Source organism: Leiobunum rupestre, chromosome 10 (assembly GCF_980474605.1).
Source record: "Leiobunum rupestre chromosome 10, qqLeiRupe1.1.hap1, whole genome shotgun sequence".
In the NCBI taxonomy this organism is placed as follows: Eukaryota; Metazoa; Arthropoda; class Arachnida; order Opiliones; family Sclerosomatidae; genus Leiobunum; species Leiobunum rupestre.
The window spans coordinates 44308704-44452882 of NC_143393.1; the positions used below are offsets into that span (position 1 = coordinate 44308704).

At 36.3% G+C, this 144179-nt stretch overlaps 4 protein-coding genes across 6 annotated transcripts; 1 reads left to right on the top strand and 3 right to left on the bottom strand.

Moving 5' to 3' along the window:
- Positions 1-313: 313 nt before the first annotated feature.
- On the bottom strand, positions 314-74636 carry LOC149926018 (protein scarlet-like). The gene is made up of 21 exons (XM_090160567.1): positions 74494-74636; positions 19640-19823; positions 19524-19572; positions 19251-19352; positions 19095-19179; positions 18962-19033; positions 17407-17505; positions 17183-17349; positions 16442-16513; positions 16278-16380; positions 15432-15521; positions 15274-15302; positions 13665-13770; positions 7309-7440; positions 5394-5486; positions 5275-5332; positions 4152-4229; positions 3666-3771; positions 2362-2462; positions 2212-2285; positions 314-537 (listed from the first exon to the last, which is right to left on the bottom strand). The coding sequence occupies exons 1-21, from the start codon at positions 74590-74592 to the stop codon at positions 439-441; spliced, it is 1998 nt and encodes a 665-aa protein (XP_090016693.1). The 5' UTR covers positions 74593-74636; the 3' UTR covers positions 314-438.
- Positions 74637-82443: 7807 nt separating this feature from the next.
- LOC149926019 (protein white-like) lies at positions 82444-102753 on the bottom strand. Its single transcript, XM_090160566.1, has 16 exons — positions 102451-102753; positions 92942-93203; positions 92639-92874; positions 92503-92574; positions 92163-92261; positions 91626-91864; positions 88499-88601; positions 87539-87642; positions 87218-87464; positions 87058-87150; positions 86916-86973; positions 86763-86840; positions 84962-85067; positions 84164-84264; positions 82726-82796; positions 82444-82657 (listed from the first exon to the last, which is right to left on the bottom strand). The coding sequence occupies exons 1-16, from the start codon at positions 102490-102492 to the stop codon at positions 82556-82558; spliced, it is 2013 nt and encodes a 670-aa protein (XP_090016692.1). The 5' UTR covers positions 102493-102753; the 3' UTR covers positions 82444-82555.
- A 29210-nt stretch (positions 102754-131963) lies between these two features.
- eEF1beta (elongation factor 1-beta) lies at positions 131964-135245 on the top strand. Its single transcript, XM_090160364.1, has 6 exons — positions 131964-132124; positions 132393-132512; positions 132600-132714; positions 132776-132839; positions 134835-135028; positions 135085-135245. The coding sequence occupies exons 1-6, from the start codon at positions 132045-132047 to the stop codon at positions 135169-135171; spliced, it is 660 nt and encodes a 219-aa protein (XP_090016490.1). The 5' UTR covers positions 131964-132044; the 3' UTR covers positions 135172-135245.
- Positions 135189-138338, bottom strand: LOC149926021 (dnaJ homolog subfamily C member 1). 3 transcript variants are annotated; one of them, XM_090160362.1, is made up of 11 exons: positions 138217-138335; positions 137817-138154; positions 137637-137738; positions 137517-137563; positions 137279-137450; positions 137099-137211; positions 136892-137028; positions 136703-136824; positions 135981-136185; positions 135647-135909; positions 135189-135344 (listed from the first exon to the last, which is right to left on the bottom strand). In XM_090160362.1, the coding sequence occupies exons 2-11, from the start codon at positions 137979-137981 to the stop codon at positions 135276-135278; spliced, it is 1395 nt and encodes a 464-aa protein (XP_090016488.1). In that variant the 5' UTR covers positions 137982-138154; positions 138217-138335; the 3' UTR covers positions 135189-135275. The 3 variants fall into 3 exon arrangements, with proteins under 3 accessions (XP_090016488.1, XP_090016489.1, XP_090016487.1); XM_090160363.1 differs by having other exon boundaries at positions 136703-136821; positions 137817-138338; XM_090160361.1 differs by having other exon boundaries at positions 137817-138335.
- Positions 138339-144179: the final 5841 nt, after the last annotated feature.

Genomic DNA, 144179 nt, shown 5'->3' on the forward strand with positions numbered 1-144179 from the left:
ATATATTATTTTTTATAAAATAAGTTTTATTGTATATAGCATATACATTACAATAATTCATATTATTTTGTTGTTTTTACATATAAAGTAATTTTACTTACGAATAATATTATATTATTATAAAAGTACTCATTTAAGATTTAATGTTCTCGTTATAGTAATTTCCAAAGTATTTTTACAAGTAATTAGGAATTTGGAAAACTTAGTAATTGTTACTTTCGATTTAGCTCGATAGATGGCGGCATGTGATTCTTACAAAAGCTAAGAAAATATTTGTTAGAAAATCTACATTTCACTTATGCGTATATCATCATGGCAGTGGTTTTATTTCTTCAGTCGTTACAGAACGTAATTGAGGTATTGTGGAAAATATGTACGATAGATTTGTTACAGATAAATTTGGTACAGACTTAATTTATTGACCAGTTTAACCAGTGGTTATCTAGAGCGACTTCGAAGTACCAAGGCCGTCAGACCCAAAAGGTGGAAAACGCCGAACATAATACCGAGAAATGATATATTCCACATCAAATGATCCTGAAAGTTTCACGTTGAAAAGTTCATTTTGTAAAATAAATTATGCAAATTAATCGAGGGGTTGGACACTCGTAAATTTTTGCGTTTTGGTTTTTGAATCTGAAATTGATTTCTCAAATCCGCAACAGGCGTCTCAATAAAAGCAGATCAGCGAGTCCCCAAGGAGTAATAGCACTGAGAGCGTAGAATGGAAAGCTAGGTTTTATTTAGTCCTTGTCACTTGGTTTTGAAGCGGTGCCGAAAATAAGACCACATTTTAGGCGGTAAAAGTTATATAAAGTTTAAAAAAGATAAAATTTTACCTTTATATAATATAATATTTATTATTTACTTTGACGAACATGTGTGCAAAGGCTTGTATCTTTTGTGAAAGCATGGTGAAAGTGAAACTCAAAATCTATTTAACAAGTCGAATTGAAGTTGGCTTAGTTGTTTGGTTACCGGTTGAATTGGCAACCCTGTTACCGCCCAACCGAAAATATTTCAGATCAGTGACTACGTCATGGGAGAAGCGAAAGGATAGCGGCGTTTATTGAGACGACTACTGGGAGGCTATCAAAAATGACACCAAACCATGATTCGTCAAAATTGACAATGCGCGTTGGCTGAAGAGGCTGCTATCGAAATATCAAATTATCGATAGTATTGGTCAAATTCAAAATCGTGGCGGTCTGTAATGCCTACACAAGTGATTTTAATGAAATGCTTCGACATATATGGTCGATGGTGGGCACCAAAAGTAAACAGATATTTTACGTCCGCTTAAGCGTTTAGTTTATTTGACTAAAATACCGGATATAGAGTAACGTGCTGCCACTACTTAAGATGGAACTTATACTATGCACTGCCATTTTTGACGAATCGAGATTTTTTTGGTCATTTTGTATTTGTACAGAATAGCCTTCTTAATTTCGATTTTAGTGCTGATTTTCAATTTTTACGCTAATTCGAGATTTTTGAATAAAATATCGCCCCAATTTCAGAATTTTCAAGTATACCATAATTTGACGGTGTTGGTCCATTTGATCGAAAAATATGTGATCGACAGTCGATCATTATACGTTGCAATTGATCGAAATTCCATTTGATCGAATCCCATTTGTCATTTGTTTCATAAGATCGAACCTTCAAATGATCGAAAACTATTTGATCGAATTCAAAAGTATTTATAGTACCAGTTGGTATGTTTTTATTTTACCGAATGTCAATATGAAGTGCAGAAGGAATAATGATGGAATAATTCATTGCTTAAGTGCAGAAGGAATAATGATGGAATAATTCATTGCTTAAGTGCAGAAGGAATAATGATGGAATAATTCATTGCTTAAGTGCAGAAGGAATAATGATGGAATAATTCATTGCTTAAACTGTATTAAGCCACAAAGATGAAGAGATTTTTACTTTATACACTATATGATGGAATTTTTTATGACATCGACGATAACGGCCCGTTGTTTTTGATATATATAAATACGGTTAGGTTAGGTTAGGTTGATGTACGCGCGCCGTAGGCGCGTATGCACCGTTGCCTTTTCAATTTACTCCCAAAAACTAGTAGTTTTACCATACAGTAGCTTTCGATCAAATGGGACCCGTTCGATCATTTGGGAATCGATCAAATAGACTCGAACCAATTTGACGAATGCGCGACCTCCCGAAATAAATGCCCCTTACCTCCTTGAAGCCAAAGTCTTCCAAAACTTGGGAACCGGAAGATATACAAGGCACTTCGGGTTTATTATCACAGGCTGAAAAACGGCAAATTTTCCACGTTTCAAGCAATATCAAAAGTACATAAAACACTAGTTTAAGTGTTCCACTTACTAATATTGTGAACCCCGTCCCATTGAGTGATCATGATAGCTTCGTAGGAGTATCTGAACCACGAGAGGTACTGCGTCCATCCTATGAAACTGGGCATTGTGCTGCAAATATTCACACTCCATTTTAATACAACGTTTACAAGTGAATCACTGAAATAAAGAACTAATCGACGTTAACTGAGGATATTGGGGTGCAGCTATTCGTAGGTTGCTCGTGGCCGTGGCCTTTTACCGTTGCTATGGTAACAAGTTTGTGTCGGCTATGACATTAAGACGCCCATGGTGGTCGTGGTTGTTTTCCATACAAGATCGTGCGTTATTTGGCCCCGAGATCTGGGTCATAGAATAATGTCAAAACATTTGGCTGTTTTAAGAAAGAGAGCCTGCCTCCCATTACGAAGCCAGCAGTGTTGCCAGATCTTGAAAATCAAATTATCGTACATTGCGCGAAACAATATCGATTTCAGTAAAAATTATCGTACGGCTGACAATAGGCCTTTCTATAAAGTAACATTGGCCTTCTTGTTTAGATGTATCGTGACGTAGAAGTTACGTTCAACTATCATAGCCAATAGACGCTACCATAAACTCTGTTTATGTCGTATTCAACTTGTTAAAAAGTTCCACGCGCGGATTGATATTTTAGCGTAAACGGGCTCGAGCGATTTCGCGCGTGCTCCCTGAAATAAAAAAAAATGCGCGAGCCTTTTATGCTAAAATATTAAAGAGCGCGTGGAACATTTTAACAAGTTGAACAAGTCATGATTTTTACCCTTTTTATTAAGATCTAACCTTCAAAACTGAACTCGTACGTATCTCGTGACGAAATCGTTACATTAAAACAAGTTCGGCAAGCGTAATGACTTTATAGAAAGACTTATTAGTGGTAAGTCAGAATTTGGTGGAAATATTGATATTAAAGTTATGTTTACGATAAATTTATTTTTAATAACCCTTAAATCAAGTTTAGCCTATTGGAAAAATATTGACTAAAACCCAAAACTAATATTTAAAAGTTACAGTTCAAATTAAAATGTTATCGTACATTATCATAAGCGTAAGCTGAATTATCGAAAATAGTACGCCGTTGTAATTATCGTACGGCCCAAAAATTAGCTTGACATTATCGACGTGTACGATAATTATCGTACCGTTCGTACGTTTGACAACGCTGGAGGCGAGCAATGTGTTTACCCCCTACAGCTGCGGAAAGATACTAGGTTTGGTTTTTCTCCCGTAAAACACCAGGTGAACAGGGCGCTGCGTATTCTCAGTTAACGTTAATTAATTCTTGGCGAAACTAACTTAATGTTAATGAAAATGCCGCCAGTGGTCATGAGTATGACGTCAAACGGAATGAGAACTGTTAAGGCCATTGAGTAACTTTCAAACGCAGCCGAAAAAAAGCAGCCTGCGAAAACATTAACATCAAGAACAATTATCATCAAAAAATATATTTAACAATGTTACAATATTTTATATTGTTCCATAAGCATGTATCTTCGGAAAATACATTTGTAACCCAGCCACCTGATTTAAAATCATTAGAAGTCACTCGATGACTTGGGCCTAAGGTGGTGCCTTGGCTATTAGCCTAGCTGATTATTATGATTATTATTTATTAAATATTAAACTGAGATCTACTCGAAAAGTGATGTCAACTACTGTACGAAAATCGACTCCTAGCGGGAAGTCATCAAAGGCTCCCTCACAGTAAAACGTTTGCACGGAAAGAGTATAAGAAGTGTCATACTTATGGAATAAATACGATAAACTTATGTAATGACTCACCACACGCGGCTGCCGCATTGGCCGTTAATACTAATATGGCACTCGTGATCAGAAAACGGATGATATCACCGTGCAGTCCTGCCAAAATACAAGAAGTTTTCAAGATTTTTTGGGTTTACAATCGAAAGAAAACTATATTAGTTTTCTTGTTAGTTTACTTCTGGTATTCGTGATTCGCGAAATTTTTCGATTAGGTACTATTTGTGTGAGATATAGAAATATTTGAAATTCACCAATGAAATTAAAGCAAGTGTCGCCTCCTATTTTAAGGTTAGTATCATTGGCGAGCGAGAGATGTCACTAACGTCGAGCTTAGTCGAAATTGAAACAAGTTGAGCGAGCAAATTATTCCCTCAAAAGTAGGTGCCTCGAGGTACCCCTTCCTTTGATTGGCTTTGCGTAATCACGTGCGCAGTCAACTTAGCTTGGATTGGCTTTTCCGCAATCGCGTGTTTCAATCACGTAATCGTCGACTTTCAAATAAATGACAATACGTTTTTGAAAGTCGATAATAGATGGAAGCACCTTCCCGACGATCTTAGCAATCATAGCCATCTTCGTTACATAGACCCAATCAAAAATACAGAGGGCAACGATAGAGCCGACACTTGCTTTAAGCTATTTCGTAACGTCACTACTTAATTGTCTTCACCAGTTCACACGCGAAATCTCAGAAACTTTTCGTGAACCAAAAACTTAGTGTTTCGCAAATCAAAGTCTAAAACTACACAAAATATTGGCTCGTATCAAAGATAATTTTAACTCGTACCCTAGATTCGAAATCACTCTCTCGCGCGTTGCCGATAGCGTTTATCCACTTCCCGCCGGAACTCAGAAAAAATTCGCTCCATGGTTTGCGCCTTACCGCAATCACGGCCAACTTCGATCACGCGCTGCCGCGCTATATAGCGTGGCAACGCGTGATCGAAGTTGGCCGTGCCACAAACGATGGAGCCCGATTTTTCTGTGGTCACGTGCCGGAAAAGGGTAAACGCTTCGTAACAAAACCGTCAATGGGAAAGCTCTCAGTATTCGAATCTAGGGTACGAGTTTAAATTATCTTTGCTCGTATGAATATGCCTTTAGAATTTTCTCTTTTAACTCCAACTTCTGCTGGTCTTACCTATCATCCAATAACATATGCTAGTGAATAGAATTGGCTCTATAATGAATCCGGGTATCTAATTAAGACAAACAACGTTATTATAGTTAAATCAAACCTTTTATGAAATTGAAACGTACTAAAGCTAAAATTTTAGACAAGTAGTAGGCGTCAATGCGATAGTTTCCATTCTGATTTTCCCTCAGAACCACTGGTAACTCTCTCGGGAACGCCTGCGAAAAGGAATAGAATGTACGGCGATTGGCCTTTTCATTTACCATGAAGCCACCTAGCGGGCAATGTGATGAAATTTCAGCCACTTATATCGTTCTCCATTGGACTGCTCGAGAATTGCTCCGAATTGGTATCTGATGTCATTGAAATAGAAATAAAAAATTGCTCCTGGAGTGTTCTCGAACCGTCGAGAGTAATATTTACTCGGAGCTGATCCGTGCACGCAAATGAAACACGTAAAATTTGCTCGGAGCTGATACGTGCACGCAAAGGGAGCGAACAAAATTTATCCGGAGCTGATCCGTGCACGCAAATGGAACACGCAAAATTTGCTCGGAACTGATCCGTGCACGCAAATGAAACACGGAAATGCTAATCGGAGCGATTTCAGGTGCACTAGAGCAGCAAATGAAACTCTGTGTTTTAATATGAAAACCATAAAGAGCAATCCAGCAGTCAAGTTAAGTGAAATTGCCGCGTCAACCGCTAGGTGGCATTATGGTAATTGTAACAGGCTAAGGTGAAACTCTGCGAATATTTAATACTGGCGTCTGACACTAGATGGTGTAAGAGCTCCCTCAGCTGCACTTCAACTTTTAAATAATTCTAATCCTAATGTTAAAAAATAAAATAAAAATAAAATGAATGAATGTTTAGAAATGTTTAAAATTTTATGATTAGTATAAAATATATATAAATAAATAAATTTTCCGACGATATACGCATCGAAAAAAATAGCTAAGGTGTATCATTTACAAGAGACTCAAAGAGCCAAAATGAAATATTTTATAAGGAATTATTAAGAGCCCTAGTGGTAAGTTTAATCCTCTGGATTCTAGTCTAATAGCTATTTTACAAAATAAACAAAACCCCGACCCAAGTCTTAAGCTTCATCCACGTTATACAACTTTTATGGCCCCATTTGTTTAACCAATTTTATTCGACCAACTAATTGCACATGGTAGAAACGGAAGGTTATCCAACTTTAGTTGATCTATGCAACACAAATATTCGTTTTCATGCTTAGTTGGAAGGCCAATTAAAAGTCCAGAAAGGTTGAACAACAAAAGTTGTAAAGTGTGAACACCCCTTAAGACCAGTCTCTTTCAAAGCTATCCATTTCATCCAAGTTTGGAAATTTTTAAACTAAATAATGAAAGAGTTAACCAAAATTCGACTACTTCTAAAACCTGAATCGCACCATGTATTTCTATCTTAAAGGGGAACGGCCAAGCTTTAACCAGCTAGATAGCCCTATAGCCTATTAAAAACTAAAATTTATGGCGAATACCACATCAAAAAATATTGAGTGGTTAATTTTTAATAAAATAAAGAAATTTCGGGAAATCGAAAAGCGCGCGTCCGCCGCGACACCTGGTGAGAAACCGGTGAGACAGAAAAACCACGTAAAAGCACGCGCTGCTGAAGACGCGAAACATTTGTTTCGCACGCGCGGCGCGTTCCAGTTATAAGAGACCTAAGCCTAAATTGCGCGATTTTAAAAATAAGGATAGTTCGCAAATCGCTCATACGGGGTTAGGGGTGCTGGCGGTAGCCCCTAAGATGGCGGCGAAAATTTAAACCCAAACACCTGGCGTTATTTTTCGTTTCAACTTTTTGGGCCAAAAGCTATTTTTTCAAGACAAAAAAAGGTACGTGTTAGTATATTGAACGTCTTGTTAATCTTTTGATACGCGATATTTGGAAAAGCTTGGCCGTTCCCCTTTAAAGCAATTATATCTCTATTTAAGCACCTATAAAATATCAGAAAACGCCATTTTCGTAGTGTTTCACCAATTCGATTAAATATGGCATACTGACATGGAGCACTCCGTATAAACTGGGAAACGTATTCTCTGTAATGAAGACAAAGATGGCTCCTACAGTTGCAGTGATGCCTTCTTGATTCAAGGTGATTCGAAAGTAGCAGAAGCCAATTACCAAAGCCAGAAACTACGCGGGAAAATACTTATGTTACATTCGATATTCTATAAATCGTTATTTTTAAGAATTGAAATATTTTTGGCTAATAGCAAAAGTGGATATGATATACAAAAAGTCTCGCTGTCGCTTGATTTCGTACCTTTGGCTATGCTTGACATGATATTTCTTAAGTATAAATAATAGCAGACAACCCATAACTTTTCTTATCCAATAAGAAAAAATATGTGGGGAGGCGGAGAGGTTAGCACTTTCGCCTCGCTTGTGGCACTGGGTGAAAACTCGGAACAACTCCTTCCGCGTTGAGTTTGCAAGTTCTCTCCCCACTGGTTTAAGGGGTTTTCCCCCGAGCTCTTCGGTTTCCCCTTAAATAAAAACTTGTAGAGGTTAACGGTAATAGTTAGTGTAGGGAGCTGTTGGCTAGCGTGGCATGAAGGGCTTGTCACCACCCTCCTACGCATTGTAACCCGGCCACCTAAATTAAAGACTTTAAAAGTCGCTTGATGACTTAAGCCCCATTTTCATGCTCGTTGGTATCGGGTAAAAATCGACAAAATCCGCTTCAGCTATACACTTTTTCACTTTCCGCGTCGATCTGTTTCAAACAGATATTTTAGCTTAATTTTCACGCTTGCGAGTGGCGGAAGCGAATTTTGACGATTTTTATCCGCTACCAGCGAGCATGAAAATGGGGCTTTAGGCCTATGGTGGTGCCTAGCTGATTATTATTAACTCGAATCGCTAAACTTTAAGAAAAGTAGTACAGTCAGTTATTAATTATCATAGCGAAAATTGGGAGGTTGTAACTGTTTGGCGTCGAGTTAAATTACGTTTTAGTTAATTTAGATACGAATTTGAAAATTTAAAATGCCGCGAAAGAAAACTGCAGCCCAGTTAACAGTTGTATTAAAACCACAATCGACACAGTGTAGAAAACACAGCTGAAAACTCACAAGGAGACGACCCGAGGTGATAATCACCGATTTTGTTCAAACTCGGGTATAGTGTACACCTCCATGTACCATAAATAACCGGCAAGGGAAAAGTTGCGATGGGCTTTCGTTTTGCCATGGCAACCGAAAACGTTTTTGACAACATGATTTGGGATTTTTCCATTGAAAATAACATGGGAATCTGAAGGATTTTAAGGGTCCCCCCTGTGAAACCTTTTATAAAATGAAAAATTTCGAAAATTTCAAAACCGTTAAATATACATTTAAATTGATTTTAAATATTTAATTTAATCAAGTTTAAATGCAATTTGGTCAATTGGGGGACCCTTAAAATACTTCCGATTCCCATGTTATTTTCAATGGAAATAATTCCAAATCATGTTGTCAAAAACGTTTTCGGTTGCCATGGCAAAACGAAAGCCCGTCGCAACTTTCCCTTCGCAGGTTTTTCAAGTGTCATGGAGGTGTACATTATACCCGACTTTGAACAAAATCGGTGATTATCACCTTGCCCCAATATTGCGTTACAAGATCAAATTGTTATTCTTTAATACAAGTTCAACCTATAATTATTTACGTAATAAATAAAACTGAATTATTGAAATAACAAATAATTTTAGAAAGCAAATTTTTTAAGATATCCCAAATTTTACGACTGAAATTCATTGACCTCTTTTTAATCACGGCAGGAACCCTATAAGGTCGTATGTACCTGCGATAGTCGGCTTGAACTCTAGCGGGAAAATAGTATTCATCCGCCTACGAGGGGGAGCCATAGAAATAACACGTTTCTTGGCAGACGGCGAGAGCGAGACTTTTTATATGAAGTCCAATCCACTTTTGCTAATAGCGCATACTTTTTCCGTGACGAAATAAAAATTACGTCAAGCGGCAAAATACCCTTAGAGCAAACACACCACGACGCAAAAATTCCCCAATGGCCTTAAAGGGAATATAACCAGCAAATCAATCTTTATGGAAGACCCCTTCAATTTTTCAAACTTCTCTGTACAGTGGTACCATGGAAGAATAAGTAAAGGAAGATAATTCACGCGGCAAGCTAGAAACAAGTATCCAGGCCAACTCCCACAAACGGGGGAATGGGGTGGGTAGAAAACTATGGGGGCCGCATTGGGGTAAATAATATCACGTCACAAGCCTACTGCCATCGCGCCCTCTATACGTTTTAAAAATAAGTTTTCGAAAGCATCTGGAATTTGAAAATCGAAACGCCAACGGTTCCTTAAGAATTAAGTATATAAAAATGTTATGTTTCTAATTTTGTGATAGTTATGATCATTATAATCCATAATAGCTCACTCAAATATAAAAAAAGCAAAAATTGAAGTTAAACACAATTGTTATGATTTCCCGAACGGATTAATATTTCAATTCGAAATCCAGTAATAATTTTTCTCGCTATGTAAAGAGGGCGCCAAATGATGTAGCTCAAAGCATGGATTAAATCCATGCTCAAAGCAACGTCCCAAATATTTTACCCCGAGAACCCCGTTTTCTTTCGCCCCTAACGCTCCCGTCTGTGGGTGTGAACCTTTAGGATGGGGTGAGAAGCTCCCTCCCATTTCTCTTCCTTTACTTATTCTTCCATGGTGGTACCAAACATTTTTAAAGCCAAAGGCAAGAGCTGCAAACGTTGATGTTTCCCACCAAATACCTGAGGTTATATTCCCTTTAAGACTGGTTTTCCCACGATAAAAACGCCACAGCACTAGTGAAAGCCAGCGTTTATAGATTTTTTTTCCTAGCATCGAATCTACGCCAAAATATGCCATGAAGCTTAGTTAGTTAAAGTTGTTTTGAGGCGGACAAAAGTGTTTGTAATAGTAATAATAATAATAATCAGCTAGCGACGTTTAATACATTTATCCGAGGTGGCCGGATAAAATTGCGTAGGAGAGTGGTGGAAAGCCCGTCATGCCACGCGAGCCAACAGCTCCTTACTCAACAAGATTTTATGGAAATGGGAAACCGAAGAATTCGGGCTATAACCCCTTTAAACAGTGAGGATAGAACTTGCAAACTCTACGCGGAAGGAGTAGTTCCGAGTTCTCACAAGCTGGGATCGAACCCAGTTGTGGAATGTGGACTAGTAGAATTTAAGCTTTAGCCTTAATCCAATTTTGTTTTTGCGTCGACCCTCCAGTGAAAACCAACTCTAAGGCTGCGTTCAGTAACGCTCAACGAAAAATTATTTTTGTTGAGACCGTTTCTAAACGTGACGTACGATCTTGTTGAACGCTTTCTAAGCTGGTTGTAAATTTTGTAAAACATCGTCACTCTCGGATGACCTGTACACCGAGTTCAAGTACTTACAAGGAGACTACCCGAGGTGTAACACACCTATTTTGTTTGAATTCGGGTGTTTCGTAGACCTTCATGTAACTTGAAAAACCCCAAAGGGAAATATCTCCAAGTTGATAATTGATCAAAATAAATCAAATTTTAATAAAATTTGATCGAATATTTTTTCTAGACATTACACCGATTTCACACAGTAAATCAAGTTTAATAAATTTTGATAAAAATTTTCATTTTTAATAAAAAATTAATAATTTTGATCAAAATTGGTCAAATGTATTCAAATTTATTACTTTTGAAACAAATTAACACATTTAGAGATAGAGGTCGGGGATGGTTAACTTTTATTCAATAGATAAAGCTCTCAAAATTATTCGTAAAACGTTTTGATCAAGTAATTTATATTTCTGTATTATCCGATTAATTTTTTGATAAATTTGTAAAATTAATCGGAAAAACGACGTTTTTTTGGATAAAAAGCTCAAATTTTCCGAATAATACATGTTTTTTAATCATTTTCCGAAATATTAACCGGTAAATTTCTTTGTTTACATTTTTTTCCCGAAAAAAATCAATTTAAACATGGATAATGATTAACCGTTACCGACCTCTATTTAGAGATATTGTGTCATTTTTTGCAATTTTATTCATTTTCTCTCGCATATTTGAAACCTTAGCCATTTTCGTTCATTTTCACCCATATTGATCACATCGATCAAAATTAATCAAATTTTGATCAATTTCGAACTTTTTAATTATTATAATTTTTTTTAGCATTTTCAAATTTTTTTAACATTTTTATCATGGGAATCTGATATATTTTAAGGGTACCTACCCTTAAAATCTATCAGATTCCCATGTTATTTTCCATAAGAAAAATTCCATTTTGTGTTGTCAAACACATTTTTGGTTGCCATGGCAAAACGGTTGCCTATGGAGACATTTCAATTTGGGGTTTTTCAAGTTACATGAAGGTCTACCAAACACCCGAGTTTAAACAAAATAGGTGTGTACGGATTTTTAAGAGTTCACGAACTGTTATTAGAGTAGTCAGAGGTACGACAGTGTACACCGAGTTCGCGGAGTGACCAACCCTTTGTTTCAAAAGGCTATGCAAATATTTGAAGGAGTTGTAGGGGTGAGTTGAGAAGTATGCCTGTTTTTTCCCCATTTTCCTACGATGAGTTAAAAGAGCGCCAGAGAGCTTCAAAGTGTGGCCCACTATCCCCTGGAAGTAGGCTGCAACAAGCGGAAAACCAAGCAGCAGGGACTTTAAATACTGTTTAAGTTTACTTTTTTACGCTGGTTACCTCGATTTGATTACGAAGTCCTTTTTAACCTATCACACGAACCCAAACCTTAATGTTCGCGTTTCCCCGCTGCTTGGTTTTGCGCTCGTTGCAGCCTACTTCTAGGGGCTAGTAGGCCACACTTTAAAGCTCTCTGGCGCTCTTTTAACTCATCGTAGGAAAATGGGGGAAAAAACAGGCATTAATCTCAACTGACCGCCTACAACTCCTCAAATTTTTGCATAACCTTTTGAAACAGCCTATAGAAAGAACTAAATTTTTGTTAAAGCTGCAAAGAGACTGATATCAACGGAAAATTTGGTAGACCTGTTAAAAATATTATAAACCATCGGCGGCGGCGGCGGCGCGCCGTTCAAAATCGTTCTGCGGCGGCGCGTCGGCGCCTATATCGGAGTTTGGGCACTCAACGTTTACTCAACTGTGAGTCCGTCGAGTGTTAGTGAACGCAGCCCATATTTGTGGCGACAAATTGAAGAGGTGACGAAATGCGAAGACGGCGAATAGAGATTAGAGACCACGCCTAATTTTGACTAAAGACTTCCTTTCGTGATGGTTTTTTTTTGCCACGTTACTCAATAACTAGAAGTTTGGTCTCGTAATATAAAATGATGCACCTCTTACGTCTGAAGGCCAATATGTCACGCTTTAGCGCCATCGCTTATCATTTAATATAATATAAATATAATTTTAATATTTGTACCGCGTTTTTCAAATTTGATATTTTAATATTATTGAAATTAATATTAGTCACTTAAAGGGAATATAACCTCAAGTCGTTTTTTATGTTTTTTATGCTTTTTTATGTAAGCAATTTTGGCGGGAAGTCACTAAACAGCGCCAAAAATATCTAAAGTCATAGGAGGGAGCGGGAAATGGTCGAAGTTTGGTGTTCCACACCTAAAACCTGAGGTTATATTCCCTTTAATGTTGACTCACGACATCACCAATGTAATGTGCCTATTGATAAAAAACGGTAACTGTCATGGCGGCCACTATTAACACTACAACTGTGACGTTAAAAGTTTTCAAAAACGTATCCGACGAAAGCACTCTATTGCAAAATTTCTTTAAATACCGCAAGTGAGGTGTACACAAAAATAATTTTTGAAGCGAAGTGTATGGAAACGTACAAAGGTTTTTGTTATAACGTTTATATAATTTTTAAATGTTTTCTATAATGGGTAATAGGTGGCGCCAACATCGCTAAGTTGTCGTTATTTTAAATTTATCTCGTACGAGTAGGAAACTAGAGGTCGGGGACGGTTAATCATTATTCATGTTTAAATTGATTTTTTTCGGGAAAAAATGTAAGCAAAGAAATTTACCGGTTATTATTTCGGAAAATGATTTAAAAATACGTATTATTCGTAAAATTTGAGCTTTTTATCGAAAAAAACGTCGTTTTTCCGATTAATTTTACAAATTTATCAAAAATTAATCGGCTAATACAGAAATATAAATTACTTGATCAAAAAGTTTTACGAATAATTTTGAGAGCTTTATCTATTGAATAAAAGTTAGCCATCCCCGACCTCTATAGGAAACACACTAATCTTTCTAGATATTGATAATTGATTGATTAAAATTAATCTGTTATTTCATAGAAGATATAATTCAGAGGAAATGTGATCAATTTGTAAATTTGGCACTTAACTATTTTTTGTATCGTTCTGATTTTCATGATAGCCGGGTTTCGAATCGAGTCTTTGTAGGCCCTCCATAGCAGCAAGAAAAATTGAGCGCACCAACTTATACGCCTCCTAAAAAATGTGTAGACGAAAAATAATTTCAACAAATGTTTCCTGATACCAAAATGTGAATAAAAAATCCATTAATACGCAAACTTGTTAGACTAAAAACAAATAATTTTCGATAGTACGAGAAACCTTGATAAAAGCAATAAATTATATGGGTATACACTTGGAATGTCTGAGACTGCATTGTCGACGTTCTGTATCCGAATAAACGAGCGCAGTTTAAACTACGTCAAATAAAAGACGTAACACCAGAAGTATATAATATATATCACTTATAATTTTATTCGTTTGAAATATATGCCTTAGCAAACTCTATCCTGATAAAAACTTGTTGAGGTTAACGGCAATAGTTAGTGTAGGGAGCTGTTGGCTCGCGTGACTTGCAGGGCTTGCCACCACCCTCCTACGCATTGTAACCCGGCCACCTGAATTAAAGGCTTTAAAAGTCGCTCGATGACTTAGGCCGAAGGTGGTGCCTTGGGTATTAGCCTAGCTGATTATTTATTATTATTTATTTATTTATTAATATGTTTTGGAAGAACCAAATAGTGCAGCGCCTAGCTAAACACAGCATATAGTAATTTTATAAAACTATTATACAGGAATATTTTAATACATAAATAAGTAAATATCCTTAGACATGAGTTTTGCATTTTTCATAGCTAGGCGGAGAAGCGCAAGCCGTAAACTTTCGGCTGTCATGTGATGTATTCTTCCGCTGTGACGGGAAATTCGCGAAGGTATATGTTTCATTATAAACGTGGTGACACGTATTTTTCAAAGAAACTTACCAGAAGTTGATTTGAGCAACCCGGACTGTAAACCTTTCTCTGGGACTCATCGCCGTTACCCCATTTTTCTTTGGACATTCCGAGTGTATATATAATTTCTTGATATTAACAAGAACCAGGAATCCATACCTCTACTTGGAATGCTTATCCTGCCATATCGCGTGTGGTAAGATCACTCTGACGGCTTTGGCCCCGCCTACGAGAGAAAAACTCCACTCTGCACGCGCTCCCCTCTCACGTTGTTGTTTGTTAAGTGAACATAGTGACGTAAAACAAACCGTCAGCCAATCGAGACGAAAATCTGTCGCGATAAGCATTCCAAGTAGAGCTATGGATTCCTGCAAGAACCCGTAGAAGTAATTAAGATCTATGAAAAGATGAAATTCTGGCACCATGAAGTTACACTTCAAACTCGAAGAATTAACTGGCGCTATCTAGTGCCTAATAAATTATAATTATTGTTATTACTTTTATAAATATAAATTAATATAATTAAAAATGATCTTCCCATTTTTGAATTTTCAATCAGAGCGGGGGAAAGATATCCCACTTTTACATTAACCAGATGGCGCTGCAAACAGATGTTTACGGCGTTCCCATAACATCTTGGCAGTGTGGGACAAAGTTGAACGTTATCGTACATAGTTCTTAGTTACTTCTTCCGTGTTCTTGATAACTCACGTTACTTTTGAAATCGAAGGTACAAATATCTTACTGTTTAATTTGGAAATATAAATCTTCGTCCTAAGATAAAGAAAAGAAGAAGAATAATTTTTGCGTAAGAAACGAGTTTTATCATCGGTTAAATTCGAAATATTTGAATGTAAAGGTTCGATTTTTATTTTTTTCGGGAAGACCTTGATCGAAACTGACTTGGTATAGGGTGTAAGCTCTGGTGAGGTTATCTTGAAGGGATTCCAATTCCCGGGCGTAAACCGAAGACGTGAATTTGTCGCATATCGACTGTAATTAAATTGCGAGTTCAATTTAAACGACCTATTTCGATTATTTTTATTTCAAAACTGCGGAATGTTTTCTCAAACGTGACTTTGGCAAGGACATGTTTAGTATAACCGCGAATTAAAAACTTTAATTTCTTTTAATTAGTTGATTTAAAGTCGTTATAAAAATCTATGTTGCTTGTTTTTACTACTTATGTTATTGTTCTTTTTACTGGTTTATATTTCATTTTTATCTTTTATTATGTGATTGGTGTCTAAGGTCTTTGGCCGACACCATAAGTTTGCTCAAAAAAAGGTCGTTATAAAATTAATCTTAGACCTGGATCCAAATAAATTAGTACGCGTCTTTCGGTTTGGACCATTGAGTTGGGAATATTAATCAAGAGATACAATCAAATCTGCTCCCCGCGAAACAAGTTTTTGAAAAATACGAATGTGGCGTCTGCTCTAAAATGACGAGCAAACGTTATCATATGACCCGTGGCGCCATCCATTATTTTGAAGAAAAAAAATCTTTTTGCTTGAAAAAGCGTCTTATTTGAACGAACCATTGAGAGATAGACGGCGCCACGGGTAGAATGATAACGTTTTCTCGTCATTTGGGACGCCGATTAAAAACTTGTTTCGCGAAATACTGAAATCCAACGTTTTGATTGGACCTCTAGATTAATATTCCCAACTCAATGGTTTGGACAAAAACTCGATATTTGAAAAAGTTTTTTTTGGAAGTTGAGAAAACGTTCCTCTGGGTACTCACGTGGACGATGGACCTGTCTCTTCCTTCGAACCCCGGATGAACTGCCAGTAGATGGACGTAGTAATCGGCTGGGTTGAAGGTCGATGGACACATGTGACCTACACTGCATTACGATGGAAGGTTATTATTCCATTTGTTTCTCAAATAAAGAGCCGAGTTCGCACCTGTTGAAGAAATCGAGCGCTTCGTAGGCGGGTCCTAAGTACACCGTTCTGCCCTCCGCTAGCAGCAACAGTCTACGAGAGATATAGAGTTCAAATAATTCATTTTCTGTCGATGGAAATGTTCTCGTTCCAGGGTCTAAAATAGTGGGCAGTTCTAAAACTCGGATTTGGGCAGTGCTATTTATCTTGAATTTATCGCAATTAATAGCTGAAAACTATTCGTGAGTTCTGAACCGTTAAGAGAACGGCTTAGGACTAAGCTGTGACGTCACGCAAAATTTCTGGATAGTTCAGAACTTTTGTACGAATAGTTGTGATTCGTACGATTTGACGTACGCAGCCCGATGTGCAGACGAATTTTAGAGATTTCAACCTTGAGTTCCGACCAGTACTTGCTCTTGAGCAGGTACCATTTAGAACGGTTCCGAACGGTTCAACAAGAGGTTCTTGTCTGCGAATAGTTTGCATTTGGGTAGTTCTAGAATTTTTTTTGCCGAATAGTGCGCATGGGGACTGGTTGAACGGTTCAGAACTCACGAATAGTTTTCAGCTACTATGTTGCTATTGTTATTTTTTAAAAAGATGTTAAAAAATAAAATAATTCCATAGTTCCAACTGCTTTTATAGCTCATTGAAATTATGCTTTGGGGGTTTAGTTGGTATATAGCGATTCACTCGTTCGCCTTTATTTTTTTGAGCAGTTCTAAAAAATCCTTATTTTAGCCCCTGTCTCGTTCGCACCTGTCGAACATGGCGAACACTTTGGATGAGGGTTGGTGAATGGTGCAGATGACGTTCTTCCCCTTGGCCGCCATTTTGTACAGCATGCTGACTACGTTTTGCGCCATGAATGAATCCAAGCCCGAGGTCGGTTCGTCGCAGAATATTACCGGCGGGTCTGTCAGGATCTGTAAAGTCGGAAAGGTTAAAGGCCGTCCTTGGATGAAATTAAAATCAACAGCGACCTCTGTGGCGAAGGCCAATCTTTTCCTCTCTCCGCCTGACAAGCTCTTCTCCATCCCAGGTTGGCCGATCATCGAGTCCTCGCATTTCTTCAGACTTAGCTGTCAATTGGGAACGAAAGTAAAGACCTAGGCCTATTCACGAACCCACATTTTTGCGTAACATTGTTGACCCACGCTGGTCGCAAACCGAGTGGCTCGGTGTGAATGAAGAACATATTTACAAAATTTGTGGGAAACAGAAATGCTTTTGTTGACTAACAAGGAGACTGCCCGAGGTGGTTATCACCGATTTTGTTCAAACTCGGGTGGTAAGTAGACCTTCATGTAACTTGAAAATCCCTAAAAGGGTGGACAAGAATGGGCTTTCGTTTTGCCATGGCAACCAAAAATGTTTTTGACAACTTAAAAATTGATTTTCTCTATGGAAATTAACATGGTAAAATTTTCAAAATATTAAAAATTTCATCAACTAGAAACATAATTCACATTATGACTCAATCTGGTACAATTGGGTAAATATGAGTAAATATACTTAAATTGGGTAATTACGAGTAAATGGGTAATTAGGAATAAATACACATAAATTGGGTAATTACGAGTAAATATACCAAAATTGGTAAAGTTTCGAAATTTCGGTGATTTTGGGTTATAACGAGTAACGATAAGTAAATTGGGTACATTTGGGTTAATATTCTTAAATTGGGAAAATATAGGTAAATTGGGTAAATTTAGGAATATTTACTTGTAATTACCCAATATATGTATATTTACTCGTAATTACCCAAATTGACGTATATTGGTCCAAATGTACCAGATTGAGTCATGATGTGAATTATGTTTCTAGTTGATAAAATTTTTAATATTTTGAAAAAAATATTGTAAGGGGGGGACCCTCAAAATCTTCAATTTTAAGTTGTGAAAAACATTTTTGGTTGCCATGGCAAAACGAAAGACCGTTCTTGTCCACCCTTTTAGGGATTTTCAAGTTACATGAAGGTCTACTTACCACCCGAGTTTGAACAAAATCGGAGATAACCACCTCGGGTAGTCTCCTTTGTAAAGGCCCAAACACACATACGGTTCGCAAGCGATTTCGCCTGAGAATTATCGCGCACGCGCCCATGCGCCATGACTTCCATTCTATTTAAGTCACGCGACGCGACGCGATTTGCTAGCGAAATTTCGCGCGCGAAGGCTATGTGTGCATCCGCCTTAAGTGTTACCAAGGTGTTACGGAACAACCGGGATTTTGTGAGCGAGGCTTAGCTCCAAATATTTAAATTTCCTAATTTTTGTAAACAACCGTTTCATTACGCAAAATTAAATACCTTTATTATTGTAAATTGACGTATTTTGCAGTAGAAGAGGTATTTATTTAAGAATTACGCGTAAATCGGTTAACGCGAGAAATCTCTTTGTAGCGTGTGAATGAAAATTCAATTTGCTTAGCTAACTCTAGTCGAAAACTGTGCTCGGCCACAAAGTTGCTCGAAAACGTAGGCTCGTGTGAATATGCGTTTACACTTTCATTTTCAAGATTTGGATAAAATCTTACTTCGAGCAGCAAACTTTCGACCCGTTCTATACGATCTTCTTTAATGGTGTTCTTGTCCATTCGCATCTTCGCCTGAAACAATTGGGTTGCTAATTATAGACACTCGATTACCGTTCTTTATTCGGGTATCTACTTGAAACATCAAGTGCTCTCGAACTTTTAAACTCCCGAAGAATAAATCGTCTTGTTGGACATAAGCCATTATGTTTTTCGTCTCTCTTTACGTAGGTTTTAAAATACGTCATCCCAGTGTCATTTTGGCGCCAAAATGCAAAGGGTGTATCCTTACCTGTTTGGTCTCCTCCCGTTGAATTTTATATCACCGGATATTCGCAGACCTTTCATATTCCTGTTAGCCAAACAATTGAGGAACGTGGACTTACCAGCCCCGCTGAATGCGATAATTCAATATGAAGTATTTAAAATATAATAATAATAACAATCAGCTAGGCTAATACCCAAGGCACCACCTTAGGCCTAAGTCACCGAGCGACTTTTAAAGCTATTAATTCAGGTGGTCGGGTTAAATTAATATACTCTATTTTCGTATGGATATTCGTACCTGGATCCCATGATGGCCAATAAGGTCCCCGGTACCGCGCATCCAGTTACTGTCAAAGGAAATCGATACCTTTTTATTTGGAACTTAATAGACTTCAAGTTAGCCAAACTACGTACTTCCGGAAAGTATGGTTCTCTCTTCGGGGGGGAGGTTACCCGTGATTTTGTCTAACAGGGACGGGTCCTTTCTGCTGGTGACAATTAGGTCGTTCCAAGTGATGCCGACTCCCGGTGCTTGAATGCCCCAAGTGCGATAGCCCCCGAAGTGAGGTTCGAATTGGAATGTTTGAAGCAGAGACGTCTAAATAGTGGACATTCAATAATGGTTATTGGTTCAGGATTTTCAAATCCTTTATACTACATTGCACGTTGCTTTAACTATTCAAATCGATGTAAAGGATTTAAGCTGGTTAAGCGAAAACCAGGTATTATGTTTGCGCTATCTTTCTCACTTTTCACGCTTAATAAGGGAGTTTCAATAACTATTAAGAGGGTAATAGGTTATAACAAAAGGAAACCTAAACTGACGTCAGAGCTAGGTCACCGAGGTCACGGAGATGTATGACCATCCTTTTCCGCTTTTTGCTCAAACTGCGCATGTGTCCGATATTATTGAAACTCGCTTATTAGTTTTCACGTTAGGTTTTTATAACCACTAACATAAGAACCTATTAAAATTATCTAATTTTCGAATACTTTCAAAAAAATCATCCTCTATTGTCTGGCCGAAAATTGTTGCCAGAATAAGTAGCCTGAAGACTTGGCCTTCAAACATCTATTTACTTCGAAAATAAATAAATATTTCAATTTTAATTACAACTTTGATGACAGCTTTGGCAGTATATCGAAAAACGGGTTGATTGGAATTTTATGGAAGCACTTTTTTTCAAAAATGTGGCCCATTACAGAACGCTACTGGCCCCTTAAGCTGTCTACGAGCCTGTAATTGGCTATATTAAAATTTAAAATTTTTTATATTTAAAGCGTTTTAAATGAAGAAGAAAATATCATTTAGAAACGTTTAGAAACAATTTGAGGTAAATTGCTTAACTGGGGCGAAATGCAATTTAACGCCGAAAATACATTACGGCAGTGTTTTTAAGTATAATGACGTTTTAACAGGCGTTCAGTGTGGAGTTCTAAATTTGAAGGAATATAATCCTAGCATTTTTACGGCTGTTGAATCATTTCATCGCCCCAGCAAATGGATAAATCATAAATAGCTACCAATTTCGTGTTAGATTCTTAATTGAAATTTATTTCCCAATTACTTCATAATCGTTTATGTCAGTAGCCCCGCCAGCCTACGTTGAAAAATTTCGGGCTTACTTTATAGTCCTCCAAATTTTGAAATATGCCTATACAGGGTGTTAACTAAAAAACGATACAGAGCCAATTACTCAAAATGTGTTTTATGTAAGAATTTAAAATTTTCAGGTTACATCGAGGGTGCAGGGGGCCAAATGACAATGGAAATTTCAATGACCTTGAACCAGGTCTTCAAGGTTATTCAAATTGTATCTCAAGAACCGTTAAGATTAGAAGAATAGTTCCAATTAGAAATGTGTTCTACGTTTAATTTTAAGTCTAATCAGCTTGGACCTGATCTAATTTGACCAATGGGAAGCCGAGAAATGTTAGACCAAAAACCATAAGGTCGTGTGTGGTATTCTAATCAAGACACGACATTTAAGGGTTTATAAATTGAAAACTACCAGATCTAATGGATCAAAATTGTCGTGACACTCTAAACTGAGTGGGGGAGTTTGAAATTTGTAACTTATGATGACCTTGAAACATTAGTTAAAGGTCATTTAAAATTTATCTCGAGAACCATTTGGAATAGGAGAATGGTTCCAATTAGAAAAATGCCCCGCAAGGTTTTTTAAGTCAAATTACCTTTTACCCGAGGTAAATAAACCAATAAAACTCCAAAATAAACGTTAATTAATTGATTTAAGACGTACCAAGTATTTTTATTAACTTTTTTTAGTTTAAATGTTTTAAACACAAAAGAAACTAAAGAAGTAATTGAAATAAATTGAATGACCTTGAACTAATGTTGCAAGTCATCATAAGTTACAAATTACGAACTCGTTGAGAGTGTCACGACAATTTTGATCCATTAGATCTGGTAGTTTTCGATTTATAAGCCCTTAAATGTCGTGTCTTGATTAGAATACCACATACGACCTTATGGGATTTGGTCTAACATTTCTCGGCTTCCCAATGGTCAAATTAGATCGGGTCAAAGTTATTTAGACTTAAAATTAAACGTAGAACACATTTCTAATTGGAACCATTCTTCTAATCCTAATGGTTCTCGAGATAAAATTGAATGACCTTGAAGTCCTGGTTCAAGGTCATTGAAAATTTCATTGACATTTGTCCCCCTGCACCCTCTATGTAACCTGAAAATTTAAAATTCTTACATAAAACACATTTTGAGTAATTGGCTCTGTATCGTTTTTTAGTTAACACCCTGTATGGACTTCTAATAACATGCAAATTAATGTATTAAACAGTTTTACAATTACCGTGTCTGTCTGTCTGGGCTGCGAACGCGTACGCATTTTCGGGGCAAAGTGTAACACTTGGAATTAGGGAAAAGCTTTTTACAAATGTGTGTCCTCTTTTTGCCATTGTGTGTAGTATAATATTTTTTCAATTTGCGGTAGTATCGGGCGGGATTCGAACCCGAACCCTCCTGCACGACAGGTGAGCGTCCTACCACAGAACTCTTCCGAGGATAGGTATATTTTGGCTTGCCAACTTGTTGTATTTACAAAGACGAGAAATCTTAAAATTTTTACCGCTCCGAGGGGACAAAGTCCCCTAGGAGGGGTTACACAACCAGCGTGTCTGTCTGTGGGTCTGTGGGTCTGTCAGGCCTGCGAACGCGTTCGCATTTTCGGTGCAAAGTGTAATAACTGCGTACGCAGTTTCTCAAAGGGTTGGCAAAACCACCGTGTGACGGTGAGCGTTAACGGATGCATTTGCGGTTTGGTTTGGATGGTGTTTTTTCGCTCACCGTCGTGACGGTTTGGTGTATTACGTTTTTGTAATGTTTATGCGTAGGTTGTGAGTGTTGAATTTGTTGTGCTTGTGTTCTGATGGTTGTGCATATTAAGTCTGTTGTGTTTTCTCTCCAACTTTTTCTTAATGACTTTGGGACGGACCGAGTGCTGAGTGTAATGCTTCCTCTCAACGTCCAATGGCAGGGTTTCCACCAGTTGTACACGGTATTCGTCTTAGTATCAATTTGCGATCGCATCGGGCGGGATTTGAACCCGAGACCTCCTGATTGACAGGCGGACGTTCTACCACAGAACCACCGACACCTGTTACGCCTTATTGAAAATTAGACCTTCAGCTTTATCAGAAGCGTATTTAATAGAGTACGAAATTTTGGTTTAATTGAAATAGAATTGAAATTGAAATTATTGCATCGAAGAAATTCTAATTTAGCGTTTCTCTATTGATTAAAAACAAATGCGCCACCCAGGTTTCGAACCCAGACCATTCGGCTTGGCAGTCGAGCGCTCTACCACAGAACCACCGATAGCTGCTTAGATTCACTGAAATTAAGACAGGCATCGTAAGCATAATAGGTAATAAAGTCTTTTTTTATTAATGAATTTACGAAGGCCTAATCTGGTTTTTTTTAAAGGTTAAATCTTGTTTTAGCGCAGTCAGCCGAGATTAGAGGGTTAAAGGGTAGACCCTGTGGGTGGTCCACTTTCTTAACGACCTATATATAGTTCTGTTAATTCAAAGGAGATAATTTAACGTTTATTGCTTTAAGAGCTGGCGGTTAGTCAAGTGGCTCTCTGTGCTTTGTTGATGGTAAGGTTTTTGCTTGTAAATATATTTGGTGTGGATATTTGGATATCTACGATTTCTAACGCAGTCAATGATTTCTTGGGTGTGCGAGTCATTATATGATATTGGAAATTGGACGGCATTGGTCTTTTTCATGCGGTATGTGTCACAACGTCAACTGGAAGTTGAAATAAAGTGAGCGTTAAAGATGCGGCAAGTATTTCGTAAGCGAGAAAAATACAAATACCATCTGTAGATGTTTCTTTCATTAAAATTTGCTTAGTATTATATTCAACTGATAAACATGTACTGTAAAAAGGGTTAAATTCAATTGTGCATTGTTTTAGTGAATCTAACTCGCTGTTGTAACTACTTAATTTATAATATTCTGAATAAATTAAACTCGATTGTTTCGTCTCAATTATTTAAATTAAAATTAAAATTTTATACCGGGCAGGGTTTGAACCGAGAATACGTTTTTCGTAAATAACTCTGAATTGCGGAGATATCTTTGGGGGTCGTATCGAGAAATTAATACCACTAGGGACCATACTTCCGAGGAGAGGTATATTTTGGCTTGCCAACTTGTTATTATTATAATTCTTTGGTTTTGGCTAGAATAATTCTTGGTTTTGGCTAGAATAATTCTTTGTTTAGAGGAAAAACTATGATACATATTCTCGAAATTGTCCAGAGCAAGATAAAGTTTTAAATGTTTATTTTGTTAAATAGAAAATAACGTAATACCTGTTCAGACCACATTTTCAATTTAAACCATTATTTGCTTTATAAAAAATACTTAAAATAGGCGTTTTAAGTCACGTTTTAGCCATCGTTCTTGATAATTAAAACGACCAATAAATTATGTTTATTACAGATTGAACACTTCTAATTTGCTTATTTCGCGGCCGAAATATAAATTGAAAAACTAGAATCCTCGTGCTTATCTCTGGTTAGGACTATTTATATGAGCCATACTCTAGTCAATTCATAGCGATGCTGAGGAGTCGTAAAGCCATCTGTGGGCAGAAAACGTAACTAAACATACGTATGGTTTCACGTGTGGCATACGTATGGTTTCACGTGTGGCATACGTATGGTTTCACGTGTGGCATACGTATGGTTTCACGTGTGGCATACGTATGGTTTCACGTGTGGCATACGTATGGTTTCACGTGTGGCATACGTATGGTGTCACGTGTGGCATACGTATGGTTTCACGTGTGGCATACGTATGGTTTCACGTGCGCCATACGCATGGTGTCACGTGTGGCATACGTATGGTGTCACGTGTGGCATACGTATGGTTTCACGTGTGGCATACGTATGGTTTCACGTGCGCCATACGCATATAAGTGCATTAAGTGTGTTATACGTGTGCCGTAAGTACGTGATACATGTTTCTTACGTATACGCGTGTCAGAAGTAAGTTACAGGAGTGTCATACACGCAAGCGTAATCTGGCTGCTCTATTGCTTCTAAGCGCGATTTTGTCAACGTTTTCAAAAGCATATTAACTCGTTTTTAAACCATCTGCAGGTAGCTTGGCTGATCACTTAGAGTCCCTAAATGGGTAAGAGTGTGCAATAACTGGTGGCTTTAGTGGGGAGTCGCGGTCCGGCTCTTGTAACCCATAAGGGCGGTGGCGCACTGGGAGATATTAGCTCTGATCAAATGGTCCTATCTCCACCTCCGACTTCGGTCAGGTTGGCGCTGGATACTGAGCTTCGGTTCAGGCTAACGGAGAGGGTCCGTGCAAACTGTCCGCCTCGGTGGATTGTGTAGCCTGATGTGGGGCGGCGGGCCTCCGTATGAGGGCACAGCGGTCCTGTTTCCCGGCCTTTTGGAATCACCGGGATCTCCAGTGCCAGCTGTGCCGGGTTTCTTGGGCTGCTGTGTGCTCGTCGTTCCCCTTTAGGAGCTCTCTCCAAAGGGTTTGACTCTTTACCTACGTAGGTAGGGTGTCGGCTGGAGTTGCTATAGCATCCACTCTTAAATCCACTGCTGTGTGTGAAGTGGGGATTGGCCTACCCATTGCTGCACCTTCTGCTGGGTTGAGTGGCTTGCGTCAAAGGTGCGACCATCAGTAGTAGGGTACTACTACCCATGCTGGATTTGTCACCTGTCCGGGCTAGGTGGACGCTGGCGTAGGGCACTATGATGAAAGGCCTCCGGTCTCTGTTACTAGGTACACCGGGCTATAAATTCTGACACACTGATCACTTAGAGAAGTTAGAGTTGGCCTGTACACTGATTCGATTAAACGCGAAGTATCTTATTCAAAATATCACGTAAGAAAGTATATACAAGTTTAAAAAAAGCTTAACCGCTTTATAAAAAGTCGATTTATCCTCAAATTAAAACCTTTTCTCTAAATTATATTTTATTTACTAATAAAACAACATAACTTGCTCTAAAATCGGTAGCAAATACCTGTTTGATTATCTGATTTTTTTACTTAAAAGGAAATCAGATAAGAAATAGGAGATGTGAAAAGGGTTTGTTGTCTGTATAAAACGAGAGTATAAAGATCTTCCTTAACATGATGAAATGGGAAACAGCACCCTGTATATAACCATTAAATGGCGCTTTGGAAAAGTCACAAAAAAGTTCTGTTTTAAACTTTAAACCGACTAAAACCAATAAATAACCAATTAAAATGTATGGCTCTATAAATCGGCTTCGTTTTAAACAATAAAAATACAAAAATTATTTCGACCAAAAAAAAAGAACAGGCCGTTAAACATATTATCCTACGAGGAGACTTCCCATCAGTACTTCCCCCGCGTAAACCTGTGAAAAAGAGGATTTCTCTGATTGGTCGGAATTTACGGCCAACTTCGACGATTTTAACGAATTCGCAATTCGCGAATCGGCAAGTGTGAAGCGATGGATTCTCCAAAGAAAAGGTTTGTTAATGTTTTTGATAAATGTAAATTAAATAACATTTAAATAAAACAGCAAACAGATCCTCCAATTCCTATTAGACGATTCATTTTATATTTTTAACTAATAATTTACGTGCTAATCATAAGAAACGTTCCCGTAAGGCCAAGATTTTTGCTAAGGCTTATGTTTCCCACAAAAATACTGCAGCAGACGAAATTTGTTTTTAACGTTTTTTATAGTTTTGATATCTGTACATAGATGGCGCTGCTGTTAATCATACGTCACAGACTTACTTCCCCCTCCTACCCCCTTTCCGAAATCATCTAGTAGTTAGGGAAAGTGAACAACTTCGGCGAAATATTTTTATCGGCCTATTTGACATATTTATATTGTAGACGGCAAAGAAATAAATTTAAATCGCTATAATTAAATCTTCGAAGAAAATACGTTTTTCTTGATGGCTTATCAGAAATATTTTCGACGAGCCAATTAAAAAGGGGTGTAACCTGGTTGTAATAATATTAATTTTCTTAGTTAAAAAATCCCCCTACGGCCCTACTAAAAAAAATCACGGCTGTCTGGCTCCCTTACAAATTCCTGTTTTAACCCATTGATTTTTACTCTGGTGTTTGCAAATTTATTAAAAAAATTACGTGAGGGTTCACACGTAATTAGGAATGCGACCTTAAATGTTTCCAGGAAGATTTCAATATGTCGAAAATATTACTATTGCTGAATTACAAAGCTTCAGTGGGACTATTATTCTATTTAGTTCATTCTCCCTTTAAGAATATAAATCGACGTTACCCAAAATGACTTAACTTGTCACATTGACAGGGTTTCAACTTAAGAATATAAATCGACGTTACCCAAAATGACTTAACTTGTCACATTGACCGGGTTTCTCATTAAGAATATAAATAGACGTTACCCAAAATGACTTAACTTGTCACATTGACAGGGTTTCAACTTAAGAATATAAATCGACGTTGCCCAAAATGACTTAACTTGTCACATTGACAGGGTTTCTCATTAAGAGTATAAATTGACGTTACCCAAAATGACTTAAATTGTCATATTGACAGGGTTTCTCATTAAGAATATAAATCGACGTTACCCAAAATGACTTAACTTGTCACATTGACAGGGTTTCTACTTAAGAATATAAATCGACGTTACCCAAAATGACTTAACTTGTCACATTGACAGGGTATCTACTTCAGAATATAAATCGACGTTACCCAAAATGACTTAACTTGTCACATTGAGAGGGTTTCTACTTAAGAAAATAAATCAACCTTACCCAAAATGACTTAACTTGTCACATTGACAGGTTTTCTCATTAAGAATATAAATCGACGTTACCCAAAATGACTTAACTTGTCACATTGACAGGGTTTCTCATTAAGAATATAAATCGACGTTGCCCAAAATGACTTAACTTGTCACATTGACAGGGTTTCTCATTAAGAGTATAAATTGACGTTACCCAAAATGACTTAACTTGTCATATTGACAGGGTTTCTCATTAAGAATATAAATCGACGTTACCCAAAATGACTTAACTTGTCACATTGACAGGGTTTCTCATTAAGAATATCAATCGATGTTACCCAAAATGACTTAACTTGTCACATTGACAGGGTTTCTCATTAAGAATATAAATCGACGTTACCCAAAATGACTTAACTTGTCACATTGACAGGTTTTCTCATTAAGAATATAAATCGACGTTACCCAAAATGACTTAACTTGTCACATTGAGAGGGTTTCTCATTAAGAATATAAATCGACGTTACCCAAAATGACTTAACTTGTCACATTGACAGGTTTTCTCATTAAGAATATAAATCGACGTTACCCAAAATGACTTAACTTGTCACATTGACAGGGTTTCTACTTAAGAATATAAATCGACGTTACCCAAAATGACTTAACTGGTCACATCGAAAGGGTTTCTCATTAAGAGTATAAATCGACGTTACCCAAAATGACTTAACTTGTCACATTGACAGGGTTTCTCATTAAGAATATAAATCGACGTTACCCAAAATGACTTAACTTGTCACATTGACAGGTTTTCTCATTGATAATATAAATAGACGTTACCCAAAATGACTTAACTTGTCACATTGACAGGGTTTCTCATTAAGAATATAAATCGACGTTACCCAAAATGACTTAACTTGTCACATTGACAGGGTTTCTCATTAAGAATATAAATCGATGTTACCCAAAATGACTTAACTTGTCACATTGACAGGGTTTCTACTTAAGAATATAAATCGACGTTACCCAAAATGACTTAACTTGTCACATTGACAGGGTTTCTCATTAAGAATATACATCGACGTTACCCAAAATGACTTAACTGGTCACATCGAAAGGGTTTCTCATTAAGAGTATAAATCGACGTTACCCAAAATGACTTAACTTGTCACATTGACAGGGTTTCTCATTAAGAATATAAATCGACGTTACCCAAAATGACTTAACTTGTCACATTGACAGGTTTTCTCATTGAGAATATAAATAGACGTTACCCAAAATGACTTAACTTGTCACATTGAGAGGGTTTCTCATTAAGAATATAAATCGACGTTACCCAAAATGACTTAACTTGTCACATTGACAGGGTTTCTCATTAAGAATATAAATCAACGTTACCCAAAATGTTTTAACTTGTCACATTGACAGGGTTTCTACTTAAGAATATAAATCGACGTTACCCAAAATGACTTAACTGGTCACATTGAAAGGGTTTCTCATTAAGAGTATAAATCGACGTTACCCAAAATGACTTAACTTGTCACATTGACAGGGTTTCTCATTAAGAATATAAATCGACGTTACCCAAAATGACTTAACTTGTCACATTGACAGGGTTTCTACTTAAGAATATAAATCGACGTTACCCAAAATGACTTAACTTGTCACATTGACCGGGTTTCTCATTAAGAATATAAATCGACGTTACCCAAAATGACTTAACTTGTCACATTGACAGGGTTTCTCATTAAGAGTATAAATCGACGTTACCCAAAATGACTTAACTTTTCACATTGACAGGGTTCCTCATTAAGAATATAAATCGACGTTACCCAAAATGACTTAACTTGTCACATTGACAGGGTTTCTTCTTAAGAATATAAATCGACGTTGCCCAAAATGACTTAACTTGTCACATTGACAGGGTTTCTCATTAAGAGTATAAATTGACGTTACCCAAAATGACTTAACTTGTCATATTGACAGGGTTTCTCATTAAGAATATAAATCGACGTTACCCAAAATGACTTAACTTGTCACATTGACAGGGTTTCAACTTAAGAATATAAATCGACGTTACCCAAAATGACTTAACTTGTCACATTGACAGGGTATCTACTTCAGAATATAAATCGACGTTACCCAAAATGACTTAACTTGTCACATTGAGAGGGTTTCTACTTAAGAAAATAAATCAACCTTACCCAAAATGACTTAACTTGTCACATTGACAGGTTTTCTCATTAAGAATATAAATCGACGTTACCCAAAATGACTTAACTTGTCACATTGACAGGGTTTCTCATTAAGAATATAAATCGACGTTGCCCAAAATGACTTAACTTGTCACATTGACAGGGTTTCTCATTAAGAGTATAAATTGACGTTACCCAAAATGACTTAACTTGTCATATTGACAGGGTTTCTCATTAAGAATATAAATCGACGTTACCCAAAATGACTTAACTTGTCACATTGACAGGGTTTCTACTTAAGAATATAAATCGACGTTACCCAAAATGACTTAACTTGTCACATTGACAGGGTATCTACTTCAGAATATAAATCGACGTTACCCAAAATGACTTAACTTGTCACATTGAGAGGGTTTCTACTTAAGAAAATAAATCAACCTTACCCCAAATGACTTAACTTGTCACATTGACAGGTTTTCTCATTAAGAATATAAATCGACGTTACCCAAAAAGACTTAACTTGTCACATTGACAGGGTTTCTCATAAAGAATATAAATCGACGTTACCAAAATGACTTAACTTGTCACATTGACAGGGTTTCTCATTAAGAATATAAATCGATGTTACCCAAAATGACTTAACTTGTCACATTGACAGGGTTTCTCATTAAGAATATAAATCGACGTTACCCAAAATGACTTAACTGGTCACATCAAAAGGGTTTCTCATTAAGAGTATAAATCGACGTTACCCAAAATGACTTAACTTGTCACATTGACAGGGTTTCTCATTAAGAATATAAATCGACGTTACCCAAAATGACTTAACTTGTCACATTGACAGGTTTTCTCATTAAGAATATAAATCGACGTTACCCAAAATGACTTAACTTGTCACATTGAGAGGGTTTCTCATTAAGAATATAAATCGACGTTACCCAAAATGACTTAACTTGTCACATTGACAGGGTTTCTCATTAAGAATATAAATCGACGTTACCCAAAATGACTTAACTTGTCACATTGACAGGGTTTCTACTTAAGAATATAAATCGACGTTACCCAAAATGACTTAACTTGTCACATTGACCGGGTTTCTCATTAAGAATATAAATCGACGTTACCCAAAATGACTTAACTGGTCACATCGAAAGGGTTTCTCATTAAGAGTATAAATCGACGTTACCCAAAATGACTTAACTTGTCACATTGACAGGGTTTCTCATTAAGAATATAAATCGACGTTACCCAAAATGACTTAACTTGTCACATTGACAGGTTTTCTCATTGAGAATATAAATAGACGTTACCCAAAATGACTTAACTTGTCACATTGACAGGGTTTCTCATTAAGAATATAAATCGACGTTACCCAAAATGACTTAACTTGTCACATTGACAGGGTTTCTCATTAAGAATATAAATCGATGTTACCCAAAATGACTTAACTTGTCACATTGACAGGGTTTCTCATTAAGAATATAAATCGACGTTACCCAAAATGACTTAACTTGTCACATTGACAGGGTTTCTCATTAAGAATATAAATCGACGTTACCCAAAATGACTTAACTTGTCACATTGACAGGGTTTCTACTTAAGAATATAAATCGACGTTACCCAAAATGACTTAACTTGTCACATTGACAGGGTTTCTCATTAAGAATATAAATCGACGTTACCCAAAATGACTTAACTGGTCACATCGAAAGGGTTTCTCATTAAGAGTATAAATCGACGTTACCCAAAATGACTTAACTTGTCACATTGACAGGGTTTCTCATTAAGAATATAAATCGACGTTACCCAAAATGACTTAACTTGTCACATTGACAGGTTTTCTCATTGAGAATATAAATAGACGTTACCCAAAATGACTTAACTTGTCACATTGAGAGGGTTTCTCATTAAGAATATAACTCGACGTTACCCAAAATGACTTAACTTGTCACATTGACAGGGTTTCTACTTAAGAATATAAATCGACTTTACCCAAAATGACTTAACTTGTCACATTGACCGGGTTTCTCATTAAGAATATAAATCGACGTTACCCAAAATGACTTAACTTGTCACATTGACAGGGTTTCTCATTAAGAGTATAAATCGACGTTACCCAAAATGACTTAACTTGTCACATTGACAGGGTTTCTCATTAAGAATATAAATCGACGTTACCCAAAATGACTTAACTTGTCACATTGACAGGGTTTCTTCTTAAGAATATAAATCGACGTTGCCCAAAATGACTTAACTTGTCACATTGACAGGGTTTCTCATTAAGAGTATAAATTGACGTTACCTAAAATGACTTAACTTGTCATATTGACAGGGTTTCTCATTAAGAATATAAATCGACGTTACCCAAAATGACTTAACTTGTCACATTGACAGGGTTTCTCATTAAGAGTATAAATTGACGTTACCCAAAATGACTTAACTTGTCATATTGACAGGGTTTCTCATTAAGAATATAAATCAACGTTACCCAAAATGACTTAACTTGTCACATTGACAGGGTTTCTACTTAAGAATATAAATCGACGTTACCCAAAATGACTTAACTTGTCACATTGACAGGGTATCTACTTCAGAATATAAATCGACGTTACCCAAAATGACTTAACTTGTCACATTGAGAGGGTTTCTACTTAAGAAAATAAATCAACCTTACCCAAAATGACTTAACTTGTCACATTGACAGATTTTCTCATTAAGAATATAAATCGACGTTACCCAAAATGACTTAACTTGTCACATTGACAGGGTTTCTCATTAAGAATATAAATCGACGTTACCCAAAATGACTTAACTTGTCACATTGACAGGGTTTCTCATTAAGAATATAAATCGATGTTACCCAAAATGACTTAACTTGTCACATTGACAGGGTTTCTCATTAAGAATATAAATCGACGTTACCCAAAATGACTTAACTTGTCACATTGACAGGGTTTCTCATTAAGAATATAAATCGACGTTACCCAAAATGACTTAACTTGTCACATTGACAGGGTTTCTACTTAAGAATATAAATCGACGTTACCCAAAATGACTTAACTTGTCACATTGACAGGGTTTCTCATTAAGAATATAAATCGACGTTACCCAAAATGACTTAACTGGTCACATCGAAAGGGTTTCTCATTAAGAGTATAAATCGGCGTTACCCAAAATGACTTAACTTGTCACATTGACAGGTTTTCTCATTGAGAATATAAATAGACGTTACCCAAAATGACTTAACTTGTCACATTGAGAGGGTTTCTCATTAAGAATATAACTCGACGTTACCCAAAATGACTTAACTTGTCACATTGACAGGGTTTCTCATTAAGAGTATAAATCGACGTTACCCAAAATGACTTAACTTGTCACATTGACAGGGTTTCTCATTAAGAATATAAATCGACGTTACCCAAAATGACTTAACTTGTCACATTGACAGGGTTTCTTCTTAAGAATATAAATCGACGTTGCCCAAAATGACTTAACTTGTCACATTGACAGGGTTTCTCATTAAGAGTATAAATTGACGTTACCCAAAATGACTTAACTTGTCATATTGACAGGGTTTCTCATTAAGAATATAAATCGACGTTACCCAAAATGACTTAACTTGTCACATTGACAGGGTTTCTACTTAAGAATATAAATCGACGTTACCCAAAATGACTTAACTTGTCACATTGACAGGGTATCTACTTCAGAATATAAATCGACGTTACCCAAAATGACTTAACTTGTCACATTGAGAGGGTTTCTACTTAAGAAAATAAATCAACCTTACCCAAAATGACTTAACTTGTCACATTGACAGGTTTTCTCATTAAGAATATAAATCGACGTTAGCCAAAATGACTTAACTTGTCACATTGACAGGGTTTCTCATTAAGAATATAAATCGACGTTGCCCAAAATGACTTAACTTGTCACATTGACAGGGTTTCTCATTAAGAGTATAAATTGACGTTACCCAAAATGACTTAACTTGTCATATTGACAGGGTTTCTCATTAAGAATATAAATCGACGTTACCCAAAATGACTTAACTTGTCACATTGACAGGGTTTCTACTTAAGAATATAAATCGACGTTACCCAAAATGACTTAACTTGTCACATTGACAGGGTATCTACTTCAGAATATAAATCGACGTTACCCAAAATGACTTAACTTGTCACATTGAGAGGGTTTCTACTTAAGAAAATAAATCAACCTTACCCAAAATGACTTAACTTGTCACATTGACAGATTTTCTCATTAAGAATATAAATCGACGTTACCCAAAATGACTTAACTTGTCACATTGACAGGGTTTCTCATTAAGAATATAAATCGACGTTACCCAAAATGACTTAACTTGTCACATTGACAGGGTTTCTCATTAAGAATATAAATCGATGTTACCCAAAATGACTTAACTTGTCACATTGACAGGGTTTCTCATTAAAAATATAAATCGACGTTACCCAAAATGACTTAACTGGTCACATCGAAAGGGTTTCTCATTAAGAGTATAAATCGACGTTACCCAAAATGACTTAACTTGTCACATTGACAGGGTTTCTCATTAAGAATATAAATCGACGTTACCCAAAATGACTTAACTTGTCACATTGACAGGGTTTCTCATTAAGAATATAAATCGACGTTACCCAAAATGACTTAACTTGTCACATTGACAGGGTTTCTACTTAAGAATATAAATCGACGTTACCCAAAATGACTTAACTTGTCACATTGACAGGGTTTCTCATTAAGAATATAAATCGACGTTACCCAAAATGACTTAACTGGTCACATCGAAAGGGTTTCTCATTAACAGTATAAATCGACGTTACCCAAAATGACTTAACTTGTCACATTGACAGGGTTTCTCATTAAGAATATAAATCGACGTTACCCAAAATGACTTAACTTGTCACATTGACAGGTTTTCTCATTGAGAATATAAATAGACGTTACCCAAAATGACTTAACTTGTCACATTGACAGGGTTTCTCATTAAGAATATAAATCGACGTTACCCAAAATGACTTAACTTGTCACATTGAGAGGGTTTCTCATTAAGAATATAAATCGACGTTACCCAAAATGACTTAACTTGTCACATTGACAGGGTTTCTCATTAAGAATATAAATCGACGTTACCCAAAATGACTTAACTTGTCACATTGACAGGGTTTCTACTTAAGAATATAAATCGACGTTACCCAAAATGACTTAACTGGTCACATTGAAAGGGTTTCTCATTAAGAGTATAAATCGACGTTACCCAAAATGACTTAACTTGTCACATTGACAGGGTTTCTCATTAAGAATATAAATCGACGTTACCCAAAATGACTTAACTTGTCACATTGACAGGGTTTCTACTTAAGAATATAAATCGACGTTACCCAAAATGACTAAACTTGTCACATTGACAGGGTTTCTCATTAAGAATATAAATCGACGTTACCCAAAATGACTTAACTTGTCACATTGACAGGGTTTCTCATTAAGAATATAAATCGACGTTACCCAAAATGACTTAACTTGTCACATTGACAGGGTTTCTTCTTAAGAATATAAATCGACGTTGCCCAAAATGACTTAACTTGTCACATTGACAGGGTTTCTCATTAAGAGTATAAATTGACGTTACCCAAAATGACTTAACTTGTCACATTGACAGGGTTTCTACTTAAGAATATAAATCGACGTTACCCAAAATGACTTAACTTGTCACATTGACAGGGTTTCTCATTAAGAATATAAATCGACGTTACCCAAAATGACTTAACTTGTCACATTGAGAGGGTTTCTCATTAAGAATATAAATCGACGTTACCCAAAATGACTTAACTTGTCACATTGACAGGGTTTCTACTTAAGAATATAAATCGACGTTACCCAAAATGACTTAACTTGTCACATTGACAGGGTTTCTACTTCAGAAAATAAATCGACCTTACCCAAAATGACTTAACTTGTCACATTGAGAGGGTTTCTCATTAAGAATATAAATCGACATTACCCAAAATGACTTAACTTGTCACATTGACAGGGTTTCTCATTAAGAATATAAATCGACGTTACCCAAAATGACTTAACTTGTCACATTGACAGGGTTTCTCATTAAGAATATAAATCGACGTTACCCAAAATGACTTAACTTGTCACATTGACAGGGTTTCTACTTAAGAATATAAATCGACGTTACCCAAAATGACTTAACTTGTCACATTGACAGGGTTTCTACTTAAGAATATAAATCGACGTTACCCAAAATGACTTAACTTGTCACATTGACAGGGTTTCTCATTAAGAATATAAATCGACGTTACCCAAAATGACTTAACTTGTCACATTGACAGGGTTTCTACTTAAGAATATAAATCGACGTTACCCAAAATGACTAAACTTGTCACATTGACAGGGTTTCTCATTAAGAATATAAATCGACGTTACCCAAAATGACTTAACTTGTCACATTGACAGGGTTTCTCATTAAGAATATAAATCGACGTTACCCAAAATGACTTAACTTGTCACATTGACAGGGTTTCTTCTTAAGAATATAAATCGACGTTGCCCAAAATGACTTAACTTGTCACATTGACAGGGTTTCTCATTAAGAGTATAAATTGACGTTACCCAAAATGACTTAACTTGTCACATTGACAGGGTTTCTACTTAAGAATATAAATCGACGTTACCCAAAATGACTTAACTTGTCACATTGACAGGGTTTCTCATTAAGAATATAAATCGACGTTACCCAAAATGACTTAACTTGTCACATTGAGAGGGTTTCTCATTAAGAATATAAATCGACGTTACCCAAAATGACTTAACTTGTCACATTGACAGGGTTTCTACTTAAGAATATAAATCGACGTTACCCAAAATGACTTAACTTGTCACATTGACAGGGTTTCTACTTCAGAAAATAAATCGACCTTACCCAAAATGACTTAACTTGTCACATTGAGAGGGTTTCTCATTAAGAATATAAATCGACGTTACCCAAAATGACTTAACTTGTCACATTGACAGGGTTTCTCATTAAGAATATAAATCGACGTTACCCAAAATGACTTAACTTGTCACATTGACAGGGTTTCTCATTAAGAATATAAATCGACGTTACCCAAAATGACTTAACTTGTCACATTGACAGGGTTTCTACTTAAGAATATAAATCGACGTTACCCAAAATGACTTAACTTGTCACATTGACAGGGTTTCTACTTAAGAATATAAATCGACGTTACCCAAAATGACTTAACTTGTCACATTGACAGGGTTTCTACTTAAGAATATAAATCGACGTTACCCAAAATGACTTAACTTGTCACATTGACAGCGTATCTACTTCAGAAAATAAATCGACCTTACCCAAAATGACTTAACTTGTCACATTGAGAGGGTTTCTCATTAAGAATATAAATCGACGTTACCCAAAATGACTTAACTTGTCACATTGACAGGGTTTCTCATTAAGAATATAAATCGACGTTACCCAAAATGACTTAACTTGTCACATTGAGAGGGTTTCTACTTAAGAAAATAAATCGACCTTACCCAAAATGACTTAACTTGTCACATTGACAGGTTTTCTCATTAAGAATATAAATCGACGTTACCCAAAATGACTTAACTTGTCACATTGACAGGGTTTCTCATTAAGAATATAAATCGACGTTACCCAAAATGACTTAACTTGTCACATTGACAGGGTTTCTCATTAAGAATATAAATCGACGTTACCCAAAATGACTTAACTTGTCACATTGACAGGGTTTCTACTTAAGAATATAAATCGACGTTACCCAAAATGACTTAACTTGTCACATTGACAGGGTATCTACTTCAGAATATAAATCGACGTTACCCAAAATGACTTAACTTGTCACATTGAGAGGGTTTCTACTTAAGAAAATAAATCGACCTTACCCAAAATGACTTAACTTGTCACATTGACAGGGTTTTTCATTAAGAATATAAATCGACGTTACCCAAAATGACTTAACTTGTCACATTGACAGGGTTTCTCATTAAGAATATAAATCGACGTTACCCAAAATGACTTAACTTGTCACATTGACAGGGTTTCTACTTAAGAATATAAATCGACGTTACCCAAAATGACTTAACTTGTCACATTGACAGGGTTTCTACTTAAGAATATAAATCGACGTTACCCAAAATGACTTAACTTGTCACATTGACAGGGTTTCTCATTAAGAATATAAATCGACGTTACCCAAAATGACTTAACTTGTCACATTGACAGGGTTTCTACTTAAGAATATAAATCGACGTTACCCAAAATGACTAAACTTGTCACATTGACAGGGTTTCTCATTAAGAATATAAATCGACGTTACCCAAAATGACTTAACTTGTCACATTGACAGGGTTTCTCATTAAGAATATAAATCGACGTTACCCAAAATGACTTAACTTGTCACATTGACAGGGTTTCTTCTTAAGAATATAAATCGACGTTGCCCAAAATGACTTAACTTGTCACATTGACAGGGTTTCTCATTAAGAGTATAAATTGACGTTACCCAAAATGACTTAACTTGTCACATTGACAGGGTTTCTACTTAAGAATATAAATCGACGTTACCCAAAATGACTTAACTTGTCACATTGACAGGGTTTCTCATTAAGAATATAAATCGACGTTACCCAAAATGACTTAACTTGTCACATTGAGAGGGTTTCTCATTAAGAATATAAATCGACGTTACCCAAAATGACTTAACTTGTCACATTGACAGGGTTTCTACTTAAGAATATAAATCGACGTTACCCAAAATGACTTAACTTGTCACATTGACAGGGTTTCTACTTCAGAAAATAAATCGACCTTACCCAAAATGACTTAACTTGTCACATTGAGAGGGTTTCTCATTAAGAATATAAATCGACGTTACCCAAAATGACTTAACTTGTCACATTGACAGGGTTTCTCATTAAGAATATAAATCGACGTTACCCAAAATGACTTAACTTGTCACATTGACAGGGTTTCTCATTAAGAATATAAATCGACGTTACCCAAAATGACTTAACTTGTCACATTGACAGGGTTTCTACTTAAGAATATAAATCGACGTTACCCAAAATGACTTAACTTGTCACATTGACAGGGTTTCTACTTAAGAATATAAATCGACGTTACCCAAAATGACTTAACTTGTCACATTGACAGGGTTTCTACTTAAGAATATAAATCGACGTTACCCAAAATGACTTAACTTGTCACATTGACAGGGTATCTACTTCAGAAAATAAATCGACCTTACCCAAAATGACTTAACTTGTCACATTGAGAGGGTTTCTCATTAAGAATATAAATCGACGTTACCCAAAATGACTTAACTTGTCACATTGACAGGGTTTCTCATTAAGAATATAAATCGACGTTACCCAAAATGACTTAACTTGTCACATTGAGAGGGTTTCTACTTAAGAAAATAAATCGACCTTACCCAAAATGACTTAACTTGTCACATTGACAGGTTTTCTCATTAAGAATATAAATCGACGTTACCCAAAATGACTTAACTTGTCACATTGACAGGGTTTCTCATTAAGAATATAAATCGACGTTACCCAAAATGACTTAACTTGTCACATTGACAGGGTTTCTCATTAAGAATATAAATCGACGTTACCCAAAATGACTTAACTTGTCACATTGACAGGGTTTCTACTTAAGAATATAAATCGACGTTACCCAAAATGACTTAACTTGTCACATTGACAGGGTATCTACTTCAGAATATAAATCGACGTTACCCAAAATGACTTAACTTGTCACATTGAGAGGGTTTCTACTTAAGAAAATAAATCGACCTTACCCAAAATGACTTAACTTGTCACATTGACAGGTTTTCTCATTAAGAATATAAATCGACGTTACCCAAAATGACTTAATTTGTCACATTGACAGGGTTTCTCATTAAGAATATAAATCGACGTTACCCAAAATGACTTAACTTGTCACATTGACAGGGTTTCTCATTAAGAATATAAATCGACGTTACCCAAAATGACTTAACTTGTCACATTGACAGGGTTTCTCATTAAGAATATAAATCGACGTTACCCAAAATGACTTAACTTGTCACATTGACAGGGTTTCTACTTAAGAATATAAATCGACGTTACCCAAAATGACTTAACTTGTCACATTGACAGGGTATCTACTTCAGAATATAAATCGACGTTACCCAAAATGACTTAACTTGTCACATTGAGAGGGTTTCTACTTAAGAAAATAAATCGACCTTACCCAAAATGACTTAACTTGTCACATTGACAGGGTTTCTCATTAAGAATATAAATCGACGTTACCCAAAATGACTTAACTTGTCACATTGAGAGGGTTTCTCATTAAGAATATAAATCGACGTTACCCAAAATGACTTAACTTGTCACATTGACAGGGTTTCTCATTAAGAATATAAATCGACGTTACCCAAAATGACTTAACTTGTCACATTGACAGGGTTTCTACTTAAGAATATAAATCGACGTTACCCAAAATGACTTAACTTGTCACATTGACAGGGTTTCTACTTAAGAATATAAATCGACGTTACCCAAAATGACTTAACTTGTCACATTGACAGGGTTTCTCATTAAGAATATAAATCGACGTTACCCAAAATGACTTAACTTGTCACATTGACAGGGTTTCTACTTAAGAATATAAATCGACGTTACCCAAAATGACTAAACTTGTCACATTGACAGGGTTTCTCATTAAGAATATAAATCGACGTTACCCAAAATGACTTAACTTGTCACATTGACAGGGTTTCTCATTAAGAATATAAATCGACGTTACCCAAAATGACTTAACTTGTCACATTGACAGGGTTTCTTCTTAAGAATATAAATCGACGTTGCCCAAAATGACTTAACTTGTCACATTGACAGGGTTTCTCATTAAGAGTATAAATTGACGTTACCCAAAATGACTTAACTTGTCACATTGACAGGGTTTCTACTTAAGAATATAAATCGACGTTACCCAAAATGACTTAACTTGTCACATTGACAGGGTTTCTCATTAAGAATATAAATCGACGTTATCCAAAATGACTTAACTTGTCACATTGAGAGGGTTTCTCATTAAGAATATAAATCGACGTTACCCAAAATGACTTAACTTGTCACATTGACAGGGTTTCTACTTAAGAATATAAATCGACGTTACCCAAAATGACTTAACTTGTCACATTGACAGGGTTTCTACTTCAGAAAATAAATCGACCTTACCCAAAATGACTTAACTTGTCACATTGAGAGGGTTTCTCATTAAGAATATAAATCGACGTTACCCAAAATGACTTAACTTGTCACATTGACAGGGTTTCTCATTAAGAATATAAATCGACGTTACCCAAAATGACTTAACTTGTCACATTGACAGGGTTTCTCATTAAGAATATAAATCGACGTTACCCAAAATGACTTAACTTGTCACATTGACAGGGTTTCTACTTAAGAATATAAATCGACGTTACCCAAAATGACTTAACTTGTCACATTGACAGGGTTTCTACTTAAGAATATAAATCGACGTTACCCAAAATGACTTAACTTGTCACATTGACAGGGTTTCTACTTAAGAATATAAATCGACGTTACCCAAAATGACTTAACTTGTCACATTGACAGGGTATCTACTTCAGAAAATAAATCGACCTTACCCAAAATGACTTAACTTGTCACATTGAGAGGGTTTCTCATTAAGAATATAAATCGACGTTACCCAAAATGACTTAACTTGTCACATTGACAGGGTTTCTCATTAAGAATATAAATCGACGTTACCCAAAATGACTTAACTTGTCACATTGAGAGGGTTTCTACTTAAGAAAATAAATCGACCTTACCCAAAATGACTTAACTTGTCACATTGACAGGTTTTCTCATTAAGAATATAAATCGACGTTACCCAAAATGACTTAACTTGTCACATTGACAGGGTTTCTCATTAAGAATATAAATCGACGTTACCCAAAATGACTTAACTTGTCACATTGACAGGTTTTCTCATTAAGAATATAAATCGACGTTACCCAAAATGACTTAACTGGTCACATCGAAAGGGTTTCTCATTAAGAGTATAAATCGACGTTACCCAAAATGACTTAACTTGTCACATTGACAGGGTTTCTCATTAAGAATATAAATCGACGTTACCCAAAATGACTTAACTTGTCACATTGACAGGGTTTCTCATTAAGAATATAAATCGACGTTACCCAAAATGACTTAACTTGTCACATTGACAGGGTTTCTACTTAAGAATATAAATCGACGTTACCCAAAATGACTTAACTTGTCACATTGACAGGGTTTCTACTTAAGAATATAAATCGACGTTACCCAAAATGACTTAACTTGTCACATTGACAGGGTTTCTACTTAAGAATATAAATCGACGTTACCCAAAATGACTTAACTTGTCACATTGACAGGGTATCTGATTCAGAAAATAAATCGACCTTACCCAAAATGACTTAACTTGTCACATTGAGAGGGTTTCTCATTAAGAATATAAATCGACGTTACCCAAAATGACTTAACTTGTCACATTGACAGGGTTTCTCATTAAGAATATAAATCGACGTTACCCAAAATGACTTAACTTGTCACATTGAGAGGGTTTCTACTTAAGAAAATAAATCGACCTTACCCAAAATGACTTAACTTGTCACATTGACAGGTTTTCTCATTAAGAATATAAATCGACGTTACCCAAAATGACTTAACTTGTCACATTGACAGGGTTTCTCATTAAGAATATAAATCGACGTTACCCAAAATGACTTAACTTGTCACATTGACAGGGTTTCTCATTAAGAATATAAATCGACGTTACCCAAAATGACTTAACTTGTCACATTGACAGGGTTTCTACTTAAGAATATAAATCGACGTTACCCAAAATGACTTAACTTGTCACATTGACAGGGTATCTACTTCAGAATATAAATCGACGTTACCCAAAATGACTTAACTTGTCACATTGAGAGGGTTTCTACTTAAGAAAATAAATCGACCTTACCCAAAATGACTTAACTTGTCACATTGACAGGGTTTCTCATTAAGAATATAAATCGACGTTACCCAAAATGACTTAACTTGTCACATTGAGAGGGTTTCTCATTAAGAATATAAATCGACGTTACCCAAAATGACTTAACTTGTCACATTGACAGGGTTTCTCATTAAGAATATAAATCGACGTTACCCAAAATGACTTAACTTGTCACATTGACAGGGTTTCTACTTAAGAATATAAATCGACGTTACCCAAAATGACTTAACTTGTCACATTGACAGGGTTTCTACTTAAGAATATAAATCGACGTTACCCAAAATGACTTAACTTGTCACATTGACAGGGTTTCTCATTAAGAATATAAATCGACGTTACCCAAAATGACTTAACTTGTCACATTGACAGGGTTTCTACTTAAGAATATAAATCGACGTTACCCAAAATGACTAAACTTGTCACATTGACAGGGTTTCTCATTAAGAATATAAATCGACGTTACCCAAAATGACTTAACTTGTCACATTGACAGGGTTTCTCATTAAGAATATAAATCGACGTTACCCAAAATGACTTAACTTGTCACATTGACAGGGTTTCTTCTTAAGAATATAAATCGACGTTGCCCAAAATGACTTAACTTGTCACATTGACAGGGTTTCTCATTAAGAGTATAAATTGACGTTACCCAAAATGACTTAACTTGTCACATTGACAGGGTTTCTACTTAAGAATATAAATCGACGTTACCCAAAATGACTTAACTTGTCACATTGACAGGGTTTCTCATTAAGAATATAAATCGACGTTACCCAAAATGACTTAACTTGTCACATTGAGAGGGTTTCTCATTAAGAATATAAATCGACGTTACCCAAAATGACTTAACTTGTCACATTAACAGGGTTTCTACTTAAGAATATAAATCGACGTTACCCAAAATGACTTAACTTGTCACATTGACAGGGTTTCTACTTCAGAAAATAAATCGACCTTACCCAAAATGACTTAACTTGTCACATTGAGAGGGTTTCTCATTAAGAATATAAATCGACGTTACCCAAAATGACTTAACTTGTCACATTGACAGGGTTTCTCATTAAGAATATAAATCGACGTTACCCAAAATGACTTAACTTGTCACATTGACAGGGTTTCTCATTAAGAATATAAATCGACGTTACCCAAAATGACTTAACTTGTCACATTGACAGGGTTTCTACTTAAGAATATAAATCGACGTTACCCAAAATGACTTAACTTGTCACATTGACAGGGTTTCTACTTAAGAATATAAATCGACGTTACCCAAAATGACTTAACTTGTCACATTGACAGGGTTTCTACTTAAGAATATAAATCGACGTTACCCAAAATGACTTAACTTGTCACATTGACAGGGTATCTACTTCAGAAAATAAATCGACCTTACCCAAAATGACTTAACTTGTCACATTGAGAGGGTTTCTCATTAAGAATATAAATCGACGTTACCCAAAATGACTTAACTTGTCACATTGACAGGGTTTCTCATTAAGAATATAAATCGACGTTACCCAAAATGACTTAACTTGTCACATTGAGAGGGTTTCTACTTAAGAAAATAAATCGACCTTACCCAAAATGACTTAACTTGTCACATTGACAGGTTTTCTCATTAAGAATATAAATCGACGTTACCCAAAATGACTTAACTTGTCACATTGACAGGGTTTCTCATTAAGAATATAAATCGACGTTACCCAAAATGACTTAACTTGTCACATTGACAGGGTTTCTCATTAAGAATATAAATCGACGTTACCCAAAATGACTTAACTTGTCACATTGACAGGGTTTCTACTTAAGAATATAAATCGACGTTACCCAAAATGACTTAACTTGTCACATTGACAGGGTATCTACTTCAGAATATAAATCGACGTTACCCAAAATGACTTAACTTGTCACATTGAGAGGGTTTCTACTTAAGAAAATAAATCGACCTTACCCAAAATGACTTAACTTGTCACATTGACAGGTTTTCTCATTAAGAATATAAATCGACGTTACCCAAAATGACTTAATTTGTCACATTGACAGGGTTTCTCATTAAGAATATAAATCGACGTTACCCAAAATGACTTAACTTGTCACATTGACAGGGTTTCTCATTAAGAATATAAATCGACGTTACCCAAAATGACTTAACTTGTCACATTGACAGGGTTTCTCATTAAGAATATAAATCGACGTTACCCAAAATGACTTAACTTGTCACATTGACAGGGTTTCTACTTAAGAATATAAATCGACGTTACCCAAAATGACTTAACTTGTCACATTGACAGGGTATCTACTTCAGAATATAAATCGACGTTACCCAAAATGACTTAACTTGTCACATTGAGAGGGTTTCTACTTAAGAATATAAATCGACGTTACCCAAAATGACTTAACTTGTCACATTGAGAGGGTTTCTCATTAAGAATATAAATCGACGTTACCCAAAATGACTTAACTTGTCACATTGACAGGGTTTCTCATTAAGAATATAAATCGACGTTACCCAAAATGACTTAACTTGTCACATTGACAGGGTTTCTACTTAAGAATATAAATCGACGTTACCCAAAATGACTTAACTTGTCACATTGACAGGGTTTCTACTTAAGAATATAAATCGACGTTACCCAAAATGACTTAACTTGTCACATTGACAGGGTTTCTCATTAAGAATATAAATCGACGTTACCCAAAATGACTTAACTTGTCACATTGACAGGGTTTCTACTTAAGAATATAAATCGACGTTACCCAAAATGACTAAACTTGTCACATTGACAGGGTTTCTCATTAAGAATATAAATCGACGATACCCAAAATGACTTAACTTGTCACATTGACAGGGTTTCTCATTAAGAATATAAATCGACGTTACCCAAAATGACTTAACTTGTCACATTGACAGGGTTTCTTCTTAAGAATATAAATCGACGTTGCCCAAAATGACTTAACTTGTCACATTGACAGGGTTTCTCATTAAGAGTATAAATTGACGTTACCCAAAATGACTTAACTTGTCACATTGACAGGGTTTCTACTTAAGAATATAAATCGACGTTACCCAAAATGACTTAACTTGTCACATTGACAGGGTTTCTCATTAAGAATATAAATCGACGTTACCCAAAATGACTTAACTTGTCACATTGAGAGGGTTTCTCATTAAGAATATAAATCGACGTTACCCAAAATGACTTAACTTGTCACATTGACAGGGTTTCTACTTAAGAATATAAATCGACGTTACCCAAAATGACTTAACTTGTCACATTGACAGGGTTTCTACTTCAGAAAATAAATCGACCTTACCCAAAATGACTTAACTTGTCACATTGAGAGGGTTTCTCATTAAGAATATAAATCGACGTTACCCAAAATGACTTAACTTGTCACATTGACAGGGTTTCTCATTAAGAATATAAATCGACGTTACCCAAAATGACTTAACTTGTCACATTGACAGGGTTTCTCATTAAGAATATAAATCGACGTTACCCAAAATGACTTAACTTGTCACATTGACAGGGTTTCTACTTAAGAATATAAATCGACGTTACCCAAAATGACTTAACTTGTCACATTGACAGGGTTTCTACTTAAGAATATAAATCGACGTTACCCAAAATGACTTAACTTGTCACATTGACAGGGTTTCTACTTAAGAATATAAATCGACGTTACCCAAAATGACTTAACTTGTCACATTGACAGGGTATCTACTTCAGAAAATAAATCGACCTTACCCAAAATGACTTAACTTGTCACATTGAGAGGGTTTCTCATTAAGAATATAAATCGACGTTACCCAAAATGACTTAACTTGTCACATTGACAGGGTTTCTCATTAAGAATATAAATCGACGTTACCCAAAATGACTTAACTTGTCACATTGAGAGGGTTTCTACTTAAGAAAATAAATCGACCTTACCCAAAATGACTTAACTTGTCACATTGACAGGTTTTCTCATTAAGAATATAAATCGACGTTACCCAAAATGACTTAACTTGTCACATTGACAGGGTTTCTCATTAAGAATATAAATCGACGTTACCCAAAATGACTTAACTTGTCACATTGACAGGTTTTCTCATTAAGAATATAAATCGACGTTACCCAAAATGACTTAACTGGTCACATCGAAAGGGTTTCTCATTAAGAGTATAAATCGACGTTACCCAAAATGACTTAACTTGTCACATTGACAGGGTTTCTCATTAAGAATATAAATCGACGTTACCCAAAATGACTTAACTTGTCACATTGAGAGGGTTTCTCATTAAGAATATAAATCGACGTTACCCAAAATGACTTAACTTGTCACATTGACAGGGTTTCTCATTAAGAATATAAATCGACGTTACCCAAAATGACTTAACTTGTCACATTGACAGGGTTTCTACTTAAGAATATAAATTGACGTTACCCAAAATGACTTAACTTGTCACATTGACAGGGTTTCTACTTAAGAATATAAATCGACGTTACCCAAAATGACTTAACTTGTCACATTGACAGGGTTTCTCATTAAGAATATAAATCGACGTTACCCAAAATGACTTAACTTGTCACATTGACAGGGTTTCTACTTAAGAATATAAATCGACGTTACCCAAAATGACTAAACTTGTCACATTGACAGGGTTTCTCATTAAGAATATAAATCGACGTTACCCAAAATGACTTAACTTGTCACATTGACAGGGTTTCTCATTAAGAATATAAATCGACGTTACCCAAAATGACTTAACTTGTCACATTGACAGGGTTTCTTCTTAAGAATATAAATCGACGTTGCCCAAAATGACTTAACTTGTCACATTGACAGGGTTTCTCATTAAGAGTATAAATTGACGTTACCCAAAATGACTTAACTTGTCACATTGACAGGGTTTCTACTTAAGAATATAAATCGACGTTACCCAAAATGACTTAACTTGTCACATTGACAGGGTTTCTCATTAAGAATATAAATCGACGTTACCCAAAATGACTTAACTTGTCACATTGAGAGGGTTTCTCATTAAGAATATAAATCGACGTTACCCAAAATGACTTAACTTGTCACATTGACAGGGTTTCTACTTAAGAATATAAATCGACGTTACCCAAAATGACTTAACTTGTCACATTGACAGGGTTTCTACTTCAGAAAATAAATCGACCTTACCCAAAATGACTTAACTTGTCACATTGAGAGGGTTTCTCATTAAGAATATAAATCGACGTTACCCAAAATGACTTAACTTGTCACATTGACAGGGTTTCTCATTAAGAATATAAATCGACGTTACCCAAAATGACTTAACTTGTCACATTGACAGGGTTTCTCATTAAGAATATAAATCGACGTTACCCAAAATGACTTAACTTGTCACATTGACAGGGTTTCTACTTAAGAATATAAATCGACGTTACCCAAAATGACTTAACTTGTCACATTGACAGGGTTTCTACTTAAGAATATAAATCGACGTTACCCAAAATGACTTAACTTGTCACATTGACAGGGTTTCTACTTAAGAATATAAATCGACGTTACCCAAAATGACTTAACTTGTCACATTGACAGGGTATCTACTTCAGAAAATAAATCGACCTTACCCAAAATGACTTAACTTGTCACATTGAGAGGGTTTCTCATTAAGAATATAAATCGACGTTACCCAAAATGACTTAACTTGTCACATTGACAGGGTTTCTCATTAAGAATATAAATCGACGTTACCCAAAATGACTTAACTTGTCACATTGAGAGGGTTTCTACTTAAGAAAATAAATCGACCTTACCCAAAATGACTTAACTTGTCACATTGACAGGTTTTCTCATTAAGAATATAAATCGACGTTACCCAAAATGACTTAACTTGTCACATTGACAGGGTTTCTCATTAAGAATATAAATCGACGTTACCCAAAATGACTTAACTTGTCACATTGACAGGGTTTCTCATTAAGAATATAAATCGACGTTACCCAAAATGACTTAACTTGTCACATTGACAGGGTTTCTACTTAAGAATATAAATCGACGTTACCCAAAATGACTTAACTTGTCACATTGACAGGGTATCTACTTCAGAATATAAATCGACGTTACCCAAAATGACTTAACTTGTCACATTGAGAGGGTTTCTACTTAAGAAAATAAATCGACCTTACCCAAAATGACTTAACTTGTCACATTGACAGGTTTTCTCATTAAGAATATAAATCGACGTTACCCAAAATGACTTAATTTGTCACATTGACAGGGTTTCTCATTAAGAATATAAATCGACGTTACCCAAAATGACTTAACTTGTCACATTGACAGGGTTTCTACTTAAGAATATAAATCGACGTTACCCAAAATGACTTAACTTGTCACATTGACAGGGTATCTACTTCAGAATATAAATCGACGTTACCCAAAATGACTTAACTTGTCACATTGAGAGGGTTTCTACTTAAGAAAATAAATCGACCTTACCCAAAATGACTTAACTTGTCACATTGACAGGGTTTCTCATTAAGAATATAAATCGACGTTACCCAAAATGACTTAACTTGTCACATTGAGAGGGTTTCTCATTAAGAATATAAATCGACGTTACCCAAAATGACTTAACTTGTCACATTGACAGGGTTTCTCATTAAGAATATAAATCGACGTTACCCAAAATGACTTAACTTGTCACATTGACAGGGTTTCTACTTAAGAATATAAATCGACGTTACCCAAAATGACTTAACTTGTCACATTGACAGGGTTTCTACTTAAGAATATAAATCGACGTTACCCAAAATGACTTAACTTGTCACATTGACAGGGTTTCTCATTAAGAATATAAATCGACGTTACCCAAAATGACTTAACTTGTCACATTGACAGGGTTTCTACTTAAGAATATAAATCGACGTTACCCAAAATGACTAAACTTGTCACATTGACAGGGTTTCTCATTAAGAATATAAATCGACGTTACCCAAAATGACTTAACTTGTCACATTGACAGGGTTTCTCATTAAGAATATAAATCGACGTTACCCAAAATGACTTAACTTGTCACATTGACAGGGTTTCTTCTTAAGAATATAAATCGACGTTGCCCAAAATGACTTAACTTGTCACATTGACAGGGTTTCTCATTAAGAGTATAAATTGACGTTACCCAAAATGACTTAACTTGTCACATTGACAGGGTATCTACTTCAGAAAATAAATCGACCTTACCCAAAATGACTTAACTTGTCACATTGAGAGGGTTTCTCATTAAGAATATAAATCGACGTTACCCAAAATGACTTAACTTGTCACATTGACAGGGTTTCTCATTAAGAATATAAATCGACGTTACCCAAAATGACTTAACTTGTCACATTGAGAGGGTTTCTACTTAAGAAAATAAATCGACCTTACCCAAAATGACTTAACTTGTCACATTGACAGGTTTTCTCATTAAGAATATAAATCGACGTTACCCAAAATGACTTAACTTGTCACATTGACAGGGTTTCTCATTAAGAATATAAATCGACGTTACCCAAAATGACTTAACTTGTCACATTGACAGGTTTTCTCATTAAGAATATAAATCGACGTTACCCAAAATGACTTAACTGGTCACATCGAAAGGGTTTCTCATTAAGAGTATAAATCGACGTTACCCAAAATGACTTAACTTGTCACATTGACAGGGTTTCTCATTAAGAATATAAATCGACGTTACCCAAAATGACTTAACTTGTCACATTGAGAGGGTTTCTCATTAAGAATATAAATCGACGTTACCCAAAATGACTTAACTTGTCACATTGACAGGGTTTCTCATTAAGAATATAAATCGACGTTACCCAAAATGACTTAACTTGTCACATTGACAGGGTTTCTACTTAAGAATATAAATTGACGTTACCCAAAATGACTTAACTTGTCACATTGACAGGGTTTCTACTTAAGAATATAAATCGACGTTACCCAAAATGACTTAACTTGTCACATTGACAGGGTTTCTCATTAAGAATATAAATCGACGTTACCCAAAATGACTTAACTTGTCACATTGACAGGGTTTCTACTTAAGAATATAAATCGACGTTACCCAAAATGACTAAACTTGTCACATTGATAGGGTTTCTCATTAAGAATATAAATCGACGTTACCCAAAATGACTTAACTTGTCACATTGACAGGGTTTCTCATTAAGAATATAAATCGACGTTACCCAAAATGACTTAACTTGTCACATTGACAGGGTTTCTTCTTAAGAATATAAATCGACGTTGCCCAAAATGACTTAACTTGTCACATTGACAGGGTTTCTACTTAAGAATATAAATCGACGTTACCCAAAATGACTTAACTTGTCACATTGACAGGGTTTCTACTTAAGAATATAAATCGACGTTACCCAAAATGACTTAACTTGTCACATTGACAGGGTTTCTCATTAAGAATATAAATCGACGTTACCCAAAATGACTTAACTTGTCACATTGACAGGGTTTCTCATTAAGAATATAAATCGACGTTACCCAAAATGACTTAACTTGTCACATTGACAGGGTTTCTACTTAAGAATATAAATCGACGTTACCCAAAATGACTTATCTTGTCACATTGACAGGGTTTCTACTTAAGAATATAAATCGACGTTACCCAAAATGACTTAACTTGTCACATTGACAGGGTTTCTACTTAAGAATATAAATCGACGTTACCCAAAATGACTTAACTTGTCACATTGACAGGGTATCTACTTCAGAAAATAAATCGACCTTACCCAAAATGACTTAACTTGTCACATTGAGAGGGTTTCTCATTAAGAATATAAATCGACGTTACCCAAAATGACTTAACTTGTCACATTGACAGGGTTTCTCATTAAGAATATAAATCGACGTTACCCAAAATGACTTAACTTGTCACATTGAGAGGGTTTCTACTTAAGAAAATAAATCGACCTTACCCAAAATGACTTAACTTGTCACATTGACAGGTTTTCTCATTAAGAATATAAATCGACGTTACCCAAAATGACTTAACTTGTCACATTGACAGGGTTTCTCATTAAGAATATAAATCGACGTTACCCAAAATGACTTAACTTGTCACATTGACAGGGTTTCTACTTAAGAATATAAATCGACGTTACCCAAAATGACTTAACTTGTCACATTGACAGGGTTTCTACTTCAGAAAATAAATCGACCTTACCCAAAATGACTTAACTTGTCACATTGAGAGGGTTTCTCATTAAGAATATAAATCGACGTTACCCAAAATGACTTAACTTGTCACATTGACAGGGTTTCTCATTAAGAATATAAATCGACGTTACCCAAAATGACTTAACTTGTCACATTGACAGGGTTTCTCATTAAGAATATAAATCGACGTTACCCAAAATGACTTAACTTGTCACATTGACAGGGTTTCTACTTAAGAATATAAATCGACGTTACCCAAAATGACTTAACTTGTCACATTGACAGGGTTTCTACTTAAGAATATAAATCGACGTTACCCAAAATGACTTAACTTGTCACATTGACAGGGTTTCTACTTAAGAATATAAATCGACGTTACCCAAAATGACTTAACTTGTCACATTGACAGGGTATCTACTTCAGAAAATAAATCGACCTTACCCAAAATGACTTAACTTGTCACATTGAGAGGGTTTCTCATTAAGAATATAAATCGACGTTACCCAAAATGACTTAACTTGTCACATTGACAGGGTTTCTCATTAAGAATATAAATCGACGTTACCCAAAATGACTTAACTTGTCACATTGAGAGGGTTTCTACTTAAGAAAATAAATCGACCTTACCCAAAATGACTTAACTTGTCACATTGACAGGTTTTCTCATTAAGAATATAAATCGACGTTACCCAAAATGACTTAACTTGTCACATTGACAGGGTTTCTCATTAAGAATATAAATCGACGTTACCCAAAATGACTTAACTTGTCACATTGACAGGGTTTCTCATTAAGAATATAAATCGACGTTACCCAAAATGACTTAACTTGTCACATTGACAGGGTTTCTACTTAAGAATATAAATCGACGTTACCCAAAATGACTTAACTTGTCACATTGACAGGGTATCTACTTCAGAATATAAATCGACGTTACCCAAAATGACTTAACTTGTCACATTGAGAGGGTTTCTACTTAAGAAAATAAATCGACCTTACCCAAAATGACTTAACTTGTCACATTGACAGGTTTTCTCATTAAGAATATAAATCGACGTTACCCAAAATGACTTAATTTGTCACATTGACAGGGTTTCTCATTAAGAATATAAATCGACGTTACCCAAAATGACTTAACTTGTCACATTGACAGGGTTTCTACTTAAGAATATAAATCGACGTTACCCAAAATGACTTAACTTGTCACATTGACAGGGTATCTACTTCAGAATATAAATCGACGTTACCCAAAATGACTTAACTTGTCACATTGAGAGGGTTTCTACTTAAGAAAATAAATCGACCTTACCCAAAATGACTTAACTTGTCACATTGACAGGGTTTCTCATTAAGAATATAAATCGACGTTACCCAAAATGACTTAACTTGTCACATTGAGAGGGTTTCTCATTAAGAATATAAATCGACGTTACCCAAAATGACTTAACTTGTCACATTGACAGGGTTTCTCATTAAGAATATAAATCGACGTTACCCAAAATGACTTAACTTGTCACATTGACAGGGTTTCTACTTAAGAATATAAATCGACGTTACCCAAAATGACTTAACTTGTCACATTGACAGGGTTTCTACTTAAGAATATAAATCGACGTTACCCAAAATGACTTAACTTGTCACATTGACAGGGTTTCTCATTAAGAATATAAATCGACGTTACCCAAAATGACTTAACTTGTCACATTGACAGGGTTTCTACTTAAGAATATAAATCGACGTTACCCAAAATGACTAAACTTGTCACATTGACAAGGTTTCTCATTAAGAATATAAATCGACGTTACCCAAAATGACTTAACTTGTCACATTGACAGGGTTTCTCATTAAGAATATAAATCGACGTTACCCAAAATGACTTAACTTGTCACATTGACAGGGTTTCTTCTTAAGAATATAAATCGACGTTGCCCAAAATGACTTAACTTGTCACATTGACAGGGTTTCTCATTAAGAGTATAAATTGACGTTACCCAAAATGACTTAACTTGTCACATTGACAGGGTATCTACTTCAGAAAATAAATCGACCTTACCCAAAATGACTTAACTTGTCACATTGAGAGGGTTTCTCATTAAGAATATAAATCGACGTTACCCAAAATGACTTAACTTGTCACATTGACAGGGTTTCTCATTAAGAATATAAATCGACGTTACCCAAAATGACTTAACTTGTCACATTGAGAGGGTTTCTACTTAAGAAAATAAATCGACCTTACCCAAAATGACTTAACTTGTCACATTGACAGGTTTTCTCATTAAGAATATAAATCGACGTTACCCAAAATGACTTAACTTGTCACATTGACAGGGTTTCTCATTAAGAATATAAATCGACGTTACCCAAAATGACTTAACTTGTCACATTGACAGGTTTTCTCATTAAGAATATAAATCGACGTTACCCAAAATGACTTAACTGGTCACATCGAAAGGGTTTCTCATTAAGAGTATAAATCGACGTTACCCAAAATGACTTAACTTGTCACATTGACAGGGTTTCTCATTAAGAATATAAATCGACGTTACCCAAAATGACTTAACTTGTCACATTGAGAGGGTTTCTCATTAAGAATATAAATCGACGTTACCCAAAATGACTTAACTTGTCACATTGACAGGGTTTCTCATTAAGAATATAAATCGACGTTACCCAAAATGACTTAACTTGTCACATTGACAGGGTTTCTACTTAAGAATATAAATTGACGTTACCCAAAATGACTTAACTTGTCACATTGACAGGGTTTCTACTTAAGAATATAAATCGACGTTACCCAAAATGACTTAACTTGTCACATTGACAGGGTTTCTCATTAAGAATATAAATCGACGTTACCCAAAATGACTTAACTTGTCACATTGACAGGGTTTCTACTTAAGAATATAAATCGACGTTACCCAAAATGACTAAACTTGTCACATTGATAGGGTTTCTCATTAAGAATATAAATCGACGTTACCCAAAATGACTTAACTTGTCACATTGACAGGGTTTCTCATTAAGAATATAAATCGACGTTACCCAAAATGACTTAACTTGTCACATTGACAGGGTTTCTTCTTAAGAATATAAATCGACGTTGCCCAAAATGACTTAACTTGTCACATTGACAGGGTTTCTACTTAAGAATATAAATCGACGTTACCCAAAATGACTTAACTTGTCACATTGACAGGGTTTCTACTTAAGAATATAAATCGACGTTACCCAAAATGACTTAACTTGTCACATTGACAGGGTTTCTCATTAAGAATATAAATCGACGTTACCCAAAATGACTTAACTTGTCACATTGACAGGGTTTCTCATTAAGAATATAAATCGACGTTACCCAAAATGACTTAACTTGTCACATTGACAGGGTTTCTACTTAAGAATATAAATCGACGTTACCCAAAATGACTTAACTTGTCACATTGACAGGGTTTCTACTTAAGAATATAAATCGACGTTACCCAAAATGACTTAACTTGTCACATTGACAGGGTTTCTACTTAAGAATATAAATCGACGTTACCCAAAATGACTTAACTTGTCACATTGACAGGGTATCTACTTCAGAAAATAAATCGACCTTACCCAAAATGACTTAACTTGTCACATTGAGAGGGTTTCTCATTAAGAATATAAATCGACGTTACCCAAAATGACTTAACTTGTCACATTGACAGGGTTTCTCATTAAGAATATAAATCGACGTTACCCAAAATGACTTAACTTGTCACATTGAGAGGGTTTCTACTTAAGAAAATAAATCGACCTTACCCAAAATGACTTAACTTGTCACATTGACAGGTTTTCTCATTAAGAATATAAATCGACGTTACCCAAAATGACTTAACTTGTCACATTGACAGGGTTTCTCATTAAGAATATAAATCGACGTTACCCAAAATGACTTAACTTGTCACATTGACAGGGTTTCTCATTAAGAATATAAATCGACGTTACCCAAAATGACTTAACTTGTCACATTGACAGGGTTTCTACTTAAGAATATAAATCGACGTTACCCAAAATGACTTAACTTGTCACATTGACAGGGTATCTACTTCAGAATATAAATCGACGTTACCCAAAATGACTTAACTTGTCACATTGAGAGGGTTTCTACTTAAGAAAATAAATCGACCTTACCCAAAATGACTTAACTTGTCACATTGACAGGTTTTCTCATTAAGAATATAAATCGACGTTACCCAAAATGACTTAATTTGTCACATTGACAGGGTTTCTCATTAAGAATATAAATCGACGTTACCCAAAATGACTTAACTTGTCACATTGACAGGGTTTCTCATTAAGAATATAAATCGACGTTACCCAAAATGACTTAACTTGTCACATTGACAGGGTTTCTCATTAAGAATATAAATCGACGTTACCCAAAATGACTTAACTTGTCACATTGACAGGGTTTCTACTTAAGAATATAAATCGACGTTACCCAAAATGACTTAACTTGTCACATTGACAGGGTATCTACTTCAGAATATAAATCGACGTTACCCAAAATGACTTAACTTGTCACATTGAGAGGGTTTCTACTTAAGAAAATAAATCGACCTTACCCAAAATGACTTAACTTGTCACATTGACAGGGTTTCTCATTAAGAATATAAATCGACGTTACCCAAAATGACTTAACTTGTCACATTGAGAGGGTTTCTCATTAAGAATATAAATCGACGTTACCCAAAATGACTTAACTTGTCACATTGACAGGGTTTCTCATTAAGAATATAAATCGACGTTACCCAAAATGACTTAACTTGTCACATTGACAGGGTTTCTACTTAAGAATATAAATCGACGTTACCCAAAATGACTTAACTTGTCACATTGACAGGGTTTCTACTTAAGAATATAAATCGACGTTACCCAAAATGACTTAACTTGTCACATTGACAGGGTTTCTCATTAAGAATATAAATCGACGTTACCCAAAATGACTTAACTTGTCACATTGACAGGGTTTCTACTTAAGAATATAAATCGACGTTACCCAAAATGACTAAACTTGTCACATTGACAGGGTTTCTCATTAAGAATATAAATCGACGTTACCCAAAATGACTTAACTTGTCACATTGACAGGGTTTCTCATTAAGAATATAAATCGACGTTACCCAAAATGACTTAACTTGTCACATTGACAGGGTTTCTTCTTAAGAATATAAATCGACGTTGCCCAAAATGACTTAACTTGTCACATTGACAGGGTTTCTCATTAAGAATATAAATCGACGTTACCCAAAATGACTTAACTTGTCACATTGAGAGGGTTTCTACTTAAGAAAATAAATCGACCTTACCCAAAATGACTTAACTTGTCACATTGACAGGTTTTCTCATTAAGAATATAAATCGACGTTACCCAAAATGACTTAACTTGTCACATTGACAGGGTTTCTCATTAAGAATATAAATCGACGTTACCCAAAATGACTTAACTTGTCACATTGACAGGTTTTCTCATTAAGAATATAAATCGACGTTACCCAAAATGACTTAACTTGTCACATTGACAGGGTTTCTACTTCAGAAAATAAATCGACCTTACCCAAAATGACTTAACTTGTCACATTGAGAGGGTTTCTCATTAAGAATATAAATCGACGTTACCCAAAATGACTTAACTTGTCACATTGACAGGGTTTCTCATTAAGAATATAAATCGACGTTACCCAAAATGACTTAACTTGTCACATTGACAGGGTTTCTCATTAAGAATATAAATCGACGTTACCCAAAATGACTTAACTTGTCACATTGACAGGGTTTCTACTTAAGAATATAAATCGACGTTACCCAAAATGACTTAACTTGTCACATTGACAGGGTTTCTACTTAAGAATATAAATCGACGTTACCCAAAATGACTTAACTTGTCACATTGACAGGGTTTCTACTTAAGAATATAAATCGACGTTACCCAAAATGACTTAACTTGTCACATTGACAGGGTATCTACTTCAGAAAATAAATCGACCTTACCCAAAATGACTTAACTTGTCACATTGAGAGGGTTTCTCATTAAGAATATAAATCGACGTTACCCAAAATGACTTAACTTGTCACATTGACAGGGTTTCTCATTAAGAATATAAATCGACGTTACCCAAAATGACTTAACTTGTCACATTGAGAGGGTTTCTACTTAAGAAAATAAATCGACCTTACCCAAAATGACTTAACTTGTCACATTGACAGGTTTTCTCATTAAGAATATAAATCGACGTTACCCAAAATGACTTAACTTGTCACATTGACAGGGTTTCTCATTAAGAATATAAATCGACGTTACCCAAAATGACTTAACTTGTCACATTGACAGGTTTTCTCATTAAGAATATAAATCGACGTTACCCAAAATGACTTAACTGGTCACATCGAAAGGGTTTCTCATTAAGAGTATAAATCGACGTTACCCAAAATGACTTAACTTGTCACATTGACAGGGTTTCTCATTAAGAATATAAATCGACGTTACCCAAAATGACTTAACTTGTCACATTGACAGGGTTTCTCATTAAGAATATAAATCGACGTTACCCAAAATGACTTAACTTGTCACATTGACAGGGTTTCTCATTAAGAATATAAATCGACGTTACCCAAAATGACTTAACTGGTCATATCGAAAGGGTTTCTCATTAAGAATATAAATCGACGTTACCCAAAATGACTTAACTTGTCACATTGACAGGGTTTCTACTTAAGAATATAAATCGACGTTACCCAAAATGACTTAACTTGTCACATTGACAGGGTTTCTCATTAAGAATATAAATCGACGTTACCCAAAATGACTTAACTGGTCACATTGAGAGGGTTTCTCATTAAGAATATAAATCGACGTTACCCAAAATGACTTAACTTGTCACATTGACAGGGTTTCTACTTAAGAATATAAATCGACGTTACCCAAAATGACTTAACTTGTCACATTGACAGGGTTTCTCATTAAGAATATAAATCGACGTTACCCAAAATGACTTAACTTGTCACATTGACAGGGTTTCTACTTAAGAATATAAATCGACGTTACCCAAAATGACTTAACTTGTCACATTGACAGGGTTTCTCATTAAGAATATAAATCGACGTTACCCAAAATGACTTAACTTGTCACATTGACAGGGTTTCTACTTAAGAATATAAATCGACGTTACCCAAAATGACTTAACTGGTCACATTGAAAGGGTTTCTCATTAAGAGTATAAATCGACGTTACCCAAAATGACTTAACTTGTCACATTGACAGGGTTTCTACTTAAGAATATAGATAGATGATTCCTTAAATGAAACGGTGATGGTACGTGCTTTCTTGTGGGTTCAAGTAAAAAATTTTAACTCGATTATCTGGGTGCACTAATTAGCCTCCCCTGCATAAACGTTTCACCGATTTTCTAGTATTAAAAAAAACCGAATGACATTGACCCGCTTTCGCCCCAAAATTTGGTGTGGGTTTTTGCTTTAATGGTTCGACTGTTTCGTGATGAAATCGGTGGTCACGTTTCTATGCTCGCCCCTATTAAATATTTTACTTTTTTCGAAAATTTTCATCTTTTTTACGCAATTTTCTCCCTTTCTTTAAGCATTCTCCGAAGGCCAAGGAGATAAATTTCGAAGGTTTAATTTTTTTTAAATATATAATATCACAAGTCAATAAAATAATCATTAGTTCTACTAGGCAGCTAGGACAGCTTCCTGCATATAAGTCGATTTCAATGCAATTTTACCCTATCTGTTACGTTGAGCTTTGACTTGAGATATTTGAGTTAATAGGTGACATTAAACAAAGATATAACTGCTATAGTATAAAGGTGGATGATACCTAATACTATAGCTCACAAAATCTAGGGTTTGATCAATAACATTTGAAAATCCAGATGAAAATTGGCCCCAAATTAAATGGTGGCCATGAACGACTTTGCTTTGTAGAAAAATTTTGAAAATTAGTACATAATCCACTTGTAACGTTGTGAACACTATACTAAGATTTCTCGTGTTCATTAAAAATTAGGCGTGTGTTCCTTGGATATTAGCATGGATATATATAATGCTTATGAATTCCCTACTGCGGATAACGCGGCCCGCAAATATCATTCTGCAGTCAGCGCTATCTAGCTGATCATTTAATCGGCTGGGAAACTTTTTTTACTAATCTGTCGTCTGCTCGTGAATCCGCTTATGTATGATCACCATGACGGCTTTTGGCCCGCCTACGAGGGAAAAAATTCTCTCTGCGCGCGCTCCCTTCTCGCGTTGTTTGATATGTTAACATAGTGACGTCAAAAAAACCGTCAGCCACATCGAGACGAAAATCTGCCGCGTTAAGCATTCCAAGTAGAGGTATGGATTCCTGATTTATGTCAACCACGGCCACAAATGTCTTGAATTTATTATTCATGATTTTATTTCACTAGTGAAACTTAATTTAAGTTGATTAGATTTTAGTTAACCAGCATAATAAAAAACCTTTAACCCATAAATTTATTTTCATGGATTTGAAATGAGTAATAGCAATATGCCCTCTACAATAGCTACCACTCCAATCCTGAAATCTAGACCTGGTCGTATAATTAAACCAAAAAAAAATTATAGCCCAGCCCGGGTTAAAAAAGCATGTAATATTCACGTTATATCAAGTTCTGAGCCCTTTCTGGCCGTTTCAAACTACATTCAAACCTACAATTTAAGTTAAAATCTGTGCCGGTTAATCTGGTTAATTATACATTGCTGAGAGTCGGTACTTACATTGTGAATAGGATCAGGATTATCATATCTAGGTCCTCTTTTTCCAACAAAGTGTTCTGAACACAAATAAGTATTGTAAGTCATATTTTCCTGTTTAAAGTTTCCCCTCACTTTTCGCAACCATTTTAACCACTTTTTTAATAGGTTTAGGGAAAGGGATAAAAGTTACTTCTTTCATATAAGGTTGACCATCTTGTATAGTAATGCCCCTACAGCTCGGACATACACAAGTTTTCTTTCTTGGAACCGACATCGTTTAATTTTAATTAAAACCACGTATTTAATTCAATGAAAACACCATCAGAATTCTGAAAAGACCGTTAAGAGCCGAGCGGAAAAAAGCCTACGAGTATAGGGAATCCAATCCATAAGCATTATATATATATATATATATATATATATATATATATATATATCCATAAGCATTATATATATATATATATATATATATATATATATATCCATAAGCATTATATATATATATATATATATATATATGTGGTATTAGCTTAGCTGATTATTATTATTATTTTGTCTCCATTTTGGAAAATGGCCAACAAAAATGCATTTCTTCGAATTATACTAAGATTTCTCGTTTTGATTAAAAATTAGGTCTGTGTGATTCCTTGGGTATTAGCTTAACTGATTATTATTATTTGGTCGCCATTTTCTAAAATGGCTACCAGGAATGCATTTCTTCGTATTATTATCGGTCATTTGCTAAATTGATGAAAAGTACGATTATCAATTTGGCTGCCATTTTCTAACATGGGCATCTGGAACGCCTTATTTGGACTTTCTACAATCATCTAGAAAAATTGTTAAAATTGGTATAAAGTACCCTTACGACTTTGTAAACATTTAACTAATATCCGCGACCATTACTTGACAGCCATCTTGTAAAATGGTCGAGTGGAAATATTTTCACAAAGTTTTTAAACAATTATGAAAATTGGTATTTAACTCGTTTTGGACTCTGTGAACATGATACTGTAATATTTAGGGTCCGGAATTTTTTAATGGCCGGCAAATGGCAAAATTATTATAGTGATAAATGCTTTTGACTTTATTTTTTAATCTCTATCTTTATTTCCATTGGCTGCCAAACCTTTATCCACGCTCCGTCCATTTAGATTCACTTTGCACGATTCTTAGCGTCATGGTAAATGGTGGATTTTTAATTACATTTTAGCTTCACGGGACTTGCAAGAGATATTTCCCAGAGCGCTACAAATTACGTGACACAGCAGGGTTGCACGAGTTCGACTTGAATATTCCTATCTTGATGAACTAGTAGCATAAGGGTATATAAAATTTAAATTTAATGTGAAAATCGTGTTACAAAATATATAATATTGAATATTAAATTATAAAATTATCTGCTAACAAGTGGTTTTACGTCACTAATAATAATAATCAGCTAGGCTAATACTCAAGACACTACCGCCCAAGTCATCAAGCGACTTTTAATGCCTTTAAATAGGTGACCGAGTTACATGGTGTAGGAGGGTGGTGGCAAGCCCTTTTTGCCACGCGAGCCAACAGCTCCCTACACTAACTATTACCGTTAACCTCAACAAGTTTTTATGGAAAGGGGAAACCGAAGAACTCGTGGCAAAACCCCTTCAGCCAGTGTTGAGAGAACTTGCAAACTCAACGCGGAAGGAGCGGTTCCGAGCGAAAGTGCTAACCACTCCGCCACCTCAGAGTCAGCTGCCCCAAGCTTCAAGGTAGAAAAATGATAAATTAGGTGATCCATCTTAAATATGAACCTTTACAGAGGTTGTATAATATTAATCCAAGCCCTCTGAACGGAAATTAACAGGCGTTCACAAAGTTCCATCTTTATCCGCGGGTACTCAACACTCGTTTGAAGTAACTCGTGCCAGCAGCGCGCGCCTCAGTATTAAACTACGTGAGTTTGTTTCCGGGTTTTCGATCAAGGGGCGCTGTGGGTAGGATATTCGTATTCAAATAAATAGGCGCTGATAGCCCTTCAAGGCGAAGTTACAAGTTAAGACTAACGGAATTATTTTTAAAACATTCTGTTAAGCCTGGTTTTCACTTGGCGGTTTTTGGGCGAAAAAGCCCGGCGTCGACGGGAAATGGGCGAAAATTTCCGTCGACGCCGGGCGGAAATTCCGTCGGTTTTCGGTTTTGTGTGGCGATTTTCATTTCTATTTTTTTCGCTCAGTTGGGCGATTTCGCTCTTTTTCAACCAATCAAAAACCATTTTCGAAAGGTGACTGTGACGTGTTTTTTTTTCATGATACCCTTGTTGCCTTCTTTTCCAGTATGTTTCTTTCACACAAACCGATCTTTCATAACTCATATTTCTTTGAACACGATAGATCATGTAAAATAACATTAAATTTAAAATGCTTACCTGCGCTTTAATCAATAGTTCACTATTATGATCAGATAAATCATCCATTTTTAGGCCTAGGCTTAAATCTCCACAATCAGACGAAAACCGACGAACTCGCTGCCAGAAAAAAACGCTTTATTTCCGCCCTAAAAAGTGAAAATGCTAAAACGTCGACAGTGAGCGAAACGTCGAAAACCATATCGCCGACGTCGAACTTTCTGTCGGTGATTTTCCGCCAAGTGAAAACCAGGCTTTAGTCTTAATTTGTAACTTCGCCTTGAAGGCCTATCGGCTGAAGTACAGCGTATCGGTTTAACTTATTAAATAGATATATTTCGACGGTTACGGTCGCCAAAACAACTTTAATTAATTGAATTAATTTAATTGCTAATTAATATAATTCCATTTAATTATGAATTTACTAATACAATAATAACTATTGAATTTAATTATTGACTAATATCTATACATTTTAAAAAGATATAATTTAAAATCATTGTTTTCGATGGAATTTATACGTTTTTTGGATAATTTGAAATCATAACGAAATGTGTGGAGAAGACAATTGGAATTGCTAGCTAGGAGCAACAAACACAATGACAACGCAGCTAGCCTTTAAACCCGATAACGCAGTGTTGTGTACATATTTCATTGGACGGACCTTTACGCTGCACGTTTTACGGAAAGGGGGGAGACAATTTCCGAATTTTCCCCTTCCGACGGCAGCAGGCGCTAAAGCGTCTAGCCAATGAAAAACGTACCCAAGAAAATCCAGTGATGGGTTGCGTTCTCCTTGTGTGGGGTGTTGTGTTTGTTGCTCCTAGCTGCTAGGTACAAGGGCCAAATAATGATAAATCCCGGACCTGAATCTGGTACCTTCACACGTACTAAATCGGTCATCCACTAAAAGATACAGGTGGCCATTTTAGTAGGTGAGGAAAAGGAGCAAATAAAGAAAACTGGGAGCGAAATCAAGCAGAAATTTCCGGTTTCCCGAACGAAATCTAGTGTTGACTAAATCGGAATTCGGAAATAAGTGGCGGTTATATGCCATGTTTGGAGCCTCATTTTTAGATTAATTTTAACGATTCTAGGAAAGTATATGTTTAATCTAATATCTATATATATATTTGTCCACTATAGGAATCAACCGTTTTCAACTTAGGTCGACCACATTTAGTATACTATCTCATGGTACCCTGACTGTGGTTTTCGACGGTTACGGTCAGCAAAACAACTTTAATTAATTGAATTAATTTAAAAATTAGGTATATCCGCTATATACAAGATACTACACTTTAATCCTAGACAAAAGACCGAATTTTTTAATTCTTTAGGCATTCACACGAAAAAAGCTTAAATGTTGGAATTTTTTTCAAAAGCCTTCTTCTATAGACAAAGGCTAATTATTATGTAATCAACGTATAATTAGTTAAAATTGACTTTAACCAGTTGGTTACATTCGGCACGGTGCCATGCTTGGAGACACTTATGGCAGCGTTCTATAACTGCATTGATTTGTGTCGGAGTTTCGTCATTAGCACTTGCTCCTTGTTATTCTTTGGTCTTTTTGTACAAGAAGTGTTGAAATGTAATTTAAATAAGTAGAAAATTTAAATTGTTATATATAATCATCGTAAAATTAGTTAAATTTTCGTAAGAAAAGATACTACACCTTTTAATACAAATATTCCCCGGATATATTGGGTACCCCAGATAGTATTATATTTAATACACTAATTATGAATATAGTACGTATAAAAATAATGTAAGTTACTTTAAGAACCAAACTATACATGTATATGATAACTGTGAATAAATATTCCAGGATATCTACTACGTATATTTGACGTCGGCTTGAAAAGGAACTACGGTTCGAAAGCTCGCCAAAAATAAAAAATTTTAAAAATTTTAAATTTTAGTCATGTAGTATCCCGTCTCTTTTACTATTATTTTATTATACTTGTCTTAGTTTTTTTACAAGGTATTTTATTAAGTTCATTGATATTAAAAATTAGACTACTAATTAATTAAATTATGAAATCGAGATTGAAAATATTAAATCGTGATTAAAATGATTAAATCGTGTTTATATTGATTAAATCGTGATTAAATTGATAAAATCGTGATTAAATTGTGTTTATATTGATTAAATCGTGATTAAATTGTGTTTATATTGATTAAATCGTGATTAAAATCATTTAATCATGATTATTAGGCCAATCTAAAGCTTAGTGATCTGCTCCTCGGGTTTTAGCGCTGTTCGACAGGGTCTTGACCTGGATTTATCACTATTTGGCCCATGCTAGGGAAAACCTAGTTTCTGCTTCACTTATGATGCCAGGAAAAAACTCAAATAAACCGGAATCGACTTCCGGGAATGTAATCTCCTCCGCACTCGGGTTTATCACCTGAACTAAAGATTTTTTTAAACATTTCGAAAAGAAACTAGATTTACTCTGGATTGAGGATTTTTCGAATCGAACCATAAAATTTATTGTACAAGCATTGGCTTCGTACCCGAAGAAGAAACCTTTCTTAACCGTAGCGAGAAATTGCTGTAGTTATTTAAATTTCAAGAAATACAGGAAATTTTTCAAATCTGGACAAATGTGAGATATATTGGAAAATCGCAAATATCGGAAATATTTTTCATATATTAGGGAAATATTTCAAATATATTGGAAATATTGCAAAACTCGGGAATTAGTGTTGTAAGTCCGAAAATTTTCCGGAAAATGACCGAGACATTTTTTCCGGAAAATTTTCCGTATTTTTCCGAAAAAAATAAAAAGTTTTCTTTCCATGATTAATCTAATATATATATCGGAAATATTTTACATATATTGGAAATATTGCAAATATCGGCAATATTTCATTTATTTGGGAAATATTGCAAATATCGGAAATATTTCATTTATTTTGGAAATATTGCAAATATCGGCAATATTTCATTTATTTTGGAAATATTGCAAATATCGGAAATATTTGAGATATATTGGAAACATTTCATATATATGGGAAATATTTCTCATATATGGGAAATATTTCATATATAAGATAAATATTTCAAATATATGGGAAATATTTCATATATATGGGAAATACTGCAAATACCGGAAATATTTCATATATATTGGAAATATTTCATATATATGGGACATATTTCAGATATATGGGACATATTTCAGATATATTGGTAATATTTTAGATATATTTGAAATACTGCAAATATCGGAAATATTTGATTTATATTGGAAACATTTCATTTATATGGGAAATATTTCATTTATATGGGAAATATTTCTTTTATGAGGGAAATATTTCTTATATAACGGAAATATTTCATTTATATGGGAAATATTTCTTATATAAGGGAAGTATTTGTTATATAAGGGAAATATTTCATATATAGGGGAAATATTTCATATGGGAAATATTTCATATAAGGGAAATATTTCATATATATGGGAAATATTTGAGATATACTGGAAATATTCGAGATATATTGGAAATATTCGAGATATATTGGAAATATTCGAGATATATTGGAAATATTTGAGATATATTGGAAATATTTGAGATATATTGGAAATATTTGAGTAAAAATTGGAAATATTTGAGATATATTGGAAATATTTGAGATATATTCGAAATATTTGAGATATGTTGGAAATATTTGAGATAAATTGGAAATATTTGAGATATATTGGAAATATTTGAGATATATTGGAAACATTTCATATATATGGGAAATATTTCTCATATATTTGAAATATTTCAGATATATTTGAAATATTGCAAATATCGGAAATATTTGATATACATATTGGAAATATTTGATATACATATTGGAAATATTTGATATACATATTGGAAATATTTGATATACATATTGGAAATATTTGATATACATATTGGAAATATTTGATATACATATTGGAAATATTTGATATACATATTGGAAATATTGCAAATATCGGAAATATTACAAATATATGGGAAATATTGTAAATATCGGAAATATTACATATATATGGGAAATATTTCATATATATTGGAAACATTTCATATATATGGGAAATATTTCACATATAAGGGAAATATTTCACATATAAGGGAAATATTTCATATATAAGGGAAATATTTCATATATATGGGAAATATATAATATTTATGGGAAATATATAATATTTATGGGAAATATATAATATTTATGGGAAATATATAATATTTATGGGAAATATATAATATTTATGGTAAATATCATATATGGTAAATATTTCATACATGGGAAATATTTCCGATATATTTGAAATATTTGAGATATATTGGAAATATTTCAGATGTATCGGAAATATTTTAGATATATTGGAAATATTTTAGATATGTTGGAAATATTTGAGATATATTGGAAATATTTGAGATATGTTGGAAATATTTGAGATATATTGGAAATATTTGAGATATATTGGAAATATTTGAGATATATTGGAAATATTTGAGATATATTGGAAATATTTGAGATATATTGGAAATATTTGAGATATGTTGGAAATATTTGAGATATGTTGGAAATATTTGAGATATATTGGAAATATTTTAGATATGTTGGAAATATTTGAGATATATTGGAAATATTTGAGATATATTGGAAATATTTGAGATATATTGGAAATATTTGAGATATGTTGGAAATATTTTAGATATGTTGGAAATATTTTAGATATATTGGAAATATTTGAGATATGTTGGAAATATTTGAGATATGTTGGAAATATTTGAGATATATTGGAAATATTTCAGATGTATTGGAAATATTTCATACATATGTGAAATATTTCAGATATATTGGAAATATTTCAGATATATTGGAAATACTTCAGATATATCGTAAATATTCGACATATATTGGAAATATTTCATAAAAATGGGAAATATTTCAGTTATATTGGAAATATTTCATACATATGTGAAATATTTCAGATATATTGGAAATATTTCAGATATATTGGAAATATTTCAGATATATTGGAAATATTTCAGATATATTGGAAATATTTCAGATATATTGGAAATATTTCAGATATATTGGGAATACTTCAGATATATCGGAAATATTCGACATATATTGGAAATATTTCATACCTATGGGAAATTTTTCAGATTTAAATTATTAAATAAATAGAAATCAGTTAAGCTAATACCAAAAGCCCCACCAAATGCAACTTTTAATGCCTTTTAAATTAGGTAGATCAAATTATACTAAAACGTTTTAGTCCAAAAGCTCTCAATAACACGAAATTCTTAAATAAATATTTTAATTTGACACTCCATGTGCTTCTAATTTTAAATTACTCGTTAAAGTTCATCATTTATGATTAAATATTTTTCCTTTAAAAAAAGTGCGCAGACAAGGCTATAAGTGTCAAACTTAAGCGTGTTACGTTACTTAAGACATAACGTATGAAGATCCGTTCCATTTGTGTGTTAAGATGCTAAGTTTCTTGAATTTAATCTTATCTTCCCCCACAGGGGGGCCTTTTTTCTTGGTCGGATTTAATTTTGAATTCCCGTCACTTGCCAAAATCGGACCACTTCAAAGAAACGCTGTACATTCGCCATTTCAAAATCTCGTGTTGACATTATCCTAAAAAAACTCTTTTTAAGCGTACTTGGAATATTTTTTTGGTATTTCACTTTTAACTACTACCATATCTTATTTCAAATTGCATAATAGCAGTCGCATATAAATAATGTATATTTTATGCTAAAAGTATTGAAGGGTGGGAAATTTTCGGTTAGAGGGTTATATGTGACCCTAGCCTGTCGTCGAAATACAAATTATAGATATTTTTATATTTTAAATTAAGGTTTTTTAAGTTTCTTTTGGACCTTTTCGAGCTCGTTTTTTAACTTTATTTAATTTATTCGTAACGTCTTTTAGCCTGTTCTATAATTTTTACTAATACCTGTAATTCCAACATAAAAAAATTAGGAAAAGTAGTTAAAACAAATTTAGTTACCTGTCCAGATAGAGGTCGGGGATGGTTAACTTTTATTTAATAAATAAAGCTCTCAAAATTATTCGTAAAACGTTTTGATCAAGTAATTTATATTTCTGTATTATCCGATTAATTTTTTGATAAAGGACATCGCACTTCTTCTATGGGATTTGGCTTTCGACAGATTTTTTTCAAAATGAAACATGTTGCTAAGCTTGATCAAAGGAGCAAAATTGTCTATTGCCATTTTTCCCTAGCTCCTATAGTTTGTCCAGTAGCAGCGGTCAAACCTGGACAAAACTTAGTATAGTCTATTTGTTAAAAGGAGTCACGGCCCATCGGTTAGCGCTCTATGTTTGCGCGTCGCTAGTCCGGGCTCACTATCAATAGAGTTTTCTTGCCAAGATTTTTACACCTCTACTTCATTATTTCTATTCTCGCAACTTATTATTCGATGAATTTTCGTACGTGGAATTAATAATTATTCAATATTTCATGAGCAATAATCAAATAAAAGAAATACTAAAGAAATTAGAATATATATGATTAACCGTTTCGTTGAATCCCACATTCAACACTCGCTCATAGGTAAGAAACAGTCACTTAACAACAGATCAAACACTTATTTATCGATACAGCTCATAGTCGGTTAAAGTCACGGTCACACGACAGTTAAGACCATAGACATAATAAAGAAATAGACACCTTACGCGGAGTTTGATTTGCCAAAAATATACGGGAGCGATAGCTAGCAGACAACCGGTATTTGTTCCGTATTCCTGTGGTAACACGTTTAAGCGACGCCTGTCGATTAGGCGAGAAAATACAAAATCATCACGTGATACGTCACACATGTTCGTGTTTGTAATCTTTTAGGTACTCTGACGTGATTCGCGAATATTTTGGCTGTGAGAATTTAAAATAAGGTAAATTTTTATTATAATTTTTAAATAAGTCAATTAATTCTTTCAAAACCCAAATAAAAAGCAGCAGATGATCTTATAATTAAAAACAAAAAATTATATTTGCGAAATGATATTTTGTCAAAGGCTTAAGTAACTATCCGGTTTGTTGTGGAACTTGTGGTTATGGCTTGTTATGGGAATATTCTGAGATTCTAAATTGTAAACAAAAGTAAATGGAATTTTGATTCTACCTTGGATTAAGAATGATTCTACTAAAGGTATGTAGCTATTGTTCTTGAAATAAAATTAGCTTTGACAATTTAAGTCTGATGGCTTGACCCTTCATTTCTAGATTTTTGTCCTTCTCTAATTTGTGGAGTCTGAGCTTGCAATATAAATTAATAACTTTCTTAATGATGATGTTCGATTCCAACTTCAGGATCAAACATGTTCATGGTGATCTGGTAAGATGTCCATGCCAACAATATTTCATAATACAGCAAGTTCTAGTTCTTAGACTACATTTCTTTTATAGAGAGCAACTAAACAAAATTGGCTAAAAACCAAGGAGATCTTACTCAAATTATAATAACATAATTAAACCTACAAAAATCTAGAAATGAAGGGTCAAGCCATCAGACTTAAATTGTCAAAGCTAATTTTTTTTCAAGGACAATAGCTACATACCTTTAGTAGAATCATCCTTTTCATCGAAATTCCATTTACTTTTGTTTACAATTTAGAATCTCAGAATATTCCCATAACAAGCCATAACCACAAGTTCCACAACAAACCGGATAGTTACTTAAGCCTTTGACAAAATATCATTTCGCAAATATAATTTTATGTTTTTAATTATAAGATCATCTGCTGCTTTTTATTTGGGTTTTGAAAGAATTAATTGACTTATTTAAAAATTATAAAAAAAAATTACCTTATTTTAAATTCTCACAGCCAAAATATTCGCGAATCACGTCAGAGTACCTAAAAGATTACAAACACGAACATGTGTGACGTGTCACGTGATGATTTTGTATTTTCTCGCCTAATCGACAGGCGTCGCTTAAACGTGGTACCACAGGAATACAGAACAAATACCGGTTGTCTTCTCGTTATCACTCCCGTATTTAACCCCCGTAGAATCTTGGGTCTATTTCTTTATTATGTCTATGGTTAAGACTCAATACTTAACTATTTATCTACTGAGTTCGTTCATCGTGCGATCAGAATGTCGTACGAACAGAACGAAACCAAATACGACGCTCGGTTTTGGGAAGCACCCGGAATTTCAGCAAGAAACCTCTTTTGATAGTGAGCCCGGACTAGCGACGCGCAAACATAGAGCGCTAAGCGATGGGCCGAGACTTCTTTTAACAAATAGACTACACTAAGTTTCGTCCACTTTTGACCGCTGCTACTGGCCAAACTATAGGAGCTAGGAAAAAATGGCAATGGACAATTTTGCTCCTTTGATCAATCCCAACAACATGTTTCAATTTGAAAAAAATCGGTCGAAAGCCAAATCCCATAGAAGAAGTGCGATGTCCTTTGTAAAATTAATTCGATAAAAAGCTCAAATTTTACGAAAAATACATGTTTTTTAATCATTTTCCGAAATATTAACCGGTAAATTTTTTTGTTCAAATTTTTTTCCCGAAAAAAAATCAATTTAAACATGGATAATGATTAACCGTCCCCGACCTCTATGTCCAGAAATCATTTATCTATTAATACGACCAATTGACTTAAAGTTTACTTTGATCTCTTACACCGAAAAATCAAAATAAATAAATTTTGACATCTTACTAAATCTGAAGTTTTTGAGTTCTATTTTTTAATTTCTTATGGTTTATTTTTTTAACGTTTGTTATTTTTTTAATATATTCGCCTTATTACGTACATTTCTAATTATATTGTTTTAATTGAATATCTGGTAATAATTTATACATATTACAATTGTTCACTTTCGATAACGCCAATGTTTTTAGTTTTCTCTGATTTGATTGTTTACGAAATACGCGTACTAATTAAGTTTAAGAAAGTCGATGTACGGAAACCAATTACAATAATTAATTTAAACAACAGCTTGTATAGCAATTTACTGGTTAACATTATCCAACTTTTTGATTCACATTAAACAATATTCTATTCTATTCATTGGATATTTTTATTTTTAAGTATACTTATTTATATACATGTATAAATTTGGTGATTTTGAATTTCCCACCAAATTGCATAAGCGTTAAATAATTTTTGCGTTATCGTTTTTTGAAAAGTCATATATTTAATAATAAAGATATATAATATTATGAATTCTTAGGTTCCGCTTAATTAATTCGATACTTTTATCGCGCAAATATTTTAAAGGAATGGATAAGCATTTTGGATACATTTTGAACATCGTAATATCTACTACGTAATAATGATTAATCGACTAGAAATCGTGACGGCGACAGCGTGCTGGGAGGCTAGATGTATGGGTACGTATAAATATCTGGGAACGTGAGACGGAAGCCTTAAAAAAAGAGGGTGAAACCTGCCGAAAGAGAATCAAGTGAACTAACTACTTAAAGGTCATTTCACTCTACATTCGCTGGTCCCTCTTTGCTGATTTACTTTCTTTCTTTTAAATTTGAGCAAACACAAAAGTGCTTATATTATTTTATTATCGAAAACACACGGGTGACTTTAAAATTCACTAAACAAGTTTAGTTTTTAAGTTATTAAAATTAAAAACAGAATGTTTATTTCGTTAGAATGAATACGCGCGAGGTACTAAAATGGACCTTAAAACGTTGCTGAGTCATATTTAAAATTTTCTTCATATCGAGGCAGATAAACCAACGAATAAATGGTTCTGTCACAATCGAGCAACAACAAGGGCGTATCCAGGATTTTATTTCAGGGGGGGGTTTTGAGGGAAAATTTCAAAGGGGGGAGGGGGTGCTGACGGAAGTTTCACTGATTTTTATTAGGCACCCCCCCCCCCCTTAAATACGCCCTTGAGCAACAATGTATGATGATTTCGCGTAGAGTTCCCGTAACGTTTTTGGGGTTAACTAAGACCCCAAAATACTCATTTACAGAGAGGTTAAGCAAAGAGCTTTAGAAGTTTTAACAACAACGTCGGAAATACCTCGACGTTTGACGAGAAAGCAAATATCCTGGTGGTAGGCCAACGTGTACTGCGGTTGGCCTACCACCAGGATATTTGCGCGGCGGGAAGAAAACTTAAAGGAAAACAGGCGGAAGAAATCCTAGGCCTTTAAGCGCGCTTTCAGTTGGCCGTCTAACGCAATCAAGTACGTTTGCAATCGAATTGTAACAAATTGCACACCTTTTTCTAACGTTATTTAAACAATACTAAAACATGGCTATGAGTTTTGTCAAAATACAATTATTTGTTTCTTCGTGTGGCCGGGTGTACCACAAATTTATCTCTTTGTATACTCGTACTTATTTCGCCAAATTCGTCTTAATTGTACAGGGCCTAGGCGTATTTAAATTCAAACCAGTATTTACGCTTTTTAACAGATAAATAATAAGTTGTCATAACTCTGTCTCGATTTGTTGAGTTGGAAAATTATAATTCTCGGTATTTTTATTTCAACACTTTAAATAAATTACGACGTGTCACGTAAGCTCGACATAAATATTGCGTCGTCTTGAAGTTGTTAAATATTCGACTCCGAAGTACAAACGGGAAAGTATAACGTCCAAAATCTTCTCATGACTCCCGACCAGGGTTGGAGATTAGGATATTTTTTTAAAAGTCACAAGTCAGCTTGACTAGTGAGCCTCCTACCCTAATTTATTTTACTAGTCACTGACTAGTGGGGGTAAAAATGGGGGTATTATAACAAGCACAGCCAACATTTTGCTTTGCCCGTTACGTGACTTTGCCCGATCACAATTTTTTTTAAATAAAATGTGATAGATTAATTATGATACGCCATATTCATCATTATTTATGAATATTTAGATAAATATTTCACTAGTCAAATTGACAAGAGAGCCACCAGATTTCGAATAATTATAATAGTCAGATCATTTATTTTAGTAGTCACATATCGAGACTAGTGATTTATGTCCAACTCTGCTCCCGACGTGGTTGTTCAAACTTCTAGAGTACTCTTCTTAACCTCTCTAATTTGTATTCTCCCCCCCCCCCCCCACCCGTACATTTTTGAAATATTAGGGCCTAATTGACTAAATATATCAATTCCCAGACAGTAATTAACGTAATTTATTGACAGTCCTCCCTGCTTTCATTAATTGGAAATTCACTCTCTACATCTCATAAAAAAGAGATTATCTTTTGAGAGGCCGTAGATGACAAGTCAGCTTCTTTTAATGTCGGCGAAGATAGGAGCCCCCTGATCAAAGAGATAATATTTTGGCTAGTCTCACCTGACTGTCCGTTAGGTAAGAAGTAGGCAAGGGCGAGTCGGACGAGCAGCTTGGCACCGAAGCTGGTCCGGACACCCTGTTCTCGTCAGCGGTTCCCATTAGGATTTATTTCGTTACCGTACAAGAATCCGCGTCAAATACGCCACAACAACTTCGACGTTGTGTCAAAGTGGATTTCCAAATATTTCCCACCCAAATTTCGCGCACTGTTTCCCGCGTCGTCTGCTTTCAAGTCGCCGATCTTCGATACGAGCGGAAAAAAGCGAGAAATCTCTTTCTTCTCAATTAGGATAGAAGCGGCGCGTGCGCTTTTAAACCGTTTCGTCATTGGTCGATCTAATCCGTTACGCCCTCCCCCAAAGCCACGCCCTCCTTAATTTCCTTCACTTCCTTTTCCATCCAACTTTTCAGCTCTCGAGAAGATAAAACTTGAATATTTATTTTATTTATATATTTATATTTTTGGAAGATTACAGTAGTTCAAGGTTAAAATCTGGTTCTGTTTATTTTTAATTTTTTTTTAAAGGAATATAATTTCTAGTATTTTTGTCGCATCAAAGGGTTGTAATAGCACTTTCGCCTCGCACCAAGAGGAACCGGGTTCAATCCCAGCTTGTGGCATTGTGTGAAACCTCGGAACAACTCCTTCCGCGTTGGGTTTGCGAGTTCTCTCCCCACTGGTTAAGGGGGTTTTTATTCGAGTTCTTTGGTTTCCCCTTTCCATAAAAACTTGTTGAGGTTAACGGTAATAGTTAGTGTAAGGAGCTGTTGGCTCGCGTGGCTTGAAGGGCTTGCCACCTTGGATTAATAATAAAAGCTAACTTATTCATCCAAGTTGCCACCACCCTCCTACGCATTATAACCCGGCCACCTGAATTAATGGCTTTAAAAGTCGCTTGATGACTTAGGCCTATGGTGGTGCCTTGGGTATTAGCCTAGCTGATTATGATTATTTTTTTTTCGTCCCCCCCCCATTGGTTAGAGGGGTTTCCCCCTGGGCTCTGCAGTTTCTCCTTTCCATATTTATTAGTTAGTGTATGGAGCTGTTGGCTCTCGTGGCATGAAGGGCTTGCCACCACCCTCCTACGCATTGTAACCCGACCACCTGATTTCATCATTTTCATGGCATGAAAAATTCACCTGGTGGTGCCTTGGCTATAAGACTAGCTGATGGTGAGTATTGTTAAGCTTATGTTTGTTGTAAATCGGGTAATTAGCTCAATTTAAAGCGTCTAACCAATGAAAACTGAACGCAAGAATATCCACGACTTTTGACGGGTAATTGCCTGCACTGTATGGGAAAATTCTTATGTGCTGTTGTGCTGTATATTCCCGGGAAATATCGGATACCCTATCTAGTTAAGTAATTTACAAAATGTTCAAAACCGACGTTTAATCGACTTTAGTCCTATAACGTTTATATTAGGTTCATTATGCATCGTATAATAGTTTTAATAACATTTCATATTGACGTTTAATAGACGTTAATCAAATAACGTTTATACTTGGGTTTCTGTTAGGATTAAAAGACTTAATATCAACCGTTTTATAAACCGTCTATTTTGGTGACATCGTCCACCATTTCATAACGTTTATCTCTCAACATAGTTTCAACGATTCACAAACGGTTTATCAACGAGATTTTGCTACCTGGGAGTTTATGGCGTTGGGTGAAAACTCGGAACAACGCCGCTCGCGTTGAGAAAACAAATTATCTCGCTATTGGTTAAAGTGGTTTTCCCACGAGTTCTTCGCTTTCCCCTTTGCGTTTAATAATAACTATAATAATCAGCTCAGCTATAGCTAATACCCAAAACATCACCCTAGGCCCAAGTCATCTAGCGACTTTTAATGCCTATAATTTAGGTAATAGTAAGTGTAGGGAACTATTAGCATGGACGGTTTGCTACAGCCTCCTTCGTAATGGTAGTCATTAGTTGACTTCTGCCTTGGGTTCCCATATTTTTAGGTACCACAGTACCTGAGTACATTATCAAATTAACTCATCAATGTTTTAAATTTTAAAAACTTTATGAAAAACGTAAATGATACGAATTTATAATTATTAAAATATAACTATTTAAGACGGAAAATGCTACTTACAGTCTGAAAAAGTGGTTTTATCAGTACAGAAACATCATTATCCGTCTATATATAAACGTATTTTTCGTGATTAATATCTTTGCATTAAATTTATTTTAATGCCGTATTTAAAATAATACGGTAGTACTTTTTCACGTTCTTTAATGCGAAATTTAGGATATTTAACTACTTCGTTATTTAAATGAGGAGCTTATAAAAAAAACCCCCTTTCGTTTCTTATCTATAAATGGAAGATTGATTTAACTGCTTAATGTCTTAGATTTCTTTCGGTGATAATCCCTAAGACATAACTTTCAGTTTAGTATGCCAACCTCGAACGCCTGTCGAATAATTAGAAGTAAATTAGAAACTATTTTCACGACTCTCATCGGTACCGATAGAAAACTCAGTTTGGCTATAAGCGCCTTTAAATTCCGGGGGACTTCTTTTCCGCAAGATAATGATTTATCCCAGCCCGAGTAATTACATTTTAATCGACGTCTTGAGAATTTTTTCGACGCCTTTCTAGCAATTTAAAGCCTAAATGGTTTAATTTCCGTCTAATAATTTACGTAATCATCTCTCGCGTATTACCCCCCAGTCAGAAAGTGGAAGAATTTTCGTGCGCTTTTGCCAGATGGAACTTAAAATCGGATATTTTCAGATATAATAAAACCACAAGGAGTTTATTTAATTGATAATGAGTGTAAATGAGCAAATTCTCGTTAATGTTCCTTTAGATTATAGCTCCGAAATTACGGTTTATTTGATAGGTTGTGTAATTAAAAACGTTGAAAACTAACAGTGACTGTATGATCCCACGGAAATTTAAGTTGGAAACTAACGTTGACTTTATGATCCCAATCAAATTTAAAGTTGAAAACTACCAGTAACTTTATGATTCCAGTCATATTGAAAATTGAAAACTACCAGTGACTGTATGATTCCAGTCATATTGAAAATTGAAAACTACCAGTAACTTTATGATTCCAATCAAATTTAAAGTTGAAAACTACCAGTAACTTTATGATCCCAGTCAAATTTAAAGTTGAAAACTACCAGTAACTTTATGATTCCAGTCATATTGAAAATTGAAAACTACCAGTAACTTTATGATTCCAATCAAATTTAAAGTTGAAAACTACCAGTAACTTTATGATTCCAATCAAATTTAAAGTTGAAAACTACCAGTACCTTTATGATCCCAGTGAAATTTAAAGTTGGAAACTACCAGTAACTTTATGATTCCAGTCATATTGAAAATTGAAAACTACCAGTAACTTTATGATCCCAGTCAAATTTAAGGTTGAAAACTACCGGCGACTTTATGATCGCAGGGAAAGTTAAATTAGCTACTATAGAAAATTAGAGGTGCCTTCTTTTGTTTATTCTTAAATTTACACTTATTTATCATAATTGTTTCGTATTCCCGAATTTTCTATTTGAAGCTTGCATCTAGGAGCAACAAACACAGCACCCCACATAAGGAGAACGCAACCCGTCAGAAATTGCGCATTTTCTAGTTTACATTTTTCATTGGCCAGACGCTTTAGCGCCTGCTGCCGTCGGAAGGGGAAAATTCGTAAATTGTCTTCCCCCTTTCCGTAAAACGTTCAGCGTAAAGGCTCGTCCAATGAAATTTGTACACAACACTGCATTAGCGTGTTTAAAGGCTAGCTGCGTTCTCCTTGTGTTTGTTGCTCCTAGCTTGCATTGACTTTGCGTGTATCGAATTTCGCAAAAGGAATTTGAACAATTTTTCCCATCGGATTTTTAAAAAAAAACCAATTATTGACCGACTGAAATGTAAATGATATAAACCGACGTAACGGCGTGTAACGTAACAGGGTAGAAATTTGAACAATTGCCGCTGTCAAATCATTGTTAGTAAGCTCCAAACTCGACGCGACAGTTACACGGTAACTCAATAGCCGTCAACTTGACCATATCTCAGTTCTCGCGAGATTTTGAGGTTTCCTCCGTGGAGGCGCTCGGATGTTAACTCTCCGAAAAATCGAGTTAATAATCGACGATTATTTTTCTATCCCAGCTAAAATTTCCGCGTTATCATCTTTGGACGAAATACTTGAATTTCCACGAGAGCCCCTTCTTCGCAACCCGGATATAAAGGCAGCGCGTTTAAAGGCAGGAAAAGGGTACAGACTTTGTATATCCGAATGTCAACATCGAGGTGGTAAAGTATATATTTTTTGATAATTCGTTCCTGGCTCAGAAACGAGGGTTGTACGGTTTCCTATCTATACGAACGGCTATTCACGTACGACCAGCTATCAGGCTGGTGTCTACTTGATAAATGCTTTGCTCCAACAAAATGGTGAAAATAAATTTCCCAATTTGAATGCACCTTGGAGGAAAAACAAGGGGCCCCATTGCTTCTAAAAAGCTATTTTTGAGTTGGCCTCTGCGAAACTAAATTGGGGCTTCGTAGTACGTGCTTTGGATGAAATATTTCTGAATTCAGATTTAATTACACGGTGAATTTTTAGGCGTCTTTAAAGTTATAAGGTTTGAGAAATGGGTGTTTTTGAAGAAACGAGCCGCGGATTCTACGTTTTATTCGGTTTACTGCTCTTTATGAAGTCATTTACGTAATGTTCAGGCACTAAAACATGCGTACATTTTCAAACCATTTTCCCCAAAAAAAACGGTTTATTTGGTTTTAACCAGGTTTTTTTTGTTTAAATCAGGTTTTTTTAAACACTGCTTTATTTTACTTTTAATGTAATTTTCGCTGTTGTTTAACCGTGCATACATATTACAAATCAACTAAAAGGTCTCCAGTGACCAGAACAAAGTTTTAGTTTTAATTTCATTTTTGATTTTGTATAAATGCAGGATGAACAAGAAAATGCCTCGAAAATTTTATAAAAAAAAATTGGAAATTTTCAAGGGAATTAAAGGAAAATATAGGAAAAACCGTAAACAAAAATAAGGTTTGTTATCGGAAAACAGTAGATAAAATTAAGTTAAATATAGGTTGAAGGGTACACGACGATATTATATACGACGGGATATATACTAAATATGAGAAAACCTAAGAGGTGAATAGGAAGGTGTTGAAAATATAGGAAATGTGATCACATTGTAATTGTTTTAGAAATGTAATCATTTTGGTAAGAAAATGTATAAACATTTTGGAATAATTTTAATTTAATTAAAAAAACAAGTTATAAATAAAACCATTGTTTTTTTTTTAAATCACTTGGTTTAAACCATGGTTCAAATCATGTGTGATTTAAACCAGCCAACCCTGATTGTATCTGATTCATTTTCTCAAATGAACCAAGAATTGATCTATTTGAATGTTTATATTCCGTCAGTCGCGACGCATCATGACCCAGGGGAATCAACTAAAGGGGGAGGAAATGGAAAAGGAGGCGGATATACGTTTATTACGTCAATCGCGTCAAGAGGACGTAATATTTAGGGAGCCAATAATGCGCCGCCTGGAGTTGATTGATATTGAAGGGGAGGGGCCAGGTTGTTATCCTAGAGCTGCTACGGAAGCGAAGGTAAAAATCGACGGAATATAAACATATATATAAATAGATCAATAGGCGAAACTAGAAGGTAAATTTGGTCTTAAAATTTGTTAAAATGGGAAAACAAAATCACGTGACTACCATATCACAGCCAACTTCGATTCGGTAACTCGTGTTCATAGTTGGCCGTGCGACGTTAAAGAAAATATTATTACTTCCAAATACTGCAGACAGCTAATTAACTTCCACTTTTCTATTACAGTGTTTTAAATAATAATAATAAATAGATAATCGATCAAAATTTAAACCACCATTAGCAAAATAAAATGAATAATAGTTCGTATTTCTTAGGATAGATGACACTGCAGTTCTCCATAAAGTCACGTGACTACCATCTTTTCAGCCCCTCTGGACTTCATAGTTTCGCCTATTCTTGACTGAACTAATCAGCTATAATTCATCTCATCAGATTCAGTTAGCTGAATATACATAATTTAATACTTAAACAATTTTACATATGTATATAACCTTCGCCAAACGTAATCGTACCTAAACTAACTTCGAACCTAACCATTAATAAATAATTCGATAGTGTCATTTTAAATCTTTCAGTAAAAAGAAAAAAGGAGATAACAGAAAAGTAGCTGAAAGGTGTGATTAGCCTTCGCACTCGGAAAAGAATGTGAAATATTTATTACGCATTTTTTTAAACCAATCGATATTCCTCGTATTTTTTCCACCGATTTTTGTACGTAGTTTTGCTACGTGCTAATGGTACGTGTTCTTGTTTTTAATCTTTATCCCAACAACGAAACTCTATATCATTCATCATCAACGCTCAGAAGCTGGTAGGGCTCTCGTTTCTAGAGTTACAGGTTTTACACAAGATATCGGGGAATGTCCAAGGTTATAATTTACATATTGGCCCTTAAGTCGCCATTTTTTTGTACGAAACCTTCGAATATTTTTTTGAATAATTTCACTCGGTTTTTCTTTAATATGCAGTCGACGTGCGGGTGACGTTAATTAACCGGTAGACCCCATACTTCTCTCCCAATGGGCGTATTTTTTCCACAACCTATAATTATGCTTTGTGCATAAAAGCTGGATTTGTAAAAAATATAATTATTTTTTTAGGGGAGGTTTTTATTCCATAAATACCGGTGATAGATTGTTTTACCTATTGGTAAAATGATCCGTTTCATATGCAAAAATTAGTATCGTTAATATTCCGGTATTGAATGAAAGTAAATTAATTGAAGAGTGGAATTATTAATTGTTAATGTAAAGGCCACCACCGGCAGTGGGAGGTTTTCTCAAAAATTGAGGTAGATGGCAATTACGTTACAACAGTCTTTAGTAAGCGATAACACGTTTGGAGGCGTGTTCAGTTTTTATGAAATGTTAAGGAATAATTTTAAAATTGATCTATTAGCGAGAACCGATAAATTTATTAATAGGGGTTTTGTTTTTGTAAATCCAAAACCATGGGAAATCGTAAATTCTTAAATTTTTATAAAGTTGAATAATTAAAAGTATTACCTTCACCTCAAGGCACGGGTGTTCCACGGTGAAACACGTCTCCAGGCATTCGCCATTACGTGTAAGCTAAATATTTAGTAGACCAAAATCGGCACTGGTTATTCTCAAGTCCATTGCCCGCTAGATAATAGACGCTTCAATAAATCATCATCCAAGGAAATCGCCAATAAGTAATATTTCAGAGAGCCAGGACCTGCAAGTCACTGTTTATATAGTGCTTGTTAAAATATTGGAAATGTTTCACCTATAAGGCAGCAACAAGCGTTCCCCTTTTAACCAGGTAGCTTTTTTGACATATTAAGGCGTGGCAAAAACCAGACGTTCTGTTTACATGTGAAAAGTTCCCATTATTTTCACAAGCACTATATTAACAGACACTTGCAGGTCCTGGCTCTCGGAAACATTACTTCTTGGCGATTTCCTTGTAGGATGATTTATTTAAGCGCCTATTATTGGAGAGTTTAAACTAACCCCTGTTGAAGTTCAAACGTGAACACGATAATACTCTTAATAACGCTCCCAAGTTAAGTTGGCAAAACGTTGGCAAAGCGCTATGGAAGCCTAGACTGTCCCGTTGAAATGTTGGTCGCTTTTGGCGTTTTATTCATAAGCATAGGCGCCACCAGGGGAGGGGGTGGACGGGGGAAATGCCCCCTTTTATGAGCTATAAATGCACTAATAAAGGTATGAAGTTCCTTCCCCCTTTTGACTAAGTATGAAGATTGCCCCCCCCCCCTTTCAAAACGTTTTGAGCGTGCCCCTGTTCATAGGTATCGATTACGGAAAAAAAGACTCTTAGGAAAACATTCGTAAACTTTCGACGTTATTATAAACTATTAAAAATATAAGAAATTACATAAGAAATATATAAAAAGATTGATCCGATGAACTAAACAATTTCTATACAGAAATAATTTTAATATTTGTTTTTCCTCTCATCTCCTTTTTCGAGCTTTTAGGACGACCCCCACGTAGGCGATTAGCCGGAACCCGACCAGGAGGCAAGCCAAATAACCGATATCGGGATACAACTTCTCCTGCAAAAATGTAACCGCGTGTTAAAATAGGAAATAATGAGTCTTGTCAAAATCGCCGTTTCTCTTACCTGATCGAAATGAAGACTTTCCAGGACTAAAGTTCCGTTTTGCATGCACGTGGCCGTCGTGTTCGTACAAGCTGAGAACGAAATTGGAACGTTCAATTCGAGTATACTTACTTTTGAACGTACAAAACAAAGAAAGTATTCATTTGTACTTCGAAATAACAACTATGTTGAGACTAGAAGGCTGCATTTGAAGCAGAAACGGTACCTTTCCCGCCCATTCCCTATGACACAAAGTCCGTTCTCATCCCATTTCCGTTCCAATATTGCTTTTCCAGCCATTCCCGTTCCCTATTTCCGTTCCAATATTGGTTTTCCAACCATTCCCGTTCCCTATTTCCTTTCCAATATTGGTTTTCCAACCATTCCCGTTCCCTATTTCCGTTCCAATATTGGTTTTCCAACCATTCCCGTTCCCTATTTCCGTTCCAATATTGGTTTTCCAACCATTCCCGTTCCCAATTTCAGTTCCAATATTGGTTTCCAACCATCCCCATCCTATATCCGTTCCAATATTTTTTCCAACCATTCCCATCCCATTTAATAATAGTAATAATAATAATGGTTTTCCAACCATTCCCATCCCATTTAATAATAGTAATAATAATAATAATGGTTTTCCAACCATTCCCATCCCATTTAATAATAATAATAATGGTTTTCCAACCATTCCCATCCCATTTAATAATAATAATAATGGTTTTCCAACCATTCCCATCCCATTTAATAATAGTAATAATAATAATGGTTTTCCAACCATTCCCATCCCATTTAATAATAGTAATAATAATAATGGGTTTCCAACCATTCCCATCCCATTTAATAATAATAATAATGGTTTTCCAACCATTCCCATCCCATTTAATAATAGTAATAATAATAATGGTTTTCCAACCATTCCCATCCCATTTAATAATAGTAATAATAATAATGGGTTTCCAACCATTCCCATCCCATTTAATAATAGTAATAATAATAATGGTTTTCCAACCATTCCCATCCCATTTCCGTTCCAATATTTGTTTTCCAACTATTCCCATCCCATTTGACATAAATACAATCAATCCCACCCATTTGCAGTTCCAGAAATTTCCATACCCAATTGAAAGTGTTGTGTCTGTAGGGAAATTCCATTACCCACCATTTCCGAAATAAAAATTATTCATTCCCTATCCGAAAAATTATATTAATCTGATCCCCAGTCATTCCCGCTCTCTAGTTGAGACGCGACGGGGCAACGAAAAACGTTTCAACGCTTCGGGTGACGTATATTTTAGCGAATAAGATTTGATTGACTACAAAGGGGAGTGGCAGACTATGAGTTGTATTGGGCGAAACGCTAATAACCGTCTCAACATAGTGATTCTAGGAAAGTATAAATAAATAAATACGTTCTCGGTACAGCCCACTACACGTGGAAGGTTTACGAGTACAAACGTACCAATGAAATCAACGTCCTCCCATTGGTTGACGCAAAGAGCCTCGTTACTGTAGTAGAACCACGACAAATATTTCAGCCAAACCAACCACCTGGGCACGGAACTATATAGCAAATATTCAGTGAAATGTGTTAGCAGGAACTGAGCAATATGTCGTTAACTAATAGGGTTTTCCATTTGACTGCTCTCGAGCGCTCTAGATTGCTCTGATCAACATTTTATGTTCCATTTGCGTGCTCGAATCTGCTCCGATCAAGTTTCGCGTGTTCCATTTCCCGCTCTCTGGTGCTTCGAGATCGCCCAAACCCGATCTGCCGATTTCGACAGATCAACGGATCGAGATCGAGATCGGAGCAAATTTTTGCGTGCTCCTTTTAGATGTTTTGGCAAAATGGCAGACCAAGACGCGAAAATTCCTATTTCAAGCATACTAAAAACAACAAAGCGCGGGAATATGTTCATGGAATAGTCTTAGTCGATAGCTACGCCGCAAAATTTTCGTTTTAAAACGAAAACATTTGAGAGATTTGGCCGTTTTCGGTCTATCGAAATCTGGCAGCCTTACCTGCCTTCCGGCCTGTATCTCCATACCGAAAATTCCCGACGACTACGCCACCGAAAATATTTTACTAAGCTGATCGGCGGCGTTTTTGACCGTTTTTTTGAATTATCGACTAAGACTATGTTCCATTTGTAGTTTTACTCTAGTCGATTGGGGCGAGATCTATGACATCAGAGACAGATTCGGAGTGAATCTCGAGTAATCAAATGGAAAACGCTATAAGCGACACTGTGGATACCTGTTATTAAGAAAAAATCCTCCGAAGAGGAGGAGCGGTATCATCAAAGGTGTTAAAATGGACGATGCTACCTGCGCCGATGCCGACAGCCCTGATATCATGTAGCCTATTGGAATTGCAATTCGTTCTTATATAGTTTCGGCGATGGGTGGATTACAATAGTTTTCTAAGCAAGAACGTATTTAGGTTACTTAGAGAACCTACAAGTTGACCCGTTTACAGAATCAAGAAGTACTACCTAGGGGAGTCTGGAAATTGAATCAGAAACTCCATCTCTCGGGAAATGGTTTTTAAATATTTTTCTCGACACCAAATATTTTGCTGTTTTGATTAATTAAGTTGATTAAATCGTTAATTTCACGAAACTAAGAACTAAGTAACTAATTATAGTAAAGATAAACTTTGCGCGGCCGATATTAGATGCCTGTGTACAATTGAGAAAATGGAGGGTTTCCGTTGGAAAGAGGAATATATGTAGTATCGTACGTTCTCAGAAACCCTAAATACGTTCTTGTTGTAACGTTTTGGGATATTTTTCCCCTTGCCATAGACGCAATGGCAATAAGTCTTGAAATTCGTAAAGAATATTTGTCTACACATTGGTTTTTAGTCAAGAGATATTTGGCGCCAAATCTCGAAAGTAGTCGAACGACGGTTTCTTCTATATGTAATTGCTAAGATAACACTTTTTATAGCGTAAAAATCCCGAGATAAGAAATTCTTATATTTGCCCATTAAAACGTCGTAAATATCCGTATATCTTTCCTTGGAAATATTTAGGCTCTTTCGCGGGAGTGTCTTCGACCAGGGCCTCGGGCAATGGCGTAAAATGTTATCTCTTCTGAAAACAAAATAACGTGAAGACATCTTCGAGTAGTTGAGCTACGATAAAGCGTTTAGAAGCTACGTGATTCGAAAGGGCCGTCATCAATCGATATTGCTTCAATCGTATAGAAGCGCTCCTATAACCCGTTTCGTCAAAGACACAGGTAGCGTCTTTGATGTATTGCAACCCTATTAAATTTACACTTATAATATTATCCTTTGTAATTACTACTGCAATTTTATCGTAATATGTTTTAAGGCTAATTTACAATAATTCCCTAAAGCCACCAGGGTAGACGCAAAATTTATCCGTTAGGCCTAAAGCTTGGTTTCCACCAACGCGCGTAAGAGCGCGTCATAATGTTAATTTTTTGTCGCGCGTAAAAACGTTTGCACGTTTCAAAGTTGAGTGTCGCTTTTTGACGCGTGCTGGTGGAAACCAAGCTTTATGCTCGGTTTCGTCATAATGTATTTTTCTTTACGCTCAAAGTTGCGTGACGCGCCGTTACGCACGCACGTGGAAACCAAGGCTTATATTTTTTTACTTTTACTCTCACAGTCGTGTGCGAAAACCAACCTCTATTGCAGCGGTTCCCGAAAGGTGTTCCACAGAACCCTGGGGTTCCGAGAATTCGCAGCGCGGCCATCTTTGTTTGTGTCAAGAGTCTTTTAAGATAAGTTAAAAAAATTAGTTGTGGTTCTGCCAGAATTAGGTGGGTAATTTAGAGTTCCATAGCAAAAAAATTGGGAACCGCTGCTCAATTGTCAGTTACCAATTTGAGTTGGTAAAATTTAAGTCATTGATACCTTATGTTCCTTTGTAATTACTAAAATCCACCAGGGTAGACGCAAAATGTCTTCGTTAGGCCTAATACCTGTTTTTGCGTTTACGCTCACCCCGGTGGTTTTGCTCTTGCCATTTCAGGTTTGTGAAATATTTGAGTTGGTGAAATTACTTGTTGATATAAACGCTTACCAAAAGAACAGGCCGTATTTCCGACTAGAGCGCTGACGACAATGGCTATGAAAAATCTATATCCACTCGGGTAAAGACCTGAAAATGTGCGGTCCAGCATTCAAACAGTTTTAACTTATTGCAGAGCGAGATATTTTAAAGGTGATCGCTTACCTATCCACCAATAAGTGATACAAATGAATAAAAGAGGTAGAAATGTGAACAGTGGTAGCTGAAAGAGAGAGTGATGGCAGGAGGTGAAATGAGGGTAACGGTTAAAAGTAATTAACTTGTAGTTGGGCGAGATCGTTAATACCTCAGCCAACATTTTGCTCAGAAAGTAAGTGTCAGTTCGGTACATTCCGTTCCAGTGCTCCCGAAGAAACACGGGTAACTCTTCGCAGAATACCTGTCGTTATGGTAAGATTCATTCTATGACGAGTTGAAAGGAAGGTATTTCAAATTCGGACACTTACGGTAACTACAGACATGGCGTTTTGGAAAGACAGATTGGTGAGTATGAGGAAAAGGGCACCGTTGATGTTCATGATGCCCTCTTGGGTCATCTCTTGGCCCCAATAGATTAGACCGATTATGAGGGATATGACCACCGTCTGAAGCAGACGGACGATGGTCAAGAGTCTTTCTCGCCGAACGACGATTTGGCAACGCCAAATGAGAACGCGCAGTTGACTGAACCACGAAGCTTTGTACTTCTCGTACCTATAGAACCAATGATCGCCTATGAATGCTTGGATTTTTAATTTAATGTCAGTGGCGCTAAAGTAATGACGTACGTCGGGGCAGTTGCTTTGTCCGGAAAGTCACCCATTGACAAGTTGTTCGGAGTTCCATCCACTACTTCAGCCTTGGCCGATTTCTCGTATTCGTCACAAATGAGCTACCAACAAAAACGATTTCCTGTAAATTCCACCTATTTCCATATCGTAGTTATTCCAGTAACTTCCGCCTATATCCATTTCGTAGTAATTTCCCTAACATCCGCCTATTTTCCATTCGTCTATATGCATTACTATAAATTCCTCCTATTACCCACCATTCTGTAGTAATTAATGTAAATTCCAACTATTTCCCTAAATTCCCTTGCTTAGTCATCCTTGAGAATTCAGCATATTTCCCTTTCATAATGATTTTTGTAAATTTCACCTACTTCCCTTCGGTGGACATTCCTGTAAATTTCACCTATTTCCCTTCCGTAGACATTCCTGTAAATTTCACCTATTTCCCTTCCGTAGACATTCCTGTAAATTTCATCTATTTCCCTTCCATAGACATTCCTGTAAATTTCATCTATTTCCCTTCACCTATAAATTTATAATATTTCCGTTTCGTAGACATTCCTGTAAATTTCACCTTTTTCCCTTCCGTAGACATTCCTGTAAATTTCATCTATTTCCCTTCCATAGACATTCCTGTAAATTTCATCTATTTCCCTTCACCTATAAATTTATAATATTTCCGTTTCGTAGACATTCCTGTAAATTTCACTAGATATCCCTACTAATATAGTTTATTAACGTTAAGACAGCTACGATGTAAAAATTTCACGTTGCAGACAACATCGACAACGATTTTTAACCTCGTTTATAAAAAAGAATGATTTTGTTTAAAATTGTAAATTGGGTAATTGAAATATTGGATAGGTATCGGAGGAAATGTTTTTCGAAAAAAAAAACTAGTTAACAAGGTAAGGGGTATATAGCCACGGGCTTGGTATATTTAAGCTTCCTTTTTACCTTGATCCTTTGCCGACAGTCGTCTTCTTGTCCGGGTATCACAGCCAGTTGCTCGATGTAGAAGTCAGCCGGGTTGAAATTTATTGGGCATCTCATCCCCAGCCTGTACGCGAGCGTAGAAAGAAGGCAGTTGACTACATTTAATAAATCAGTTTTGACATTTAGGGCGGAAAGCCCACTTAAGCAAAGTGATCGAAGCTAAAGAGAACTCCTTCAGACTATACAACTGTTAAAGTCCAATTAGTTCGGCGACTCAATTTTTCCAACTAATTGGCAGTTAATTCAGCAGTGTGAACGGCAACCTTGAGACACTTTTTAGTGGACCAACAATCAACTTCGTGTAGGTGACCGATTTTTGGGTGTACAATTTGGTAATTCCACCAATTAAATTTCTCTATTCTGTGACGTCAATGACGTGGGAACTTTGAAACCTGTGACCCGTAGTCTGCTTACTATCTAATATTGATACCAGACATAAATAATTTCGACAGGCTAAATCTAATTTCTTATAGCGTTTTCCATTTGATTGCTCGAGATTCACTCCGAATCTGTCTCTGACGTCATAGATCTCGCCCCGATCGACTAGAGTAAAAACCATTAACATATTCCCGAGCTTTGTTGTTTTTCGTCTGCTAGTAATTTGAATTTTCGCGTCTTGGTCTGCCATTTTGCCAAAAAATATAAAAGTACTTTTATCCCGAGAACGGGAAATGGAACACGCGAAACTTGATCGGAGCAGATCCGAGCACGAAAATGGAACATAAAATGTTGATCAGAGCGATCTAGAACAGTCAAATGGAAAACGCTATGCATTTAATGAAAGAAACAGTATAGCAGACGACAATAAAAATACGAATAATTCCATTGGAGGAAACCAAATCGTGAGCCCCCGTGTGGACAATTGTTGTAATATTGCGACCCACAAAAATTGAATATAAATCCATTTCTGGTAGAAAGGTGTGAGCAGCGTAGGGTGAACAACTAATTTGGTACTACCAAAACTGCATAGTCTGAACGGTATTTTAGATTTGAAATATTGATACTCCGGTTTTTCAACCGACGAAATTACGCAAAATGTTATTTATTAAATTTACAGGGTGTTACGTTCAGATATGATCAGATTAGTTGATAAGGGTCAAATGCAAACCTGGTTGTATAAACCCGAAATTAATCTTAGTTGCCCTTTGGACCTATTCACCACAAGTATTTGTAAGTTTTGAAAAGAGATATTAAGCAAAGCGCTCCAGATGTGTATCATGTTTGAAGGTCTGGTTTTCGCGTTAAAACTTTGGAGTCGAATATTTTTACACCTTCTAGACGATAAAATTTTACGTCGACGTAAAATTTTATTGCTTTTAACTTACGAGGAGACTACCCGAGATTCCCATGTTATTTTCAATGGGAAAATATACATACTGTGTAGTCAAAACATTTTCAGTTGCCATGGCAAAACTAATGCCTATTGCAACTTTTCCCTTGGTGAAATTTCATATTACTATAAGTTTTACACACCCACTTAGTTTCAACAAAATCGGTGATTATCACCTCGGGTAGTCTCCTCTTAGTTATTAGCCATGGTATAGAAATTCAACTTATATAATTATATGATTCTTGTCGATGTTTGTCACATTTATTATCAATAATAGAATAAGTATGACACTGAACGATTTCAGTTAATTATAATCTGTCGATTCCAGGTTTAGTTTTAATTCAATAAATAAGATCCAAAACAGCGTTTAGATCTCAAATAAGAGTTTTTATAAAAGTAAATTTTATGGTCCTATTAGAGAATCCATCATTATTTTGCCAAGGCCGTATAAAGATTAGAAACACTCCCCTCCTTGGAAATTTAAAGTAAAAGTGCCCACGACAACGTAATTTTCCCCGGGGCCCGAAATATCTCTGCAGGGCCCTGAAAGTAAGGTTTTTTTTAACTGTTGTTTATATTTTCAATAAGTCTTGACAGAAACAGTCTATCGGCCATCGATATCTAGAAATTCCAAAGACTAGTAAGAACTAACTGAGCATTGTCAGTCTTTAGTCGCTTTATGATTTATGTTGTCGTTGTCGAAACAGACTATCATTTAAAAAAATTGGTTTCTCCTTCCAACGCCCTGCGTCATAAAAATCGTAAGAAGTGATCTGTATTGAAACGTGTCTAACCCTTGAAAGGCTAAATCGGTAAAAAAAAATTGAATTATCTATAAACACGGGAACACTAAGACCAAATGTAGGTTTAGACAATACTCGGAGCAATACAAATATTGTACAGACTCGTATATTTGTCGCCGTGTAGTCTTGCTTAGCGACAATTTCGAAAATGTGTTGGAATTATATTAGATCCATACTCGATTTCGTAAACCGTCGAACTGAAAGCTCGATTAACCGATTTTGGCAAAATTTAACCGTAGCTCCTCCTGTATATATTTGTTTTTGATTGTGCTATGTTATAGCATTTTTTGCAAGGAATCTATTGCCGTTAAAATTATTTTTTTGAAATTAATACTTAAAGAGATTTATTTCATTAAAAATTGTCCAAAGACTCTATACATTGGCACCTAACGGCACCCCCCCCCCCGCCCCCTCCTAGCCCGTTCGTTATAATCATCGTGGGTGCATATTTAAACCCCACCTAATATATCTCCTTACGTATTAATTTCCGAAAAACACGTGACCCCGACAACGTGACAAACAACGGCTAGCCACAATGCTTTACCTATACAACTGTCGGTAGCAGAATATCAACGGTACTGGTAAGCCTTTGCAATACAAAAATTTATTTAATCTTTAAGAATATTATTATTAATTTCCGCCTTGTTATTTCAACGCTATAGAGTAATATCGGCGTGACGTATGTCGACGTCACCCATGCTTTTTCATATGGATAAAAAACTGCCCTCAAAATGGCAGCCATAGCCCAAAGCTACAAACCGATACTTCTCTATAATCATTTCTATATATCAAGGAAAAATATCTAAAATATTTTAACATATATAACGGGATTATATTTAGCCCCGATTTTAAATAATTTAATTTTGCAAACGCCCAGTTACGGCCGACGTTGTCGTTCAAACTTCTAGAGCACTTGGCTTAATCTCAATAATATTCGACGTGAGTGTAATTTTACCGTGAAAAGTATTCAAGAGCGTCCTTGCTCTCGCCCTGGAACGCGACTCTTCCTTCGGCGATCAGGATCAGACGGTCAAACATGGCGTAAGTGTCCGAGGAAGGTTGGTGGATGGTGGAAACGATGGTGCGTCCTCCGGCCGCCATTTGCTTCAGAACGGACACTACACTCTGCGCCATGAAAGAATCCAACCCCGAAGTAGGTTCGTCGCAAAACATCAGCGACGGGTTCGTCAGAACCTACGAAGAAATCGCTGTAGCCTTCGAGTAATTGGGTGGAAAGTGGGTCATCCGCTTTTGAGCTACGAGCCCATCGTAAAGGGCTGACGCTTGAACTTGGTGTTGAACGCAGATTGGCGAGGTCGTTTGTAGGGGAAAGATGTAAAGACTGACGAATAGTTTTGGTTATGTTATACGTCGCAGCCTTTCAACTCTTTCCCTGACTAACGATCGCCCCGAATGCTTCGAATATCGCCAGCTCTCGCTGAAGATGTGTTATGATTGCGTGGTACGCGAATGATAGTTGGCAGAGATTTACCTCGGAGGCGAAGGCGAGTCTCTTCATTTCCCCTCCTGAGATTCCCTTCAGTCTTCCTGGGATCCCGATAAACGTATCGGCGCATTTCATCAAGCCAAGCTAGACATCATTTACGTAAAAATAAATTGAAGAAAAAAGTATTACGTCAATAACTTGTTTTTCGACAATCTTTTGGGAAAAAAATTATCAAATTATCAATGGCAAATTTTCATTGACGAAAAATTTTTACCATTAAGTGTAAAAAGACACGTCAAACCTTGTAAAGGACACTTTGGTTTATGCATCTAATGACAATTTATGAAAATAGCACGTAACCGCGATTAAAAGAGGTTGAACGAACCTCGTGCAAGACGTCATCCACCCTCAGAAGTCTTTCTTTGTATTTCAAATGACGGTCCATTCTAAGTATGGCCTGTAATGATTTCGATAAGTACTTGGAGCAAATGTTAGAAAAATTTCCAATTTTCGCGTCGTACTTGAAAAATGAGATGTTCTTTGACCGTGAGCGTCCCGATAAAAAGGTCATCCTGCTGGACGTAAGCGGACATTCTCGTGATGGAACGTCCAAAGTTATGCCCGTTGACCTTGACCTCGCCTTCAATTTCTAAATTTTCTAGCGACCTTCCAGTTAGTATATTGAGCAGCGTGGTTTTCCCCGCACCACTGGCGCCCATGATCGCCAGCAAGTGACCGGGTTCCGCGCGTCCGCTTACTGAAATGTGTACCGCTTTTTCACACGATTCCACTACTTCAATTTCAACGCTTTATATTTATCTTACCGTCTTTGAGGAGTTTCTTGACTCGTACTTGACTGGGATCTGCCTTCCGGCAAAATTTCTTTTCCGTATTGAGTTTCACCTCGACCGAAATGTGGTGCCACGAGAGGGTCAGTCCTTGCGTCTGCAGGGCCGTTCGACCAGACAACGTTTTGCCGTTGTAGTTGCCCAGTCCATCCTCGACGCTGATGGGCACCGAGAAAATCTCCAGGGTTGTCCTCTCTTCAGTCGTGTCCAAGGCCGGGTTATCCGTGCCATTTTCCGACTGGATGCAAATAGAACCAAATAGAAATCATTTAGTTTAATTTACAGAATTAGAACCATACGACTATAACTATTAATTAATGTTATAATGGCCCCGTAAGTTTGAAACTAATGGGATTTTAACGTTAGGCTAATAACTGGCCAAACTAGCTTCATGAAACCACCTGGTGGTGAACCAACTGAAACTTATGCACAAATCTCCCAATGCATGATACCGGTAACTGCTTCGTAGATGGCAACAGTGGCGTAGCTAGCATGGGTGACACCCGGGGCGGATATCATGGTGGGCTACTTACTAGTCTCTATAGTTTGTGTTTTCACGGTCGGGTGACACCCCCAAATCACGCCCAAATGGGTGGCACCCGGGGCGGACCGCCCCCTCCCCTAGCGACGCCACTGGATTTCAAGAAGTAGTAGGATTTGCTCTGTTTCTTCGCCAGGTAGCGTGGATTCTATTTTATTTTTCTCCCATGTCTAGTGCTGAATACACGCGCCCTTATGGACGAATAAAAAAACATTAAAATATTGTAACCGTCGAAAACTGGGTCTAGAAGAAAAATAAACTGAAATAGACAGAAAACCATCGTGTATCAAAATAAATCAGTTAAAATGTAATAATAGCTTTATTTTGGTTAACGTTGAAGGTCTAATTTGAAAATAAGCCAAATTTAACGTTTAAAAGAGCTCTAAGCCTTTGGATTTGTTATAGCAGACGAACTTTCAAAAATCGAATTTTAACGGGAAAAAACCTTGAAAATAAATATTTATTTTGGCCATAGGTGGCACTAGCGTCCGGTCCACGTCACATTTCCACCCCTCCCCCCATTTTCAAACAAAACCTTATTTTTGGAAGAGGACTGCCCAATTCAAACTTAGGGAGGCCTTGGTAGTCTTATGTTAGAAACGAGATATATGTCGTAAACCTTTGAATTTTGATACAGACGTTTTAACACGTATTCATACCGTGATGAATGACCCAACATTTCAGTTACCATTGTCGCGCTTATCATAGTCTAATGCCCTTCCTTTTTAAATAATTAAATTTAAATATTATTTCGTCATTTGGTTCGATAAGAAGCGTAGTTGATTGAAATTCGTTTCCTTGACGTGTACCAATGTATTTGACTTAATCCTTTGCCGTTGGAGATTTCTTTTTACGTTATCATTCGCGTAACAGAGGCTACGTTGCGTGAAGCTTAAAGGTCTTATACCGATTTACGTTGATTCCGTTGAGACTTTTTATCCTGTCCTGTTGAACGCTTTTTTACGATTGTGGTAATTTTTATAAAATATCGTCTGCTGTGTCGTCCGCAGCTAGCCTTCCCGCGTGCTGTGACGTCACGATTCCGTTGATCAATGAAGAAACCTGCTGTAAGAGCAGGGGTACGTTCAATAACAGTCAACGGGAAAAAACCCGATTGATTTGATATTTTCCACCGATGAGCTTTTTCGTCCCAATGACGTCGTAAGTTACTGAACGCTTTTATTCAGTCATCGGTGTTTTTTAAAATGGCGTAGCTTTTATAGTAGTTTTACGTCAGAAATGACGTCAGCCATTGGAAAAACCGACTTTTCCAGCCGATGACTTCGGTGAGTAACCGATGACTATCGTAACGTCAAAACCGGAAACGCGAAAATGCGTACAGTAGAAAACCGATGTCACAGATTACTAATCGGTGAGTCCGATGAGCTCTGCTGAACGCAGCCCAGGTTTTTCTGTTGCTGAACGGTCATGTGACGTCGCAAACAGCATTTTTATCTAAATAACGGATCAAAGACCACAAATTTAGGAAACCAATAAGATACCAGGCTAATTTGATTTCCTTTAAGGGGGTGGAGCTTACTGCTAGAGCATGAGGAGGATTTGGATGAACGTTAAAAATCGTCTCAACCTAGTCATTTTATTATATTAATACAGTGGCGTAGCCCGGGGGGAGCACAGGGGAAACATGCCCCCCCCCGAATCGTATGGTCGTACCTACAAATATTTTTATTTTTTTACTTTTTTTTATGGAGTTCCCCCCCCCCCCGATATAAAATCCTGTCTAAGCCACTGTATTAATATAGTGTTATAGCTAACGATCTCAAACTTTGGTAAAACACAACCATTACGAGATATAAACTAAAGCTCAATTTGTCCAACTAACTAAATAATTTCGGTAGGTTTTTAACTTTCGATAATTGGTAATTTAACTGGCTTATAATCCTTTTTAAGATATTTAGAGTAATCGACCTTGGCGCTATGTTTAACTGGCAGCTAATTTTAGCAGGGGGCCAAGGTTTATTGAAAGTTAAATACACACTTATTATAAATTATTGAATGTAAATAAACTGGCAGTCATTACTCTAGCACTACTATCTTGTCTTAAGGTCAATTTCAATATAACAAACATACACTTGGTTATATTACTTTTACTAGCTCGTCTTAGCTTAGCTCGGTACATTTCACTTATTTTATTTTAGTTTGTATCAACGAAAGTCGTTGAATTGTTTAAAGGTTAAATGACAAATATTGTTTTACTTGATGATTTAGGGTGACATTTGCTTAATTGTAGTATCAGCGCAACGTCACCCATTTTTTCCCCATAGAGAAAAAACCGATCCTAAATGGATGGTCAGGGTCAAAGCTACGGATAAATATTACTCTATTAAAGAAAATGAAGGTAAGGAATATAAACCTATTATCTGCGTATGTTAATGATATTCATTTCTGATAATGGTATGACGTAAGTTGTCACTTGGATCCGCCCGTGCTTTCCCAATTTATACGTCATCTAGTAGAAATAACAACATTATTTCAAATGGTGGCTCAGCGTGAAGTAGCTCTTTTTTAAATAGATGTCGCTAGCGTTGAAATTAAAAAGGCGGTACTTATAGGTACCCCTCGCGTTGATTCGATCGTTTGTAAATTGGTCAATAACATAAATTACAGCAATTATAAACAATAATTTTACATGGTATATATAATTTAGGTTAAAGCCCAGTAAATATAGTATAACCATGGACTAATTAACACAGGGACACCCCGTTCCCGAATATTTGCTTCGGGCGATTGTTAAATGTGCGCTCTGGCGGTATAGTTAAGAACTAACGGAAAACTAGGGTCAAACAGGAAGGAGGAAAAAAGGGGGGGGGGATGAACAAGACATAAACCTAGTCAATGTGTATACCATGTTGTGGCGCGTACGGTTTCGTTTTACGGATATAAATTAGCTTGAGTTGCCCTTCTTAATTTGAGCTAAATAGAAAATGAATTTTTCTTCATTAACTTATGAAACGATGTTCATTTATCCACCTAAAAAAAGGGAAAAAGATAATTGGATGTCAATTTTATTTCTGGTAAGTCTTTGCCAAGGCTTAATAAACAGCCTTTTTATCGCTATCAATTTCCAAATTTCTTTATTGTAATATTGGTTTTATTTTGTAGATGATGATGATTTAGGGTTTAGGGAATGGTATCAAACATACTCCACTCATATGCTGTATCTTGAATCACTTTTACACGATTTACATACACAGAGTTTTTCATTTTTTCCAATAAAAATATAATATAATGCTATAAAACTATCATAAAACGTATTGTTGATTATTTTAAATTTTATATTCCTTTGACATAAATAGATGGCACCACGCTTTCCAGTAAAGTCTCGTTTTGCAAAGAATCGGATAGATTCATGGCCATCTCTAATAACAGGGGCCTTTTCATCATACAGGTGGCAATGATAGAGCCGCGACTTGCTTTAAATAAATAAAATAAAGATTTTAAATATATTCTTGTAAAATAAGTTAAAGGTTCTTACGTGTTTACAAGCGCGGAAACTAATAAATCATATAAAAACAAAAGTTAACAGGCGCTAAAAGTATCAAGAACGATGGTTAAAGTGTGAATTAAATTGGTTACTTTCAATAATTTTAATTAAACGACTAAATGTGCTCCAATCACATAAAAGAAATCCCATCGATTTACCTTACGTCACTCTCAAAAAAATGTGAAATTGTTAAAAATGTGAATTTTTGATTTGGTTCGTCAATTTTAAGATGTATAAAAACAATATCAACAGTTATTTTTATGAAACAAGTCATTGATTTAAATCACACAATGTATTTCAATGGAGGAATAAAAAATGGCAAAAAATAGGTTCTTAAAAAATTAAAATACATTGAAAATCTGAGCAAACTAAAATATTAAATAATAATTATTTTTAATGAAGATTTAATTTAATTCAAGATTAGCTAACTGGTAAAAGTAAAATATCCTTTAATTATGTTTCAACGTTATTTGTTGTCTTATAACTAACCATGTAGATTTTGATCCCACACCGTCCGGTAAGGGGACCCCTCTTCAGTCTCTAGCCGAGGGCCTCCAAAGAAGCCAGTCCGGGCCTGCTTCTCTTAAGACTATCTTATACACTTGCGCTATCGTTCACTCCACACAAGCTGCTACTTCAGAGCAGTAGCGTACCCAGGGTTTTGGTTCGGGGGCACGCGATTCAGAAGCGCGGGCTTCAAAGCCTCGTACAAGCTTCGGTTTTCATTTCAGCAAATGTGAGGCAGAACCGTCCCTTGAGTAGGGCAAGCGGGGCAGTGGCCCAGGGCGCCAAAGTTTTAGGGGCGCAAAATCAAAGATTTTCATTAAAATTGGATATTGAAAGATTAAAAATTTCTACCTAAGGTTCTGGGGGCGCCATTTTGTTTTTTTGCCCAGGGCGCCATTTGGGCTAGGTACGGCTCTGATTTGAGGAACACTTCTTCAGACAGTCGCATCTCATTCTATCCAAACATGACCCACTATAGTCAACTTTCAACGCAACGAGCCTGACAGCGCCGCTTTCACACCGTACATTGCGGAAGCACTGATACCAATTTGGGGCGAACAGTACCTGCATTTTATTAGCGGAAGTAACTCGAAACGACACGCGCAGCTCCCCCTTTCCCGGATATTCGATTACTAACACTGTCATTGTATTCGGCCTATAAGGATTCTTTCATCCATTTTAAGGTGTCAGCTTATAGCATCTTTTGTACGACATCACGCGTTACTCTTATACTCTTAACTATTATTGTTAGAAAGGAGAATGAATCATTGTTTTCAGCTGTTATACCAGATGCGCGGTTGCGTAGAATTATCAGTTCAGTAATTATAACAGGTCATTCCAAGGTTAATATAAAATGATGTCTGATCTGCAACCAGAGCGCTAAAATAATTACCTAAATTTGAGTAACTTAAATTATTTATAATAATAATTTCGAGTAACTTCAATTATTTATAATAATCATTTCGAGTAACTTCAATTATTTATAATAATCATTTCGAGTAACTTCAATTATTTATAATAATCATTTCGAGTAACTTCCATTACTTGAAATAATCGTTTCGAGTAACTTCAATTACTTAAAATTAATCTTTATTTTGATCATTTCAAATGTATAAAATAACCATTATTTTGATCATTCCAACTGTATAAAATAACCATTAATTTGATCATTTCAAGTGTATGAAATAACCATTATTTTGAGTAACTTCAATTACCTAAAATAACCATTATGTTGAGTAAATTCAATTACCTAATATAACCATTATTTTGAGTAAATTCAATGATCTAAAATAACCTTTATTTTAAGTAAATTCAATGATCTAAAATAACCTTTATTTTGAGTAAATTCGATGATCTAAAATAACCATTATTTTGAGTAAATTCAATTACCTAAAACAACCATTATTTTGATCATTTCAAGTGTATGAAATAACCATTATTTTGTGTAACTTCAATTACCTAAAATAACCATTATGTTGAGTAACTTCAATTACCTAAAATAACCATTATGTTGAGTAAATTAAATTACCTAATATAACCATTATTTTGAGTAAATTCAATTACCTAAAATATAACCATTATTTTGAGTAAATGCAATGATCTAAAATAACCATTATTTTGAGTAAATGCAATGATCTAAAATAACCTTTATTTTAAGTAAATTCAATGATCTAAAATAACCACTATTTTGAGTAAATTCAATTACCTAAAACAACGATTATTTTGAGTAAATTCAATTACCTAAAACAACGATTATTTTGAGTAAATTCAATTACTTAAAGCTATAGCTATTTTGATTAGATTCAATTACTTAAAACAATAGTTATTTTGAGTAAATTCAATTACTTAAAACAATAGTTATTTTGAGTAAATTCAATTACTTAAAACAATAGTTATTTTGAGTAAATTCAATTACTTAAAACAATAGTTATTTTGAGTAAATTCAATTACTTAAAACAATAGTTATTTTGAGTACTTTCAACTACTTTCTGTTAGAAACTCATTAAAATCGTATTTGATCATCTAGCTAAAATTTCAAGTATGGATAATTTACCTGTATGGATAAATTGGATCGTAGCAAAGCAGCGTCGGAGTCGAGAAAGGTGCTGTAATTGTTAGTGGCGAAGCGGTCTCGAGAAGACAATGGTAGCGTATCGCGATTCGGGCTGTACTTTCCCTTCATCTCTATTCAACCCGCTAAATGATAGTCGAAATATTTTCCAATTCCTTAAGGACCGCACTCTAATATTATCCCTCTGTAATTTTACTCGTAAAATATTCTCCGTGTCACCTTTGTACCGCGAATCAGTCAATCGACTTTTGTCGTCTGGTTCGCGTTTTTACTTTATCCCCAACGACTGTTGACGAACAGCTGGATGATTTGTACCTTTGCACAAACCTCTGCTATAGTCGCCGCGTGTGTTTTCTCTGCGGGACATCTACTTGATATCGCTATATTTGGTTTTATATAGATTTGTATTTAGCCGCGATGTACTTGTCAGAATGTCTTAGTTAGACACGATCACACGAAATTCTTGCTATTGATAAGCCCCCAAGAGAACGATACGGGTCTACTGTTAGTTAATAACTATACCTATGGGTTATGCATTACCATAAGTAACATTATCGTTAGTATGACACTTTCAATTGATTTTACGCTAATTTTCTTAACAAATGTTTTTTCGACACTGACCGCTAGGAGCAACAAACACAGCACCCTACACAAGGAGAACGCAACCAGTCAAAAGTCGCGCAACCGAACTATATTATCTTGATAATCGTATCTTTCGCGTTGGTCATATTTGGACCCTAGGGGGCTCTGTGCGGAAATAAACTATGATTTCTAAAACAATTTCAATGATAATTTTTCTTCAACGTCATACTTATTTATACTACGATACTAATGGTATTACGTATACTACGTACTTTGATTCACCTTGGATCAAAAATATAAGCTTACTGAATATAACACTACAGATGTTATATCGTGTAAAACGTACAATTACAATTACGTATGCAAGTACACACGTAATTGTAATTGTACGTACAATTGCGTGTGTACTTGCATACGTAATTGTAATTGTACGTGGCGTTTCATGTTAAACGTGATAACGGTACATGTAGGTGATAACCAACAACGAGAAGTTGAATAATACGCTTCTACAAAACAATAGAGATAATATTTTTGCCCGAAATTTTTAGTTACTTTTTTTCTCTGCAATGACTTTCAAATTCTCAATGCCATGTAAATATAAATTTACACCAACACTGCAAACACCTGAACAAGCGCTTCACAAACTTTACGCAAGTGTTGAAAAAAATTATAACTTACAGGTACCGAGGAATATTTGTTCCTTTTCACGAGTTTAAAGAGCGCTAGAGGGCTTCAAAGTTTGGCCTACTAGCCCCTGGAAGTCGGCTGCCGTTAGCACGCACACACGAAACAGGGAAAAACCATTGCAGGGGCGCGATAGAATTTCGAATGGGTAGGAAATAAGCTAAAAACCAAAAAAAGAGAGAAAATACAAACAAATTATACTAATTTATTTTCATTACCATAAGCGCTCGAAATGCAAAGGTGAAACCACCGAAAAAGTGAAGCACGAACGTGCTGGAACACTCCGGGTGTAGTTCGGATGTGTCCGGCCGCGGCATGGATTCTTGCAACGAAATCCATCGCGGATTCCACTGACGTCGCGTACACGAGGTCTTCCATTCCAAGAAAAAATCCAGTGGATTTAGGTCCGGAGATCGTGCTGGCCATGCGACTGGACCTCCTCGTCCAATCCATAGGTGTCGATAGCTCCAATTTAGCACCTAAATTGGAGCTATTGACACCTAACTACACCCAGAGTGTGTGTTCCACCTTTGCATTTCGAGCGCTTATGGTAATGAAAATAAATTAGTGTACTTTGTTTGTATTTTATCTCTTTTTTTTGGTTTTTAGCTTATTTCCTACCCATTCGAAATTCTATCGCGCCCCTGCAATGGTTTTTCCCTTCTTCGTTGGTGCGTGCTAACGGCAGCCTACTTCCAGGGGCTAGTAGTCCAAATTTTGAAGCCCTTTAGCGCTCTTAAAACTCGTCGCAGAGAATCGCGACAAAAACAAACATATTTCTCAGCTCATCCCCTACAACCATTAAATCACCCTGTATACATAAATTACATAAAATATAGATAGATACATTTCTATAATACGTATTTAATACGTTTATTTCACGTGGGTTGATTGATCTACGCAATTTGATATCGCAGGTTCCCTTCCCATAGGCTCGCATGTTACGATAAGTGTATAAATTGTTACATAAGTGTGACACTTCCTATTCCTCACATTCAAAAGTTTTACACAGACTGCGTTACGGGTTTCGTCGCCGTTTTGCGTCCGCTCGCTAACGCGTCACACGTAGCCTTTGACAGTGCCTCGCTAGGGGGAGATTTTCTTCTTGCGATGACGTCACTCCGTTACTAGCTCTAAGTAAAATAATACCCAAAGTGACAAACTTATTGAACAATATTATAGACTTATAGTAATAATGGTCAAACTTATTTTCCGATTCTATAACTCATCATAATTTTGCTAAATTACGCGTTATATTTACTTTTATAAGCGTTTCAATTTTCGTTTCAATTTTCGTTCAGCCTTGGCAGAACTAAATGAACCGAAGTTATGGTGTTACCAAATTTAACCTCGCGTATCCCAAACCACAAATTTGGGCTAAATTAGTAACGCCCAAAATTTAATTTTAATTTAAATAAAGTCGATATGAAGGAGTTGCGTGAACCAGGCTGAATCATTTTCAACCGATTCAAACCGTTTTCTACCGCTTACGTTTAAAAGTAGCTTATGTAAAGTTTCACTATGCCTACTTAAGATGACAAACATAATTTTGCTACAATTATTTTCTTTCGCGAATAGAAAGTGACTTATCTTACCACTTCTCCCAAGAGCGACTCCGTATCAGTGTCCGCGTCCATGGTACGGAGCTGTTGCTGCGCAAAATGTTAAAAGATGCCAGCATCCACACGGCGCGAACTCTAACCGTTGGTCATCATTAGAGAGGATGTCCGATAGAGCCTCGATCTCAGTATTCCGTCGTCGAAAATGGCCAGCAGAAAAATATTCTTCCCTTACTTTCGACCTCAACTTAAAACTCTTCCGAAGTTTATCGGATCGCGAACGAGCGAGCGAGGATTATGCCTTTTTCATTTTGGGGAGGGCCAATTTTCCCGTCCGCCTCTCACTCCTCGGCCAGGTAGCCCCGCGGCTGGGTTGGATCGCGACGGGTCACGTGAGCCCCGCACCTGCCTGCCTCGCGTTGAGAGCCACGTCTTGAAACAAGTGTCTAGTTTCTTATACCCGTTGACTATTATAATATTACATACATGTTTTAAACACCTGGACGGCTTTTCTTAACTCTAATCGTCTTAGGTGCCTTTTTCTCCAAGCTACTTATAGACGCGGCCATTATAGCGTACGTAGTTTATTCTCCGTCTGATTTCACGTATAAAGCGAAAGAGTTTGTGAAAATGGTTAATCGCGGGCCTCTCTTCGAAATTGTGTTTATCCTTTTTCGTTGTTTGAGTGTATTTACAGAAAAGGTTTGAAGGGAAAGATTCGAACTAAATTTAATTTTTTCATTATGATTTATAAAATGTTAGGGATAAATAAAAAATAATTTTGTCTCAATAAAACAAGAATTTAGGTTTTTTACACACATCCATAAATGTCACAGCTCATATCTTAATCGGTTAAAAAATGATAAGCCTATCTTCCTGGTTGAATGATATTTTGACTTTTTTTTGCTGGATTAATATTAGCAAAAGTACATAATATTGGAAAAAGTAGTATTGTTAATGTTGATCGCTTGAAACATGTAACTTCTTGGAATACGACTGATTTTTGAAAATGCGTTCGGTGTTTGATAATGTATTCGGTTTTTGAAAATGACCAAATGTTGCTACCACTAAAAACCACTGAAAACCTAAACTAATTCTATCATATTACCTATTTAATCAACAAAATTAAACTACCAAAATAATATAAAATTCTGAAAAATTAACGTAAAAGTTTAGATTTAATAGCACAGATAACACGGTATTTAAGCAAAATATCATTATCTTGCCTCAGTTCGAAAGTTTTAGAGTAAAATTAACAGCTCTGAGTCTCTGACCTTGGAGGAGAGAAGTATTATGGAGTGGAAAAGTCGGGCGCCACCTGCGGCTTTGTAAAATTCCCATCATGCTCTTTTTGTAGGACGTCATCAAGCCAGAATGATGGCAGATAAAGCTGACGTCCGACCAAAAACCGGGGTAGTCTGGGTAATTCTAACAGCAATAGGCGGGAAAGGACGTTCTTATTACCGCTATGGGATTTTCAACTCCAGAATACTTCCCTCCTCTGACCCTCTCATAACTGTTTGAGATTTAGTATAATTTGGAACGAAGCCACGGTGTTGAAAATCATACTGAAAATTGTCCTTTTCAACCAACGAGTATTTATTGTTACGATCAAACTAAGGTCCCAATATTTTGAGATTCTGGCTAGTTTTTTTAATTTCAGAAAATATTACAACGGGTATTGGTATGGTGTAGGACTGCTATAACTTTAAAGTAGAGACTTTTGACGGGTTGCGTTCTCCTTGTGTGGGGTGCTGGGTTTGTTGCTCCTAGCTAGCAGCAAGAGGAGCCGGGTTCGATCCCAGTTTATGGCGTTGGGTGAAAACTCGGAACAACGCCGCTCGCGTTGAGAAAACAAATTATCTCGCTATTGGTTAAAGTGGTTTTCCCACGAGTTCTTCGCTTTCCCCTTTGCGTTTAATAATAACTATAATAATCAGCTCAGCTATAGCTAATACCCAAAGCATCACCCTAGGCCCAAGTCATCGCGCAGTGGCGGCGCCAGGGGTAGGCTACGCGCAGGGCCGGATTAACCAATAGGCCGAATAGTCCTGTGCCTAGGGCACCAAGCCGACAAGGGGCACCAAGAGGGTTCGAAAAAAATAAAAGTACAAATATTTAATCATTTGCTTTTCACAAAATATTTTCCGGAGTTATTTTAGTAAATGCGTTCACCCCTATGAACCAAAAACGTCACATTGTCCGACGGACTGCCGTCTAGCCCCTGACGACATACTAAATCTGGCAGCAAAATGAATTTTCCTTCCATTTCTCAATTATAAATTGAGTAAGAGAGTAGCTCGCTTCGCTCGCTATTGAAAGTAGGGATTGCAATTGCTGGATCCCTCATCCAGTAGTCCAGCTGGATCCAGCGCATTTTTCGGCCTGCTGGATCCAGCGATGCGGATTCGCAAGTAACTACTTTTAAATAACTGGCACGTGAATCGCGATTCGCGCGGCGCGAATGGCACAAAAGTGAACGTTGCCACTTTGCTAGGTGCGCTACGGCCCTGCGTGAGACAAGACCATCAATACCATTTGTTTCTTGAGATTGTACTTACAGAAAAGTTAAAAAAGGCCTCTTGTATTAATGTATGTGGTTTAATATTTTATAAAAAGTAGCTAGTTGCCAGTATTTACAATACAGTCTGGTTTATTTGTAATTGTCTGCATTATTCTTCCAAGATGTCATCAAGAATCCCCTTAACTAGTTGGTGTAGATAGATACCCCCAACCCACGTGCGTTACAAATTATACAAACGTGATTGATTTAATCCTTTAAAATACTTTAAGACTGATATTTTATAACTCTTCTAATAAGACTTTACCATAACCGAGTTCCCTAGGAGGGGTTTTACAATTTTGTGGTGTGTCTGTTGGCAAAGTGTATTCACCGCGTTGACAGTTTCATGAACTTTGGAAAAGGTTCACCAGAGCAAAACCGGTGTAACGGCTAAACTCCTCGTTACATCTGATATATTTTTTAACTTTAACGCCCACAGTAACGACGGTTTTGACTAACTTGTTAGTGTAAACCAGCTTTTGAACGTTTGTATTCGAATTCGTGCTTTTGTAATGTTTTGTGTACTGTGTGTTTGTGTTCAGACATGGGTGAATGTTGTGTGTTCTGTCAAACTCATATTTTTTTTTACTTTTGGGACGGGCCGAGTGCTTAGGGTTACGGTAAATTATGTTGCCACGATACTCACACAAACGACTTTGGGAAAAGTCCGTCTTCCTTTACGTGCATTAACCACATTTATTATATATTATTTATTATATATATTAATTTAATCAGCAAGATTTTTATTATTTATAGATAAAATTAAAATTAATTGATATAATTAAAAGTACAGTTGCGAACAGGAAACGAGCAGGAGTTATATTTTTAACAGGTGGACCTTAGGGTTCCGGGGTGGTAAATACCGGGTGGAAAATAATGTGGCAAATAGTGGTAAATACCGGCCTGGCCAAAAATGTATTTAGTGGAAAAAAGTGGCCAGTATATTTTTTACTTTTATTAAGATTTCAACATTTTGCATTTTGGGCTATAAAATTCAAATATCTATACATAGTTGCCAGAATTTGGGCTGGTCCAAAAGGGTATTATTCATAACTAATAATTAGATTTTCAACTTATTATCTTTTCAAAAGGCATATTTTCTTTATTAGCCACTATTTTCCAGTTTTTTCCACTGGCCTGGACAAAAATCCAAAAAGGTGGCTTTTTAGGTACACCGATCTTTTACAGTTGAGCCAATGACTGCCACGTCTTCTAATTGCAAATAAATAATATCATCGACATACCATGGAGGAATAACAGGAGAAGTTTAAATTTGTTACGCTATTTAGTACAGTACGACAGCCAGGTGACACTAGCATCGCCTTTCAAAAAAACTCCGGTTAGTTCTCCATGGAAAAATTCCGAGGAGAGGTATATTAGGGCTTTCTAACTTGTTGGGCATTTTTGATAAAATTCTTTGGTTTTTTTGAAAAATATATAAATTGCTGGATCCGCGTTGGATCCAGCTGGATTGATGTCGGTCCAGCAAAAATCCAGCTGGATTGAAAACCCTGCTGGATTGCAATCCCTAATTGAAAGCTAGGGGCACCAAAATTAACTTGGGCCTAGGGCCCCATAAAGTCTTAATCCGGCCCTGGCTATGCAGGCTACAGTCTACTTTCATTTCAATTGTAGGGGCCCCAAATCTAGATGAAGGGGCCCCGAACAGCCCCCTAAAATGATTTGTGAAACTAGAAATTTCAAAATCCGAATTAAAAGCCTGCTGTTTTTAAGTTGCGAACACTGAACAGTGATTTCTAATATTTTTCGAACGCAGCCTTAATTCGTTGTAGTTGCTAAACTAGCTACTTCAAAAAGTGTTGCATCGTTAGACAGATGGTCAATTGCGCGGTTTTCCGACTCTCCAAGTCACAATTTCCAAAATAAAGATAAAATAAAGCGTGGCAACTGGCAAGTGTTTTTGCAACAATTGTAAGTGAAAATGGAGAGTGCTGTTGGAGGATGTTGCCCATATGTGCATTGTTACGCTCATCGACTAAAAAAAAATAACTTCCGAGTACATTTAAACAGGCATGTACATTTCTTTTGTAAATTATTAAAAATAAACCGGTTTTGTCACAGTTTTGTTTAGTTAGTGTATGTAAAGGGGGGGCCCCCAAATTAAAGAATTAAGTAGCCTACACATAGTAATATCCTGGCGCCGCCACTGATGGAGGGGAAATAATGTCACCAGCTAAAGCTTACAACCATGATCGCTCAATTTAAGATACAAGCCAACCAAACTGCAAGGTATTCTGGTAGCAACGACTTCCTTCATAGGAAAGATATTCTGGGCTAGAATTTTAAACATTATCATTTTCTCCTCCAAGCTATAAATACCTGATGGAAGTGAAAAATGGTTTGGCGACTCGGCTAAAGATTTTAAAATAGTTCACAGCAGAGGTAAGATTTTCAAAATTGAACGTAAATTTGCGTTTTATTCTGGGCAGACCTTCATTTGAAAATATTAAACCTTATACAGTAGGCAATATTTTCGGTATCAACGAAGCACTGAACTCTAAATACTATTGTTTAACTATTAAGGGCAATGAACTTTGACCCAAAGGCAAAAGAGATGCTCTCCTCAACCCCACCAGGTGTAGAATGGGGGGGGGGGGTAGAAGCGAGGTCAGATGAAGAATTATCGTTTGGGAGCAGGTGCTGGACCTCAAAAAATTGAGGGTTTTTTTTCGATTATTGTTTCGGCGATAATTCACGAATTTTCAAAAATTATTCGCCGCTTCGTGAAGATTATTTGCATAAATCACTACCTATCAAACAGGCTTCAAATATTACAAAACTATCCTCAATTCTTACGACCAGAAGAAAATATACTGCTTTAAATCCTGGTACGCTCCCACTCTCATTTCATCATATTTTTCACAGTTATTTCGAGAAAATTTCATTTATAAATATCCCCAAGTTTGACATTTATAGGCTCCAAAGGTCGCTTGATGACTTAGGCCCAAGGTGGTACCTTGGGTATTAGCCTAGCTGATTATTATTATTATTATTTTATTACCTTTTTATTGGACAGTTCTGACATCTGGATATTTACAAAATTGAGTACTACTTAAAACGTTCCAGCCTTAAAATCATTTTGGGTAGTGGTAAAATTGGTTTTGAAACTAAATATTTACAAAAGTTACATAATTACCGATCTTAACGAAATTTTGGTTCATTTGGGATAATTCTAAAAATACTTAATATAAGCGTTGCATTTTACATCGCTTGGGGGATTGAAACAAGCGGTACACTTTGAACCGTGTTGCGGTATATGCTTAAGCAATCATACTAGTGTTGTAAGTGGGAAAATTTTCCGGAAAATGACAGAGGCCTTTTTTCCGGAATATTTTCTGTATTTTTCCGAAACAAATAAAAAAAAGTTTTAATTCCATGATTTTCCATTTTCCTCATTTTGTCGAATCTAAAAATAAAACTAATCCTCTAGACTACCTTTAAACTGATTAACAATGTAACACTATTAATGTTTTGTAGTATGTTTACCGTTATTAGACATTTTATATTGATAAAAAGTTAAAAAAATTAAAAACCCTTAAAAAGCAATTTATGTTTCAATTGTTATTTTTTCTATTTTCGGAAATTTTTCCGCATTTTATTTTTCCGGAAAATGAACAACACTAAATCAAACGCTACTACCCAAGGAAACAGCACACACATCTAGTGGGGGCTTGTTAATAGTGGCCAGGTAACAATACGTAGAAATGTGGTAGAAAGCCGATCATGCCACGCGATCCTAAATCTCCCTAGACTCGCTATTACAGTTAACCTCAACAAATTTTTATGGAAGGGGAAACCGAAGAACTCGGTGGAAACCCCTTTAACAGACAAGGAGGTACAGTGGTGTAGCCAGACATTCGTCAAGGGGGGTCGAAGTATGTGAATGTTAAAGGGGGTTGAGAAGGGGGTGGATATTTAGTACACAGTCAAAGGTAGGCCCTAGGGGGGCTGGACCCGGAAACCCCCCCTTGTCTACGCCACTGAGGAGGTAACTTGCAAACTCAACGCGGAAGGAGTTGTTCCGAGTTTTCAGCCAGTGCCACAAGTTGGGATCGAACCTGGCCGCTGCGAGGTGAAAGTGCTAACCACTTCACCACCCCACTTATGTTTCACGCTTAAGTCCAGCAATAAACAGAGATGGTCTTTGTCTCCTTGAATTACAGAAGGAATCTACAAAACGAAAATTAATTGACCGCTTAAGTTCTAATAAGGGAACCCATGAGCAAACCAAAAACCGAAATTATATTATATTTTGAACTACAGATAGAATACGTTAAAGGATTGCTATTTTTTCTTTGAAATTGCGGCGAAAATACTGTAACACAGACTAAATACTACAATATTGTCCATAAGCGCATTTCGTCGTCTTGTAAATAAGAACCTAAATGGATACTTATTTCATAAGAAATAATTATATACTTCTGCTATAACTATACTTTAGTATTCTTCGATAAAGCATTATTTGTCTTTTTTTATTTGCAATCAAACGAATCCTGAAAAAACTCCGTGACTCTCGATTTGAAGGGCGTTTTGAATTTTAGCTTTTTGTAAAAAACACACATTTGTTTTTCTTGTCGTTGTCCGATTTCCTTGGCCACAATTTCGGAGAATCTAGATACCACGGATAGCGGTATCCGGGAACGGAATCCATGGTGAAATTGAAGCTTACCACGAAACCACGGGGACAAGCGGGCCTTCGGATCGAATGGGTTGAACGAAGCCGCGTGTTCGATTCGCAACTTTGGCACGTTTTTGCGTGTATCGCGTGCTGCCATCTCTTTTTTGCTTTAAAAACGACGTTTATAATTATTAAGATTTCCCCCTTTTTGGCCAGCCCCGCTCGTTTCGTGAGCCAGCCTGTTTCCAAGTAATTAGAGCTCCCTGTGTTTAGGAAAAATTGTACTTGCCATTCTAGATAACAAAAAGCGTTGTATATAACATATTTTTCGATCCAATTTGAAATCAATTTAGCGAAAATTGCATGGAACTCTTCTTTTGTAAAAGTCAATTATTGTTTTCCTGTTCTCCAAAAATAATGCTTACATTTAAATCTCTAAATATTAGTATTTTTTGGAATATTAGCGGTAAGGGGAACCCTGTGAATGTTAAGTAACGTTTTCTGCCATCAGATGCGGTAAGGACTCCTACAGCCTCGGGCTGTATTAATTTGATTAAATAGTCTCTAATTAGAGGCGAGTAAGAATTACCTGTACACTTCTAAACATCTTCTTTTAATTAATTCATAGAATATGCCAATTAATATAATAATATAATAAGTCATATAATATCCAAATTCATATAATAATATAATAAGTCATATAATATCAAAATTCATATAATAATATAATAAGTCTTATAATATCCAAATTCATATAATAATATAAGTCATATAATATCCAAATTCATATAATAATATAATAAGTCCTATAATATCCAAATTAATATAATATAATAAATAATATAATATCCAAATTAATATAATATAATAAATAATATAATATTTAAGTTAATATAATATAATAAATCACATAATATCCAAATTAATATAATAAAATATAATAAATCATATAATATCCAAATTAATATAATAAAATATAATAAATCATATAATATCCAAATTAATATAATAAAATATAATAAATCATATAATATCCAAATTAATATAATAAAATATAATAAATCATATAATATCCAAATTAATATAATAAAATATAATAAATCATATAATATCCAAATTAATATAATATAATAAATAATATAATATAATAAATAATATAATATAATATAATAAATAATATAATATAATATAATAAATAATATAATATAATAAATAATATAATATAATATAATAAATAATATTATAAATAATATAATATAATAAATAATATTCAAGTTAATATAATATAATAAATAATATTCAAGTTAATATAATATAATAAATAATATAATATTCAAGTTAATATAATATAATATAATAAATCATATAATATCAAATTTAATAAAATATAATAAATCATATAATATCAAAATTAATAAAATATAATAAATCATATAATATTAAAATTAATAAAATATAATAAATCATATAATATCAAAATTAATAAAATATAATAAATCATATAATATCAAAATTAATAAAATATAATAAATCATATAATATCCAAATTAATAAAATATAATAAATCATATAATATCCAAATTAATAAAATATAATAAATCATATAATATCCAAATTAGTAAAATATAATAAATCATGTAATATCCAAATGAAAAATTAAGAGTCGCTACATGTTTAGAGGTGTTGAAACTGTTCAGACATGTACAATTAAGTATAGGAAAACCATTGTCTTGTGAAGATACACTTCCCCTACGGCATAACGTCGGAACAGACGACCTTCACGATGAAGGGGAAGTGGGTCTTCACAAGATGCGTAAAGGAAATTTTCACACACTGACTTTGGGATTCGAACCATTGTTTAATGTTCTTCAATAAGTAAAGTACTTGTTGAAGCACCAAGCGTTGAACCAACAAGATTTCCCACCATCAACAGGAGTGTTAAAATAGGAACCTCCCGTCACCAAACACCCCTTCATCCATCTTACCCTAAATGGCACTAAGAAGGAAGCTTAAAATAACAGGTGTGTTTTTACGAATAATTGACTATAATTTCTTACGAAGACTCGTTAATTTTAAGTGCCTGACTTGCTATATTTTGGAGTCCATAGTTTCGCCTTTAAAACGTGCCTAATCTTTTTTCACTTTTAGAATTTGCGTTATTAATCACGTAGGGCTATCGTTTCGCCCTCAAAACTGAAAAAAATATATTAATATTGATGGATTATCAAATTAGTTTGTTTGATTTTCATTTTAGCACGACTGCGTGTACCTAACCAAGTGGTAAGTCTCTCGAAAATTACATTTTACCAGGCTATCGATAATCTAGGACTTAAACACGAAACTATTGGTCATAATTTGGTATTTAATCTTATTTATATTTGACAATTATTTTGGGAGCCTAGAAATATTTTTAGTGTTGTACGTTCAATCCATTCGTGCGCATTCTTAGTATCAAGGCAGGGAATAGCTTTCACGGGTTAATTCAATTTCCATTTCACGGTAAAACCCTCATTTGAAATTCCCTTTTTAAAAAGGTGCATGACCGGATCTTTACCGAGTATGTTTTTTGTTCACGGAGCAGTATTTTTGGAAAATTGATTCTACAGACAGCTGCTCGAGATCATGCCTTTTGTATATACAGATCTTGAAGAATATTCCGAAAATATTACTTCAAAGAGTCATATTTACCTTAACTTATGCCAGAAGTATATAATAAATAGCTTACCCGAGAAGTATCTAACTACGTATACTGCTAATGTAAATTCGCTCGAAACAAGGCACCCCCTGATTTTACAACCGACGTTTCGGAAGAACATATAGTTTATATCCTTACGCGGCTTAAATTTTACATTCGACATCAAATAGTATCTGAAGTAAATGAACCGAGGTTATCAGACCGCTATATTGGCCATGTTGGAGAAGTTTTCCTTATGGTACGATAGATTAAAGCATCCTTTAAAATTTCACGCGCTAAGTGGCTATCGAGCCTAAGTTTAACTATCGCCACCTACCGTCTCTCGGAGGAAACAGCTAAGCACCCGGTAGCACCGTACTGTTGTTACCCACTGTTAGGCCTAAGTTACATTTCAATGGATAAAATAACATGTGATATTGAAATGATGCCTGTCTTTACATAATTTCAATACGACTTTTCACGTAATTTCTAGAGCGCGTGCTTAAATCACAGAATTATATACAGCGTTTACATAGGGAATATAGTACCCACAATTCTTTAGTGCAATTTATCGTGGGAGTAGATGGAGCTGTATAACTAGATTTCCATATGGTAAATGCCCCCCAGGTTTCAGATCAATTCCAATAACTTCAGTTCATTTTCTTCTGATAGTATCATTAAGCAGAAAACTCTCGCCTATTGCAATCCGAGTCGATGAATTAAGGTACATATCCTCCATAATTAAGTAATATTAAGTAAACATTACCTGAGAAGGACGTGTCTCTTTTGTATTTACGCCAAATACTCTGGTTTGAATTTTGGTAACCGAATAGTGCACCCTAACCGAGCTGATATTTCTTATTTTATAAAGTTACTAAATATGTTAGTTTAGGAGGGGATAATTATTGAAAATACGCGTAGATACCGGTATAAGGAATTCCCGCACACAACTGAGAAAATGTGTTATGAAAATTCATAATTAACTTTTATTTCAACCGTTTTTAATATATTACCATCCAGTAGCAATTTACAATTTACGTCATCAAAACCGGACTTTTCTCGAGTATATTTTAGGTCACCTAATACTTCGTTGGAGGCGTAGAGACCAGGTCATTTTACCCGCTTCGAGCGGCGTGGTTATCGCCAACGTTTGTTAGGATGACGCCACTGGCTATATACTCAAAAATGTTGCCGCATTTTTTATAAAATTTAAAATCCGAAAAGCTTTTCGACGAGTGGCCCTAAATTTGGCCTCCCTTTCTGGCCCGTACGACGAAACGTGATCTGCATTTTATTTGAAATTTAAGCCATTTACATGTTTCGATACGTTTTTTTTGTCTGTGACCTCTTCTTTAGTCTGTCCTTATGAAATTGCGCGTGTTCCCGTAGCCGTTGGTGGGACTTATATCTTTAAGTATTTGCAAGAATGTATTGAAGTTACTAAGAATATTTCAGCGTAGCATTAACCGCTGGTACCATCCTCACAGCTTTTGCGGAGAAAGTTCATCTGCATTTAAGGGTCATTCAAGGTCATACTTGAATGGGAAAGCAGACGAATTTAAGCTACAAAGGCTGCGAGGATGGGAATCAGAATCCTGTAGTCCAATATTCTTAGTAACTTCAATACATTCTTGGTATTTGCAGAAAGGCATATAGAAGTGGGTTTTAGGATTGGTTAGCACTTTCGCCTCACATGTACTTTCACTTTGCCTTGGTATCGATTCAAACGTTTCGAAAGAGTTGCGTGAACCATCCTAAATGGTTTTAAACCCATTCAATCCGTTTTCTACCCCTTACGTGTGATCATAGCTTTCAAGTGTTTTTTCCATCCCACGACCTTCTTGTTTGAGTTATATAAGGCCAAAAATTAATTGCAATTACGACTTTCAAATTTGTAATTTCAAGCACTCATTAAATATTCACTTGAATTATTATTATGGCTCTTTAAGTAATTGTTTTAAATTACGCTTCATATCTCTATTTACCAATTAACCAAAAGTACGTTGACGAGGTTATTACAACACCAATAAGCACAGAGGCGATAGATTTTTCGATCTTTCTACTAAATCAAAATTTTTAAAGGCACGAAAATCTCGTAACTGATAAGCCATCCTACTTTACCCATTAACTAGCTTGGAGCTAAATTTTTCTTTTTTTTCGTTTGAAAATTAATCTCAGATAACCCTGTTTACGTCTAGACCGTGCTCCGAATGCGTCTTCAGAAACGGGCAGGGCTACAACTTCGTCGAGTGTAAAACGTATTTTCAAAATCATTGGCTGGCTCGAAAATATCGGCTGTTAACTACACCCGTTTCTACGATAATAATCTTTTTTTAGGTAATACAAGTATAAATATAAATAATTTACTAGTAATCTTAATCTAAAAATTCTAGAATTCTAAGTCGATACCTTTGGTGGTACAATGGAAACTTAATTCTAGAATTCTAAGTCGATACCTTTGGTGGTACAATAGAAACTATGAAATATTTAAATGCTGGCACCTTGAAGTTATACACTGAGAGAAAATTATGCTGTCGAATTTACAGGTATATTTTGGACCCACGGGTGTCCATGTCGTTACTGTAGATTGAACTGGATCTTTTCGTGAAATTTATGTACATAAACAAAATGTAGATTTTACATTTAAAAGTTTACGGTAGAGGTTTTTGTTGTTACAGGAAAATATGTAAACATAACAGTAGGTAACTCTATACATTTTACATACACTATAGTACAGTTTCTAGCTAAAAATGTTTAAACTACAGTTCGCCCCTCATTATATTTTACAGTTATTTGTATTTTATGGAAAAATTGTGAAATATACAGTCTGAAGTACTGTATATTTTACCGGAAGTTATGTTTATTATATTGAATAATTTGTAAAATATACAGCTCAAATTACCGTATATTGTACAGTAAGATATATTTAATATATCGAGGAATATGTGAAATATAAAGTCTGAGTTACTGTATATTTTACGGGTACGTATGTGTATTATATTGAAGAATGTGTAAAATATACAGTTGGAAGTATTGTATATTTTACGGGTAATCACGTTTATTACATTGAAGAATATGTAAAATATACAGTTTGAAGTATTGTATAATTTACGGGTTCATATGTGTATTATATTGAAGAATGTGTAATATATACAGTTGGAAGTACTGCATATTTGACGGGTAGTCACGTTTATTACATTGCAGAATATTGTTAAGGAATTATGAGATGGTGTCTAAGTTTAACTGTGAAGAACCCTGTGATCTTGTTCCCAACCGCACTCGTACCCATGAAACTAATCAACCACCCTAGGCATGGACATTAGGCCCTGTCTCTAGGGATTGAAACGTTTGAGCACGAAGGCGTCGGTACTCTCCGCCTTATCGCCATTTACACTGGCTATTTATATCGAGTGAGAGCGCAGCGGGGGGGCTCGGAACAGGGCACACAATATATTAAAAAATATATTTACAAAGGTTATTTATATTTACAGGTAATAGGTCTAAATGTTATTTTTATCTTAACAATATGTAAAATATACAGTTGGAAGTACTGCATATTTGACGGGTAGTCATGTTTATTATATTGCAGAATGTGTGAAATATACAGTTGGAAGTATTGTATAATTTACGGGTACTCATGTTTATTATATTGAATAATGTGTAAAATATACAGTTGGAAGTACTGTTTTAGTAAAGACAAAGCTACGGTTCTAAACTTCTAATCGGTGGGCATTATTCTGATTTCTATGGTTATAGTTTGACTTATAGTTCGTACGCAAGGTTGCCAACCCTGTTCGCACGGCCTCGTAGTGACTTAGAAGCCCAACTTAAATAGGATAAATTATAGTAAAATCCCAATTTGTAACGTTTTCGAAAGGAAAATCCTACGGATAATATAAGATCTTTGGGCCAAAAAAAAACACTAGGCGAAATACCAAAGTGTGGAAAATATATACCCTGATGCCAAGATCGACCTCAAAATGCCAAGATCCTGGATAAATGCCAAGGAGTGGCAACATTGTTCGAGTGTTTAAAGAAACGAAGTTCTACGATCTAAGAATCTACATTTTTCCTGCAAAGACTATTAATACGCTTCGCTAACTAGACAGACGTCGCCCTACAAAAAAATTGTTGCCCCATTAGAAACACGGGAGAAGCTTCTGACCAGCCGTTAGAGGCGCCAGTAGTAGCACTGCTGAAGTGCAGAACAAACGTCGACCATCGTATGCGGTAGAGTCCGACGCCGAAAATAAAAGAAAATTAATCGTTATGTCGATCAGTACAAAAAGGTCAACAAAATTACAATAAGTTCCTTCTTTTGCCTGGAATTCAGCAACTTAAATCATTAGCGTATCACAGCAATAATTCAAATATTGATGATTAAAGAGTGACGAAAACGTCATTGAATAAAATATTAGAGATTTTTTTATACTGCGTAACAGGAATGTACCCTCGGAGAGATAAAAATTAGTACCTTAAAGAGAGTACGTAGTTCCATGATTATGGTGGATCAACGAGTTCCGCATTTCTACCACCAGGTTTAACAAAGCTAGGAGTGTTTGGTGCTAGTTACCTAAGAACGAGTTTTAGCAGGCGATTTTGGGATTTAAGTGAGCGCTTATAATAATAAATGTAACGTTCCACCCAGTAGCGTAGCCGGGATTTAATTTCGGAGGGGGCACACAATGGAAACAAATAAAATACATAAATTGTATATACACGTGCCACCTGTGCCCCCCTAACTGAATAGTTTATTATTATTTGGTAAAAGTAAGAGTATACTTTTACCTTTAAAATAAATTTTTATTAGAAAAACATACTGTCATTAAAAAATAGCGTTGCGAAAATAAACTTATGGTGTTATGTAATAAATGTGATCTAAAATATTTAAAATTGATTTTTCATTAAAAGTTATCGTTATGAACTTGTGAATTTTTCCCTTCAAACATGTATATTTTAGCTTCCCATATATGTAACACATACAGTTTTCAATTACAGAAAACGTATTTACGACATCAAACTGTACTTTTAACGTAAGCTAACTTACTTAGCGAAAGCATTATATTTATGTTAATTTTGCAATGTGCACTGACAAATTCACAGACATTTTCCCTGTAATTTATACAGATTTAAAGTGTGCTAAAGGTTATTACGTACCTCTTCGGTACTTTTTACGGTAAATACCTTTCTTAAAGAATACACGTTATTCCTGTAAATATTCTCTTTAAAAAAATACCAAAACCCGGTAATATTTACAGGACTATTCTGTCAACGTGTTGCATCATATTTTCATGTAAAAATGTTCTGTTAAAACTACGGTTTTTTCTCTCAGTGTACGTCTCAAACTCAGGCATTATTTCCATATAGGTGTAGAGTCTCTAAATTATAAATTATTGTTATTATTTATCGTTCATATATTTTATAATTATAAATTATAGTATATCAGTCAGCGAAATGTTAATTGAAAAATATATTACTATTTTTGAATATTCAATCAAAGCGGGTGTGAAATATCCCACTTTTGCATTTTGCAGATGGCGTTACAGACAGATTTTGAGGGCGTTTCCATTGTGGGAAGTATAAGATCATGTCAGCTTGGAGCAACAAACACAAGGAGAACGCAGCTAGCCTTTAAACACGCTGACGCACAGTGTTCCAAAAGCCCGATTTTTTGGCCAAAATTCTAGGGAGTACCTATCATAAATAGTTTTTCATATTTCGTTTATTCAGAATACCTGGATTTGTCAAATGTACAAATTTTTTCATGCGACCCCTAGCGGCCAAGTTAGCTTCTTATTGCGTTTTTGACAATTTTTTGGATAGCGATGTCTCGTATATAAATAAAGATACGAAACGAAAACCATCTCAAAATGCACAAAATCAGTCATCTTTGACTGGCTCTAACTCCAAACGATGCTAGCCAATTTCTTAGATCTTTTCACTATGGGTAGAAAAGAAGTCATATAATGTAATTACGCTGAAAAATCGTTGCGATCTCTGTTAGTTCGGCAACCATTGAAGTTTATCCATGTTAAAACAATTTCTTTAATATAGCCCAAAGCTAGCCAAGATTTGACGGTAATTGATGGAAAGGTTTTAAGTATCATTTCTGGAGCAAAATCTCAGCAAACCTTTTCGATATGCGGTGCCACCCCAACACAATTTAATCAAATAAACCTCCAAACAAGACATCACGTAAACGATAGCCAACTTAATTACGGAATTAGTCCACTTCACGCCTGGATTAGAATTTTTGAATTTTGCCTTCATTTGGGCTATCGTAACGTTGAAGGTTTAAAACCATGGCGAATAAAAGGCGGTGTAAACAATCCAGTCTTCCTCCAATGAAGACAAAGAATCCAAACTTTAATGTGGGAAAAACTATCGCTTAGAGTTGATTATCCGAATCCAGGTGGCGCCGGGACAAGTAATGATGGGAATACCGCTAGAAGAGCCTTTTCGCCAGAGAATCAGGAAGTTGTCTCGGATATAGTCGGAATATAAAAATGGTTAATTCAAAATTTACACGTCATTCTTTGCATCATTTCGTAGGCGCTTCCCGTAGACGCAACCAAATTTGGACAATACTGTCGGTGTCTTGCTGAAAGATATGTTGAGGTGTACAAATGGTTCTATATGCCTGTTACTCTTCACAAGATTATCGTTCATGGAGAAGCTATTATAAAAATATCAGCATTACCGGTAGGAATGTTGAGTGAGCAAGCTGGTGAATCCCGGAACAAGATATACCGTCGCGATAGGGAAATGCACGCTCGAAAGACCAGTCGAAAGGACAATCTCAGCGATATTTTTGGTCGAGCTCTTGATTCCTCAGATCCAATCGTGTCAAACTACTCTTTAAGTAAAAGATTTGACAGGCGTTATCGTCTAACTCTTCCGAAAGAAGCAATTGATATACTCCAAGAACCGGAAGTTCCAAATATAAATCGTTCGTTTAATTCACCGTGCGACGATGAGGAAACCGAGGACGAACAATCATTTACAGAATGGCAAAACGTAAATTTGTGCAAAGAATTAACAATGTAAAATGTGTAATTAAATCATATAATTCCCAAAAACGCCGATTTAAATTGTTTCGAATAGGTGTGAACTCAGCCTTTCTTTATCTTGCATAGGTTGCTATTCTTAAAAAACAAAACAAAACCATTTTGTGAGCAAATTTAAGTTTCGGATTTTTTTTAAAACATTTAATTTTTCCAGCCCAAAAACCGCCCAAATCTTGGCTAGCTTTGGGTTATATTAAAGAAATTGTTTTAACATGGATAAACGTCAATGGTTGCCGAACTAACAGAGATCGCAACGATTTTTCACCGTAATTACATTATATGACTTCTTGTCTACCCATAATGAAAAGATCTACGAAATTGGCTAGCATCGTTTGGAGTTAGAGCCAGTCAAAGATGACTGATTTTGTGCATTTTGAGATGGTTTTCGTTTCGTATCTTTATTTATATACGAGACACCGCTATCCAAAAAATACTACATGATATGAATAGCTTAATCTATCCAATGTAAAGGTCAAAATTGTCAAAAACGTAATAGGAAGCTAACTGGGCTGCTAGGGGTTGCATGAAAAAAATTTGTGCATTTGACAAATCCAGGTATTCTGAATAAACGAAATATGTAAAACTATTTATGATAGGTACTCTCTAGAATTTTGGACAAAAAATCGGGCTTTTGGAACACTGTGTGACGACGTGTTGTGTACGAATTTCATTGGACGAGCCTTTACACTGCACGTTTTACGGAAAATGGGAAGACAATTTCGGAATTTCCCCAACCGACGAATGAAAAAGGTACACAAGAAAATGCACGACTTTTGAAGGGTTGCGTTCTCCTTGGGTGGAGTGCTGTGTTTGTTGCTCCTAGATGGCAGTGGGGGACAATGTTATCGTACTTCTAAGCGTTCTTGGTATTCCCGGGAAATTATATATATGAATACACTTGGAATGACTAAGGATCCATTGCCCCGTATTCAAATTCAGAAATGGGTGGGGCTTAAACTACATCGGATGTCAGACCAGCTGGCGCGAAATTTTCAATGCATTGGATGGTCGCCGTCGCTAATGCGAGACATTGACTCGGAAAATAGACTTTCCAGAAAATTAATTCTTTCTCACACTGAAGCTCTTGTGAAATTTAGAATATTCTTCACGTAACTAGTCTAGTTCCACATAAAATCGCGTGGCCAAACCTGTATTACCGGATAAATCGTTTGAAAATAATGACGAGGTTTTCGCCCTCTTTTTAAAATAGCTAGGTGATTGTCAACAAATGTTAAAGAGTTTACCTGTATTGCAATCGAACTTTAACCTAATACATATCTTAATGCTCGTTTTTGCTTCCAGTCGGGTTTTATCGGTTTTTGAGTCCGCTAATTTTCATTTTTGCCGGTCACGGGGTGAGTGTCGTTATTGATTTTACCTAAAACAATACAAATTTCCTTCGCCTCGCGGTGGAGCCAAGGCTTAGAGACTCACCTTTCTTTCTTTCTCTCCTCTCCCACTCCGAGTTGACGTCATAACATCGGAATGCCGGTCGCAGCTGCGGTCAGTAAAACGGGTAATCCCCTCCCGCTCCACCGGAGCCAGGGACTACGGAATCCGCCGATGGAGCTACCGATAAACAAGGCGGGATCCCGTTGGCTTCCGATGCCGCATTGCTACGTGGACGCGCCCTCGATCGCAAAAACGAAACCGCTGGAAAAATGTTGGGATGTGGCTTCTGCCATCACTGGTTTCATATGGCTTGTAACAATATGAGACCTCAAGTTGTGGTACACGGCATCTGGGCCTGCTCCCTTTGTGAAGATCTACCCTTCCAGCTAGCAAAAAACGCCCGCCTCTTCACCAAGCGACTCTCATCACTCACGTCCCGCACAGCCTACCTCGAAACAGAAAATCTCTCGCTTCGTCGTCAGCTTCTGTAGGAACAGCGGGTTCACAAAGGAACACCATCCTTCGCGGAAGTCTCCAAACCCACCCCTACCCGCCACACTGCCACCAAACAGTCGACACCGGTCGAGAATTTGGTATCTGACACCTCACGTCGTTTCAATCAGCACCCTGGACATCAGAACGCCCAAGTCGACCGTCGAGATGATTAAGTCCTCCGTGGGACTGCAAAAGCCCAATCAGCCAGAGTGGATCGTCCTCGTGATCTGGATCACGGGTGGCAGGAAGTAACCAAGAAAAGTCTAACCGTCCGAAGCAGCCTGCGGCTCCTCCCCCGTTCAACTTCGCCAAATCATGGAGACAGCCAATCCAGGGCACCGCCCCTCCATCCGAAGCCACGGCTATTCAGGCTGCTGCCTCAACTACCAGCATCTATGTCTCCCGTCTCCACATGGACTTGTCTTCAGCAGCCCTAGAAGAGTTCCTTGACAGCCAAGGGATCACTCCATTTGGGCTACGTCTTCGTACCCTCTACAGGCAGGATTTCCAGACCTGCTTCTTTGATGTCAGTGAAGCACACCTGATCAAGGTACTGGACCCGACGACGTGGCCTGAAGGAGTCGCCTTCTCCAGAAGTGAGAAAGACACCATTAGGAGGTCTCCAGCACAATGTGGCACCAACCCACCGGTTGCTGTCAACTCCGGGTTAGCGGCCAAGACTATAAAAGCTCTCCGCGTCTCACAGGTACATACCTCTGTTACGGCGGCTCAGATTGAGGGCCACCTCGTCGACTTGGGTCTTCATCCCATTTCTGTCCTGACTGAAACTCGAGCTGATCTACGGAACTATTCTTCGTTCATCGTCTTCCTTCCTGCGCAAGAAGCTCCCCTTGCTTTTGCGCCAGAACGTTGGACCAAAGGAATCACCGTGGACTTCTATCTTTCCCCTGCTCAACAACCTCACTCGTCCTGCGCGACAGAGCAGCGGGATACTCCACCGCCGTCGCAATGACTTGGTCGAACCCGGCTCTCCCTCCTGTACACCAACATCGACTCGCTTAAGACGAAGCACTACGCTGTCGGTGCCTATATTGATACACATCGTCCTCCCTTCATATAGCTCACCGAAACCAAGCTAGATGCTACCATATCATCTTTCGAGCTTTTTGGTCCTGATTTCGAGGTTTACCGGGAAGACATGGAACTTACAAGGAGGTGGTGTTTGCCTGGCCGTCCACAAGGACCTCAGGTCCTACGAATTGGACCTGAAGACTGAAGCGGTCGAGGCCCGGGTGACCATCGGCTCCTCATGTCTCCGTCTCTGCTGCATTTATCAGCCACCGCCGGCCACCCTCTCGCACACCAAGAGACTTAATTCCATCCTTGGATGTCTTGCCGGGGGGAAGTCGGAACTCATCATCCCCGACGACTTTAACTTACCCAGTATTGACTGGGTTATTCAGACAAGTTCCTCGTCAGTGGCTTTTTTTTTGAGATACACAAACAGCGGTGTCGACCCGAGGCCTTAGACACCAGCACACACACAATAACTGATTAATCAGGGTGAGATATGTGTAACGGCCAAGCCAACGGGGGGATACGTGGGGACAAGGGTGGGGACACCCGTGGCGGAAGTATGCCGACCACCCGTTGGGAGATTGGTGGTCGTCCTCACACGGCCTTCCACAAACTCTGCCTCCCGGACGCCTGGGATTACAGGAGTGAGCCACTACTCCCGGCTTCCTCGTCAGTGGCAACGAGCTTTCTACATACTCTCCTGCACACTCAAAACTTACTGTTGAAAAAACAGCAAATACGGTTTATAATTTACAGCAAGGTGCAGTTGAAGTGGGTTAACAGCTGTTTGTCGTAAAATGTACAGCTTTCTGCTGTATTTTGAAGAAAACAGTAGCGACTGTAAAAATTCATATTCGTACGGTTTTTAAAATGACAGTTATATTAAAATTAACAATATGAAACCGTGGTTGACGTTTTTCTTAAAAAATGCGTAAATTTACCACACGTTGCTGTTTTTTTTCTGTTATAAACGGCAAGCGCTAGTATATAAAACAACTAATTATTATTTAGTTGTCAAAACATTTTTTAAAATCGCACAAGATTCCTTTTAGTTTTAAATATAATAATATCCGATAAAAATATTTTTATATACTCTTTTGTATAAGTAGCACCCCACGCAAAATGCTATATTAATTACAACCCTTGTTCATCGTGTGCTTAATAATTTGAAACCAAGTTAATAGTTTACTTTCCTATGGTTGTCCCTATAACTCTAAACTACAAAGGCTCGAGCTAATTATGATTATCTAGAGTTGTAGTCAGTTCTGATATTTTCTATTAAGTTTTTCTATTGAATTATGAGAATAATTTGTCAATTTTTTTGTTATAATAATTGATAAAAATTATATATATTTCTATCATGAATTGATTAATAAAATAATTGTCAATTTTTAATAAGGCCTAAACCAATGTGATAATGGTTTGATCCGTAAAATGTTTGATGGAATCTTAAGGTTGTGAATACGTTCTGTACTAAATACGTTTGATAACTAGAACTACGGCAAACACTGGAATTTCCCGTATTAAATACGTCTGGAATGAAGGTTAAATGAAAAGCAATACTCTGTAAATATAACATAATCTTGCTGTATTTTTAAACAGCTGAGTGTCCAGTAAATTTAACAGGAAGCATGACAATAAAGAAAACAGTCAGAGTTGGTTGTGAAATTAACAGCATTCTTCTGGCATCTATGCTGACCGCAGATTACTGTAAAATTTACAATAATATTTTTCTGTGTGTGGTCTCTTACCTCAGCCAGCGTGTCACTGAGCCCACCAGGGTACGTGATTCAGCTGCCAACATCCTTGACCTGGTTCTGGTTTCCAATGACCACATTCTAGAAACAGTCTTCCGGGCATCAGTGACCATGATTTTCTCCTGCTCAAAATTCGTGGGGTCCGCCCCCTACCTAGGAATTCTTCTAGATCGGTCCCTGACTTCAACAAGGCCGACTTCGCATCCATAGCATGCTCGCTCTCTAATATCCACCTCCCCGATACCACTACTATGGAAGAGATGTGGAGCACTTTCCCCTAGACCGTCAGGCAAGCGGTGACGGATCATGTTCCCACTAAGCATCTATCTTCCAGGCATAATATCACGTGGGTAGGCTCTTCCCTCAAACGTCTGATGCGCATCACAAAGCGTAGGTACAACCGCTCCCGGAAGTACCCTTCTGCTGCCAATGTACAAGCTTTCAGTCGGCATCGTGCTATGGTCAAATTTGCACTCCGAGCTGCGCGCATCCATCATGTTGACAAAGTCGCGTCGGATATCACAACCCACAGGAAAAAAATTCTTCCAGCTAGTCTTCAAGAAGGCAAAGTCAGCGGGAGTTCCCGATCTCTCCAGCTCTGGAACGACGTTCACAACAGCAGCAGACAAAGCCAATCGCCTGGCGTCTACCTTCCGACGTACTTTTCCGGTGTATGATGTAGCCGTAGTTCCGCTCTTGGCGCCTCTTGCACCGCCCATGCCGGAAATCATCTTCTCAGTCAAAGGAATACACCAGCTGTTGGCCAATGTCAAACCACATAAAGCCCCTGGCCCTGACGGCATCCAGTCAATTGTATTGAGCCAGTGCGCCGATGCATTAGCGTCTCCGCTTACAACCATCTTCCAGCTGTCTTATGGCGCCGGTGCTATTCCGTGTGATTGGATTCAGGCTAATGTCACGCCGATACCCAAGGGTGGCGATACATCCGAACCTACTGAGTACTGTGATATTAATGAACATTAATATTAAATAACAATATATAATATTCTAAATAACGCACCTTAATACTTATATGTCTAAACTTAACAGATGGCGCTAGAGAGTGGCGCGTAGTCTTCAAAATAAAGAGGTACGGGTTTAAACAGGAGGGCTAATAAAAGCTCGGCGACGGAAAACAAAGCCGTAATGATTCTGTGTTACTTTGTAAAGTTTATATTCATTAAAATAGTTTGTGTTCAGATTAAAGTAGTTCGACTAAATCAATCGAGAACATAACAAGTACCACCCTATTGCTCTCCTGTTCCAAATTCTGAAAGCCGATGATCATGTCTGTGCGTCTGTCATTTCTGCGTATTTCATCCAACACAATCTGATGAACCCTTTCCAGCACGGCTTCAGGAGTGGCTTCAGCACCGAAACCCAGCTCCTATACTGCGTCGAGGATTGGATCTCTGGCCTTGAGCAGGCCGGCCGTGTTGACTTCCGCAAAGCATTTGATTCTGTCCCCCACGTGCTTCTCAAGGCGAAGCTCCACTCTTATGGGGTCCGGGGTCGCACGCTAAACTGGTTTTCTGCTTACCTTGAAAATAGGGAGTTTAGGGTTATTCTCCCCGGTACCACTTCCGATTGGCTCCCACAGGGCTCGGTCCTGGGACCTCTCCTCTTCATCATCTACATCAATGACATTTGAGACAACGTCGTCTCTAAAATGTATGTCTTTGCGGATAATGTAGCCCTCTCCAGGACGATCTTCTCGTCGCAGAACTGTGACACTCTACAATCTGACCTAGATACTATTAGCAAGTGGAGTGACCAGTGGCTTCTCCGCTTAACACAGCCAAATGCTCTGTCCTTTCCCTTCGCAGGGTGGGCCAGCTAGCGCATGACGCTAAATATACTCTTCAAGATGTCGACCTCCCTTTGGTCACATCCCAAAAGTATCTTAGGGAGACCCTCACTGATACCCTCGAGTGGACTACACGCGCATCACCCTGGTCGTCACCCAGGCTGCGAGAGCGCTTGGGTTCATTCGACTTCACCTTTCCCACTGCTCTTTGGCCACCAGGTCACTCTATGTCAAAACCTATGTATTCCCGATCCTGGAATACTGCTCAGCTGTTTGGTTCACGCAGTCGAAAAAATCCAGCGCCGAGCCCTCTGCTTCGCTGCCAGTGTTGGCTTCGCGTGGAGTACCTCCATGACGAGGGCTCTTCATAACTATAAGTGGAGCACCTTTACTGCGCGCCGCCGTCTGAAGAGGCTTGTCATTGTCAACAGTGTCGTGCATCGCGCTTCTGGTGCCTTTGCTTCACTTTCGACGCTCATTTCCGGTTGGCATCGCCTCCCCCGAGGGAATCGTGTAGCCTCCATGGTCCTGCGGGTTTCCGTCTCACCGTTCGTAAACATTTGTTTCTCCCATTCTCCGCCCAGGAGTGGAATTCCCTTCCGGAACACCTGAAGGACATTCCAAGTCGCGTGCAATTCCGGAAGACACTTTCCTCGTACGAGTAATGCTTCCCTGTCTCGACGTGATGGGTTTTTAACCCTTTGTTGAGCCACGGCCCCCTGCACTTGCTCACGCTGCTCGCTTGAAGTACTTAAAGGTTTAAGGTTATTTATTAGCCGTAGCAGCCGTAGTTTTGTTTTAAGATGGCGACCGGTGGTGAGGTCATCAATGTGTGACTCATTTTTCTCACTTATTTCATAATAATAATAATCATCTAGGCTAATACCCAATGCACGACCTTAGGCCTAAGTCATCAACTGACTTTTAAAGTCATTAAACAGCATCAGTCAATAACCGAGAACCAATAACCGCACCGCCATCTGTCAGATTTAAAAATAAATAAATAAATCGATGTAAAGGATTTAAGCTGGTTAAGCGAAAACCAGGTATTATGTTTGCGCTATCCTTCTCACTTTTCACGCTTAATAAGGGAGTTTCAATAACTATTATGATGGTAATAGGTTATAACAAATGGAAGCCTAAACTGACGTCAGAGCTAGGTCACCGAGGTCACGGAGATGTATGACCATCCTTTTCCGCTTTTTGCTCAAACTGCGCATGCGTCAGATATGATTGAATCTCGCTTATTAGTTTTCACGTTAGGTTTTTATAACCACTAATATAAGAACCTATTAAAATCATCTAATTTTCGAATGCTTTCTATAAAATCTTCCTCTATTGTCTGGCCGAAAATTGTTGCCAGACTAAGTAGCCTGAAGACTTGGCCCTCAAACCTCTATTTACTTCGAAAATAAATAAATATTTCAATTTGAATTTCAACTTTGATGACAGCTTTGGCAGTATATCGAAAAATGGGTTGATTGGAATTTTATGGAAGCACTTTTTTTTCAAAAATGTGGCCCATTACAGAACGCTACTGGAACCTTTAGCTGTCTACGAGCCTGTAATTGGATATATTAAAATTAATAATTTTTTTATATTTAACGCGTTTTAAATGAAGAAGGAAACATCATTTAGAAACGTTTAGAAACAATTTGAGGTAAATTGCTTGACTGGGGCGAAATGCAATTTCACGTCGAAAATACATTACGGCAGTGTTTTTAAGTATAATGACGTTTTAACAGGCACTAACAATTTTAAGTGTCGAGTTCTATATTTGAACATTAAACGGACGTGACGGGGGATCCTAGCTTCTTTACGGCTGTGGGATGATGAACGCCTAAATTGCTCATTTTATCGCACCGCCCCAGCAAATGGATAAATCCTAAATAGCTACCAATTTCGTGTTATATTCTTAATCGAAATTTATTTCCCAATTGACGGATTTTGAAATGACGTTTTAGCGCGCGACACTACAGGTACATGTCTTGGGCACACAGCCTTCTTTGCGTGCTTTTTTGACCATAACATGTAAAGGTATTTTCACGCGCAAAATGAATTTTAAAAGCCGTCAATTACTTCAGAATCGGTTTATGTCATTAGCGCCGCCAGCGGTAAGCGAAGGTAGGCACGTCCCTACGTTGAAAAATTTCGGGCCTAATTTATGAGCCTCCAAATTTTGAAATATGTCAATATGGGCTTCTAATATTTGAACCTATTACATGCAAATTAATGTATTAAACCGTTTTACAATCACCGTGTCTGTCTGTCTGGGCTATGAACGCGTTCTTTTGTTTACGTGATTAATGTTGACAGCGTCTTCTTTGCGCGGTTTTCTCGGCGTGTATTTTGATTTAAAAAATATCCAAACGTATTTTACTTTTTTATTAATAAGTAATTTAAAGATTATGGAAAGAAATTATAACCTTAAAATTACACAATTAGTAATAATTAATGAAACTCTAAAAATTGGAACGTTTTCGCCTTATACTCCAGCCATTTTACAGTTGTTACGTCAGGGCCAAAGACCGATGTAGGAAAAAAGTGAACTAATTTCACTTTCGCAATTTTCAGGCGAATGCCGGGGCCGCTATCGTCGCGAGCAGCTTGAGCAAGTGCAGGGGGCCGTGGTTGAGCAAAAACCGAACTCAAGATCTTTAGATGGATAAAAATAGTAAATGAGGTACGGTGGTCTATGAGCTCTTATTCGAGACAAGGCTTAAGGTCGAAGGCACAGATTTACACTACTCAGCTGTAAACTACCGCCATTTCTTTGGAAATCATTTACACATTCCTAATGTATAAATAATAAAATAGTTATCAGTCTTTGGATCTGACAGGTAACGATGCCCGAGAAATCGACGCCACCAGTCTTTTTAACGGATCAACCAAGGCCAAAAGTAAATCAACCGAAGCCACCAGACTGCTATACTCGTCATATGTTGGAGGCGTTTTCCTTATGAAGTTACATTTTGACCTCGAACTTAAAATTTTGCGCGCTCCTAGGTCGAAAAAAGTTTTGGTTTTAATGAAACTATTTTTAAGACATATAAATAGCTATACCCACAATTCCCAAGTGCAATTTATCGCGCCAAAAGACGGGGATGGAAATTAGCTTTTAGTTGAATCAATTTTCTCATCATTTTCACAAGGAAAACGCCCTCCGATTCTGAGCGCTATTTCGATACCTTCGGTTCATTTACTTTTGCCATTGCTGCACGAAAATTGAAACGCTTTTAAAAGTAAAAATATAACGCGTACTTTAGCAAAATTATGATGAATTATAGAATCGGAACCTAAGATTGACCATTATTACTTGTCGTTTCGTTTCCAATTTAATATTTAAACGCGTTTCCTAAAACTAACTTGACAGTAATTTTGCGAACAAGAGATATTAGGATATTACAAGTTCCTTCACCATTTCGAAATCGCTTTCCTGGGTATTTTGAGCCGTTAAAAAGTGTAGCTCTATGACGTCATTTTACTTTAATTCTGTCTTGACGAAAAAACGAGTTTGAGTTAAGCCTAGTTCCCACTTAGCGAAAAAAAAAACAATTTTCGCGCTGAAAATTGACGCTCGCGAATAAAATTTGCGATTTTTTTCAAATTCGCCGCTAAAGTCGCGTCTCCGCGGTATCTAGCGAATGCTCTATTTTTTGATGTCCACACCTCGGCGATAAAAAGCTTCAACCAATCAGAAAACGCGTTCCTTCGATCTATTCCGTTCCCGTCCGTCACTTATTAAGCCTAGGTCTTTAGAAAAGCGGCTCAGCCAACTTGTTCAGTAACGCGAATCTGGGAAAAATCGGTTTTTACTTGATGTTTGCTTGATGACCGCTCATCGTCATAGTGACGTAGGAAGTTACTGAACGGTGTTATTTTATTCAGCGCTGTTTTTAAAGATGGCGGCTATAAATGTTAACACCGACGCGTTTGACGTCCAGTCATCAAAAAAACCTTCTCGCCGAGATGGTTTTTTTGATGAGCATCGGTAGCCTATCGTGACGTCAAATCGGAAACGCGAAAAATCGTACAGTAACAGAATGTTGGCATCGATTACTCAGCGATGTTTTTGATGAGCGTTACTGAACGTACCCCAAGATTCTGAAGTAAAGGTAATTATCTCACGAATGGAATCGTTTATTTATTGAAATTATCAGCAGGAACATCCATTTGGTTCATTTTGAACTGATGTTTTATGTTAGGCCTAAAACATTACTAAAAACCCGCGCGAGTTGTTTTCAGCGTTTTTAAATTTTCGCGCTAAAGTGAGAACCGCTTCCCCAGCGACCGAAAAACGCGTCTTTTTTCATTGCGCAATAATTTTATTCGTCTCGAAAATTCGCCAAGTGGGAACTAGCCTTAAGAAGAGAGTAGTTAAAGGTTAAAGGTGTTTTATTAGCCGTAGCAGCCGTAGTTTTGTTTTAAGATGGCGACCGGTGGTGAGGTCATCAATGTGTGACTCATTTTTCTCACTTATTTAATAATAATAATAATCATCTAGGCTAATACCCAATGCACGCCCTTAGGCCTAAGTCATCAAGTGACTTTTAAAGTCATTAAATAGCATCAGTCAATAGGCGAGAACCAATAACCGCACCGCCATCTGTCAGATTTGAAAATAATTAAACTGACGTCATAGCATTTAATAATAATAATAATAATAATCAGCTTCGCTAATACCCAAGGCACCACCTTAGGCCTAAGTCATCAAGCGACTTTTGAAGCCTTTAATTGGATTTTCGTTATTAAAAGCTTGCCACAACGTGTGAAGATGTTCAAAACCCGTCATGTTTTCGTGAAACGAAATTTAAGCAGACGAATTTTTTTATATAAGCAGATGACAAAGCTAGATTACTCCCTCTACACCTCCTTTCGTAGAGGAGTTAAAAGTGTAACACTAAAGCTCTGGAACGAGCGAACAAAATTCGGGATAATGTCAATCTTACCCCGAGAACAGGCGAATTTAACGTTTTAGGGTAAAAAGTTTACACTTTTTGTCCTCGGACAGGCGAAAAAAAAGCACCTTATAATGCAAATCTTTCAGTGTTATACTTATGTTCCTTCAGCTACTTATAGTACTACCTATAAGATAGTCGTGGCAGATGGTAACCAAATAGCTCTATTTCTCTTCAATTATAGAACAGGAGTACAGCGTATCGATTTCCCAAACTCTATTTTTCTATCTGGAACTGATGAGGCTCATGTTATTGGAATAGACAAACCCACGTTAAATACAAGTCTGATACGTGTCTTTTCATATCTTTACATCGGAGATAACGCGCGAATTTCACAGAATATAATGTTAAGCCTTGTCAATCAGAATTTCGTGTAAAGTAGACATTGTTTTGACAAAAAAAAAGAGATAAACCATACGCGAATTTGCGAGATTCAGAAAGAAAAGTTAATGAATTTTGCTTTGTGTCCATTTATGGCTCTGTTAAAGCGCTTAATTTTGAGTTGAGTTATTTTTATTCCATGATTTCGTGATCTTAGCATCAATCCGTGGCTTCGACAGGTGCGTTTTTGGCGAATAAATCCGTGGGAAACAGGCGGCCCGATGATTATTCTCCGTCTACTCTTAACCCCTGCGTCTCCGTGAAATATAATATTTGTACATTTTTATTCGTTCCTTCCCTCTACACGAACAAGAAAAGGGCACACGATGTTTTAGTGGAAAAAACGGTATAGCACCAAATTATTTTCCAGCCCAAAAATTATCCCTTGTTATAGTTTGCGTTTACAATTAGTCTCAGAATTTTTCTTGGCATTATGTTCGTTTTATGAGTCATGCATTTGGTCATGCCACCACTCCTTTAATTATATTTATTCTTCATTCTAAGCTTTTTGTGTGTTTTTAATTTAGAAACTATGAAAACCCTTTTAAGTTTTGTGATTATGCCATTTCCTTTATCCTACGCTAAATGGAAAATTAATTTATTTCATTTTTTTAAATAATCGATTGTGATTTTTGTTATTTTGAATAATTATATGTTTAATTTTCCCACCATTATTATTTTTTTATTTTTGTAAAAGGATCTTCAGACGGAAATCTATGTGCGTTTGCGAGCGCCATCTGGAGCAATGATAACCGAATGTGACATATTCTAGAAGCCACGTTTCTCTCCCTCGAACTTTCTTTTTGAGGTTGCCGCTTGTTGAGAACGGTTTCTTTTCGTAGTTCTTTGAAGTAGCAATATGGGTTTTGGAGATCTTAAAAGTGCCGCTGGTCTTAAGGCTTTGAACGATTATCTAGCTGACCGTAGTTACATTGAAGGGTATTATATTTTTAAATTATTTTATTAAGTATAGATTTATTATTTTTGGTGATGGATGATAGGCCTTGGTTATCAGCTAGTCTTACTCTTAGCTCTTAACCACGTTAAAGGGATCCATCACTCACAACAGGGGGAGGCATAGGGGTAACTTAACATCCAGACTTGCAGTGTGCTTCAAAACCAGTTTTTTGTGACCCCTATGCCTTCCCTGCTGTGAGTGAGGGATCCCTTTAACACTCTGGTAAAAATTATAATATCTATTATCTAGATATCAACCATCCCAAAATGATACCGCTGTATTCAATGCTCTCTCTGGAGCTCCAAGCTCCTATCCACACGCTCTTCGCTGGTACAATCACATTTCTTCATACGGAAATGACAAAGCCAAGTAGGTTCATACATGAGCTAAATTAACTTTTGATTTTTTTTTTAAATATTATAGTAAGTATTGTACAATTTATTACATTTTCCAAAGATTCCCTGGTGTAGCAAAGAGCGAATACGCTTCAGCTGGAGCTCCAGCTAAGAAAGCTGCAGCCCCTGCAGATGATGATGATGATGTTGACCTTTTTGGCTCGGATGAGGAGGCTGTAAGCCTAGAATAATTAATATAAAATTCCTTAGAAGTAATTATTTTATCATTTACCCTAGGACCAAGAAGCAGAAAAATTGAGAGATGAGAGACTGAAAGCATATGCGGATAAAAAATCCAAAAGTAAAAATCAACTCCATTAAACTTATGTGCTCTGTTAGGATGCCATGATGGACTATGTTTTCATGGAGGTAGGAAATACGGATTTCCTAAATCCGTATTTCTAAATCCGTGCTACGCTGAATGAAAACGCTCGAATTTGAGAAAACACGTATTTTCTGAAACACGGGAAACGCACCTGTATTTCCTTGGTAAATCTGGATTTTCTTCGAATGAAAACGAACGAACACGTGTTTGATACACTGGGGGTTTATTTAGTTGGAAATGTAGTTACTAATAAGTAGTGCTCGGACTTTTTTTTATTCACGAATAAATACTTTTAGCCTTAATTTAAATAGTAATATTTCAAGATGAAATAGCTGAATAAAAGAAAGTGGATACACCTAAAACTTAATAAAAACAATTATTTATTTGAATAAGTAGAATGAGTAGTAGATTAACGAAATCGTTGGTTACATAACAAGTTTATTTCTTCAATACGATGAGGAAAAAAAATATCGCAATTTATGATAATGAATAAATAATTCCGAGCACTACTAAAAGGTTGTGGTTTCACATGTTTTAACCTAGGTTTTAACGACACTTTTTAAATTAAAAAATAAATGTAAGCAGAAATATAAAGATATAAACAATACATTTAATTGTTGACGTGATTAAATTAGTAAATTTTGCGAATAGGTTTTTGTAATCGTACGCGAACATTTCAATGTTTAAATTTTTAATTTTTATTTAAAATAAGCCGCGGAAAAGGGGCGGTAACCTGGTAAATTCCCAGTGACGTAAACTACAGATAAGAACTCGAAAGGGCTCAGGTAACTTGCCCCCCCCCCCCCAAACGCTGTGTTCAAAAATTAACAAGTTGATTGAAAGGCACCCATTATACACCATTTTGCACCATCCGTAAACCATTACGCACCCCCCATGGTGTTCAGTAAGAAATTGCAATCTCAAAGGGGGGGCAACTTTATCCTAAAACTTGTAAACCAATCAAACGCACCCATAACGCACCATTATGCACCACAGTCGAATCATTACGCACCCTTATCCCTATAGCATTACATCAAATATTAATTGGGGGGGGGGGCTAGGATAGATCAAAATGTAAAAATTGAGTTATTTCCGTAACTAGTATGGTGCGTAACGATTCGACTGTGGTGCATAATGGTGCGTAATGGGTGCGTTTGAATGGCACCATTTACGATGCCAATGGTGAATGGGGGGCTGGGGTTAACCTAGCCCCCACTTTTTAATTCGACTGTGGTGCATAATGGTGCGTTTGATTGGTTAACAAGTTTTAGGGAAAAATGGAAGTGGGGGGTGGGCTCGGATAAAGTTGCCCCCCCCCCTTTTGAAATTGCAATTTCTTACTGAACACCATGGGTGCGTAATGGTTTACTAATGGTGCAAAATGGGTGCCTTTCAATCAACTTGTTAATTTTTGAACACAGCGTTTGGGGGGGGGGGGACAAGTTAACTGAGCCACTCGAAAGTAGGATTGGGCTCATTTGAAAAAGTTAGTGCTTAGTGGAACCTAATTCTGAATATAGCTTAATTTTAGTAATGGCCAACGAAAGAATGCTTCTCCTTCTTAGGATTGAGTTTTGTGTTCGTTGACGTATTAATTTTCCTAAGCTAATAAATTGGGAAATTAATAAAGCTAAAGCAGTTTTTAGCATTAAACTGGGATCGATTTGCTTGGAGTTTACAGTAATCACGCGCTACTGCAAAATTAAACGACCGGCCAGCTGCCCTTATCCGAAGGAAGTCGAGCGAGTAGTAAGAACATTCCAAGTGTAGAGGTTTCTGGGGTGTGAAACCCGTTTGGAAGTAAAGAGTGGACTTCCATGAAAACGTCGAAATACGAGTTTCTTAAAAAGCTCCCCGCTGAGAACAAAATCAGGATTTCCTCAAATCCGCATTTCCTACCTTCATGAAAACATAGTCATGTTGATAGATGATTTACTTATTTGTTATCTAAAAATGCATTTTTATTCATAGAACCTGGTGTAATTGCCAAATCCAATGTAATTTTGGATGTTAAGCCTTGGGATGATGAAACTGACATGGCAGAAATGGAGAAACATGTCCGAACTATTAAGTGTGATGGTTTATTATGGGGAATATCCAAACTAGTTCCTTTAGCTTATGGAATTAAGAAACTTCAAATTGTTTGCGTTGTTGAAGATGAAAAAGTATAAAATTAATCATTATACCTGAAATGTTTAAATTAATATTTTATATTTTCTAGGTCAGCATTGATTGGTTGACTGAAGAAATTCAAAACTTTGAAGACTTTGTCCAATCTGTTGATATTGCAGCGTTTCAAAAGATTTAAATTTATTTTTCAGTTAATAAAATTTTGACTCAAATCTTTATTTAAAAGTAAATAAATATACACATCATCCAAAATCCTTGGCCTGATAAATTAGTAAATTTATGTCAAGAAATTTCCATCTTTTTCTTCTTTATAACTTCTACAAGCATTTTATATCTTACCACACATTCTTCCTAAAAACCAAACTATATTAAAAATTTAAATTCACTAAAACAATGCAGGGTTGCCACAATGTTTTCAACTTCAATAATTTGTCAAAAACTTATATATTGCTATCAAATTATCAACCTGCATTTGAATACCATTGCAACATTAAATAGCAAAGCAAGTCAAGATAAAATTAGTTACTTCACCTTTTTAAGCTCCCTAATTTTTCCAGGGCTTTTACATATTCTTAAGATTACATAAATATTTTAGGCCCATTTTTAAATTCCCCAATTTTTCCCTTACATGTAGCAACCCTGTGATGATTTACTTTAGTTTTTCCAGGTATTTCTTCTGCAATTTTCTCCCACCTCTGATCTGTGCCTTTTCGAAACCTCACCAAAGCATTTTCCAGAGCCCGTTGTTGTGTCTGACTCCAAATAACGTCAGCTTCCGCTTTACTAGGTTCTTTTATAATCGCTGGGGTTTGGGCTATCATTGGTGTCCTTTCAATGCCCCCTTTCTTTTTCTTAACGTTCTTTACATCATCGGTAATAGAGAAATCATATCCAAAATCATCATTTCCAGTGACTCCTTACATTAAAACAAATTTCTCATATCAAGAATCTATTTGGGTTAAATAACTTCTAAAGTTCTAATTTTACCTTGTAATGCAGTTGGAACATTTGTGACTAAGGATGACGACTTCAGTGATTTAGCTCTAGCAGTAACCTCTGAAACAGGTCTACGAATCATACTAGATATTTTCTCCCAACGGTTTGTAGTACCACCTTGAAATTTATTCATGGCTTTAGCGAGGGCCAGCGTATCATGCTCGGTCCATTCACCCTTTAAGTACTCCACCTCTTTCTAAAAGAACCCCACAATTTTTAAAAAGACAACAACTACTGTGGTTTTTAGGGTATAGAAATAATTTATAGCGTTTTTCATTGAAAGCACTCCGAGACTGACCCGATTTTGTCTCCTACGTCATCGCTCTAGATCGGAGGTGCTCGGAGGACCGATATAAATTGCTCCCAGTGAAATACAATTTTTTAAGAGATCAGCGTATCATCTGCTAGCTTCCGAAAGTCAAGCAAAAGTGTATGAAGTTCGTATTTCATTGGCAATACGAGTGATCTGAAAATAACGCTCCGTCTCGAGAGATGGGGCAGCTCGGAGCAACAGGGTCAATGGGAAACGAAAATCAGTCTCGGAGCTGCTCCCTTTTCCCCCAATGGAATATGTTTCGTTTATCGGGGCGATCCGAGATCGCTCGGAGCAGCCCAATGGAGAACGCTATTAGTTGTTTCAATTAGGAAACTACGCTAGTAAGATAATGATAAACCTGACAGTTTCACTCGTTATGTAAACATTATATTTTTACCTCTTGCTCAATTACGTTTATATGGTTTTCTTGACTTTGAGGAAGATTATTGGAAGCTGGAATATCGCTAAATTCTGGAAGCTCCTGTTTCACTCTCTTTCTGGGTTTCCTTACCCTATCTACTGCATAACAGTCAACAATAAGGCAAAACATTCATTTCTAACCAGATAATATTGCAACTATCTTCACCTTCTACAATTTCATCTTCCGAAGATTCTTCCACCTCTTCTTCCTTCTTTTTAATAATTTCTCTCCAATTTTGAACAACGTAAACGAAACTTGAGATAGCTAATTTAGTCAATTTAACAGGAAACAGATCTGAAACACTAAAATTTCAAAAAAAAATTAAAATTCTAACATTTACTTAAGTATAAAACAAAATTATTTTGTACACACCTTGGCTTGGGTAATTGATTCACGGTATCCGCAATAATATCTTGACTGTTATCTTCTTGTACTTTTCCTTTCTTCTTCTTTTTAGGTTTGAAACGCGAAGTTAACACTTCTTCCTATTGTTTTCAATTTAATACTATTATTAAAAGACTAATATTGATAATAATAGTAAATTAAATTTACAATTTCGTATTTCTTCTCCCAATACATGGACCACGCTATAATATACTGGCCCCCAGATAAAAGTAAAAATAGGAATAAAAATAATTCCCATAATCCCATTTTTCTAACTCGTCTATAGTAATAAATAGGCATTCTCCAGTCAGGCAAGCCATTTTCAAGGATTTCATCATACCTAAAATGTAAATATAATTGTAATAATAATAATAATAAATCAGCTAGGCTATCTAGGATATCTTACTGCTTTCTCCGATTTTCATCTTTAAGTACTTCACTGACTGAAATTATCTAAGAATTGCGTTTTAAATCAATTTAATTGGTTTTTCATGGGTTTATTTAGATCATAATTTGTAATATGTACATTGCGAAATTTTTCTTCAGCTCCTTCCTCTTTATTTTTATCCGGGTGAAATTGCAAACTTAATCGACGGTATGCTTTACGGACATCACTAGATGTAGCAGTCTATAAAAAGTAATAATGAAAAACATTTTGTATATTTTCGTGCACTATTATTGGACTTAGTGAAACTCTGAGTCTTACCCGATCTAGACCTAATAAGTCGTAAAAATTTTGGTTAATTTCTTCTACAAGATCAAAAAGCTCAAGATCTTCTGAGGTCCACGCTTTTGCTGGGTTGTATATTAAAATTAAGCTAATTATGGTAAAATAATACGCGTACATAACGTTACATGTGCTAAGACGCATTTTTCAATTAACCTCAATAGTAATAATTAAAAGAAATAAATTCGGTTATATTAGAATTTACTAAGCGGAGCTTTATCGTGGACGTCTAAGAACTTCCATGTTACATTTTAAGTGGTATCTGTTGGTTTGGAATTTCTTGAACATTGTAAACTTTGAAGAACTATTTTTAAAAGCTTAATAAAAAAATAACAATAAAAAGGAATATCACATTTCAACAAAAAATAAAAAATTATACTCTTCCGCGTTCTTCTTTACAATTCAGTGGCAGGACGCGATGTCGACGTCTGCTCTTCTTAGTTGCTGAGTTAATGTGTGTTTTAAGGCATTGTGAAAAAAGGGAGTTATTTAGAGCATTATTAGGAAATCGGTACTAACGGTGTCAAATTGACAAATAACGATTAGTTTGTGTACTTTTACAAAATTTAAAAACTTTTAATGATATCCTTATTAACTTTCCACTCTTCAAGTTTTAAAGAAAATTATTTTGTAAAAAATCTTTTGTTTGTCGCGCTTCAGATATTAATATTTTCATTTTCCTTATAGCCTGCCAGCATCTTGAAACCCTGCGACGTCACCAATGTTAAACGTCTATTGAGAAAAAACGAGAGTTTTCATGAAAACCACTACGGAAGCTACGGCTGTGACGTCACTAACTTTTAAAAAATGCTAGCACTCTATAGACTGAGTGACAGGATAGTGCGTTAACGAGGCTGTGGACTCAATTATAGAAAAATTTAAAGGGAAACGGTCAAGCTTTAACCGGCTAGATAGCCCTATAGCCCGTTAAAAACTAAAATTTATGGCGAAAACCGCATCAAAAATATTAAGTGGTTAATTTTTGCGCGTCCGCTGCGACACCTGGTGATAAATCGGTGAGACAGAAAAACAACATAAAAGCGCGCGCTGCTGAAGATGGGAAAGATTTGATTTGCACGCTCGGTGCGTTCCATTTATACGAGACCTAAGCCTATATTGCGCGATTTTAAAAAATAGGATAGTTCGCAAATCACTCACTAAGGGGCTGCTGGCGCTGGCGATACACCTTAAGATGGCGGCGAAAATTCAAACCCAAATACTTGGCGTTATTTTGCGTTTCAACTTTTTAGGCCAAAAACTAGTTTTTCAAGACAAAATAAGGTACCCATTTGACCGACTGCTCATTTGGCCGGATTGCCCATTTGTCCGACTGCTCATTTGGCCGACTGCCCATTTGTCCGACTGCTCATTTGGCCGACTGTTATACTATAGCCTGTCATATACTATGTCTTTATAGTGTTAGGTTGACTTATAGAACGGGCAATGCATTCTAAGTATTGGCGCCTGACGGCGGCGCGCTCACTTCGCCAGGCTCCCCGCCAGCAATAGGCACAAGTAGGCACGTGCCTACGTTGAAAAAGTGTAGGCCTACTTTGGGGGCCTCTAAATTTTTGAAACGGTGCCTATTATAACCCTCAATATTTTTAGTTACTAGTTTGTAAAATAAGATTTGATATTTCAATTTTTAGCCTACTGAGAGTAATATAACAGATTGGAAACGAAGAAAATCGAAAGTTAATTTTATCGAAATGTACTATAATTAGAGTACGGTTGGCAACGCTGTCCGTGATTATAGATTTTCCCCTTGAAAAAACTTTTTCTTTTGAATTGACTGATGGGGGGAAATACGTCATGCTAGGCCGCAAAGTGCAGGGACACCTGTCTTTTTGCCTCGGTGTCAGTGAGAAGCTACAATACACACAACAAAGACATTTAGTTTAGTTTAGTGAAGAGGACCGGAGGGGGGGGATTGCCAAAACTGGATTTCTCTCTTTCTCGTTCCAGCAGAGGTAAAGCCCAAGCCTATTGCTTTGATAGGAAGGGGTTATTCTTTCAAATATTGAGGAATTTGGGTTTCCCCTTTTCCCCTCTTTTGCGAAGTCACATGATTTCAGTGACCATCGAACGGGGTCCGTCAGTGATTAGGGCCTCGCGTTTCGTCAATCGTCATTTCGTTTTCATCTCCTGAGCATCCTGAGCAAGATAGTTCTCAATTTCGAGTCTCTTTTGGCCAGAATTGAACTAGATTTACTAGTTGATTTTTCAACAGCCTTTTTCAAGGCTAATAAGCTATTGTAGCTAAATTTTCCAAACAGCCTTTTTCAAGGCTAATAAGCTATTGTAGCTTAATTTTCCAAACAGCCTTTTTCAAGGCTAATAAGCTATTTGTAGCTTAATTTTCCAAACAGCCTTTTTCAAGGCTAATAAGCTATTTGTAGCTTAATTTTCCAAACAGCCTTTTTCAAGGCTAAAAAGCTATTGTAGCTTAATTTTCCAAACAGCCTTTTTCAAGGCTAATAAGCTATTGTAGCTTAATTTTCCAAACAGCCTTTTTCAAGGCTAATAAGCTATTGTAGCTTAATTTTCCAAACAGCCCTTTTCAAGGCTAATAAGCTATTTGTAGCTTAATTTTCCAAACAGCCCTTTTCAAGGCTAATTTGCTATTTATAGCTGATTTTCCCACTGCCTTTTTGAAACCTATTTAGCTATTATATTTACATATACTATAGCTCTGCTTTATCCAAACGGTCTTTTCGAGACTACTAAGCTATTACAAGCTTCGTTTAGAATAGGTTTTAAATTAAGTTTTAAAATATGAGCACCCGAAAGTTTTTATCTGGGGCCCAAAAACGCCAGAAGCGCAAGAGAGAAATGGTGTTGTTAGTAGTCAGAAAGGCGCAATGGAACGTTTTTTGAAATCGTCAGGCAAGAGTCATAATGATAGTCCCGGGGAAAGCTTGGGAAATAAAGAGGGTTTAGAATTCGAAGGTGGTAATATTTCTGAGGTTCTTCCAAACGTCAGTTCTGCTTTAGACATTGCACTAAGTAATGAAGCCGAAATTATTAGAAACCCTACTATATCTGCCGATGTGCAAGATTTAACTAATTTAACAGAAGTGCGCTTACACGAGTTGGATATTAGTTTAGATAAAGATTGCCTTCCAGTTCAGCCTAAACTCAATCCTTTTCCTAAAACTTTAATGGGTGGTAAAAATCGTGGTTTCATTTCTTCTTGGTACGACAAATATCGAATGCTTGAGTATTCAGTTGCAAAAAATGCAGTTTACTGCTTTTGTTGCCGTCATTTTCTAGGCAGTAGAAATACTGGATTTGTGAACGGATTTTCGGATTGGAAAAATATGGCGAAAAAATTCGAAGAACATTTCACTTAGAATAAATCTTCCCACCAACTAGCCTATAGAATGTATTTAGACTACACTGAATTAAAATCTCGTGGATCAATAGCTAGCGTGTCAGGTTAATGGCCACCATCGACTTGACGTAATTAGAAATAGAGAGGTATTATCTGCACACGTGGAAGTCATAATTTTATGTTCTCAACAAGATTTAGCACTTCAGGGGAATACATCTGCCGATAAAATTGGAAACAGAGGAAATTTTATTGAAATTTTAGAACTTCTGAAAAGAAAATGTCCTGATTTAAAAGCCAAATGCGAGAGTATGCCCAATAATGCAAAATATATTCACAGCACTGTACAAAATGAAATAATTGACATTTGTGCAAATTTAGTAAAGAAAATGATTGTCGAAGAGGTCATCGAATCCGGTGGGTTTTACTCTGTAATTGCCGATGAAACCCGAGACAATGCAGGGGTGGAGCAGCTAAGCGTTTGTATTCGATATACTAGAACTAGCCGAGAAGCCCGCCTTACAGGCGGGCCCTCTGCTAGTTGTGTGTTTCGAGGCACTCCACCCCAGTACGACCCCCCTTACCCCTTTTTCCCATGGGATAATTTCCGTGCCACCCTTTTCCTCATAGTCGAACCACCGCAGTAAGGCACCCTCCCTTTTTTCCATGCGAGGGGTAAGACACTCTGCGAACTCGGTGTACACTGCCGTACCTTTGACAGTGCTAAATGGAACTCTCGAACTCTTGAAAATATGTAGTTTTAACATTGCTAAATGCACGAATTCGGTGTACAGAGTATCTGAGACTGTCTTACCCCTCGTTTCCATGCGATAATTTCCATGGTACCGTTAACCCCATAGTCGACCTCCCCCCGTAAGGCCCCCTCCCCTTTTCCCATGCGATAATTTCCATGGTACCCTTTTTCCCAAAGTAGAACCACCCCAGTAAGGCCATTCCTCCCCCTTTTTCCCATGTGATAATTACCGGGGTACCTTTTTCCCCAAAGTAGAACCACCCTAGTAAGGCCCTTCCTCCCCTTTTTCCCAAGTGATAAACACCTGGGTACTGCCAGTAAGGACATTCCTCCCCCTTTTTCCCATGTGATAATGACCGGGGTACCCCCTCCTCATTTTTCTTATGTGTAATTACCCTGTAACCCTTTTCCCCAAAGTAGAACCACTCCAGAAAGGCCCTTCCTCCCCCTTTTTCCCATGTGATAATAACCGGGGTACCCCCTCCTCATTTTTCCCATATGTAATTACCGTGGTACCCACCTTGCACTTTTTCCCATGTGATTACCCAAAATTTTAAAAACAGTACGCAGTAGATGACCAAACAAATAAGTTGTACCTTACGGACATTCAGACCAATAACATAAGGTAGGATGCGCGTGAGGGTCTACTTCTTCCATGCTGAAACTACCCCATACGATCCCCACCCTTCCCCTCCGAAATTCGTGGCGGAAACAGAGAGAAAATTTCGGGTGTATTGCGTGTTGGGACAAACACGGCCCAACTCTCAGGGGCGACAGATTTTGCGAAAATAGATAGTCGAACCACCTCAGTAACGAAGCCAAAGGCAGTCTCGGTTTCCCTCTGTCCCGCCTGTGGTTTTGCTAGACTTATTCTATCTTTTTTCCATTTTACACACTCTCCATTTTATACTTATCTTTAACCCCTGTTATGTACTAGATTACGATGCAGGGGTATACAAAAACACTAACGAATGTCCCGCGGGTCGCTTTTTCCTCGCCGCCCCGCCTTTGGCTTCGTGACAGACTAAGCAAACATTCCTGAAAGCTCGGACGACGACGACGACTAACGTACCAAGCGCTCCTTATAATATAGATAGAAATAGACCCATAACAAAAGAGGGGCCGCAAACGAGGCTTAAGTGAGACCTCTGGACGGAACATACTGTTTGTGACGTTTTGAACCACGTGACCACCATTGAAATATACAGGAGGAAGTGAGGAAACGGATGCTCCGTCCAAATGCTGAGTTGCCAGGTAAAAATTTTAATTTTCGGCCCCCCAACTTTCATCATGGGTCTATAGGTGTCGTAGAAAGATTTCTAGGTTTCACTGATTTACATAAGTTCGATTCTGAGAATATCAGCTTGGCAATTAGAAATCTTTTGACAGAGGGTGGTTTAAAACTGGAGAATTGCGTTGTACAGACATATGACGGGGCAAGTGTAATGAGCGGACACGTAAAAGGAGTGAGGGTGAAAGTAGACGAGGCAGTAGGCGGACATTGTCCGTACGTGCATTGCTACGCGCACCGCTTAAATTTAGTTTTAGTTGACTGTTGCTCCAAAATATTGGCAGTTAGGGAACTACTTGGTTTGGTTCAGGCCATATACAATTTTCAAAGCAATTCGGTTATTAGAAGCGAATATTTTGAAAACTCCCAAAAAGATCTGGGCTATGAGATACTTAAAATGCCACAAAGCTGCGACACTCGGTGGTGGAGTAAAAAAAAGGTGTTAGTTATTTTAGAAATAGACTCGATTCCGTAGTTTTAACGTTAGAGAATCTAATTGAAAACGGAAAACCAGAGGAAGCTGCTGATTGTCGTGGGTATATATCCCAATTACATAACTTTAACAACTTAATATTAATTGTCGCACTAGACGAAGTATTAGGCGTAACGAATTCCCTGTCGGAATACTTACAAAGTTCGAAAGTTATTTTAACGGAAGCCGTTGCCATTTGCCAAGCTACCGTTAAGACCTTAGAAGAATGTAGGAACTCGGAACGTTTTGATTTAATTTGGGTAGAAGCTACTAAAATCGCAGAATCTGCTTTTATTGCAATACCTGATCGTAACAGCGAACCGATAGCTTTACGGAAACGTAAAATAATCCCTAACAAGAGATTAAAACATAGTGTGGTAACGAGTACAACGGGTAGCAGGGAAACGGAAGCAAAAACCCTGATTGACCAGTTGAGGTCCACCTATTTAGAGTTGATAAATTTATTTCAGAAAAGAAAATTCGACTATTGGAAA

Coding starts and splice junctions, on each gene's coding strand:
- LOC149926018 (XM_090160567.1), bottom strand. CDS start 74,592: ATGGGAACCGCTGACGAGAACAGGGTGTCCGGACCAGCTTCGGTGCCA. Junction 19,180..19,250: donor AACGGGAGGAGACCAAACAG/GTAAGGATACAC, acceptor ACCTACGTAAAG/AGAGACGAAAAACATAATGG. Junction 13,771..15,273: donor TTATATTTCCAAATTAAACA/GTAAGATATTTG, acceptor CACATTTTTTAG/GAGGCGTATAAGTTGGTGCG.
- LOC149926019 (XM_090160566.1), bottom strand. CDS start 102,492: ATGGACGCGGACACTGATACGGAGTCGCTCTTGGGAGAAGTG. Junction 88,602..91,625: donor GCTCTTGAATACTTTTCACG/GTAAAATTACAC, acceptor GCTCGCGTACAG/GCTGGGGATGAGATGCCCAA. Junction 86,841..86,915: donor TATCACTTATTGGTGGATAG/GTAAGCGATCAC, acceptor GCACATTTTCAG/GTCTTTACCCGAGTGGATAT.
- eEF1beta (XM_090160364.1), top strand. CDS start 132,045: ATGGGTTTTGGAGATCTTAAAAGTGCCGCTGGTCTTAAGGCTTTGAAC. Junction 132,125..132,392: donor GACCGTAGTTACATTGAAGG/GTATTATATTTT, acceptor TCTATTATCTAG/ATATCAACCATCCCAAAATG. Junction 132,715..132,775: donor TTGGCTCGGATGAGGAGGCT/GTAAGCCTAGAA, acceptor CATTTACCCTAG/GACCAAGAAGCAGAAAAATT.
- LOC149926021 (XM_090160362.1), bottom strand. CDS start 137,981: ATGCGTCTTAGCACATGTAACGTTATGTACGCGTATTATTTTACCATA. Junction 136,186..136,702: donor TAAACGTAATTGAGCAAGAG/GTAAAAATATAA, acceptor GGGTTCTTTTAG/AAAGAGGTGGAGTACTTAAA. Junction 135,910..135,980: donor TGTTCCAACTGCATTACAAG/GTAAAATTAGAA, acceptor TTTTAATGTAAG/GAGTCACTGGAAATGATGAT.